The sequence below is a fragment of the Aplidium turbinatum genome, chromosome 2 (assembly GCF_918807975.1).
Source record: "Aplidium turbinatum chromosome 2, kaAplTurb1.1, whole genome shotgun sequence".
Taxonomy (NCBI): domain Eukaryota; kingdom Metazoa; phylum Chordata; class Ascidiacea; order Aplousobranchia; family Polyclinidae; genus Aplidium; species Aplidium turbinatum.
In genome coordinates this window covers 14,675,009-14,819,187 of record NC_137473.1, presented here as the reverse complement: position 1 = coordinate 14,819,187, position 144,179 = coordinate 14,675,009, and the positions used below count along the sequence as shown (strand labels likewise).

At 38.2% G+C, this 144,179-nt stretch overlaps 4 protein-coding genes and 1 long non-coding RNA gene across 7 annotated transcripts in view; 4 read left to right on the top strand and 1 right to left on the bottom strand.

Annotated features, from left to right (window-relative positions):
• Positions 1-22,247, top strand: part of LOC145764647 (huntingtin-interacting protein 1-like) — a 25,077-nt gene extending 2,830 nt beyond the window's left edge. Inside the window, exons 4-25 of one of the 2 annotated variants that reach the window (XR_014288499.1) lie at positions 983-1,039; positions 1,498-1,578; positions 2,986-3,062; positions 4,284-4,345; positions 5,422-5,562; positions 5,922-6,055; positions 6,193-6,300; positions 8,148-8,324; positions 8,773-8,956; positions 9,425-9,513; positions 9,882-10,056; positions 12,716-12,889; positions 13,137-13,244; positions 14,989-15,119; positions 15,239-15,408; positions 15,910-16,003; positions 16,484-16,584; positions 16,670-16,775; positions 16,944-17,138; positions 17,222-17,356; positions 19,572-20,802; positions 21,676-22,247. Coding sequence is in view for 1 of the 2 variants with exons in the window: in XM_082576286.1 (XP_082432412.1) it covers positions 983-1,039; positions 1,498-1,578; positions 2,986-3,062; positions 4,284-4,345; positions 5,422-5,562; positions 5,922-6,055; positions 6,193-6,300; positions 8,148-8,324; positions 8,773-8,956; positions 9,425-9,513; positions 9,882-10,056; positions 12,716-12,889; positions 13,137-13,244; positions 14,989-15,119; positions 15,239-15,408; positions 15,910-16,003; positions 16,484-16,584; positions 16,670-16,775; positions 16,944-17,138; positions 17,222-17,356; positions 19,572-19,670 (2,598 nt within the window). In the remaining variant the exon portion in view is untranslated. Of the gene's footprint in view, positions 1-982; positions 1,040-1,497; positions 1,579-2,985; positions 3,063-4,283; positions 4,346-5,421; positions 5,563-5,921; positions 6,056-6,192; positions 6,301-8,147; positions 8,325-8,772; positions 8,957-9,424; positions 9,514-9,881; positions 10,057-12,715; positions 12,890-13,136; positions 13,245-14,988; positions 15,120-15,238; positions 15,409-15,909; positions 16,004-16,483; positions 16,585-16,669; positions 16,776-16,943; positions 17,139-17,221; positions 17,357-19,571 lie in introns of both variants that reach the window. The other variant, XM_082576286.1, reaches the window with a different exon arrangement.
• A 12,174-nt stretch (positions 22,248-34,421) lies between these two features.
• On the top strand, positions 34,422-45,215 carry LOC145787566 (uncharacterized). Its single transcript, XR_014291410.1, has 3 exons — positions 34,422-34,693; positions 44,476-44,513; positions 44,851-45,215. It is a non-coding gene; the product is annotated as an uncharacterized LOC145787566 (long non-coding RNA).
• A 7,830-nt stretch (positions 45,216-53,045) lies between these two features.
• Positions 53,046-86,049, top strand: LOC145764727 (active breakpoint cluster region-related protein-like). 2 transcript variants are annotated; one of them, XM_082576386.1, is made up of 27 exons: positions 53,046-53,296; positions 53,901-54,290; positions 54,765-54,929; positions 55,344-55,433; positions 55,890-56,045; positions 63,109-63,270; positions 63,608-63,794; positions 64,930-65,026; positions 65,456-65,576; positions 66,631-66,774; positions 67,256-67,441; positions 67,860-67,967; positions 68,538-68,592; positions 68,984-69,090; positions 69,463-69,606; positions 69,926-70,011; positions 70,367-70,452; positions 72,664-72,902; positions 78,122-78,268; positions 78,657-78,759; positions 79,283-79,503; positions 79,970-80,142; positions 80,235-80,374; positions 80,907-81,021; positions 81,485-81,610; positions 82,734-82,884; positions 83,887-86,049. In XM_082576386.1, exons 1-27 carry the CDS (start codon positions 53,114-53,116, stop codon positions 84,334-84,336), a joined length of 4,332 nt encoding a protein of 1,443 aa, XP_082432512.1. In that variant the 5' UTR covers positions 53,046-53,113; the 3' UTR covers positions 84,337-86,049. The 2 variants fall into 2 exon arrangements, with proteins under 2 accessions (XP_082432512.1, XP_082432511.1); XM_082576385.1 differs by having other exon boundaries at positions 72,664-72,914.
• Positions 86,050-97,800: 11,751 nt separating this feature from the next.
• LOC145764875 (ras-related protein Rab-23-like) lies at positions 97,801-102,616 on the top strand. Its single transcript, XM_082576565.1, has one exon. It carries the CDS (start codon positions 97,867-97,869, stop codon positions 98,602-98,604), a length of 738 nt encoding a protein of 245 aa, XP_082432691.1. The 5' UTR covers positions 97,801-97,866; the 3' UTR covers positions 98,605-102,616.
• Positions 102,617-102,797: 181 nt separating this feature from the next.
• Positions 102,798-133,079, bottom strand: LOC145765416 (uncharacterized). Its single transcript, XM_082577240.1, has 18 exons — positions 132,943-133,079; positions 131,225-131,316; positions 129,395-129,538; positions 128,839-129,014; positions 128,340-128,446; positions 116,824-116,948; positions 116,057-116,155; positions 115,610-115,649; positions 114,358-114,573; positions 113,226-113,371; positions 112,610-112,748; positions 112,025-112,156; positions 111,175-111,342; positions 108,880-108,971; positions 108,268-108,351; positions 106,610-106,734; positions 105,949-106,142; positions 102,798-105,506 (listed from the first exon to the last, which is right to left on the bottom strand). The coding sequence occupies exons 1-18, from the start codon at positions 133,010-133,012 to the stop codon at positions 105,388-105,390; spliced, it is 2,268 nt and encodes a 755-aa protein (XP_082433366.1). The 5' UTR covers positions 133,013-133,079; the 3' UTR covers positions 102,798-105,387.
• Between the last annotated feature and the right edge of the window lie 11,100 nt (positions 133,080-144,179).

Sequence of the window (144,179 nt, the reverse complement as noted above, 5' to 3'; positions counted from 1 at the left end):
ATGAGCATCAGTCCTCCTGAGTCTTTCTTGAGGTGGAGGAAGTGCACGATCTTGTTGGGATGTGAAGGGCTGATCTTTGTAGTGTTTGCACTGCATCTCTTCAAGGGCTGGAAAAATATCGTTGATATAGCGATCTGAATTGATTTTAACCCTTTGTTTCACGAAAATCAGAGGTGACTTTCAAGTTTTGGAGATGGCGGCCCACACCATGTTTTTGACTGCGGTAAATTGTTCTCACAGAATCTTTAATATCTGCTGAAGACTTTGCATAAATTCTATCATTCTGATTATTGAACTGAGCTTCAATTGAAGAGTTTTTTCGTCAGACAAAATGATCTCTTGCCCTCCCATGCCTGCCTTCAGTTTTCTGAGAAGAATCTGTGCTCTTTCAAGTCTCTTTTGCTTTTGGAGAGGTGTATGGAACTATCGTTTTCTCATCTTGAAAGGAGACAACTGCAGATCCTTTTCCACAATGGTTCTCATTGACATTCATGTCTTTGACCATTTGAGAGATGGGTCTGTTTGGGTTTTTCCTTACCCTTTTTCGGACAGCCTTAACCACTTTCTTTGTTCGATCAGTGCGAGATCTTCCACTCCTAGGACGGTCTTCAAATGTACCAAGTTCCTTAAATCTATTCACAACATGGTAAACGGTGGATTTTGCAACTTATAAGAGCTTAATGGTCTCAGAGTTGGTTTTCCCCTCGATGGAGCTTAATGGTGGCTTCTCTTTGGCTTATTTTAGACCTTACAATTAATGCTTGCAATTAGACCACCCAAATTTTAGAGAGTTTAGCAAGATATTTAGCACATTAAAAGGCATATATATAAGTGACATACAGTATGTTTAATCATAAAATGAAAGCAAGTCCAAGGACTTTCTGTTCACCCTGTATAACAAAGTAAGTGTAACCTGTAAAACTATATGGTTTTTCTAAATCATCATGCAGCAGAAACAGTTTTATATTTTCTCTTCTTTCAGGTTCTAAAAGACTCAATAAAATATCGGCAGCAACTCAAAGACTTAGGAAAAAATTGGGTATGTGATTTTCATCTTGTAAATTCCTGTAAAACTCACCGTATCTGATGACGTTTGCGCAAACTCCACATTTCTATGTCTATTCTTGTTTTCATTTCACCGTATCTGTTCTTTTTTTATCACAAAATCCGACATTATTTTTTTCCTTTCTCTTCATTGTTGTCGTTCCGTCCATCGTTCCATTACATTCTTCAGCAAACTTTCATGATATCAAAGAAAATGCCCAATAATTGCCCTAAATTCTTCTTTGTTTCTGGTTTTAGTTCAATCGTTCTTTAATAAATATATTGTTTTCGATGTAATGGCCAGATATAAAAACAAACTGATAAAGAACATTAAATACAATCTTGAAATGAAGTAGGCTAGTTACTACATACTGTAATTGTGCAATGCACATGCAAATGGTGAAGGTTGTTGGTGTGAACATGAAGAAAACTCCGCACGGTTTTGGTTTGCAGGGCCAATCCCCCCACGGTTATGGAAGAGTCATTGGATCATACTTAAGTTGCTTGACTCAGCGAATGGACTTTCACAAAAAAGTGAGTTAGCAAACTTTTTGTCAATTGTTAGTGTTATGTTTATCTTTGTTTATATTTTTACCTGTAATCTAGCCCTATGTTTTTCAATATTTATTGCCCAATGTCCATGCTCCAGGTTGGCAACAATTTGTATGAAGCATACTCCCATCTAATTCTTCAGACGTGACATGAGAATACCACTTGTGCAATTGCTCGGAAAACGTCAGTAAATGAAAAGTTTTACTGTTGATTAATTTCAAGTGCACTTGTGAGGTGACACTATACAAAAAAAGCAAACAAGAATATATTCTTAAATGCATCACTTACATGAAAAGTTATTTGATGTCACCTCTTTTCAGTGGATTCTTAAACCAAATTTAGTCTGTGCCTTTTAGGCAAGGGTTCAAAGATTGGTCTGCTACTATTCGGAGAAATCCCAATTCGGAGACAGCCTTTTTCGGAGATTTCTAAAATCTCACAGCAGCATCTGTTTATTCAAAGGAATTAGCTTATAATTAGAGATTAATCAAATGGTCTCAGCAAAAAAGTCTCAATTAAAGTTTCAGCAAAAAAACTAAAAGAGTTGTCAAACGGCGTTTCATGATTAACAATAGTGGTTAATCAAATGAAGTCTCAGCGAAAATGTCTCAACTAAAGTTGCTAGATATCGCTATAACCTATACCCTCAAGATATCAGCTAATTTACATCTACCTCAATGAAACAATAACTTTCTCGTTTGCATGGGTATGGGAAGGTAAACACAAAAACCGCCTACCCAAATGATCTCTACAAATTCTCTAAATAAACAAAAGCCCTCGCTGGATTTAAGAAATTACCGAATCGGTTATCTCCCAAAAAGGCTGTCTCCGTATTGGGATTTCTCCGAACTGGATTCTCCTAAACGGGCCATTCCGTCCAAAGATATACGTTGTATGAGAAATTCAAGTTAAAAACTATGTTTTAATGGTATTTGGTTACAACGAATCATGTTAGGTATCGTTATGCTTTGGATTCACGCAAAGTAATCACCTCAGCGAAAGACTAATTTTGATATAAAATTTTTGTGTCACAAACATCATCTTTTATTCACTTTCAAATGTTGATTGCTTGCAGCGAGTCTGTAATTGATAGCGATTCAAAATTGTTGTTCGTGCAAATAAATTGAAAAAAAATTGAAACTTTGGGCACAAAACACACATTTTGAGTGATTGCTTGTTCATAATATGACCGAAATTTGAGTATGGCCACAGTTTTAAACAACAAATCGCTTGTTTCAAAGATTGCTAACAATTGTAATCATGCTACAAATCGCACCTTGACTTTGCTTGATGTGTCCTCGGTCTAGTTTTTGTTGTTAACAATACTTGACGTTTACTTGCGTGTTTTTAACGTAAAAAGACAGTCCTCGTAACTGGGATATTGATTAGTATCATGAGTTTCCTGGAAACCTGTCCATCACCGATGACGTCATAGAGAAGATGGGACACAATGATATCAACGCATAGTGAGTACCTTGATTTGCGTTGCGTTTCCAGGAGACTAGTTTTGTCATTTTTTGCATTAATTCATCACCGTTTGATGTTGAATCAATGTAAAAGTAACGATTTATAAACTGTCAATGAAACCAATGTGCATTGACATTTTGCAATTGTGTTTTACTCACTTTTCTGAGAACATATTTTACATGTCGATTGTTGTTAATTTAAAATACCTATTTTCTGACATCAGATAAACGTTAGCAAATCAATATCAAATGTAACAACAGCGAAAGAAATAATAGACGACAATGAAACACTCCAACATCATCCATGCATTATCATGTTTAAAATTAACTTCAAAGACTACAATTGAAATGGTAAACAGCTTTCAATATCGATTCACTGTAGGGTTTTTCGAATTACATTTAGCACTCTAGCGTTATTTTTAATGATAAATATCGTTAAAGATTTGTGCTGTTTACCAACTTTGTGCCAAACTTGCATACATTGACGGATGCTTAGTACAAATAATGTCATTAAGAAAAACCATCTGCATTTCCTTGTATGTTAAGTTAATTGGCTCTGCGTGGCTAATTGTGCTCAATGATAAGCCATCGTATGATCTTATGACCATATTGGGACAAATAGTTTGCAACTGCACAATATTATTGTGCATGCAACTTTCATGTGGCTTGGGTGGCCGTTCAGTTCATATACTTTCCCAGCAAACAAATCATTGTTTTTTAACATTGACTAAACGTCGGCAGACGTTGAATCAATACAAAAAGGAAGTAATTTGTTGACGGGTTGGTATGAACCCACCCATGAGCTAGCTTTTATGTGAAATGGCGTTTCGTCGTCCGGTGGTTCAAACAATGTTGGTAGATTTTAAAAGCTTGCATGGTTGAAACGATGTAAACAGAGCAATATGTTTGATATTCTTTCCAGGTAGCTGCTCACCAACTAATTATTTTGATGACAATTTCCCGTCTCTAAATGTGTAAATTTTTCAACTAATGCCTCTGTTGACTCTACCATGAAATTCAAAACAGTACAAACTTTCCGGACGTAGAATATCTAACTTTAGGAATGTAATTTCATCGATTTAACGTTAATTTTTCATTACATTCGATTATCTTGATGACATATTGCTGCGTAATTTCACACAGTTATCATGCAGCTTCAAGTTTTACCTCAACGTTTTTAAATCTTGTATTGATTGCATATATATTTTGTTCATGTTCCAGCTTCGAATTATGCGTCGATCTCCTAGACTGCATTGATACTTTGAGTAATTTGCAGAGACAAAGTAAGCAGACCTATGTCAAGTGTGTAATAATGTTTTACAAAAGTATTGTTAAAATTTGTTTCAAGACTGAAGTACAGTTGAAAGATTCGTGATTTTGTTTTTGGGAGGTTAGATGCTTCCAGCCGTAATGCATTGTCAGTGTTGTGAATTATTGATAAGTGTTGAATAATTTATAATAGTTGATTTTTTTGTTCAGGACTTTACTATGATTTAATGTGTAGGCTAAGCCCAAGTCAGATTCGCATCATTATGTATAATTGATTTTTCAATTCTCATAAGATCTAAATTTGATTTTGACCTTTCATACCACTCAAATTTAGTTTTGATTATATGAAATAAATGTGATTTTGATATCACATAGTGCAAAACTTTTTCCTTGCTCGGAATGACCGAGAAGGGTAAATAGATTGGATTTACTTTGCACCTCAGCTAGAAAAATCCGTCTTTTTTTTTTGACAAAATTCGGTAAAAATCCTTCCTTCTGGAGACGTTGAATTAGCGTAAACATGACAGACTTTGCTATTTGTAGTCTTGCAATGGGATTGTTGCAGCCTTCAGGGTATACGAAAACAAGCTAAAGACAACAGATATCTAGCATTAGCTATTAGTTCACGGTGCAGTCACTTCACCAGAAGATTACGGAAATTGATTTTTGTTGATTTCTCCCGCAAAGCTACAACGTTCCATTAATTTTCACCAGCAGCAAATCGATTGACCGTTGAATATCTCCCGACTTGAAAAACATCATAAGAACATTTCCGCATTCTGGTGGAATCTTGAATGTCTGCATAAATATGTTTTTTTAAACTGGTTGAAACCGGTTTCAACCAGATTCAACCCAGTTGCATAAGTTGTCACTTTGAAGTTTTCTCCTGCAGTTGACGCGACGCTGTCAGCAACCGTTCTAACCACTGTCGTTTGCTCAATGCAAACCTACTGCAAACCTATGCAAACCTACCTAACCACTTCATTTGGCTTGCCTTTTTGAGTTTTAACCACGGCTCTTTGTTGCTTTTTTATCTCCATAACTTTTTCAGAAGTTGCTATCTAACTTAATAGAGAATTTTAATCTACAGTCTTCAGCTCATTGGACATGTCGAAAGCAATCTCGGTGACTGGTTCGGGACAATGTCGTTTAACGCCGTGTATCCCGATCATACTCGACTCAAGTCAACTCTACGACTACACTGTGAAGATTATGTTCAAGCTCCATACTTGTAAGTAGTGCTGCAGTTATCTCCGTTTCAGGAATGCCTTAACTTGTTCTAACTCGTCTTTCGTTGTGATGGTCAGAAATAAAAATAAGCTGAACTTTGAGGCTAACTGTTATTTCATAAATGTTTTCAGCAACTCATGCATAAGTGCTAACTAACATTTAAGACACGAATCGGGCCTTATAGATTGTTAGGTAAGTGATAAAATGATATGATTCCAACTGAAGAAATAGTTTTGTTTGGTCCATCATTTACTAAGCGTTTGGTTTTGTTAAACTTTGGTATGTGCTTGTACTGGTTTTCCTGCATATGAACCTGTCTTGGATTCTTTAAACTGATAAAACACAATTTTGTTGTTTCAGGTCTACCAGCTGATACACTAAGCGGGCATAGGGAACGGTTCCATGAGTGTTATTTGAAACTGAAGAGATTTTACTACATTTGCAGCAATCTTCAATATTTTAAAACTCTAATCCAAGTTCCGCTAATGCCTGATGTGAGTTAAAATCATTTTTCCTTTGCAAAGATGCCAAAATGATCAGTAACAACAAAAAATTATTAACATTATAACCCCGTGCATTGGTTTATTTACTTTACCAGATCCAGATAGCTAATAATTTTTTTTATGTTTAGAATCCTCCTGACTTCCTCTTGAAACCGGATGAAAGCCACAAGCTAGGTCCTGTAAAAGTTATCCCGGAAGAAGCAACAGAACTCGATCCTTCTTCACCAGGACCTGAGGTTAGTCTGTTTAGCTTTCCATGATTTCCATCAAGAACGTTTCTCCACTTTTTGATTTACTTCACCTTTTGGAAATCTGACAAATCTTTTGTGATCCCAGTTGAACAAGAAACATTCAAATAGAAACCTTCAGAACAGGCAGTTTATTTGATGTTTAACGCTTTCTATTTTTTTACCTAAGCCAAAGGGGAAACTTTATAAAACGATGGTAAGACCAGCAATGTTGTATGAGATGCAGGCGCTAGCCCTGACAAAGACACAGAAAGGAAAAATGCAAGTGGCTGATATCAAAATGTTGCGATGGGGTTGACAAAGCAGGACCGAGTAAGGAGTGAAATGATCAGAAAGCGAATGCATGTCGGAGAACTGAAATATAAGCTGAGAGAGACTCGTCTTAAATGGTTAGGTCATTACGAAGCGAAGAAGGCCAAAAAGAAGATGGAGAGACGCAAAGAAGGCCAAAAAGAAGATGTGGCAGAAGATATGGAAATAGTGGGAGTGAAGGAGGAAGATGATGCTGACAGAGTGATATGGAGGACTGCAATCTGCACTGGTGGTCACAAGATTTTGTTAATTATTTAGGATTGTCTTCGTTTATGTAAACTTTCTGTTTATTTGCACTGTACTGGTTGCTTCCATATTCGTTTTTGTTGCGCCACTTATTCTCTTGATTCGGGGAAGCGCGTTATTTCCCATTATATTTACGTAAAGCAAATGTTGCATAAATGTGACGGCTCTGATGCTGCGGAGCAATTACTCAGTGTTAGTTCAGTTTGTTTTTATTTCTGTCCGTCACAATGATGGATTTTGTTGTCTGTGTGGAGTTTAAATTTATCAATTCGTAAAAGGATACTAAAATGCTATATCTGGTCAACCCTTTTATACAACTCTGAAACTTGGACAGTATCACAAAAAATGAAAAAACGGATCGATGCCTTCGAGCTCTGGTCATACAGGCAAATGTTAAAAATTTCATGGAAACAAAAGATCACTAACGATGAAGTATTATCCAAATTTAATTCAAGCAAAATTCTCTTACAAATAGTCAAAAGAAGAAAATTAAAGTATTTTGGACACACAAATAAGGCAAAACTCGTTACAAAGATCATTAATAGAAGGAAAGATAAATGGTAAAAGAAACAAAGGCACGCCAAGAATGATTTGGACATCAAACATCACTAAATGGACAAAATTAAGTTATGAAAATGCAGTACGAACAGCTCATGGTCGAGAACAATGGCGCATTGTATCCAACCCTCCATACGAGGAAGGAACGTAATGATGATGATGTTGATGTGGAGCATAGACTCCTTAAGTTAGTGTAGAGAAACTTTATTGTAAATGCTGACGTTTCCATTCAACCTTTTATCGGACTGTAAGTACAAAGGTCAGAATTTCGTTCAGCAGATGAAGGAAGCTTATTTGTATCAAGACTGATGCCTGTAAAAGCACTACGTTTGGACTTTTTGACTGAAAATCAGCTGATTTTGCAAAATTGTTAAAACCTAGCCAACAAAACCCGTTTGTGCACATTGATTTAACGTCTCAAGACGTTAATTCCGTTATTTTACAGTTGTGCCATGCCAATAAATTTTGTTTTGGCACAAACGTAATTCGGTTTACATCTAATTTTGGTTCATATTTTGCATTACGCAAATGTCATAATTTTAATTCTTATTTACAAGCAGCGGAGTTACTCTAATTTTGACTTAAATCAATAAAAATACAGCAAAAAAAATTACTTGTCTAATCTAAGCTCACAGGGGCTTTGAATCACTGGCGAAGGTTCGTTCACCGAACTTGACAAAAACATGACAGTTAACAAAAGCATTTTGTTCTCCTTTCAGATGGGCACCAACCACCTCGAGAGCAAAGATTTCGATGAGATGTTCAGTGAAATGAACGAAAAGTTTTCTTTCAACGGAGCTTGTACTCCTCTGTCGGACTCCAAAGATGCAGAAATCGAATTCTTAAAAGAAGAAATATCTCGATTAAAATCTGAGATAGATGTCATGCAAACAGAGGTGCGTATGAGGCACAGTTGCTTCAAATAACCTCTATCTTGTTTCTTAGTTGCATACAATCACTTTCTTTTCTCTGTATCATTTATGGTGAATGGAAAACAATATCTTTTTCATTCGATTTTTAGTTGGATTGTGGCAGTTTTGAAAATATCTACACGAGTGCTATTGAAGATGAAGACAGTTTAGTTTTCGAAACGTTTGTTTGTTGAATATGAGTTTAGTATCTACATTTTAGGCCCTTTAATTTTTGATTAGATTGACCAGGCGTCCCATCCATTTTTCTTGGTGCATGTCAATTTGGTAAAGTTTAACGCTACGTTGAAATCAAATAACATTTTCGTTAGGCTATCAGTATGATTGAATTTACAGTGTACCTAAATGACCTGTTTGCTTAGTCAATATTTTCCTTTTTCATTTTCGTTTGTTTGTTTCATTTTTTTTATCCCAGCAATTACAAGAGAGCCATGATCTTCATAACAAGATCAAAATCCTCGAAGAAGAATTGGAGGAGGCACGCAAGATGGCCAAAAACTCGGTGGAGGACTTAGCCAAGGTGAAGAAACGAGTTAGTGAGGCTGAAGAACAAGCTGGAAAAGTTGTGAAGGTCCAGAATATTCTGCACGGTGTTGAAAGTAAGGGCCGTGTCAAGAAAATTTTTGTCAGGGCCGTAGAAGGCACACATAACCAGGGCTGTGCCAAGTATACTTCCGTGAGGGCCGTGGCTGAAAAGATCAGTAAAAAGTGAAATTTTAAAATGAACCATAAAAAACGATAAGTTTTTCACAATATTTGATTTATATTTTAGTGACTTAATAGTTAGTGTTCTGTTTTGAGTCTGATAGATTTAGGTTTCATAGATTTAGGTCGGGTCATATACAAAACGTCATATTTCATTTTTGCAAGTTGCTTAGCAAAAAAGAGGATTTAGTATAATAAATAAATATTCAGCTGCGTCTTTATGCGATTGCACTGAAACTGTCTGTCTTGTGAAGCGCTGAGAGCATCTCGCGTCCGCGATGAATACATTACCGGAGGTACACACTACTTCATTATGTATAGATCAACATAAACGAAAAGCGAACTTCATTTTTGCTTTGCAGAACGAGCTCATGGGAGTGAAGAGTTGTATAAAAAGCTAAAGGAAAAACACCTTGCCCTTGTAAAAGATCACGCTGACCTGTTGAGAAAGGTTACTATGCTTAAATTGAAATTGTACTCAGTGTTGTAGCGTTACAGCGTTTGCACATTAAAATCCATCGTGTTTCCTGCATGTAACTTTTTTTTCTTTCTGGAGAAAAATCAAGGAGTTATGATCTAATTTTTCCTTGTTTTAGCCATTGAAAGCATTTTATTTTACTTTTATATTAATAAACGGAGGATATCAATTTCTGGAATAAAACTATTCGGAATTCAAAACTGTTTTTCTAAAATCTGCTTTTGAACCTTAGGTTCAAGGCACTCCAATATTGCTAAGTAGTAGAACTTATTTTTTTATGTAAGTTTATCATCGATAAGACGTAAAATAGATGTAACTCGTTTGTAAAACGGTTTGTCTAGAATGCTGATACGAAACGAGTCGCTGAGACGCTTCATCAAAGTGCTGGGGACAGCGAACAAGAACGCAACCGACTTCGGGTTGAAGTGGAGGAACTTCAGCGGCGACTGGAGGCTTCAGTTGCTGCAGAAATGGAAAGCGATCGAATGTACCGAGAAGAGCGGTCAAGGCTTGTTGGTATGGTTGAAATAAAATTTCTGTTACATTATTTTTTCGTTGTGCAACAGTGGCTTCGTAAATTCAATCGAGACGAATTTCTGGGGAGGTAAACGTGCAAATTTCTTTTTGTTTTTAGATAAGACTTCGTCATTGAGATTTTCATTAAAATCTTCCTTTGAATTTACCAATGATCCAAAAGGATGCGTAGTGCAATAAAAGTAATTAAAAAATTAGAGAGTATCACACAAATTGGCAAATTCAAGTTGGTTATAGAGCTTTTTCTACACAAGTTTGGCTTCATCAGTATATATTTTCGTATTCAAAAAAAAAAGCTTTAGTTATTTTTTTAGATTGCTTTGTTTCCTTTTTTCCAAGTAACCTGTAGGCTACATGGAAAAGTGCCCCTTATTGATAATCATTAAACAATTATTTTAAAATATTAAAAAAGGTTGGGGAAACTCTGACGCGAGAGCTGTTCATAAGTTATTTTCGGCAATAAAACATCAAGATCAAGCTTTTTAATTTGCAATTCTTTCAAGTGATGCTTGCCAGTTTCACAGTTTATCGATATTTTTGTTGGCGTTTCTTTTCTCGTCGTCAGCGTATGCTCAAATTCTATGAATGGAGACAAAGGACCAGATGAACTTCAATTCGCTTTTAATTCCAATTCATACACAACATGAATTTGTTGTATATCCGGATTTCGAGCATTTAGCTCTCTTCAGTACAACTTTTGAATTGCGAATGAACAACACTACAAATGAACTGGTATTTATAGCGAAAAAGGTTCCACGTTGACAGCGATGGCATTGCAAAAACAACGTCAATCACTGCCAACGTGGAGCAAACAATTTGGACAGTGGCGAAACGGTTGAACGAACAATGGATAAAGGCCTACGAATAAAATTAACACGTGGAGAAACTTGCGTTAACAATATCGACGTGGAATTTCATTGCGCTAGTTTAACGTCTTTGCGGACCAGTATAAACTGTAATTTAATGCATATAGCAAACCTCGAGAAAGACGATAAGAGCTAGGAGGCGTATCCACTGAAAGTTACCTTAAACAAGAAATTACAAGAACAACAATTTGCGCTACTACCGTTGTCCCTTTGTACGGCCAAGGACGACGAAGATTGTTGATTCCTTTTTTTCGACTTCTTGCTCTTCTTAGCCATTAGGAAAAGCGACTTGAGGCGTCCTTTGTCCAATTGCCTCGCAGACAGGGAATGCGAGCGGGTTTGCGAGAATTTCTAATGCCGTTTAGGACAGCCGTGGGTCACCGTACAGGTTCCTCGCTTGACTTCACTTAGCATACGGGACAGTGTGCTTTACACACGTCTAGAGGGGGGTGTCGTCAGCGTATGCTCAAATTCTATGAATGGAGACAAAGGACCAGATGAACTTCAATTCGCTTTTAATTCCAATTCATACACAACATGAATTTGTTGTATATCCGGATTTCGAGCATTTAGCTCTCTTCAGTACAACTTTTGAATTGCGTCTGATATCGTTTGAATACTTCAAATCCCACCTGTCGCTGCTGATGGTTACAAATCGTCTTGTGCTTGTAGTAAATTTAAATACTCACAGACCGACTTGTTTCAAATATCAAACTTTGTTCACAAAACCCATGTTTTCATCAACGTTAAAATTTCATGTAGAAAAAATTATTGGACTAGACAACCAAGGTAACGTGGCAGAATGTGTGTATTTTCTCGATTAACATCATTTTAATTTTTGACGCCTTTTTAATTGCAATATTCAAATTCGAATGGGTGTGGAAGTTTCAGGCTTAAATTGCATTTCAAAACTTTGTGTTTGATTTTGTAGTAAAATTTATAATAATTTATAAATTAATTAGGAATTATAAATTAGTATTAATCATTTAATTAAAAGTAATTTATAAGTCAAAGAGCAAGCAACAACTCTACTACACGGAATCACCCATATAGCTTTTCCAGATAGAAAGTTCCATCTTTTTACATTACTTCAACATGTGGTCAATGCAGAAAAAAGAATGTTTTTGCGAGCTTGGCTTTTATTGATCTGACAATTTTCATTCAGTCTGACATTGGTCTAACAAAATACCTTTCAGTTTATTTGCATTGCTGTGCTGTGGTAGATCACTGGCTTTCATTTGTGGTGATGATTTGTTGAAACTTTTCCTTAAAAAAAACAGCTGAACCCAGGAGACGAACCGAGATTGGAAAGTGGTTTCCTTATTTTCTAAGCTTCCCCCACCCGTATTGTTGGACCAAAATTCGAATAGTAATCGTCAAAACAAACCCCCAGATATTTCAATATTTCTCTTGAATTCAGATAATTACAATATTGTTCTAAAATTTAATCCTCATGAATTGTTCAGCGCAAGTATACATTTTTAATTGCCGTCCCAACTAATCCACTAATCTCGCTTCCTATATTGATACACACGACAAGTAGATGTACAATCATATGCAGGTGTTTTTGCAAGAGCTAATTATGGGTTTGTCCGTTCGTGTAGAACAATAAGCTGGTTAAAATAGCAACATGATGGTGAGACGTTTCGGAGGCATTTTCTTAAGTGTTTATTATGGTTTTACTGAATAGGACAAGTTGTTAAAAAAGAATGTTGAACTCTTACAACGTTTTCCGGATTCACCTTCAACTGTGTAACCTCTTTGTTCATGTTTAGTCGCAGCCGCGGAAGAGGCTTGTGACATGGTTGCGAAAGCTGTAAAATCTTTAGACGATGACGCAAGCAAAAGTAAGACTTCCAGCGCAGAATCACTTATGCAAATCGTACTGCAGACGACATCATCACTCCGAAAATTGGAAAGCCAGATTGAGCATTACAACAACACTGAAGGTAATGTCTTTTTTACATTACTTATCGCCTGGAATAAGATAAAAAGGCTTCATTGTGTTATGAGAAGACCGGAGAGAGTTAGGACAAAGTTTAGTCAATTTAAGAACTCTCTTTTAATACATTGCAATATAACCAGGACGCATGAGTGAAAAATCAAAGTAAGTTAACAATCCCCATTCTTCCACTTCATGACACCATTGAGTGTTTAGTTTTTAAATCATATCTTAAACGCTAATGTTGTTTTCAGAAATTGACGGTTTGGTTAAATCGTTGGCTTCCTTTGGCCACTGGATGGCAGAAACGATCGAAAATGGAGGCGCAACATGCAACATGGCTCCCGATGATCAAGGAGCAGGTAAATAGTTTTCAGAAAAACTTTAATACAGCAAAGAACATAACGTCCAAGGCAGCTTGGTCACTTTTGTATCCGTGATTTTCCGGCTTGTTTTTTGACCTAGTGTTCAAGCGTTGTGCTCGCTTGTTTTTTGCATTGTCACAAAAAGTGACACTGGATTCATTGGTATATATCCCGATATGTTTGCCTAGATAACGTGCAGTGTTGCCATAATTTTTGATAAAATAGAAAAAAAATCTAATTAACTGAAAACTTGATTTTGAAAATTAAAAACGTGGCATGTGGTCACAAAGAGTTTTTCTTTCAAGCCCATGTGTAGCATTAAGCTGCCCTGTCTCGCCTTGACAATTATTTCATCGTTGTTTTTTTTCATGTTTATTGTAAGTGTTGGGTTCTACCAAGCGGTTACTTTCTGTTCACGATTTTGTTACGGGTGAGTGACTTCACGATTGCTTTGCGACGTCATTGTCACTTTCGTCATTATCACATGAAAGGTTTTTGTCTTTGGTTGGTTGTGCTCTTGAATACGGATAGTCACGTTTTCGTTTTGCGTGATCTCGTTTGAGGCTTCACACGAGAATGGTCAAAAAATCTGTAAAACATGATCCGATTTATCAAGTCACATAAAATATTTAGAAAATTACTGACTGAAGTGCATGTAAAGCGCGTCCCAGACAGCAAAATCCCTCATTTTTACATTGATTCAACGTCTGCAAACGTCTGGGGTGGCCTTTTCTCGAATTTTTCAGGCGACATCTCTACTTGCTATTCTTGAAATTCAGTTTCAGCTCCACATCAATGGGCTTGCAGATGTTCAACTTTTTCGTTGTTTTGCTGACGGTAGCCTTGACCACACTGAGATGTTAAAAGCGATTATCTGCTTTATTTCTAACGTTTCGTCGGTTAAAACGATTAAATTCATCAATGATCTAGCTCGATTCTAAAACATGATGCGATGCTTTTCCGTCTGACGCAAGAACTACGCAATACAAAACATGATGAAGAAAACAAAATTGCTTACTGACCAGACGTCAGAAACGACTCACTATCGCTCTCACCATTTTGTTGGAGCCCCTAGAACCGAGGCTACTGTCACTACAAATATTCACAAAATGTAAGATAAAATGCCATACAAGCACTCTCAGTCTCTCATTCAAGCTGAGCCACATTTTAGCTGGTATGAAGTGTCTAATCATTTACTGAAAGTCACTTTCATGACATTTTTAACTTTGCCTGAACATTGAATGTTTTTTTTATTTTTCATTTAGCGCTCACTTGGTGTTTGCTTCGCTTGTAACTCAAAATATTTCTTTAACCACCTCATTGCATCAATCATCTCATTGCATCATCACTTTAATTATAATGTCATCAAAACTTTGACATGAAACTGGTTGGATAGCTTCTTCCATATGTTTTATTGATACAATATTCTGCCACTGTCCTAACAACATCGGTGAAGACGGAAAACTGTAGGCTAGGCACTAGGCAATCCCCCTGAAGTAGGGGGAAAGAAAGCTTGTGAAATAAAAAAGGGAAGAGAAAAAAGAAAGTGCTAAATCTGCAGAAAACCGAACGAACGAGTGGTATTTCTGAGCCGGACAAATTTAAAAATACTGTGAATACTGGAAGATTATTGATTTTCTAATATAATTTGATCAAACAAATTTATTTTGTTTATAAAACTTTCAAGCTTTTTTGTATCAGCGTGTACAAGAATACGTCATAAGATTACAATCCTTTGCAGCTTTGGAAAAAGCTTGTAGAGACTGCGGGAAGGAAACGTTGACTTTTCTCAACGATTTCAAACAAAATAAACAATCTGTCTCAACTGACGCCATGAAACACAAATTAGAAGACATGCTCTCCACTGCCAAGGTAAGAACGTGTTAATAAATCGCCATGTTTTTACGTGAATTCGACCTTGTTAAGTGATTAAAAAAATGTCATTAAAACTTGACTGATAGTAACCTTTCTACTCGGTTATGTTCGGACAGGAATTGCTTCCGAAGATTTCCGATATCAAAGGCAGTGACCTTCACGACCTCGTTGAGCAAGAAATGGCTTCCACAACCAGAGCAGTGGAGCAAGCTGCCGAACGCATTGAAACAATGCTGAACGAAGCCAGACAAAGAGACACCGGCATCAATTTAGAAGTGAACGAAAGGTGTCATTTTAAAGAATACATTTTTTAGTCTTGTACCAATTTTTCAGTTTTCGTAGCCGAGTGGTGAGAGCTTCTGGACGACGTTCGAAAGGGCGTCGGTTCGAAACCTCCCGAGAGCACGCTGTAAAACATTGAACAACATTTCCACATCAACCGAACCACATCGAAACATTGCAGTGTCTAAATTTTTTTTTGCCATACATTTACCTCGTTTTACGTTAACTATTCTCAAAATTTTCTTGCATTATTTCTTTATGAGATCTCTGCAAAAAATCTTTGTTTTTTCCGAACCACATCTTATCGTAGATATAACCAAGCAACCACACGGCATTTACCATCATACATTAGACTCAGAGTGAACATAAAACTATAAACTTTCACACTAATGTATGATGGTAAATGCCGTGTGGTTGTTTGGTTTTATCTGTCAAGGGTTAAAGAAAATCACCTCTCCACCAAAAGTGTACATCTTATCATGACCACCACGTTACCCTCTTGCAGGATATTAGATTCTTGCACCGAGCTGGTCAAGACAATCCAAGTTCTAATAATGACGTCGAAGGAGCTGCAGCGAGAGATTGTAACGCTTGGCTGGGTGGGTAGTTTAACTCTAAAGCATAGTTTACTTTCTTTTGCAACAAACGCATCAAAATGTTCCTCAACTGAAACAAAATTTCACAATCTTGCACTTCATACATTTTTTTAAGTAAATTCTTATTACGCTGTTATCATTTTACTTCTAATTTAAAGGCATCTTCTACATTTTAAATGTCTATAAACATCATTGTTTAGTAATCTTAGTTACGTATTACAATACGTTTCATTGGAGTCTAACCGAATCGTCATTCCATGTATGTAGATCAGCCTCTCAAACCCCACAGCATATCATTCATTACTGCCCCATTCACGGACCTCGAAATTGAAATGCCAATCTTACAGCGCTTGATACCAACACAGTCCAATGGCTGCAGCGCCTGGGTGGAATAACGTGTTGTGGTTCAACAGCTCTTTCTAACACATAGACACTGGCATCTGGATTTCATGTTTGTCATTTACAAAGCATCTTCCATTGCAGGGCGCCTCGTCATCACAGGAATTCTACATGAAGAATTCGCGTTGGACGGAAGGACTGATTTCCGCCGCCAAGGCTGTTGGTTGGAGCGCCACGATGTTGACGTGAGCATGCCACGTTTTGACGTCATTTCAACGTGATTTCATGTTGGTTTTCTGCATCTCTAGCTGAATAATCTATTTTCTTCAGGGACTCGGCTGACTTGGTCATGCAAGGGGAGGGCAAGTTTGAGGAGCTCATGGTGTGGTCTCATGAGATATCTGCCAGCACAGCACAGTTGGTGGCAGCCTCCAGGGTATGTTGCATTTATGTTCATACCTTGTGCTCTTACAATCGTATTGATTTATTGTAGGATTCTTTGTTCTTCAGCTTAAGAAAGCCTGTTTGGAAGCTTAGTTCTGGCGGTTGTTGAACCTTAGTTGAACCACTGACGCAGGCCCAGTTACCGAGATTTTCTTTTCAGGTCAAAGCTTCAAAAGGAAGCGAAAAGCTGATCCAGTTGCAAGGCGCATCTCGGAATGTGAACGGCGCCACCGCCAAAGTAGTGGCGTCTACAAACGCCGGAAGAAGACAGCTAGAAGACGCTAACGAGTCGGTCGTCGATCTTGCCAACAACGTCACACTTACCCAAATCAAACGGAAAGAAATGGATTCTCAGGTGAGTAATCATCACGTACGCGGCTTCCAACATCTAAGCAACGTTATCTAACATCAAACATGCGCTTTTCGTCCTTTGTTTAGGTTAGAGTCCTTGAACTAGAACAAGCTTTACAGCAGGAGCGCGTAAGACTAGGAGACTTAAGGAAAAAACACTACGAGCTTGCTGGGGTGAGAGCCGAGGAAGACAATGACGAGGGAAATGAGATTCTTCCCGCTGTGAGTGCTTTCTTTGGTTCACAATAGAGTAGAAGTTATTTTTGCTTGTATGTGGTTCATTAGGTTTTTGAAGCGCCAAAATGAACTCTGTAATGTCGATTAATTTGGGGGCCCTTGATTGAAATTTTAGGTTTTTAAAGTAGCAAGGAAACCAAACTCAACTTGTAAACTTCAATAAGTTAGACCACGACCTACTAGAACACAGCCAAATATGTTGCTATTTGATGAAATTTATAAGAGTCTGAATTGTTACAATCATAGCTATAATAGCCCTGTCATCTTCCCATTACCAGAAGTAAGTAAAATAAGCAATATTTGCACCTAGACATATGTTTGGCTTGTTTAACCGGAGATTAGGTATGTACGTTGAGCACAGTTTACACAATAATAATGTAATATGTAAGACTTTTCAACTGCATTCTGGAGGTAGTATTGTTTGGTGTAATTGCATGTTTCATTTAAAATATCAAGGATTTTTTGTGGATTCTATGTTGTAAGACGTTCATTTGATGTGTCAGGTTAAATTTTAATTCATTTTTTTTCGCCAAGTTTAATTTTGCAAGTAAAATATAGCTTTTGCCGAACGACCCTGCTATACAAAAAACCTAACGACTGTATGATGAGACTACCTCCAGGATGCAGTTGGAAAGTCTTACATATTTTACATTATTATTGCATAAATTGTGCTGAACATACATATCTAATCTCTGGCAAAACAAGCCAAAAATATGTCTAGATGCAAATGTTGCTTGATTTATATACTTCTGTAAGTGGAAAAATGACAGGGTTTATCATGGCTATGATTGTAACAATTCAAACTCTTAGAAATTTTCCCAAATAGCAACATATTTGTCCGTGTTTTAGTTGGCCGTGGTTAGAGTTATCGCGAAATCAAGATTTCACCTGGTGCGGGGGAGTAAGCTTATTAAGGGTGAATGAATAATTTCAAGCTCATTGAGCATTATAGACGTACATTGCGTCCTGGGCATGACGTTAAAAACTGCAACCGGTGGGAAAGGCTCCAGTGTGGGAACTCTGGAGTTATGGGGAATATGGAGTTACCCCTTAGTTTTCCATTACTCCCAGGTCTGCTCTGGCCCGTAGCAGTAGCACCTGTCAGGGCCCCAGCTATGGGTCAAATAACACCACTCGGCTTGTCACCTTATTCAAACCTGGATGTGTGGCAGACTGTGCGGAAGAAGCTCATCACTGGACATAGCTCAACGGACAGGAAGGCACCATCCAGTATCACAGTTGCAGGACGTGCCCAAGAGCATGACGTGACACGTAGACGTTATGGTCATCCTGCTGCATCTCATGCTTCACCCAATCGTCTTGACCATGTCTTGCCATTGGACCCTGAAACCTGAGACAAGAGAGTGAGGTTGGAGTCCCGCGCAGCCCTTCCTCACTTTAAACAAAATCACGCGCAAGTCATGATCCTGGATCAAGAAGCCCTGTGGCGATGGAGGAACGGCGAACCAGATGGTGCGGATACACCCAAGCTGTAGCCATGATCCCACACACAGGCGGCTCAGGCCATATGGTCGTTCTCCACTGAATCCGAGCAGCAGTGGAATCCGGCAGCCCCCTGAGCGACCGAGCAGCCCTATCTAGGAATGCTCTGCTCGCCTCCGTAGTCTGAGGGCAGGGCTAGAAAAGGTGCCCTAAAAATAGCCTGCTCCATCGTACCCTGGCCAGCCTGCCGCAGCTGGTGGGGATCCCTTCACGCGGTCAAAAAAAATCATAGACGTACATTAGTTTGCAACATCAATGGTTTTAACATACTGCGTAGATACGTTACGCAAAAGAAACACATTTCAATAAACGATTAAACCTTTTTTTAAAACGTTTTCAACACATTGTTGTGTAACTTGTGTCTTTATCAGGAATAACCTCGTAATAATTATATCTGCAAAAGATGACAATTAAAAATTCAATTTTGACTGCACGCTCACGACAAAACGGTAGTTGTGAACCCTGCAGCATAACCTCAACAATTAGCACAAGAATGACAAGAAGTAAACATTTCTATAGGTGTCACTAAGTTTTATATGCTCAGACAGCCAGTCAGTCGTTTTTCAGACGTTGAATCAGTGTAAAAAACGACTGATTTGCTGTGTGTTTGTGGCACAGCAAAGTGAACTATCTACCAAAGTTCTGTAATTTTACAGAGTAAAATAAATCCTTAAAAAATTGCGCGCTACATTTTCAGGAACCAAATTTTGGTGAAAGCAATTTGAGCGAGACGACAAAGCCCGTTGTTGCCCAGAAACCAGTGAGATCAAAACCTACCTTTGCTGACGTATCATAATCATCTTCAGGTTGTTGGTTTTCGAGAAAATGGCGTGTATTTACATTGATTTGATGTGTTTTTACTTTGAACAGTCTTCATTAGTTTGTTGCTATTGTTTTTTTATCATCTGCCTTTACAATTAAAATACATTCATCTTGTAACGTTATTGTTACGTTAATTGCGTTTCTCTAATGGCTGCAATTTCAACGTTTCTGTAACCTACTGTACTGTAGAATAATTCAGACAGCAAATCAGCTGTTTTTTTATATCGACCGTTTCGTTTTTTACATTGATTCAACGTCTGCAGATTCAAAAACGACTAATTCGCTGTCTGGAACACGCGCCAAATCAAAACTTCTTACTGCTGAACAACGTTCATTTTTGCCGGGTTGATTCCAACGCAAGTTGGCCTATGCCTTATGGCCTATAACAACCAGCAAACAAATCAGTTTTTTTGCATTGATTTAACATGTGCAGAAGTTAAATCAATGTAGAAAGGACCGATTTTGTTGAGGTAAAACCGTATAATGCGTTCTTGTTTCTGCAGTTACACTACCATAAACTTGCATGATTTTACGATATATTTCCACGCCCAGACAGCAAAATCCATCATTTTTATATTGATTCAACGTCTGCAGACGTTGAATCACTGTAAAAATAACGAATTTTGTGTATGGAGTGCATTCAGACAGTCATATTTATTATTACTTATCTTACACAAAACCGTTTCATTGTACTTCAGTGCTTGCAAGCTGCAAAAGATATTATATTTAATGTTTGCGAAAGATTGCTTTTTTAGTTTGTAGATTTTATTGTTTTCGCTTTCAATTCTTTTTTTTTTCTACTAGTGTTACGTGTGGCAGTGTTACAATGTTTAAAAACGCAAATATTTACCACATATCTTCTTCATGTTGCATTTTTATACAATTGATTGCTAGGTGATGTTGGATTTGTCATAAATTAATATTAATAATACCATACAAAGCTTACCTCCTCTTGTACCTCTTGTAGTTTCCACAAACAAGTTTTGGTTCCGTATGGGTGAAACTATAAATAAATGATGATGGCTACTCCGGTAAAAAAAACAGTCATATGAAAGTTGGTATAGCTCTGAGAGAGAGATGAACTTGGGTGGAGTAAGCTGTCCAAGGTCTGTTTTACCTTCCCCAATCAAATACCGTATGTAGTTCACGTTTCAAGAACACTTGTATACTGTTTATCACTATTGTAAAACCATCTATCACACATGGAAGTTTTTAACATACTGTTTGTAAACAAATTCTAATTTTTTGAATAACGAAGGTCACTTGTTTGAATAGCAATGAGTTTCGTCATCTTCACTTTGAATTTTCATATTTGTCACTCTTTGAATTTTTATATGTTGAATGGCGTTTATTGTTTGTAAATTTTTAGGCAGACAATTTTTTTCTAGTTCCACGAAAGCATAGAGTATAAAGGGAGCGGTCAGAGTGAAAGTTGGTTTGTTGAGATCTCTTAAGAACAATTGAATAAAAGCCGTTTTGTTTTTATCGTTTTTTGCTCCACTAATAGCTTACTTGTTTAACACTTGCATTTTACATTTGACAATGATCATCAAGTCAAAGCATGATGTTTGTAGCTTTTACACTTTATAGACTTTAGTTTAGAATTAAGCTTAAAACTTCTTGGCTTGAACTCAAGTTTAAATCAGTTGTCATTTCTGATTTCAAAGTTGGTCTTTGCATTCCTGGTTTGGTCATAGTCTTGCAAAGACTTTAAAAGTAAATGATTACCGACTGTTTTTTTGCTTGTGGGTAAAAAAATATTTTTTTGTCCCTGTGGAAACCGTATTGTTTGCAATAGTTTTTTTAATTGCTCGAAAGTTATCAGAACATTGTTTTTTTGAGTAAACAAGAGATTTTACACCAAAATAAAGCTGTAGTGTATATCATTCCACTGTTTAACCAAAGCTGCAAAATGTTTTCAACTTCTTTTTTTTCTGCGAAACCAACACGAGTAGCTTACATGATTTTTTTCCTGAAAGGGCTACTAAGATCTTAGGAACCCACAAGTGCTTGTGGTTGGCATCACCATGATGAACAAGGCTGCTCTTGAAGATTGGCGGAAGCTAAGTAAAAAGCACTGTTGGTCAGTTTTTCAGTGATTCAACTCAGCTGATGTCATTTGTAGATCTAATGGTCAATGAAGAAATCTAGTAAAATTGTGATGTTATATGTTAGCTGTATGTGGCCTGTCTTTTAACGAATGCATTTACTGTAACTTAATAGCATACCAATGGGCAATAACTTTTTTTTACGATTGGCTTCTTCGTGTATTCTTCAAGCAGCCTACAGTGTTTGCAATAATATGAATTTAAACTGTCTGTCTAGGAATTTAAACGTAGCTAATAAATTACCTTTTTTGCAATTTTACACCAACGTCTGCAATTATTTATAGCCTAATGGTTTTCTTTGTGTTGAGGTTGCTGTATTTGTTGTACTTTCCTTATTGTCGCAATTCTTTCTCTATAACGTTGCAGTGAATCACAAGATGTAAAGTCTAACTTACAATTTTCTGCAAAACAATTTATTGTGTCATTACATTGCAATACATCATAATTTCTGCGTTTTGTTGCAATATTTCTAACGAAAAGTTTGTAATAGGCTACTGTGATCAATATTTTCACTGATTTGTGATCAAGTAGTCTAGTCTAGAAGAAAAAACAGTGCATTTTTGAGTTAGGTGTAGGCTACCTACAGAAAAAATAAATGGGTCTATCAGCAGTGACGCTGCCTACGCCAGATTTTCGGATAAAACATCCATTTGCGAATAGCCTAGGTGTAGGCCTCAATCTAGCCTAATTAGTGCCTACTGTAGCCTACACAGTACCGTATTTTTAAAGTAGACTGGTCCGGCTCTCTGGATGTATGCTTGAGCAACGCCTTTCAGGACTGCTCTCCATTCAGCGGCACCAAGTAAATGGAATATTTCACAAACAAAAACTCTTAGAAACTTTACTTTGCCAATCTTTGTATCCGGCCCTGCGTCATTGGTTCAAAAATAACCGATCAAAGGCTTTGACAGTCAAGGATAAAGATTTCCAACCAAGGTTGTTACGCAGTGAGAAGTGGTGGCAGTTGGCTGCACTTGAGCAGTACATAATCAGTGCTTGGTAACATCGACACAAATAGCCTACTGTAGCCTATTTTGTAAGTTAGGCTATATGATGAAAGAACGAAGGCCTAATTTCGCTAAGCTATCTGTTTGATGCTACGGGGCAAAAAACCTGTAGACTTACAGCTTCATGTAAGGAGTTGTAGACTTGAGGGTTTCACATCGGAATAAAAGAAGGCGAAACAAACAAGTCCGTGTAGCCTACAGTTTATTTAGTTTTCCGTTTTGACAAAATTTTTGCGATTGTTTCAAGTTTGTAAAACACAAGTCTTAAAACATCATTAGTCTGCTATAACTGATAGCCTACACATTTTGAAACTTTTGCCGTTGTTAGCAACCTACAAAGAAAAAGAGAAAATTATTGAATTTTTTTACAACATTAGAAAATAGCCCACATAAATGAGGAAAAAACATATAGGCTCAGGCAAGAAGCACCAACGAACCTTGCGGTTTTATGTTAGGAGCTGTTCATAAAAAAAGTTTTGCAATCTAGGGGAAAAGGTGCAACTTGCATACTTTCGTGGTCAGCTAGGTGAGAGGAGGACTTTTCGTAACTTCATTTTAGATCTACCAGCAACATAGCCTAATCGTTAAAGTATCCTACGTTTTCCACATAGTCATATAGGTTAAATTATTTTCCAAAAAGTAGCCTAGTTAATTAATGATAAAATTAAATTGATAAATTTCGATATAAATCGAGATGTGATCTGTGAAAGAGGGGACTCCCTAAGTAAACATTTCAAAGTTTTAGCCTGCTGAAAGGCAACAACACACTAAGCTATAGGCCTACAAACTTTCAAGAAATAAATTACCGTATTGAAATCCTTCTGTGGTTGTGAATAAAAAATTTTATGAATTGGTAAGCCAACTCAAATTATAAACAAAACTTCTACTCTAATCCAATTTTAATTTGATGAATTTAGGTACCGTACATAACTGACAAAGTGTGCATCCTGATAAAAAAAATGTTGCTCCTAAAAAGTGACCAAAGCAAGATTAGCCTATATTTGTCAAATTTTTTGGGCGGCAAGTCCCCCACACCCCCTGTTTATTTCATTTATTTGGACATTAAGTTTTGCATTACACTGTTTATTTATGTTACAAGTTTTAGCCTACTTTGTTAAAATTCTTGCCCTTTCCCAACTTTTTTCTAGATCTCCTTCTGCATTGTCAGGGGCGTTGACAGGGGGGTCTAGGTAGTACTTTTGGACCCGGGCCCGAAATATTTAAGGGGCCCGGATTTAAAAAAATCCCCGCGACTTCAAACATTATCAAGATCTTAATATAATCAGATCTAAAGGAATTGCCATCAAAGGTTAAAACAGCCATTTCAGCGGTCTAATGGTAAAGTACCGGGCTCCCTTGTGGGTACTGGACTCACTTCAGCTTTCTTGTGGTAAAATAGCCACTTCAGCCACGAAGCAGTAAAATAAGAACTTAGTCTAAGATAGTTATAGTGATTTCCCTAACCAAGAATATTACCCGAAACACGAATTTCAAAATAAACAGGCTAATATTTGTTTAAACTGAAAAACTGAAATGGCCCAGATAAGAAGATTGCTTTCCCTATTTCTGCACTAAAAATTAGACCAATACCCAGGGCCGGATTTAGCTGATGGAGGGCCCGGAGCACTTTTACATCGGGGGGCCCTCCGTGCAAAAAAATTTTTGCGCCTTAGGCGCGAAAAACTACTGTTGCGTCTACAGTAGGCAGTGGCGTATTTAGAAAGTTTCTTAAGGGGGGGCCAAGACATTGTGTCAGTCAGCGGCTGACTTGGCGGCTGGATGCCAATGGGGGTCTCGGAGTAGTACACACGGGGTAGTCTCAATGGTAGTAGCCTACACAGAAAGCTCAAATTCGGTGAAAATGGATGGCTGTTAATCGGTTCAAATTTTTTCTATTTGGGTTAAAATTAGATTTTTTGACCCTTTTAATAGGGGTGGGGTATACCAAAATGTCATATGATGCGTCAGAACGGGGGGAGGAGGTTAGATGAAACCGTCAGAATACTGTCAGGTAGGGAAGTCCAGAATCAAGAGTGAATCCGTAGAAGTAAGTTACTGTTCCAATCAATGAACCAACAAAAGATATTATCACTTCAGAACATAAACAATAAGTTAGTCCTTCCGACCTCGAATACCTTTTGAAAATTCTCGGCGATTTGCAACGACAATTTACAGTTCCATGCGATGGCTGCGCTTGGAAAATATATCAATAACTGCATCATACTCGAGTACAATATCCTTGTGTACATCTGAGCTAGACCATCCAAACGTGGCTCGGCCATGGTCGTGCGGTAATAATTTTTCAGGTAGGCTACTTTAGTGAACTGAAACATGGCTCATTGGAGCAGTGCCGGTCTTTGGGGTGTGCAAACCGTGCGATCGCACAGGGCCCGCAAATTAGGGGGCCCGCAATTTACTCAGAAAATTCAGTAATTTTGTCATTTCCAATGGAAAAATTCAATACGTGAATTCAACAAAGGAATTAGTAACAAGAAAACATAGAGACTCCACGGGTGCAACCTATTTCGTCCCCTGAACATTTCGTACCCTGAAAAGATCGAGAAAAAAAACAACATAGCCGAAGTTGCTGATCGGAGTTGCCGCAAACATTTCAAATTTCTCTCGATCTTTTCAGGGGACGAAATAGGTCGAAATTTGATTTTGTTACTCCGATTTCAGGGTACGAAATCGGGGTACGAATTTTTTAGGGGACGAAATAGGTTGCATCCAGACTCAACATAGATTTATTTCTGAAAAATGTCAAAGAATACATGATCTTATCCTTTTGCTATGCCACCAGACAGCACCATTTTACAGTAATATTCACACCCAAATTTTGAACATGCTCTCAGAATGCCCCAACTTCAAAGTAATTTTTCAAAATTTTCTTCCCCCAGACCCCTGCCACTGGGTGCAATCATGCCGTCAGGCTTCGTCTGCCGACGGTCAAACCACCCCCTCCCATTTCAAAATACCTAGCTATGCTACTGAATTGGATCATTGTCATTGGGGCCCGCAAAGCATATTCCGCACAGGGCCCGAAATACCCTAAGACCGGCACTGATTGGAGGCAGTTGTAATTGGAAGCGTAGCAAAGATTCGAAATAATTTATGGGTAATCGGATTAGTGTCGAGTTGTTCAGCAGCTTGACACGCATCCAGAAGAGTCGCAGGTCGTTTATCCACAGAAACTGCAAGCCAATTTGTTCTCCATCTACGCAACTCAATGGTAGCTGCAAAGCAATTGCTTGGTTCAACATCCAGCATTTCATGGTAGAAGTCGAAAATCTCGTCGATCGGCAGTCCTCATCTTCATGAATCAATGACGGCAGAAATGTGCTGACTTTAAAAGCTAGCGAGCAGTGCTCATTGAATCTCTCGTAAATTAGTGCCATGCAATTGTCAAGAAAAGGAAGAAAAACTGTTTGTTTAAAATAGATCTCCCCAGTTTCAGCTGGAATGTTAGGTTGATGTTGTTGTCTAGGTGCTCTCCGGGGCATTCGGATTTCTTCGCCAAAAACTGAGCAAGCCTTGCCAAAAAGTTGGTGAAAAAACCTATTATCGCCCCTTAGGTCTTGCAACACAGTTACGTAGCTTCTAACATTCACCATTGCAGAATTCAACGTAGCCTAGCCTATGTGTAACTTAGGTCTTTGCAGGAGCTTATTTGTGGTGCTGCAGCACCGTTAGACGAGCCGCCACTGTATGCAGTGTATACTAGTGATTGCTTGCTTAATTAAATATTTTTAACTTACTGTAATCAAGATTAAACTAGAAGTTGATTTGGAAACTCAGAATAATATTGGCAAATTGTATCGCAAAAAGTAGCCTATACCCCCCCCCCCCCCTCGCGCTAGGATGAATCATCCAAGCAATTATGTCTTCTGCTACAACTTTTTTTTGCAAAATTTGTAACTTATATTTTTTTATTTTTTTACCTGATCATTAGGGGGGGGGCCATCGCCCCTTATCCTCCCCCCTAAATACGCTACTGACAGTAGGCCTACCATTAATCCTGCACTGCACAGCATTTTGTAGAAACTTCAAAGGCTAAAAGAAAAAAATCACACAAAATCACATTTTTTCCACGTCGGGGGGCCCCTTCAAAAGGGGGGCCCGGGGCACCTGCACCCTCTGCCCCCTCTAAATCCGGGCCTGCCAATACCACTTTTCAGATTGCACCAATCAGCAAATGTTTGACCGAGGCCCAAACAACTCTCCCAAACCAATTTTCTGACCGTCTGCACTACCTTTGCTGTAAATTCTCTTCTGGTGAGCCTAGAATGACCAGTGAAACATCAATGGAATCGGGAAGTAATACTCTCGCGCCATGTGACAAATAAAAATTCAAAAAAGCAACCGCTAGACAGAGATAGTAAGTTTTGCAGTTCAAGAATTGCGTTTTAAGATTGCGCAAGATTTGTTAAATGACGATGCTTAAACGACATCAATAAAAGTTTGTATACAAACTTTATATTCATAACATTGTTGATGAAGGGGGCCCGAAAATAAATTGGTACCGGGCCCGAGAAATCCTGTCAACGGCCCTGTGCATTGTCGGCATAGCCTATAAACCATACTTTCTATAAAATCTTAAGTCTTAAAAGTTTAGGCTATTCTTTGCGAAAATGATGAAAGTAAATTTTTCCTCACATTGAAAGAGTGTGCCGCCTTAAACGCTTTCTGGTCTTATTTTTAAAAGCAATTACTAAACGTGGGAACCCACTAGTAGATTTCTGGGGGAAGGCGAGATAGTACTCATACGGCCCTGTGAAAAACATAGTGAAAATTTTTATCAAGACTGGCACTGGGGATATCTTCTTTAGATATCCCTGAATGGCACATAAAAATTTTACCAGGACACAAAACTTATGTAAGAGTAGGCTAACATTGCAACTGGACTGTCAGTAGCTTTTGGATTCTCCAATCTTTTGTTGATCGGAAAAAGACTATAGGCTATTGCCATTAGCTTATGTCTATAGGTTAATGTTAAACCAATGCCAACCACGAGTATACTCGTGCATCGTGATGTCTAAATCTGGTCTTTTGATAAATAGATAAATCTGGTCTTTTTGTTTGCCAAACTGCATGAGTCTGACTGTTTTAGAAAAAGGAAGACTTGTATTGTCTAAAAGTTGAAAGAAATTACTAGGTTTGTATTTAAATTGTTTCTGCAATTATCAATTATTTACAAAAAACTGTCATTTTTTGTGTAAAGTGAGGTATATCTAGTTCTTTCTTCGCAAAATGCGTCAACATCTTTGTGACAACCTTTCTGCTGCAAGCGTAGTACTTGCCTGACATCTACCGGTGAAGTTTATCGCAGTTTGAAGATTTTTTTCAGATATCCAAACGGAAGCAAAAGAATATCAAAAAAACACAGAATTTTTGTAGTTTGTCAGAAATTTTAGTCATTTAAGGCATTTTAAAAAGAAAATACACAAAATTTGTAAACATACTGTAAAACACTGTTGAAAATGCTACGACTTTCATGTTTTGATTTTTTTTCTAGCAGTTACGGTTCTCAAAATACAGCAGTTCAAAATCAAAGCCTTTGCTCAAGCTAAATCCTGAAAATTTCATCAAAAAAAGCGTGGCACTGAGCCTACTTTTTCGCTTGTTATTGTTTGATATTTCTATCGAACATGCTTTTGTATAATAATCAGAGCCCAATTAACCATGAGGCACAGGCTTCAGGCCCCCTGGTTTTTGGGGTCTCCAATTTTTTTTACATTAGTACTGTAGGCACGGTCCACAAGAGGGGGGACAACCGGTGCATTGCACCGGGCCGGTGAGTTCAAGGGGCCCCGACAAAATGTCGAAATTCACGTGATAAAAAGATTGATTTCAACGATTTTGCATAAAATATTGTTTTTATATCAGTTCCGTATGTCGAATGGGCCCCCTCATGGGAAGCCTAGGCTATGCCTTTTTTAAAATTACAGAATTTTCAATTGTTGAGTTTAGGGGGGGCCAAAAAAATGTTTAAATTTGCGTGCTCAGGTCAATTTTGCATAAAATATTGTTTTTTATATTAGTTTTGTATTTTGATTGGGCCCCCTCATGGGTAGCCTAATGGGTATGCCCTTTTTTAGAACAACAAAATTTTCAATTTTTTGCGTTCAGGGGGCCTGATAAAATGTTTAAATTTGCGTGTTAAGGTCAATTTTGCATAAAATGTTTTTATATTTTGAAGTTGGTATTTCTTATATGAAGTTGGTATTTCTTAATGTCGTGAATAATAGCAATACATTCATCCTAATCCGTTCATCCTAAATTAATATTTATGAAGTTATAGTTTTGCTTGAACTATTTGTTAACCCATATTTCATCATTTGCAGAGAGTACATGGCATCGAAAGCGATTGCCAATAAGGGCTCCTAAACTTAGCTGTGCCTCGGCCCCCGTGAGCCTTAATCAGGCCCTGATAATAATCATACTGTAATAATAATAATCGTGTTCTTATTTGCGCCCGTTGCGATAACATACAGTACAGAGTACACTGCGATCACAGACGCGATACAACAGACGACCGGAAGCAGCGAAGTGACATATTATAGCCTAGTCTTCGAGTCAGCTGTTCCCCTTATTTTGGCTTGCCATTTAGTGTTTTTGCAGAGACACAGCCGCATCTTTGCATTTCTTTTCAGTAAAAAAAAATTGAAATCATGTTTCTAAAAAAAAAATGCAACCATCGTCCACCGATAGCAAAGCCGACACTTTGTTTGATTGAGTCTTTATCCTCGGACTGGGAAAGCTTCTTGCAGAGCTTAATCCTGGCAGTTTCGCATACTTGTAGAGGCTTTGAATCACTGACGCAGGCCCGGTCGCAAATTTTTTTTCCCCACGAGATTTCTGTCTCATTGATTCTAGTCACTCTAAAAGTAAGATTTTCCGAAAGTGTTTTGAGAAATTGGTTGATTCAGATTGCAAAATAACTATTTACCAAAGAAATTCTGCAATGATAATAAAATATAAGCTTTCCCTAACCCTACTTTTTTTGAAAAGCTCTTGTGCAGCCCAAAAATTAATTTAAAGAAAAAAAAAGTTTGACTTCGACGGGCGTCGAACTCTCGTTCTCACGATCACTAGGCAGAGGATGAAACCACTGAACCAACCATGCCAACGGGAAAATGTTGGATTCACACGGTTTTAATACAAACTTTTACCAAAATATGTAAATGAGACAGAAATCTCGTGGGAAAAAAAATTTCGCGGCCCGGTCACCGAGATTGAAGTTTCCGATTGTTGCAGTCTTGTTGCCGGGGATTTATTCCATTCATTGGATGCCGTTGAATGGAGAGCAGTCCTTAACATGCGTTGCTAAAGCGCACACCCTGAGAGTCGAACCAGCGCCGCTTGATCTTGAAGCTTCTTCGTTCCAGAAGTAAGGCGCTAACCAATTGAGCTATCGGGGCGGACTTCGCATGAAATTTATTTCCTCAAATTAGCCAGATAACATAGTGTTTGTTCGTCTTTCAGAAAATTCATTATATTTTGTATGGGCGACAATGTCGTCCATGGGCGACATGTGTCGGGCGACATGTGTCGGGATATTACCGGGATTGTTAACTACATCCGCTTTTTCGTTCATCCGCAACATTAGAAGGGTAATTTTTTTTTGTATTTACAAAATAATGTATTTTTTATGGGTTATATAAAAAGAGTGAAGTTGGTTTTGAAGTAATTTAAAGTTTTTAGTTGAAAGCAAGCCAGCAGCAAAGCGTGAAAAAAATGTCAAATTGGCAATTTACCCTTCTAATGTTGGCGGAACAACGGAGTTGCTCGTCCCTAGTCGGGATATGTGTTATGTAAACGTAATCATGAAATAGCTACTGCAAAACGATTAGCCTAGGCCCTAGAGCTATATATCCGTTTTTAAAATTAACTTTGTTTTCCGCTTTCTATTGCTATCAATTTTTTTTATTGTCTTCTGAAAATTTCTGATTGGAAAATAAGAAACGAAAATCTGGAAAACTTAGTTTAAGCTTGAGGATTGTCTTCGCTTCGGCTGATTATTTTAATGTTTTGATTGGCCAGGATTTTGTACAAATAAATGAGGACAGCAGTAAACAATTTAGAAAAAATTAGGTGCTTTAGCTGCAGAGTGTAGTCTTCCATGTGGGCTGCTGTAGTTTTTGTTCAGTTTGTTTTTATTTCTGACACAACGAAAAGCAATACGGTATATGCCAAACATAGCAAGGTCCAGAAAAAGGTTGAAGCGACCAATCGCTTACATTATAACGTGCATGATACCAAACCAAAGCACTAAGCAGGACAATCAGTTAAAAATATGGCATGATCACCTACATCCTGTAGGCCTATAACATGGTCGCAACACCTGAACTCGAGAAATGATCAAACAGCTTGACATGACTATGATTGAAAATATGGATTAAAGTGATCAGTATATCAAATTTTACTACCTACAGAAAATGTCTTTTAAATTTCTTGTTTTAAAATGCATTAGGCTTATGTTGAGGCGTGTTGTCATTTGTTAATGATTGATTTTTATTGACTTTATGATAGTATATCCTATATACTGTGTGTTCACTAGTTGTTTCTTGTTTGTGTTCAATGTTTCCATTAGGCATGGTTAATTGTCATATGGGAATGTCCCAAGTGAATAAACTCTGTTTCTAGTCAGACTCACAGCATTTGTTGGTAACAGACAATTGAGTAGATTGTGTCTCAATCCTGGCCTGAAACTGCAGGTGTATGGCGACAAGCTTGTGTGGAAAAATTGTAATCTTGATAGCATAGCATGACAATCTGCCTTGTACATCTTCAGATTATTTTGACCAAGCCAAAGTTTATGTCTAAAACTGCTATAAGTACTCAGTAGTCAGGTGTAGGGTTGTGCTAGCAACAGACACAGCAGAAAAATTTATTTATGCATCGTTTAAAGTTCAAGGCATTACCACTTTTTCCTCTTCATTGACATATTGCTTATTGTAGCTTGTATCGTCTTTTTTGTTGCTTTCATATTAATTATAAAAATTGTATGATATAATGACCTTGCAATCATGATGTAGTTTTGACCAGTTACTTTAATTTGTCATTGAGTGACATTTGCAGAGCAGTTTAAAGATTATTTTTGGTGTGTTTTTGTCTAAAGCAAGATACAGTATGTGTTGGTTAGTATAGAATTCTTACTGACACGATTTCTACACTTTTATTGGTTTTATTTATTTTTGCTATAAATGTGTTGCAGCACTGGTTGTAGTTGGCACTAATTTTTTGATATTGGAAAAAATCAACAGAATTTTAATGAATTTGTGTCAGACTGTATATATAGACCTAGTTATTTTTGAGGAGATTGCAATATTTCAAGTAAACTTGTATGACTGTGTTTTTATTTTAAATGATGGGTGTAATTCTGAATACAGCGAGTTCTGCTTTATTTCAATTAATGGCTGCTACTTGATGGCGTGTTCATATTTGGTCCAATTGTTTTGGCCAAATTTATGGTCTGAACAAAACCATTTTGTTGTTTCAGGTTTCTAAATCAACGTTCATGGAAAGCTGGAAGAAATGTTTCCTTGGTTTCTTTTGAATGGACTTATAAAGGAAATATTACAGGCTACTGAGTGAAAGAGAGTTAAAAACACATTTAACTAAGTACTTCTCAATTGCACAAGTGATTGGGGATAAATTGTTTTTCTATTTAAGGCACAGTTCAATTAGATATTTAAGCTTAAAATATTATTTTAAAAGATTTTTTTTTTGAAAGTTATGATTATTATAATAATTATTTGTGGTGATTGTTGAACTAGCAAAGCAATGGATGCTGATGGAATTTATAAAATTGAAAGTTTAATTGCCATTCAAGTCTTGTTGATATTAAAGTAAACCTAAGTTTATAATACTTTTAGTATGACTTTGTTTCCTTTACCTGATTGTGTTTAGAGTTAGTCCCATTGAGAAATTGCAATAACATGGAAACTGAAAAAGAAGTAATTCAGTTTTCAATTTTTTTATCGGTTGAAAACAACTGCAATATATATTCTTTTGCATGTGTTTTCTACACAATGCATTTGTGCTACCTACATGAATGGGCAATATTTGCTCATTTCCTATTTAATGCTTTGCTTAAAATCAGTTTGGTTTGATGAATCACACTTCTTAATGATGTCATTCTGCTATGAGGTCCTTTTGAAAAGGTTTTATTTCCAAGCATGGTATATAATTTTGTTTTTTAACACTAACATAACATCATCTTACTTAAAATAAGTTTCTGTTGTTATGCATTCAATATTGTTATTATTATGGCTGAATTTTTATGTCTGACATTGAACATTGGCTCTCATTTGAACATGTGCAAACAGGATGCATATCTGTGTGAGCAAAACCATGCACCAATATTTGAAGCGTTTTTCCAGTCCAGTGGGGTGTAGTAAGAAAACAGCAATTGGTAATTTGTTTTGTTTGTGCTGATGTTTGCATCTCTTCATGGTTTAGTTAACGTGGAATCAATGTAAGATTAACTAGCCACTGCTGCATCTTAACATCCCAACAGAAAAACCATGGGATACTTCACACCAATCATCTCATGAAGTGGCTAATTTACTACAACTTTAGATTAGCGGCAATTGCAAGATGGGCATGAAATTTAACATGCAACTGTCAGACAGTGTCAGTAGGATTTTGTCGAATTGTTTGTACTAGAAGCTTGATTTGTTTTTTTCTTGTTTGCATCAACAAAACATGATTGTGTGTTTTGTTAAAATTTTAAAAGATTACCTTCTTTGCGTCAAATCATTGGGGAAGTGTCACTGTGAGTATATATAGCTCATAGGAAAACAACAAAGTGCCCCTTGCCAAGCATTCCTCAACTTGGACTAGAATAACTGGTGATTGAGTGGTGACAGTAGTGGGTACACAGAGGAAGAAACAAGAAATCTACAGCTTACAAAGTTATCATAGTCTTTAGCATTAAGATATATATTGTACAATTGAAACAATGAAAACTATCAATACTACAAAAAAGTGCTCAATGCTAAGCAAAAAAGCAAAGCAGAGCAAATTAAATCAAATATAGTTATTACTATCTGAAGCCTTTACAAATTGTTTCACCTAACGGATCATCAGAAGGTCTTATTCAAATAGAATAGAATATTATTCTATTTGAATAAGACCTTCTGATGATCCGTTAGGTGAAACAATTTGTAAAGGCTTCAGATAGTATCATAATAACTATATTTGATTTATTGTACAATTGTATATTAGGGTGGCCCCTTTTGAGGCAATTTTTTCATTTCAACTTGCCTGGGTGATAAATTTTTGCCTTATCCCAAAATATTAATAAATCCAAAATTTTTTTGAAATCTGACCCTGTTTAGACCCTGCCCCAACAGCATTTTTAAATCGAGCCCCCTAAATCACGTTTTTAATGATAAAATTAGTATCATACTATTTGAGCTAGATATATGTTGTTGGTATTCATTTTTATTGTTTTTCAGAAAGGAAGTCATTTGCATATGTCTTAATTCAAGATTTGAACAATTTTTTATTAATTTATTTTATAGTATCAATGTAAATGCTACTTTAATTGACCGATGAAGTGATATGATTTCTTTCTGAGAGTTATGCAAAAGACAAAGTGATGAAAGCACTATTAATTTATTAACCAAGAAGTAACAGCACATCGCATTTCACACAATAGAATCTATGTTTGCTTGGATTTTCTGGTGACATGATACTTTTTCCGGATCCATGGCCTTTTTTCCTTCTATGGTGCCCAAAGCTTCACCAATTTGTCGCTTTTGCTTGGCTATCCGCCCAGTTGCTGTTGTTGTCAGTGTAACTCTATTTTCTACAGATTTATTGTGACTTTCAAGAATAATTTAGATGAAAAGCAGGATTCCTTTTTTTTGTGAAAGGTAAGATATTGTGGAGCACCCACTGTCATACATGGTTATCATTTCTGTATAAGATGTTGCCTCAAAATTTAATTTGGGATGGTGAAACTCTTCACTGAAGAATTTTACGATTGACTTTCATCATTGGTGGTGCGCCTAATCTTAGAGATTAGTTTGACTGCATTAGCTGTGATGGTTTTGTTATCATCACCAAGCATTGCCAAAAGCACATTTTCAGGATAAGTAAAAAAGCAATTGTGTTGAACACTCTGTTGAAGGACTAAGAGCATTTCATTGCCATTGAATAGATTCTTTTGCGTTTGCATTTCTTGAAAAAGATTCTTTGGCCCATCCATGATTGTAGGCTACTTTGATATTTAGCTGGAATGTAACTTCTCCAATTATACTTTGCAAGAAGGCTGATTTTTATATAAGGTGCATTTGTAATTTAGTATCCATGGATATGTAAACCCTTAGAACTCGTGATCCCAAAGTCAGCCAGCAAGAATGGCGCAGTGGACCAATTTTGTTATTAACTGTTAACTCCGGAGATGATCATGAAAGCTCTGATTTTGTCTATAACAAAATTGGTCCACTATGTCATTCTCGCTGGCTGACTTTGGGATCACGAGTTCTAAGGGTTTACATATCTATGGATTCCAAATGCACCTTACAAAAAAAATCAGCCTTCTTGCAAAATACATTGTTGGCGTTTATTGGAAAAGTCATATTCAAGCTAAATATAAAAGTACAATCATGGATGAGCCAAAGAATCGTTTTCAAGAAATGCAATTGCAAAAGAATCTATTCAATGCAGGCCTCAAAATTTGTACTTTTTTCCGGCGGTCAAGCATGTCCTACCAGACTGGTTCTTTCAGCGGACATTTAATATCTCAACCGGACATATTTTTTGCATGTAGATTTTGTACAAAATCACACTACAGTATTGTGTAGTCGTGTTTGTAGAAGAAGATCTTCTACAACAGAATAACTCTGCAATAGTTAATGGCTTAATTAACCGACCCTAAAGTATACTGGAGCAGATTGCTTGCAAATAAATCAGTGCGTTAATGACAGTCGTGTAATGACGCAATAAACACAATTAAAAACAACAATCCAAATTTCCTTATTACAAAAGCAACTACGATCACTTATTCCGTGGTTTTCGCGTTATAGAATTGTTGTGCCAAGCGATTACTGCCGGCGCGGGGTCGTAAATCTCCATGTCAGGACTGTCCAGACAAATGCGCATTAGTGACTCAATAGTGTAACTAGTGTTAACTAACTAACACAATAGTGTTAGTCTAACACTCTCCCTTATGTGCAGAAATTCTATTTCTATCAGCATCAGCATGAATGAGGTCGCCACATTCGCCTAAGCACGTGCGGAACCCAGCTGAGACTTGCTTCTCTGTGACGTTTCTTTTTAACAAACGATCAATGTAACGCAATAATCCTCATTGTTAAAATTAGAATACATATCCTGCCGAAAAGTTTAGACAACTTTATTTCAAGGCAACATTGCAAGGCGTTGAAATGATGTAAAAATGGCTACTTTTGCCATCAGCTCGTTAACCACACCACTCTAATGTGATCTTTAACGCAATTGCCTGTAGTATTATTGTTTCAGCTCCGTATTTGTTCGCGTTAAACAAACAATTGTAACAATTCAAATTTAAAATATAGTTTTGCTGCATTAGCTCTATTTTTGTCAAGAATTTTGCGGCGGTCATTTATGACCGACCAATGAGTCGGCTTCGGCAGACATTCGAGGTCATACCGGAGGTCATGACCGCCGGAATTTCGAGGCCTGCAATGGCAATGAAGTGCTCCTAGTAATTCAACAGAGTGTTCAACAAAATTGCTTTTTTGCTCATCCCGAAAATGTGCTTTTGGCAATGCTGGGCGATGATAACAAAACCATCACAGCTAATGCAGTCAAACTAATCTCTCAGATTTGGCGCACCACCAATGATGAAAGTCAATTGTAAAATTTTTCAGTGAAGAGTTTCACCTTCCTAAATTAAATTTTGAGGCAACATCTTATACAGAAATGATAACCATATTATATGGCAGTGCCAGTGGGTGCTCCACAATATCTTACCTCTCAAACAAAAAAGGAATCATGCCCTTGAATGAACCTCTCCTGACCAAACCTTGCATTAACATTAAGCAAGTTGTGGAACATCCTTTTCATCTAAATTATCCAAGTCACACTAAATCTGTAGAAAATGGAGTTAAACTGACAACAACAACAACCGGAATGGCCCGTTTCGGTCAGTTCGATTCAGTGAGTCCGATTCGGTGAGTCCGATTCGGTGAGTCCGATCCCTTAAGGGGGGATTTTTTTAATTTTTTTTTTTAAATTATTGGGTACCGTAGCCTAATTATCATTGCCGTTTTAGGGTTAGGGGTTAGAGGTTAGGAATTCACCGAATCGGACTCACCGAATAGTAGCAGACCCACAGCAACTGGGCGGATGGCCAAGCAAAAATGACAAATTGGTGAAGTTTTGGGCACCATAGAAGGAAAAAAACGGCCATGGGTCCGGAAAAAGTATCATGTCACCAGAAAATCCAAGCAAACATAGATTCTATTGTGTGAAATGCGATGTGGTGTCACTTCTTGGTTAATAAATTAGTAGTGCTTTCATCACTTTGTCTTTTGCCTAACTCTCAGAAAGAAATCATATCATTTCATCGGTCAATTTAAGAAGCATTTACATTGATACTATAAAATAAATTAATAAAAAGTTGTTCAAATCTTGAATTAAGGCATGCAAGTATCTTCCTTTCTGACAAACAATAAAAATGAATACCAACAACATATATCTAGCTCAAATAGTACTAATTTTATCATTAAAAACGTGATTTAGGGGGCTCGATTTAAAAATGCTGGGGCAGGGTCTAAACAGGGTCAGATTTCAAAAAAATTTTGGATTTATTAATATTTTGGACTAAGGCAAATTAAAATGAAAAAATTGCCTCAAAAGGGGCCACCCTATTGTAGGCTGTTGCTTCAGTTAGCACAGAGGTTTTTAACTTTTTTCTTCTCTTGTTTAGAATGACTGGAAAGGAATAATCACCTGAAAGCCAAAATGTGGGTTAAAAACCCAATAAACGAGTCAGAGTTTTTTCACCATTCTGCAACTAATCTAGAATCTAGATACAGGGTGATCAAGCCAAGTGTAGACAAATATTTCTTGAAATAACAGTACATCCAAACAGGAAAAAATACACATGTGAAGAAAAATGCAAAGAAAAGTATAAATAAACAAAATGTACTCTTGTTTTTCATTCGTACTCCCTTTGCTTTCACCAAACGCCTTTGTCTGTTGTGCACTTGACTGCATGAGGCACGCAGCCACCAGTTCTTTGGGCATACGAAAAGTTATTCACCGTTCAGGCTGTGCATAATCATTAGAATGACCGTATTTTTGCAAAGAATAAAGAAGATATCCCACTGAATGAAAGGCTGATGTTCCGGAGACAGAAACCAGCCCCTGGGATGTTTTGGGGTGGGGTAACTTCAACTGGTGAAGAAAATCCCCTCTTCTTGGTTAAAGAGGGAGTAAAAATGAATCAACATGTTTATTTGAAAATGTTGAGGGAGAAATTGATTCCCTGGATCAATGCAACATTTGGAGAAGACGGAATAACTCTGCAACAAGATGGGGCTAGGTTCCTCTCAGCAAATCTTGTCCAGGACTGGTGTAAGAAGAAATGGAAGAGTTTTGGCCAAAGGAATTATGGCCTCCATCCTCTCCTGATTTAAACCCAATAGATTTCGCAATATGGAGTATATGAGGTAGGTGTGAGGTACAAGTAGCACCTTTGAACCCTGGGCAGTCGCCATGGATTGTTACACTATGGGTCTCGGGGAACACTGGTCTTGATCACACACCAAACTAACAAGTGGGTCCACGTCCCACCTCATGGGCAACAACCTCGACTGGTTGGCTAAAACTTGTTAGAAATCCTGCTGCCTTGCAGGAAATACTTTTTTAAGTAAAGGCTAGGCCCACCGCCAATAACTGTGGTTAGCGTCAGGAAGGGCATCCGGCTGGAAAATCTTTGCTCCAAAATATTATTTAAATGCAGCAAAAGCTAAAAATGGCCCCTAGTCCCCAGCAGCCCTTAGATGGGCAAGGGGTGCGAAGAATCTCTGGGTTCCGAGAAAACAAAAAAACATTGAAAAAAGATTATGGTGTTAGAATCGGATGCTGGAATGTGGGAAGTTTGTGTGGTAAAGGAACTGAAATATGTGAAGAACTAAGAAAAAGAAGGGTGGATATATGTTGCCTAGAGGAAGTAAGATGGAGGGGACAGTCAGCGCGGTTTTTAGGTGTCAATGGGAGGAGATATAAGTTATGGTGGTCAGGAAATAACACAGGAATCGGTGGTGTTGGTTTCTTGGTAAAAGAGGAATTGTGTGAGAAAGTAATAGAAGTTAGAAGAAGGAGTGACAGAGTGATGACAATGGTACTTGCTTTTGAAGAGGAGGTAGTGAGGCTAATCTGTGCATATGCACCTCAAAGTGGTAGGGATTACTTAGAAAAGGAAAGTTTTTATGATGTTTTGGCAGAGGAATGGGATTTACGGAGTTCAAAAGAGTTGGTGTTTGGATTAGGAGATTTTAATGGACATGTTGGAAAACAAGCAAATGGGTTCGAGGGCATTCATGGAGGGTATGGTTATGGGGAGAGAAACATGGAAGGAAGAATGCTACTTGAATTTTGTGATGAAAGGAAACTTTGTATTGCCAACACATGGTTTAAAAAGAAAGAGAAAAGGAAGGTGACTTACAGCTCAGGAGGACATGAGTCGGAAATTGATTTTATTGTGGTTGGGCAGGAACAGAGAAAGTACTTGAAGAATGTGAAAGTAATTCCGTGGGAGTTGCAGCATAGACTAGTAGTAGGAGACTTAAATATGAAAAAAGTGAAGAAAATTGTGAAGAAAGAACGAGTTTTTGTGAGAAATGTGTGGAAACTGGAGGAAAAAGAAACGAGAATTAAGTTTGTGAAAAGAGCAAAAGAGCTGGTAAACATGAGTGCGCAGGACTTGTGGGCTTCATTTCAGAAAGGTGTCCTAGCAGCATGTGATGAAGTATGTGGGAAAAAGAAAGTGAGGAGGGGTCGTGGAGACACATGGTGGTGGGATGAAGAGGTGAAGCATGCGATTTCACAGAAAAGAGATGCATACAAGCAGTGGCGCAAAAATGGGTCAGAAGAGAATAAAAAGAAGTATAAGAGTATGAAAAAGAAGGCAAAGAGGGTTGTTGCAAGAGCTATGAAGAATGGTGCTGAGGAGGAACTTAATAAAATGGGGGAAAGCCAAAACAAAGTATTCAGACTCATAAAGCAAATGAAAAAGGATGGGAATGATATTGTAGGGGGAAGATGTATAAGGAGTGGAGATGGGAAGTTGCATTTCAGCCCGGAAAGCAGAGGAGAAGTGTGGAAGGAACATATGGAAAATGTTATGAATAAGGAGAATGTATGGGATCATATGACAGAGGTTGATCTGGTGGAGGGTCCAGTGGGAAAGGTTACTCGTGATGAAGTGGTGGAGGCAATGGGGCAAATGAAACTGCATAAAGCAGCCGGTCCATCAGAAGTGATCGTAGAGATGATAAAAGCAAGTGGAGAGTTGGGAATTGAAGTAATGCTACAACTTAGCCAAAGGGTATTAGATGGAGAGGGAATGCCGGAGGAGTGGAAGCATAGTACTCTTGTTCCATTGTTCAAGAGAAAAGGGGATGTGAGAAGTTGCAGTGCATATAGAGGTGTAAAACTACTAGAGCATGGAATGAAAATTGTGGAGCGAATACTAGAAAAGAGGTTGAGAACATTGGTGAAATTAAATGATATGCAGTTTGGATTTATGCCAGGAAAAGGTACAGTGGATGCTCTGTTTATATTGAGAAGAATGCAGGAGGAATACCGAGAGAAGCAGAGAAAACTATATATGTGTTTCGTCGACTTAGAAAAGGCATTTGACAGAGTACCAAGGAAAGTGATGGAGTGGGCAATGAGGAAAAGAGGTATACCGGAGGTAATAGTGAGAGCTGTGATGTCTATGTATGAGGATGCAAGAACAAAAGTGAGAGTTGGATCAAATTATTCAAACGAGTTTTTTGTGAAGGTTGGTGTACACCAAGGATCAGTTTTGTCACCTCTGATATTTGCTATTGTGGTTGACGTTGTAACTGAAGGAGTGAGGGAGGGCTTATTGAGTGAAATTTTGTATGCAGACGACCTGGTCTTGACAAGTAATAGTATGGAGGGACTGGAGAGAAAGTTTGAGAAATGGAAAGAAGCATTTGAAACTAAGGGTATGAAGGTGAATCTTGAAAAAACAAAAGTGATGGTGAGTGGAGCAGAAGGAACAGTTGTTGAGAGCAAAGTAGATCCCTGTGGAATATGTGGCAAGAGAGTGATGAGAAATTCAATGCAATGCAAGGAATGTGGAAAGTGGGTACATGCAAGATGTGCTAATGTCAAGAGAGCCGCAACAAGATTGGCGAAGTGTTTTGTTTGTGGGAAATGCAGTAAAGGAAGGAATGAAGTGGAAGGCCATGATGATGAGTTCTGCCATGGCATCGAAACAGTGACAGACTTCTGTTATCTGGGTGATCGGATAAATGGAAGTGGTGGATGTGAAGCAGCGGTGACAACAAGGGCAAGATTGGGCTGGGCAAAGTTCAGGGAATGTGGGGAAATGTTGTATGGCAGAAAATTCTCACTAAGGATGAAAGGGAAAGTATATCGGAGCTGTGTGCGGCCTGCAATGCTATATGGTAGCGAGACATGGATATTGAGAGAGAGTGAACTGGCAATCCTGAGAAGAACGGAAAGGTCAATGGTGAGAGCAATGTGTGGGGTGAAAACGAGAAGGGAAAAAAGGACTGAAGAATTGTTGGATATGCTAGAGATGAGAGAGACCATAGACCAACTGGCAAGGGCAAATGGAGTAAGATGGTATGGACATGTGATAAGGAGGGAGGAAGGAAGTTTTCTTAGAAAGGCACTAGATCTAAAGGTGGATGGGAAGAGGAAACGCGGTCGTCCAAGAAGAACGTGGAAACAACAAGTGAAGGATGAATTTAAAAAAGTCGGACTGAAGGAGGAAGATGCAAGGGACAGGGTGAAATGGAGAAAAGGGATTAAAACAATTGCTGCGCGGAAACAATCGGCCACCCCCACTAGTGGGGAACAAACCGACGATGGATTATGATGAGTATCTTGGAGAGTGAAGCCTGTTCTTCAAATCATTCAAGTGTTATTGTTGGGAAAAAATATCATCAGACACCATACGTGCCTCATGCAGTCAAGTGCACAACGAACTAAGGCATTTGGTGAAGGCAAAGGGAGGATATATTGAAAAATAAAAGTGCATTTTGTTTATTTATACTTTTCTTTGTATTTTTCTTTATATGTGTAAATTTTTTCCTGTTTGGATGTATTGTTATTTCAATAAATATTTGTCTACACTTGGCTTGATCACCCTGTAAATCAGCATTCACACATCTCCTATGAGCAGATCCTCCCCTCCACCCCTTAGTGGTGTGAGCACCCCTGGTTAAGAAACTCTGGGTTAGCAGAACATTGATTGGAGTAACTAGCGTTTTTTAATGTTTTTGCCTAACGAGAAAGACTGCTTGTTCAAGTTCTTGTGATTTTGTCTTTCTGATTATCTTTTTAGGCCTAGGTTTGCTTCGTCTTGCAAGCCATGGAAGTATGTATAAGACACGCCTCTAAAGAAAGGGCTCATCTTGGTGTACATCTCAGTTAAAAACAGTCTTTTTTACTTTATTTCGACGTCTGCTAAAGTGCTGACCATCGCTATGTAACAAAGGACTGATTTGCTGGTGAGGTTGATGCTGTGAAGTGGAGTTTGGTTTTGGTATGATTTAGTCATCAGAAAAATAGCTTAATTTGTTATCCTAGCCAACAAAACTTTTTTTGCATTCAAAATTCAATGTACAGTATATCTAATATAAAAGGCTGATACAAAAACCGAAACATTGCTTGAATTGATTTGATGTGATTTTGAATTACCGGTAACCTAAAACTATTGTAAAGTAAATCTAGATATGCTTTTGGATTCCATGAGTTTGTATATACAAACTGGGAGGAAACCACAGAGGATAGGCTGCTTTGGAGATCTGCCAATCATGAAGGTGTTGCCACGTTTGAGAAGAGCAGATCTAAAACGTTAATAGAAAAAAGAATGCAAAGAAAAGAACGACAATCACATCCACGACCAACTCTCCCAAATGATCTTAAATGTACCAAATGTATCCGAACGTTTAAAGCCAGGATTGGACTCATTAGCCATTTAAGAACTCACCGTTAGCTTTTATTTTATTTCGAAGGCCATCATCCTCGAAGACGAAGGATAGCCATCATCATCATCATCATAACTTTTTTCGGACAACTTTGGCTTATTCGGGCTCTCTGCTTGATTTCTTAGTAGAGAAAAACTATTATTGGTTCAGCAATCAGCATCACATAGTATTGTCTTCTAATTTGTTGTTGTGTTTCATAATGCCCAGTATCAGGTAAGCTACGTCAATTCCAGTAGGGCAGCAGTGCTCTGTTCAATATCTCCTAACTGCAACATATGGCCGCCATGTGTAAATGTGCAATTGAAAAGTGTAGTTTTAAAAGTGCTTTTGGCAGTCACCTAATCCTTGCACCAAAATTTCAGCGCAGAATAAAGTACCGAAGTCCACTTTTAAATGTCACAGATTTCAGACACTCAAACTTTTGTTTTAAATTTTAAAAATAACTATCGGTAAGTCATGTCTCGAGTATGGGAACTTAATTTGAGAATTTTGGACTTGGACGCTTTTAAAATTACAATCTTTAACTTCTAGAACCGTCATTTATGAGACTTGCAGGCCATAAGATTGGCAGTGATTATGATGAGTAGTTTTTCAAAAACGCAGGCTGGAGCTGTTGGGAAAAAGAGTAATTAAATTTTCATATAAGTTGGTTGATTGAATTTCTGCTTGTTGGTGCATAGACTAAGTCTATCGCTGCTAATTTGTATTTATAAATATACGTAGTTTCTGTGCAAAATCAACATTAATTGGCAGATATTTGAAACAATGATGGCTGTTATTGTCAGCAGCCGATTCTGGTCATTTCACATTCGCTGCTCACTTCGTCGTCAGATTATCTCGGAATTGGTTTTACTTTGTTGTCCCACAATGTTACATGTTAGTATCAGGCCACTACTTTTTTTATTGGTTTTGTGGTTGCCAGCTACTGTATAGACACATCATATGTTATTTATTGACAGGTAATGATTACACATAACGAGAGAACAACTAAGTAGTCCTAATAGTAGCCTAACAACATGAAAAGGTTTGCCAAAATCGGTATCAACAATATTATTGTAATGCAAACTTGGCTTAAAAACCTTATGGAGATTGTTTTTTGAGAAAGCTAGATACAGATAACATGGCGATGCATTTTATTTTGGCTTAATATCACTAGCATTTGAACCATATATCAATTCCATGTTTGTGAGCCCATTGAAACCATTTTCTCCAAAGCGTTTATTTGAGTTATAGTTACAAACCTTTAGGTAGGCCATTTCTCTAGTTCACATCTGAAAGACACTTGCACATTTTTGCAAGAATGATTAACACCATTTGGTTGTTATTTAACCAACTCGCTACATCTGGCCGTTATTTGTCAGCTAATAAAATATATTATGCTGCGCAGTCAAGCATCTATTCAATATCTGCTAGCAAATCAGTCCTTTTTAATATTAACTCTACGTCTGCAGACGACGTCCAACTGAGAAAATCAACCTTTCGAAAGTAGGTAAGACCTTGCTTCAAAATGGTCTGACCACAGATAAACACAACTTATGAAGTAAAAACGTGGTGGTCTGCCTAAAAAATACATGCTTCCTTACAATTGTATTACCATAACCGAAATATAAAATGAAATTGATTTTCAAAGTTTCAATGACCCATTTTATTGTACCAAACCGTAAGGTATATTTATCGTAATCACAGTGGGATCACAATGTGAACAACCATGAAACAACATAGTTTATGCAAGTAAGAAATTTTGACTAGTTTTAAAAAATTTACAGGCAGGTCGCTTTTGAACATTCAACAAACTCTTAAGCTTTAGAACTATCTTCTATCTTTAGATGATTTTAAACTTGCCATACGTCATCTTCAAGCAAACCACATGTGGGCACGCCTCAGTCGTCTGCTTACTGACGTCAGACTTTTTCGTTCAACCAAGCATCAATGAGGAGTGCCACCTTTCTTGTCCGTCATTGTGGCGCTGAGGAACTGACAACAGGCTACGTCATCAACAATTGCACCATCTTTCGCCCATTAAATGGAGCGCTTCGTCTACTTGTTTTGGACGACAGAGCTAGCAGCTTTTCAGTTGCAGTTTGAAGAAACAGCGATGCTTTCAAATAGTGCAAGGATGACCTTCCCAGTTTCTGCTTATGAGCCTAAACGACGTTCGTCACTCGTCGGTCTAAAGATTGTGGATTGTGTCAATATGAATAAATGCAGAAGTCCTCTCTTGTATGGAAGACATTTGGGAGTGAAACAGCAAAATGTCTGCTTTTCATGACACCTAGTGCGACATCAGAAACCATAACTGTTTCGGTAGAATGAAAAGGATAACTTGTTTTGCAATGTTTGCTATCTATAAATATCAAATAACATGTGTTGCCCATAGTTATCCATAGACTGGTTTAGAATGTGTCATTTGTCACCTGTGTCAGTGTGTCACCCTTCTGCGGTTTAGCAATATTATGCCAATCCGCTGTCGCTGAAATCACGTAGAGACCAATTTTTGACTTGCACTCGGGATTTCAGCAAATTGAGCACTTGGAAATTATTTTCTTCTTGCAAATGAAGCCGGATAGTAGTCGCAAACTGACATACTTTTTTTCAGTGATTTATTTGTGGTCAAATTTAAGCAAACAGAGCTTCATCTTTAAATATTGCCTTGATGTCTGGTGACTTTGAAACGATGTAAAAGTTTACGTATTGTTTGTTGAAGATGCGGTAAAACATTGATTAACTACCCTAACAAACCGCTCCGCATTTTGTATTCTACAGAAAATAAACAACTTTGCCAGATCAAATTAGTGCAGGAATGCACAGCCATTTGTGTTGATATGTCGTCTAATTTACGTAGACCGCATAAGCGCATATCTAAGGCAGCAAATTGGGGGAGAGCACAGATCATTTACAAATCATATCATTGTTAAAAAACAAACAGATACAGTATAGCTTGATAGTTAGTATGCTTAATCTCCAAATCCTGCTAACCCGAATTTTATATGTTGCCACAATTTAGTATCTCTATTCTACCGGTTTTCAAATTAAGTTTTGTTCATTTTTTTCGTTTAGTTGCTGCTTTCGTCATTTCCATGATATGCTTTATTATCATTCTGTCAACACTCACCACATGAAAAAACCATCCAACTTAGATCTGAATTTGGCCGAAGATTTGGGTTGTTTATAAACCTTTGTGTTGCTTTGGCTTGAACTCAATTTTTAACATCTTTCGGAAAAGAAGCCTGTCACGGTGCAATATTACACTTGCTGACAAGCTATTTTGCATAGGCATCAATGTCAAAGTATTGCTTGTTTTGGTGTCACATCCTAAGCAACACAAGGGCCTATTGATATTTAAAGATTTACGATACAAGTTCTATTGCTCAGTCCAATGGATTTTTTTTACATAATAGTTGGATATTGCCAAGGAGTAACAACTGTACAATACCATTCGTATTACTGTGTAGTAGTCAGTAGTCCTTCAAAACGAAAAAAAATTATCTTTTTGAACCATTGCAGCCGTTTGGCAATAAATAATTGCTGGCATGCATGTGAATTTGTATTCGATTTCCGCTATTAATTATAATCTGGTGGTTGCAGTCTTTTACAGTCACCCGCTCTGATTTGAATGCGCTATTTAGAAGTTTAGAACTAGTCAGTTTAAGGTTGTTACGTTGTCGGTTGAGAAATATCTAGTTTTGTTATTGCGTTGTCAGTTATGTGAATAAAGGTCAGGCCTAAAGAAACGATGGTTTTGTTATTATCTATCAGTTCTGTGTTTTATTGTTTTGTTGACTCTCTACAAAACAACGACAAGACAGAAAAATCATCCATGCAACACATAACAGGAATATTTGGTCTAATTAATTATTTATCTGAGGCCGTCGATGCCTGGTTCAGGCAAGGCATTTGAAAGAAGGCAGAGTCATTTTTTTGGGTTCACATAGATTGAGCTGATTTTTTTTTTCGAAATTACAAAGTTTCCACGCTTCAATCGATGTCAATTCAGCAGCAGTAACAACTGCGTTTGCATTTTGATAATTTGATTACCTTCATCAGCATATGCAGTTCAAGAGCGCTACTTTTCAGCCAAGCTATACCCTTTTTGTTTTTTCTCCGTCACTTGGTTTGTGCAGGTATGATAACGGCGTGCTTATTAAGGTTTTGCAGAGGCACTGCTTGTTTGTAATATGATTAAGTACAAATTAGTGTTGTGGCATGGGTCACAATTCGGACTAGGCTGAACTGCTTTAGTATATTGGTGATCTCACTTGATGACTAAGCTTAATATATTCTCTTATACCAGGGGTGTGCAATGTGCGACTTACTGGCCTTCAAAACATTATTTTTGGCCGCCACAGCAACTGCACTAAGAAAACACATCTTTAAATGTTATTACAGTAGAGTCCGCTGAATCAATCCATGGATAATAAATCTATTTGCGTGTTAAATCCGATTTGCCTTAAGACGGAATTTGTAATTTTTTGAATAAGGCATCCACACAAAAGCGCATAGGACCGATGTAGACTTGCGGAATCTACGGTATTTGTGCAAATCGTTTGTATGCACGTTCGTTTATATAATATCACACACTGCGTTATTGAAAAATGTCCACCATTTACAGTCTTGTACTTTGAATATAAATCAACGCATGGCTGTGTGTACATTTTCAATTTTTAATATAACCCTTTGTACACCCCTGGCATGTGCTGGGCAACTAGTCTTTGCTTCATTAGCATGTGCTTTACCTTCAATGGTTTTAAATGTGTGCTTGCTCTATTGGCAAAAATAAACCCTGGCATGAATAACAATCATGATGACCTTCGTTGAGGTTCAGTCAGTGTTCTAAGTCTGTTATAGAGACTTACATATTTAACACCTTGCGTCATCTCACGCTCACTGCCGCTTTCGTAATAACTGGATGGTTTTCACTACTTTTTTTTTCACTAAACGAGCAAATTTTCTTCAAATCCCATGCACTTATTTCCCATTCTTGCTATGTCCTAGCTCTATCAAATTAGTCCTTTTTTACATTGATTCAACGTCTGCAGACGTTGAATCAAATGAAACGAAGAGTCATATACTGACTGGATGGTAAAGTCTGTAAGAATCCTTTGCTTTTTTGTATTATGCTTTAGGCTATTGCTAATTTTCATCTTTATCATACTTTTTTGCTGCATAAAAGCTTGTCATTTTCACTATAATTTAGTGTTTATCATTTTGATGTGTTTTAACGTCAGTTTAACGTGAAGCACGTTTTGGAAACGTGACGTTGTCATGTGTCAGTTTGGTTCATATGGAATGGAAAATACATTTCCAAACACGGCGTATCGTGCTTGCCTGCAGCATGAACGTGTGCTGGCAAGAAGGACTTGTGCATCGATTTGGTGTTGTTGCGTCCATGTCTGCACACGTTGGACAGAGTGGACAGGGTGATTTATGGTTTTTCTTTCAGCGTTGTGAAGTCAGCGGGATTTTTTGTTGAGACTTAAATACAGCATGGCAGCACACTAGAAATTGTGTCTATGTCGGAATGGCCCGTTTCGGTGAGTCCGATTCGGTGAGTCCGATCCCTTAACGGGGGATTTTTTCAATGTTTTTTTTTAATTATTGGGTACCATAACCTAATTATCATTGCCGTTTTAGGGTTAGGGGTTAGAGGTTAAGGTTAGGGGTTAGAGGTTAGGAACTCACCGAATCAGACTCACCGAATCGGACTCACCGAATAGTAGCAGACCCTGTCTATGTATACTACGATTACTACGGTACTTGAAAAGATTGTTTAAAACTTTTATTACGCACTGAAACTTTGAGAAAACCTTTTTCAATATTTTGTCGTTGCGCTGGGTTTTTCAGTCATAAGCCAAGTTTGTAATTTAATCCAGTTTTCCAACACAGGTAGTTTCCCATTAGTGTCCACTCAGAAAAAATAGTATTTTTTACATTAATTTAACGTCTGTAGACATTAAATCAATGTAAAAAAGGACTTGTTTTTGTCTGGGCAACATCATGTTTTTCATTGCAATCACACGGTCATAGAATAAAACATTTTTTTTATAGAACTACCTTCTTTCGCGTATGAATTATTGCTTCCTTCTGTCAGTGGGCGTTTCTATTGACTCTCAGCTCAGGGTCCTTTTGTATGTTGTTTAGTAGTTGTCGTTTGACATTGAAACTATGTGAACAATACATTTTTCTTCTTGGCTCGTTGAGGTTATTTGTGGACGTTTTGTCAACGATTTTAATCTCAATCATGCGCAGTCACGTGGATCCTACGTCACAGCCGAGGAAACGTGAGAGTTTGTGGGCAATGGTGATGATGCAGGAAATCGATGATGCGTGAAGGAAGAAACAATATAGCTTACCAAACTTGCCTACAAAGAATTAGCGCTAATCCGAGTGATCACACAGCCAGACTTTTCCCACATCACTTAAACGTCGCCAGACATAGGTCAATGAAAAAGCAACTCTTTTTTCCAGTTGAAAAGACAGTGCAGTGCACTTGCAGGGAAAAAGCCAAGTTTCATTTCTAGCTTAAGATCGGTTTCTGTTTAAGCAACGACTGGTATTTGTACTAAGTGGTAACAAACACCCTATTAAACTTTGGCAAGGCGCACTAGATCGACCAAACTTGAACATAATTGCTCATCGAGGGCTGAATCAGTTGTGATACCGACAGGGAGAGAGAGGGAGTATTTGTACAAAACTTGATTTTCTTCCACAAAACAAATTGTTTTTGGTGCTTGGCTAGTATTTTCTGAGCGCATTTCATTTTCATTAGCCATGTGTCATAGTCTCAAAGTCAGTCATAAACTTTGGCTGTCTATGGTAGCATCTTAATTCAAGGAATTCCTGTTCATGTGTTTTGTTTCTGGATGTTGTTAGTTGAAGGTGTAATTATAAAGAAACCACAACTTTTCCCTCCAGGCATTTTTTTGAGACAGTTTGCCGTTTTTGTCATGCTTATGACTTGACAATAGCTTTTAAAGGAAAGGTTAGTAAATAGTTGGGCAGTGATAGCGATTGTTCTTCAGAATACTACGTGAATATGTTGATTGTTGACCCATCTATTTGTCATTGCTATTCCGGATATGAGCTAGATTAGGCTTTTTTTATTATATGATTTTTCAGATTGAAAGTGTGTTTTTAGTAATGAAATAGATGCTGATGTCTCTCAACCTGTACTTTAGCCGCCTTTACGGTGGCGAAAGATTTATCAATAAACTATACAAGGTTTTGAAAATGACTGTTTTTGTTTACTTATTGTGTTTTTTATTGTTGTGAAATTTGCAAATATTGAATTCTTTGGCGGTGTAAGACTGTCAACCTACAGTTCTATGTATTGGTTAGTAGAACATGTATTTTCAGAAGGCATAGAAAAGTGATGTTCGAAATATCCCTCAGTTTGTGTTTTCAGTTAAATTTGGTTATATGTCTGGTACAAAAGTGGGTTCGGTTTTAAATTTTCTTTGCTCAAATTGCAACAGTTTGCTTGCAAATCCTCAGCAGTCAACTGCTTTGTTCTTTAGTTGCAAGTGTGAATGAGTCAGATTTTTCATTCTTCGTTTTGTAAGTTTGATACATAGCGATATCGGTCGCCATGATTTGATACTCCGGTGATTATTTGTAGTGCTTCATCACCTTATGCCTGTGCCAGGATAATTACGTATGCGTTGACGACCACCTGCTGTTGCGAGTATTGATTTTTTTAGTTTTGCGACTAGAATTGTTTTCAGAAATCCAAATTGTTTTCGTTTTCACAATTCGTTTTGGACGATTTGATTTTTGTATGCGGTATAGCCAAATATGGAAAAGAACGTGGTTTAAAAATAACTGCTGAACAGTGAACAACTGGACAGTGGACATGCAACGTTCATACGTTTACATAGTCATGGTTTATATTAAAAAAAGTCTTCCGCGTTTATAAGTTTCACGTCATACAACAACAAATTTACTAGCTTCCAAGAAATTAAAAAGAATATAATAATAGGCCTAAGTTTAATGTGTTATAAAGTCGGTGTTTGTGTTCATTTTGATTAGAAAGTATTGTAACAAGTCAAACAGTAAAGAGGTTCAATTTTACGGTTTTATTATTACCTATGCGTTGCCCATTTCTAGCAAGGCATGAACTACGACAACTCAACACTCCAGCTGAAGTTGAGGCATGCCGCGTACATTATCACATAAAAATGCCTGTTGAAAATATTTAAACACTCGTTTTTAAATTTGCTGTGATAGGCAAGAGGCTGTAACACAAAGTTTCCAGTTGTGCTCATGGTTTTTGGGTTTTCGATTGGGGTTAAGTTTTTCACGGTTATTTGCAAAGCGTTGCATGAATTGTACTCGAAACAGCATTGCTGAAATAAAGTTGTTCTTAAGTAATGGTTTGCAGTTACCCTCGTTGCATGAGCATTGGAGCCAGAGGGCAAGCTGTTTCAGATGCGTTGATTCTTGGAATAATTCCAGTGTATTACTGAGACCTTGCACTTTCCCAGACAGCAAATCAGTCGTTTTTTTACATTGATTCAACGTCTATAAAATGTAAAAAAAATGCAAAAAACGACTGATTTGCTGTCTGGGTTGTAATTATCAATTTTGTCTTCACAATGATTCAATGTCTAAGTATCCAGACTTTGAATCGGTCGATGTGAGGAACGACTGATTGATTGGCTGGCTAGACTGCCGTTTCACGAACCTTATTGCATCTCAAGTTTAGAGATAAAGTTGAGTTTACCTTTCTCCATTACTTGGTATGAAATGAATTTCTTGATATCGGCAGCAGTTTGCTTTTCATTCCAAACTAAAACGTCTTAATTATCACAAACAACCACAATGTTTGTACTCTTGCATTAATGCAATGCCTCTTTACAAAAGTACCTAGCACCTTTAGTCCTTCATGTATGAGCGGACAAGTGATACGCTGATGTATGCCTGGTGTCCTGTTATGTGTTTAAATTTATCGTTTTCTATCAGTTGTAATGGCTACATTGTGCAAATCTATGTCTTGAATGCCTAAGGGTGTGCTTAATGACAAGTGTTACCAAAAGGCTCTTTTGTAATGAGGTTGTAAAACACGACCTAATCTTGAACTTGTAAGTGGACGACAATTAAACTGTTACTTCATTTTGATGAAGAGATTTATGTTGCTGGATTTTCACTCGTAGCTTATAGGTATTTTTAGACTGGATCCTTGAGATTTTTGTAAAGGAAGTATGCAAAAATCTTTTCTTGAGTCCAAGTAGGCTACGAGATAAAATTCGGGCAAGTGAGTGTGCTAATCCTTGTGTTTCAACTGTTTTGTGGAGGCTCAGTCGTGTGCTCTGTCACAATGACAAACTTTCTTGAGCCCATCAAGTTGGTCCCACGGCGTATGCCACTTTTCTGTCTTGCTACGCACAATCAGGTTGAGCTGTTGATTACATCTCATACCGCATACGCATGCCAATACGGCGCATATGTATTGTAGGTGGCCTGTCAAAATACTTATCGAGTCTTAAATTTGCTTACTGGCCTGTCAACAAACTTTCCGCTTTTATGACGTCACATGGGCAAGTTGACAGATCTACCTGAACGCACAAACAAGGCTCAGGACTGTTGAGAAAGGTGCCATTGAATGCTTGACTGCGCGGTGTCAGAGGAAGCGAGATTTTATGAACGTGTGCATGTTAGTTAGTTGATGTATTTTTAATTTTTGAATAATAGCAGTTGACTATGGAGAAAGAAGCAACAGGCAACTGTTTTAACCTACTGGGTCTTGCAAAGTGCTTTATGTTATGCCCAGACAGCAAAATTCGTTGTTTTTACATTGATTTAATCAATGTTGACGATCACTTCCCAGCTTTCGAAGGCTTTTTTACATCGTTTCAATGCCTGCCTACGTTAAACAATGTAAAAAGGGCCACTTTGCCAGTTGAGTTAGTCTTGTGTTGATAATGAAGACGAACGCCATACTGGACTACATTAATTTGTGCTACATTGTTGTTTCAGTGAACTGCGTTTGCTCAAATATGTGAAATGAATTATTTGTAACAGCAAAGCTCAGGAGATAACCCACTGTGTTGACTGTGAATTCATACCGAAAGACCGGTGCTAAATTTTGACGGTATGGATTCGCAACAAGAAATGTTCATTGAACAATGGAAAGAAAAGTTTCCTGGCATTGACACTCCCGACTTGAACTTCAACGGAGTAGAGGACATCAAGAAAAGTTTGACTTCTTGCAAAAGTTTGATTAAAAGTTTAGAGGACAAGCTAAGCCAAGAAAAATTTCGTCTCGTGTTTCTGCAAGTAAGTGTTGAAACTCATCCTACTGTTTAGTTACTACTACTTCTCACACTGCCAAGGTGCAAGCAACGGCCAAGGTGCAAGCAACGGCCATGGTGCAAGTGATTCAATTTCGATTCTTCATTACATTATGCAGTTTTGATCCATTCCTGTTACTTTTATGTTTTTAAATGTTTCAGTTGCACCTGTTATGGATAAAGGTTTGAGAGCATTCATTAAACACTACCACTAGTGCTAACCCAGCTAGAATTTTTTTTTCGCAATCAGTACAAAAAAGGATGATTTGCTGACTGGGAAATACTAATTTGCAAACATCGAAGCCTACAACATTGAAAAGACATCTGAAACAGCAACTGCTGCATCACAAAGCATGTTTAGTCTACTTTAGTTTTGGAAGGAATGTTAATTCCTAATTGTTGCACTAAAAACTTTGCTTTTTAGGTATTGGTTAGTCTTTATTCTATTTTTATATTACGCAAGCAGAATTTTAATTTAACCACTGTTTATAAATTTGTGTTGCTAAGCTTATAAAACCTAGCTCCACGATAGCTATGTTAAAAATTCAAAGTTTGTAGTCTGAACAATATTGAATAATTCTCTTTTTTAGACTTACTTGGCTGCCAAGAAGAAAAGTTACACAAGCGAGCGGTGGGGTTTCAATAAAATTGATACCTCGTCATTTGACTCAGACACGGGCCCATCCAGTCCAACTCTTGACAACCAAGCGAATGTGGGCAAGCATTTGGAGAACGGTTTAGAGAAAAACAAAGAAGACGAGATTCAAGCAGGCAACAAAGCAGTAAGCCGTACAAACAGCTCAGTACGCTTGAGGCAGAGTGTTGATGGTGATGTTAAAGGTGGACATCGTATGTCAAAGGTACTTGAAAATGTCAAGTTATTTGAAAGGAAAGTAGATTTGCCTTCAAATTCATCTGCGGACAATTCATCTAATTTTCACCCCAAGTCGAGCGTTAGAAAGCGGTCTTCTTATCTTGAGGTACGGTGTTTTTTGGACGTTGTGATCAATGTGTCTATACTGTGTTGAAGTCGAAATTAAGGAACTTTTGTATTGAAAAGTTTGACCAATGCTTTTCTGGTCATTCGTACATCGAACTTATTGTTACGATTTTTAACATTATAAGCTGCACTCATTGAGATTTTTATCTTCAATTTCTAAAAGGTAGTTGTCCGGTTATTCGAAATCCGATCGAACACTGAAACTAACCGCTCTCTACGTTTCCAATTCCAACTATGGTATCTTGCTACTAAGCTCTTATCATCATCTCGGTTTGGTCTCCACTAGTGGAGGTTGCCGATGTTTTCCCTGCAGCGATTGTGTTTACTTCTACTCTCCATCTCGTTATGTCCATTGCATCTTCTTTTTTCAGTTTAACTTCTTCGACTCAGGCCTTATTATGCTACTTAACAGATTATAAGTTATAACCTTGTAACAAACACTCTTAACCGCCAGGTTTGGGAATGTAAAACTGGTGCGGAAAAAGAACAAAAAACTATCGACGAAGAAGCTGAAACGTCACCAAACGATGACGCAAACTCAGGCGGCAAACCCCAACCAGCCCAAAGAGGTCCTCGCAAGGATTACGTTGAAATGTGGACCTGTAACAGCGGGGATCAAGTTAGTTTTGATGCATTACTTCCATTAATATTAACTCTGCTGTAGTTTTGAGCTATAAAACAACGTATAATTGGATTTATTTTATTTAATACAACAAATTTTATTAATAGCGTTTTTTGTGACATGAAACGCATCATTTAGGAGCGTCTGACACAGTAGCATTGTATTATACAGTTAGCGTTCACCATAGGAGATTGAGTTACATAGTTATGTGCCAGCACGGGTGCCAAGCACTTTAATATATTGTTACTAATATATCAATGTATAGTTTTACCCGACACATAACGTGTGTTTTGTTGCGATAAAATTCTTCGACCCAATTTTGTGAAACGTAAGACGGGATTATACTCTGTTTCTGGATTCGCTTTCGCTTACATTTTCTCGCTAGTTGCTATTTTCTGTGTCTTTTTATAGATCAGTGTCGGGGTTGTGTACGATGACCAGAACGACACTTTTAACGAGCATGTCGTAGACGAGTATGGCAATGACATGGAAAATGTTGAGGTAATGCTGCTATTGCAACACATCACCTCTCTTCATTGAAATATAAATTTGTGTCGTAGAATGAACTTAATAAAAATACGTGTTCTTTTTCTGCAATTTCTGCATTTTTTGGGAACGACGTAATCTCGATTGCCTCTTTGAAATGAAACAGGCTATGCTATAGGTTTAGGCTGGTGGAGGCTCTAGTGATTTGATGTATTCTTGCTTTATCCACGTTAGCATACTTCTTGTTCCATCAATATTCACTATTTCACGTCAGTCTGGTGCCTATCGTAAGCTCTAGTTTAGGCCTTCCGAGTCTTGACAACACAGCAAATGAGTGCTTAACAAAGTCAAAGCAGTTGTTCCATAGGAACTTTGACTTTGATAAACTACGTTTTAAAAGCCCTTGTTTCTGAGGATTGTGTTTAACTTATCACATACAAAAACATGTCATTCATTTTTATTCCACCACAGGATTATGATGTTGAAGACATTGACATGAAAGATGGTTTTGGAAAGCAACACTACACCATCGCAGGCTCCAATGTCAAACTACGACCGGGTTCAAGGTTTCGGAATGACCCCCCCACCACTCGTGGAACCTGGCCTGCAGCCGGACCCCAATATCAAGTAAGTGAAGAAATTGATTTGTTGAACAACACATTGTGATGGGCTGCTCAGCTTCTTACCAAGTGCCGTAGTTTTCATGCTCACATGCGTATCTCCAATCTCCACTCAGTTGCAGCGTAAAGAAAGTGTCGGCTGATATACAATAGCATTGAACTAGAGTTTCTCCCGTAAAAAGCAAGTACCGGTATGCTATTCTCCTGAGTGACCGAGTTTTCTCGCTACCGTACACACTTCACCAATAATAACAAAATCAAGCCACAGTGGTGTGTGTGACTGGAAAAGTTTACGTGTTTTTTGATACCCTTTGTCCAAACTAGTTCCTAATGAAAGACAAGTCGAACCTTCATACACGACTTGTATGGTGTTTTGTTTTGTAGCATGCAGAAGCATATATAAGGAATTTTAAAGAAAGGTCGCATTGAAAGCTACTGTGTTTCCTTTTGCACTAGCCACAGCATTGATTTATGTCAGACTTGTCCCAGGCAGCAAAAATCTGTCATTTTTACATAGATTCAACGTCTACAGAATGTAGACGAATGTAGAATGAATCAGTGTAAAAATGATGGATTTTGTTGTCTGGGGTGTTTTACACGTATTGTTGACGACGGTTTTTGAGGTTTTTAAATTTTTAGGTAATTTATAAACAGATGTATTATTGCACAATGCACCAACGCCAAGCAAGCCAAAGCAACAAATTGGGGTTAACCACATGCACACAGCATAAGAAATTCACTTTTACCAACAATCGAACGTTTTCGGTATTTCTTGGGTCTTTATTAGCTTGAGCACTTTGCTTTGTCTCTCTTACCTTTTATTCAAAAACCAGCTTCTCTCCCGAAGTTTTCCACTATTGGTTACTTTGGTTCATTCTTCATTATCTGGCAGCGTTGAAGAAAAGTAGTAGATAAAATTTTGATCAATATCATTTTGCTGTCATCAAGGTATCGCTTCCCGTGTCGAAATTTATGAACCCGATCTGCGTGAAAAAGCATAAATCAAGTTTCCTTGTCTATCTATTGTCTGTATGTAAATCATTTCTCATGTAAGAAATCACTGACTGCTAACTGTTTGAATTGAACCTAATTGAATTGCTTTCCGGTATGCCTGATAATGGTAACCGATTTGAAAGCAACCAACCATGCCTGTATATTGCCACTTAAGACTTGTCGTGACTTCCACATAGAAATCCACCCTCTAAAAGCCATTTATTGCATCTCCCGACGTTGAAACGATGCAAAACAGTGACAATTGCTGGCTGAAAAATTTATTTCGATATTTTATGAAGTATGCAGCTAAGTGTTTATTTTAAAATTTGTAAAAATGAGATTGCAAACTTTGTTGTAGACAATGTAGAGTGGTATAAAAGTGTGAGATTACTGCCAGTCTTGTATGCACTATGAAGCCGATTCGAAAGTCAGTTCTGTTAGTTTTGATTGACAGATTTGTCACAAAAAACACTTCGATGCTTTTGGCAAGGGCTAGCGTTGAGGATTAAGTCAAAAAAGAAATTAGCTGAATTCGAGGGCCAAGTCAGACAGTTTAATGTAACATAGATGACGTAATCCCACTGCCATCAAAATACAGTTTAAATCGTTTTAATCCTTCAAATTCGAAGCAGATATGAATAATGTATGCAATGGTGAAACAGTCACCGAAATTGTCCATCTCAAATTGAAAGCTGAATTTCCACAATCCACGCAGGACGGTGCGCAGCTGTTTTTATTGCACTGAGATGCGACAAAATGTCCTGAAAAATTTAAGCAAAATCAATCCAGCTTACAAACTCCGTCTTTTTTACATTGAAATAGCATCTGCAGAAGCTTTTGTGTGAAGAATGGTTTTTATCAGCTGAAAAATAATTCTCAAAATTGATTGATACGCATCCGGCTGTTGTTTTGCTCAAATTGCCTTTGCTTATTTTTTCATTCGATCAGTAGCCTACGCTTGAGGATTGGAGTCACAGTTGTGCGTAGAAAAAACGTCAATATACATTAGATGTAGAAAAACGATTGTTTCGATGACGCGTCACCACTGGCTTACGTTTCCGTTTGGTTGATTAAATTTATATTTTTATCGTTTCCCCGCACACCTTGCCGGCAAATCAGTTCTTTTTTTAAATTGATTCAACTTTTGAAGACGTTAAACGAATGTAAATGAACGATTGGTTTGCCGGCTGGAAATTTTGTGGTAGTACTAATCCAATCCTTCTACGATCCTACCTTGATAATGCCTACAGTACACAAGGAAACAAGGTTGTACAGTGTTCACTGATGGTGTATTTGCTTTTTAAACGCTTAAGCTCAATGTGAAAAGTTAGCTGTTCATTAAGATAATTATCTTTTTTAGCAATAGTTGCAGGAAGTGGGTGCATGGAAGATGTGCAAAGATGAAGAGAGTGACATGCAGATCCGAAGATGGTTTTGAATGTGAAAGATGCAAGAAGATTGAAGAAGGAATGTTTGGTCCTGTTGAAAAGTTGAATGACGAAGTAGTGACTGCAAGAGTAAGGTTTGGTTGGGTGAAATTCAGAGAGTGTCGAGAGTTAATTCGTACCCCTTTTTTAAGCAAACCTGACAAATAACAGAATTTGAAGTTATGTGGTAGAAGATTTCCGTTGAAAATGAGAGGAAGAATTTATACTAATTGTGTGAGATCTGCAATGCTGTACGGAAGTGAGACATGGTGCTTACGGGAGAACGAATGGGCGATTTTAAGAAGAACTGAGAGAGCGATGGTGAGAGCAATGTGTGGTGTGAAGCTGATGGACAAAAGGAATACCGAAGAACTTATGAACTTGCTTGGGTTGAATGAGAATGTTGATAATTGGCGAAAGCGAATGGAGTGAGGTGGTATGGGCATGTTTTGACGGAATGGCCCGATTCGGTGAGTCCGATTCGGTGAGTTCCCTATTCGGTGAGAGCCTTTTTCGGTGAGAGCCCTATTCGGTGAGTTTTTTTTTTAAATTATTGCGCGCCGTAGCCTAATTATCATTGCCGTTATAGGGGTTAGGGGTTTTTGGGTTTTTTTGGGGGTTTGGGGTTTTTTGGAGGGTTTGGGTTTTTGGGGGTTGGGGGGTTTGGGTTTTTGGGGGTTTTTGGGTTTTTTGGGAGTTTTGGTTTTTTTTGGGGGTTTGGGGTTTTGGTTTTTGGGTTTGAGGTTAGGGGGTTTTGGGGTTAGGGGTTTTAATTAGGCTACGGTACCTGATAATTTTCAAAAAAAAATTCAAAAAAATCACCGAATAGGGCTCTCACCGAAAAAGGCTCTCACCGAAAAAGGCTCTCACCGAATCGGGCTCACCGAATCGGACTCACCGAATAGTAGCAGACCCATGTTTTGAGAAGGGATGAAGATGATGTTGAGCCTGGCGGACAGAGTATCAAGTTAAGAATTGAGAAGAAGGCTTGGCATCCACCAAGTAGAAGAGGTTGTGCGGTGGAGCAGACTCCATTGGTACGGCCACGTGCAGCGAATGGAAGAGGACTCCTGGCCTAAGAAGGTTCAGTCGCTAGAAGTAGAAGGACGTAATCCACGTGGACGACCGTCGACCAAAGAAGAGGTGGTGCGATAACGTGCGGAGCGACCTCCGAAAGGGGAACCTTGTAGCGGTCAACATTCAAAATAAAAGTACGTGGAAAGCCGCCATCAAACCGGATCGAGATTTGCTGACGTTCAACCGTCGTAATACCGGTGTAACGGTCCAGGAGTGACCGCAGTCCAAGAGTTACTAGGGTTGCCAAATATAATTGATTTTTTTTATAAAAATTATTGAAATTCTTACTGCTCATAAAGTTACATGACAATTTTAAGCATTGATTAATTTTAAATGAAAAGGTGTGGATTAGTTTGAGAGCAACTACTCGATTAAAATTAGTTGTAAAATCTTTGTCTTTGCATTGCTTTCTGAAGCGCCGGGCAGCTTTGTTTATTTGTATTCGGACGTCATTTCTAGACTGCCACGCTGCAGCAGCAGCATGGTAAATTTTGGACCGCAATAACTTCTGGACCGTTACACCGGTAATAAAAGAAGTAAATCGTGCGCTAACCAACTCAGTTCAGTCGCAAATGCACATGCTTCAACGACCTTCAGCAGCAAGTCAGAATAAATATCTCTCGCGCTCGGATAGCTAGTCAATCACCACATTGGTTGTTTTTTTGCTAAGTCAACCCCTTTATATGTTGCTGATTCCACACCGTGTTGAAATGATAACCACCTTTTTCGAAACCAAAACATTGAACAATTTCATTAAAATGTAACTTCAAACGAGTCTTTAGAGTGAGAAGCAATTAAGTGTCTTTGAGCCTATTCTTTGTGAAATGGATGACCGCAAAATTTCTGCGTTGGCAAATTTACAGTTCCCTTCAGATAGGCTGAACTTTAATGGCGGTGTCACAAGTGGTGCAAAGTTGAATTTACGAACAAACAACCTGGTCTAATTGCTGAAAGAATATCTTTATGATGTAAAAAGCACCTTCTAATGTTAACTAAAAAACTGTAAAAATTTCTAAACTGCAGAAATACTTTTGTGGCTTGGTGCAGATGTTGTTTCAACATCGCATGTACGACCGTTTTCATCTAGATTCTAAATAACGTACGTACGCACCGCAAAAGATAAATATAAATGACGTAAATGACATAAATCAAAGCAACAATGTATAGAAAATTAAAAAAGCTCGCGTTTGAAGACAGTGTATTAACCCAGCCAGCAAATCGGTTATTTTTTTTACGTTGATTCAACGTTTGCGAACGTTAAATCAATGAAAACTGATTTTTGTCTGTATTCAAAACGTTATGAGTATCAAAAATCTAGTTTATATACACACATGCTGATAGCGTAGCATTGGTAGCTGTGTCGTATTTCAGTCAACAAGGCGTCAAAATGCAGACAATAGCTGTGAGAATTGTCAAGTGCTGACTAAAAGGTTTCCTTCCGAACTGAGGCTAGGAGTTTGTTTCGTAGGTAGCGTAGCTTTATTCAAGTTTCACTGTCACTGCCAGCCTCACAGCTGCAGAAATTCAACAAGGCGGTGTAGCTAGTTTGTTTTCAAAAGTTGTGCTATGCAGTTGGTGTTTTCAGTTGCATTTTCAGTTTTTGCGACTTTTTCATCTGTTTTTGTCTTGGTCTACGTTTTTACAACGCCATAAAAATGGTATAGAAAGCTTGGCAGACAATGTTAATGTAGAGCGAATGAAATGTAGGCCAGCAAATCATTTTTTAGGGTCTGCTACTATTCGGTAAGTCCGATCCGGTGAGTTCCTAACTTCTACCCCCTAACCCAAAAACGGCAATGATAATTAGGCTACGGCACCCGATAATTTAAAAAAAAAATTGAAAAAATCACCGAATAGAGATCGGACTCACCAAATCGGACTCACCAAATCGGACTCACTGAACGGGCCATTCCGCATTTTTACATTGATTCAACGTATACAGTGAAGGACTTAGATGCTGACTCAGTTCATTGTGAAGGCTATGTGATTAACATTTCAGAAGGACTTTACAATACACAGTGACGTAGGATTATAACCAAGAATATAGCAGTGTTGCAGCGAGGCTGTAATTCTGTGTTAAAACGATATCTTTAAAATACAAGTTTCGTCATGCTGCCTGTGAAACGCATCCTGCCTGTTCCACTGATGCTTGTCAATGGAGTTGGACTTGCCATTACAAGAATAACTGTTAGTACGATAAAGGTTTTGTTATTATTATGTATGATTTTACTGTCTTCAAGATCTTCGTAAGATGGTTATAAACGAGTTAGAAAAATTGAAAAAATACGTTCAATCAATTTGATGATATTATACAATGTTGCAAAAAATTATATACGTGTTTTTTTAAATTTAGTAGATAGCCTAAGTTATTTGTTTAATCCTGTCAAAGATCTTAATGTATTTTAACAGGAATTGAGATCATGGATGTTTAAGATCCATTTTTTAAAACTATTTTTCTGATGCTGTTTACTTGTAATGGTTTACTCTTTACTGTATGTGCTGGACTGCTGGCATAATGCTGTATCCAGTGTCTCAGACAGCAAAATCCATAATTTTTACATTGATTCAACGTCTGAAGTGGAAACAGTGTAAAAATTACGGACTTTGTTGTTTGGTTGGTTGTTCAACATCTAAATGCGTTTGGAAAGCGTTACTTTCCCAGTTTTTCTGGTTTAAAAAGTGATTGATGCTTTTGCGTTGATGAAAAGTTTCAGTATATATAATGAACGTTCATCATATTTGCGATTTCTTATTATGCATTGCAATCAGTCTTCCAGTTTTTACATTGATTTGGCGTCGAGTAACATTATAAAATCAATGAAAAATCGATGGGTTTTATTAGCATGGCTGATGCGATCAGCGTTTAATGAGTTGAAACTGATATGTGACGAGCTTTCATTATAGCCTGAGCTCTCAAATGAAATTTGATCACGACTTTGCACTTTTTAATATGTCACCACACTTTCATTCCTCATCTTTTCTCCCATCCGCATCTGCGTACGTTGCTGACTGGGTGGGTACTTTTCAGGGCGTCAAGCATCTATGTGGTTCACATTGTAAAATGCTTAATCAAGTAAGCGCTTTCACCGACGAAAGAGTGTGAAATTTGTTGGATGTGTAGCGGGGTTCTGAATTGTGTCAATTTTCATTCATACGTGGAATGACGCTTTTAAAAGGGTATTTCCCTGGGTCTTGCAGTTTTGATGTTGTGGTCCTGCGGGTGCTTGCATTCTGCAAATTTCAAACCAGAAACAGTGCGGTGAATCCGACATTGCATATCAACACTGTGTTTTCGACCATATCTTTTCGTTTAGTGTCATCTACAGAGCTTCCAAAGTTTATCTTTGCGCATTTAAACTATCAACCGAAACGAAATATTGCATCTTTTTCCATTAAGCTTTTACTGTTGTACTCTGGATTGATTTATCATTTTGTCGTCCATTGGAAAATGTGTTGTGCTTGACTCTACCGAGAGGCTGCCTCAGAAGAGCCAATCTTTATCCTCTTCATCCACCATGCAGACTTTCATGATCTTTTCGATGGCCGCATCGTTTTAAAATATCTATTTCACAGGACGACAAGCTGATTGGAGATGGCGAAAGGAACATGGACCAAGTCGATGGATCAAGCATTGACCTCAGTGACTTTGACAACGACGATATGTCTGACTCACAAGAAAGTGGAAGCAGCAGAGACGACAGTGCGCACTCCACACCAGAGCAACCCAATCAAGAAGTTAGTTGGCGTCCATAAAGCTTGTTGTGTAGCATACACTGAGTAACATTTTTGTGTTTCCCCCCTTTTTTTGATAGATTAACGCGAAATGAAGGTGACAATTGTTTCAATGTCGAAGAAACAATACACTGAAATAATTCCGCTCACTATTTTAAAATTTCACCTCAACGTAAGTTTGAGTTATTCAAATGATCTAGCCTACTTAAGTTGCCTTTTTTTCCGTGACAGTATTTTCACATTTTTTAAACAAAGGTAATGCATAGCCTTCTAAGCTATTGCTTGAAAAAGATATAATTGCTTTTGCGCAAGAGAAATTCGACAATGGTCTTTTCTTCAGGATACTAGTCTCAACGTCACAGATGCGTCACCGTTACACCGGCTCTGCAGGGCTCAGACCACGAATGAAAGAATGAGTGTTGCCCACTCCGCTTTTTCGGAATGGTCTGATGACGAGAGACCAACTTCGGACCGCACTTCCATGCTGTCCGTGCGATCCATTGATCTGCACACGTCAGACGAAGAAGGTATGTTGACTTTACTTCATTGCTTACTAATGTTAGTCGGCTGCATAGCCGAGTGGTGAGAACCCTGGTACTGCGCTCGTATGGGCGCTGGTTCGACACCGCCCAAAAGCATACGGCTGTGTCTTTTGTGCACACTTAATTGGCTTCCTTTCCTCTTTCACTTCTTGGATAAGATCTCCAAATGTTGCGCCATTAACCCAAAACAAACCAAAGTAATGGTGGATTGGTTATTGTAGCCTACAGTAGACGTGAAGTCCACGCAAAGTGTTAACCTCAATGCTAATGTTGTAGTGCTATCACTGCATTGCAGCAGAGCTAAAGCTGCTGATCGCAATGTGTCATCCCCTGCTTTCTCACTAGAACCTTTCAGTCGTTTCAACAGCGTGCCACGAGCCCACGACATGGTGATTTTTTAAATGCGACACTTTGGCGTGGCGCCGTGACGGATACATTAAGTGACTTGCCTACTAGTTTTGGTTTTGGGATTGAAAAACATCACTTATTACTGGTTAAACTCATTCTTCTGTTACGTCTTATAGAGCTAAATTTATGTGCCCCCAAGATGTTTTATGGAGTGATTGAGATTGAACTCCGCATGCCCAGCCAGAAAAACTTTCCATTTTTACATTGTTTCAGCGTCTAGACACGTTGAAACGATGCAAAAACGGAAACTTTTGGTGACTTAGTGTTCAATCACGCAATCACTTCCTTCTTCATCCCACCAAGTTCAGGTTCAGTTGTCACCGCAGAATGTTTTAAGTTTAACTTTTAAAGAAATACACGCCTGTAGAAAGGCTAAATATCGCTTTAATAGCTTGCGGTTTTCCTCTTTTCTGAATTGCTGTTATTTTTGGGCGTATGTGACGTTGAACGGCTGAACTTGACGTCCCTCCCTAAGTACCTTATCAGGTAGCTAAACGTAAATTTCGCTGACATATCTGCTTAAAGCAGTAAGGACTTTTGAACCTTTTGCATGTTTTGTCTTTGTGAACATCCGTAGATGGAACATCGGTTGGTCCTTTTCCTGTTGCCCTTTCCTAGCATAATTTGTCATTTTTAGAACGTCTGCAGACGTTGAATCAATGTAAAAACGACGGATTTTGCTGTCTGGGTTATTCATGAAGCTTGTTGACAGGTCATTTAAGCGAAGACGAAAACACGCAGCCCATCTCCACTGTAGCCGCTGCCAATTCAAAGTCGGAGGGTTCTACTCCAATTTTTGTGTTTTCCAGGTCAGTTAGAATGAATTTGTGCATGAAAATATGTTTAACCCAAAGCACAGTTTTCTTGTAAGGTAATTTCCATATCAATTATATAACGTACCTTACTGTTCTCTTTATTTCACTGTATTATCTTCGTATTCAACACCTGAAAACATTGAATCAATGTCAAAAAAAACTGATTCTGGCTGAGAAAACTGCTTTTGTACAAAATTTTATGAATACTGATCAGAAGGATGATTGGTTTCTGCAGTCTCAAACGTCCACCTAACAACCCAAACAGCTAATCAGTCGTTTGCTGTCGCCTGTCGGAATGTAAAAATGACAGATTTGCTCTCTGGAAAAAGCCGTGTTTTGACATTGATTTAATCTCGGAAGACGTTGAATTAATGTAAAGAAACGATTGGTTTGCTGTCTGAGATAAACCGATTTGCTTCTCAGACCGAAAACGATTGACACCGATTTACCTTCATCCGATGACGGGTCGACTGCGGACAACAGGAAATCAATCATATCGATCATAGACGGAAGTGCACCAGAAATATATTCCAGCTCTCCAAAGGTAAAATTCAATTGCCGTTTTATAGCATTGGACTTTTTGCTTTTTTTAAAGATTGTAGTTTTGCCAAACGTTTAAGGTGTGCTGACAATGCACCATACCGTTTGCTGTTCTCAACGCTTCACTGGTCTAGGAAACAGAAATATCGCCATTCTGCATACACAATAAGCTTTTGTGCAATCGATTGGCTTGTGCATTGTTCTTTTGAATGTATACGTTTGAGTCAATTCTAAGTTTCAAACAACATTAACACCTGACATGTGAGACATCCATCATACACCGAGTTGTCTGTGGGGTTGAATAGTTGTTTTAGCATTTTCCGAAAGCAAGTCTTTGGCCTTGTTCTTTTGGAGGTTCTGTTGTTTTCTTCTAGTGATTTGCGTAAATACTCTCGAAGTCTACCTTTCGAATAATTTAACGTTTGCCAACTGTGATTCTACGCAAAGTGCGCTTTGCCAGCCAAGGCATTCCTTAACCATCATTAGCTTGAAGCACCAAACTTGAACTTAAGTTTGTTTTTCACGTCTTTTGCCTTCATTTTTGTGAAGGGATGTGGTAGATGTGGTAATGTGAAAGAACACACGCCCACTTCGAAAACGGTTGGGCATATCTTTATTTCAAGTCAATTTTTTTTCTCCTTTTTATTTGGTGCTTAGTTCCGTACCCGACTACAATTTGCGTTTTACAAGCAAAATTTGAAAAACTTGGCAGTATGCGTGCATCCAAAATGTTTTCTGAAGAAAAAGTAAACTTTTCTTAGATGTAATAAACCAGACAGCAACTCAACCGGTTGATTTGCTGTCTGGGACGGTATCTTCAAGCAAATCCATTTCCTTTTGTCGTTAATGTTGCTTCAACAAGAGTTTGTCACACTTTCTACCCCACAATGTTCACATGTGCTTGCACAATGCACATACATGTGAAGAAATATTTGCCGAGAAATACTGCCCCCGATTTTCAAGGCTAAAGACTTGTACCATTTCTCATTACGTAATCACAGCGGCACAGAATGTCTGTTTCGACAACTCGTCTATTAAAAACTCTTTTGGATTGACAGGGCGAGGCAGTGTCGGACATGGTTGACTATCATAAAGTGCGAAGTATCGCCGAGGCCGAGAAGCTGCGGATGAGACGTTGGGTCTTGACTTCTTTACTTGATAACGAAGAGGCCTACCTGGAATATCTGAACACATTGATATTGGTAAGTGATGCTTTTTCACTTTGTTTTAGTCATGTAGCTTGATCTAAATTACGTTATTTCGTGCCTGGTTAGGCTGTAGGGAGACGCCAGCCTCTGTTCTGTAATGCTTTGACCACACAACTGCTTCAACCTCACTGCACTTCAGTGTGGGGCAGGCGTTCTGGTGAGAATGTGAGACAGAACGGGCGTTCTTGTTCTGTATTGCTCCTTTGATCACAGCTCGAAGAAGGAAAAATTTTGATGCCAAAATACTAATTAATAAACGCCTCTCGGCTTCGTTTTTATTCAAGTATTCAGTCCGACAAGTTTTTTTGACTTAGTAACCTTCTTTTGTTCAGAGGCACGTCTTTAAACGTTGAATCAACGTAAAAAGGACGGATTTTGCTTTCTGGCTGGATACCAAATATACCGTTATTTATTTTATTATCTGAAAACAAACTTGTAAAACCTTGAGAACAAACATTCACTTTGTACTCTTCAGTACATGAAGCCACTGAAAGCTACCATTGGCACTTCGCAACCAGTGATGTCCGCGCAAGATTTTGACACATTATTCTACCGCGTCCCGGAGCTGCACACTCTCCATGGAAACTTTTATGCTGAGTTGAAGCCGCGATTGGACGTTTGGAGTGCCGACACGACTGTCGGAGATCTGTTCAAGAAATTAGTGAGCAAATTAGCTTATGTTTTTCTTTGGTAACTTCGTGATTGTAACAGCTAAGCAGTGTATTAAAACGTTCGGTCACTCTGTTCTGTAAACGTTTAGTGAGATGTTTTCTGGTTCGGTTCTCGTCCATGACACCCGTGATGGTGCTTTTTTTGCTAGACACTTGAAATCGTGCTCATCTAAACACAATATACTAAGGTTTATTTGCTAAATGATAAATGCTTGTGTTTCTTTTTAAGCGTTTCTTTTGGCGTCTTATCAAAACACCGACTCGCTTTTCATTCGGTCACGTTCGCATCTAGGATAACGAGTTCTCGTTACGTTGGTTCGACGTCTGAAGACGTTGAATCAACGTAAAAAATCTGATTTTGTTCACTTGAGTCACACTTCAAATCAGCTTTATTTTTCACACTTTCAGCTGAGCAAGTTGAACCTGTACGGTGACTACTTGAACAACTACAAGCGAGCCCAGCACACTGTGGAGAAGTGCGCGAAAGAGAACCAACACTTCGCCAAGATCATTGAGGTATGTTACCAACGCTGTCTGATCCACAACAGGGGTTTTCAACGCTTTTCTCGTTACAACTTGTCGACTTTTTACCCAAAAAGCAAAAGTTGTCTTTATACCGTTTTAATATCTGGTGACGTTAAACCGATGTAAACTTCTGTTAAATTGGTGAAGATAAATTTATCCTTACCGCCATTTTCGGAACAATATCTGTGAATTTATCATACAAATTTTGCCCTGCTTTAGTAATTTTACTCTCTCAATAGAAAAGAGGTAATACTGTATACCTCAAGATGAGGTAAATTAAAACCAGGACCTACCTCTTTCAAAAATCTCATTAAGCCACCTTTCACATCCTCCCGTTGCTTTTTGTGCTAAAACTACTAGACTGCCAAGATACATTGGAGGATAATGCTAACGGCTATTTGCTGCATGTGACTACATTTCTTGCATCGTTCTTGTTAATACTGAAGTTGTAAACACCATATGCTAAAGTTTGTTACAACATTTATTTGGTTTGTAGACCGTTTTATGCAAAAGTATCAATTTATGTATTTTCTACTTCAAACTTTGAATTTGATGTTTTAGAGCCTGAAAGTGCAGTCTCGGGGAAGCAAAGACGCGGAATCTATTAGTCTGATTGGTGAGTTTGTACGTGTTGGTAATGCACTTCCACGAATGAACGTTTCCGCTTTAAGAATATCAATGTTTCGGTCAGTCATAGTAAATGTATGCTTGTGAAACTTCAAGATTTAATCGAAAATTACTATTCCGAGAAGGTTACGAGACCAGTTGCTACATTCAAGGAAACTAAAATAAAGAAATTGAATAAATAAACAATGACATTAAAATACAAAATTGCGTGTGAACTGTCTCATGAGCTGATGTTTTTTTTTTAACTTGTTGCTTATCAGAACCCAACCGAAGGGGCTTTTGTGCTGACTTTTTATTTGTTAGATCCAACAAAGATGTACATTGCCGTGTAAAGGTTTTTTTACAACTCCAAGCAATTTAACAACTTGCGATCCTTACAGACGTCTTGTACAAGCCTGTGGAGAGAGTGATGCGGACCACGTTGGTACTGCAGGATCTCCTCAAGCACACTCCTCATCGACATCCGGACTACCAAATATTGAGACAGGTGAATTTTCATTTCGTTTATATTTTGTTTCCTTGATTCGAAGTAAAGATTTCTTTCCTGTGGATATTTTTTATATTTGTGGCTAAAAATTGTTTAATTCTGTACTTGCAACAAGTTGCAAGCAAGATATGACGTAGTGATAGTGACGTATGTTTACGATCGATGACGTCGTGATTGCACGTTAGTGATGCGTTGTAAGTGCAGCAAGCACTTGATGACGAATGCATTTCGACTTTGCATTGGTTGACTTCAGTCATTCGTTCGCGACTTTTTACAGAATTATTCTATATTTAATGTGAACCTCAAAGGAGGATATCAGTTGTAAATGTAATTTCTTTTACTAATGTGTTCGAATTTTCTTCCTGTCTGCAGGTTTTAAAGCATTCCCAAATCTTTTTGGAGCGGATCAATTCCACATCTTCCTCCTCCTTCAAACCGCGTCGGGTCCCTTCTTCGGCTGCTGCTGCTGCGAGATCAGCTCATCGAGAACTGATTAAGGAAGGATTCTTGGTGGAGGTTTGTGAGGAAGGAGCTTAACGTCAAAAGTCTTTGTCAAACAAAATTAACGTTGGTTTTGGATTGTGCAACCTTAAATCAAAAAGTCCGTTTAAAGTTTGCTGAAACAGTTTAATAGATAATAAAACAGATAATGGAAGTTTCTTTTTTCTTTCACAGTTATTTTAGATAAAATGCGATTTGTTTTATGCTGTTATTCGTTTATTAATAATGTCAAATTGTGTTGTTCATATTTTAGAATAATTTTAGAAAGATCTCTCAGTTAATTTTGTAGATTTGACTTCTAATTTGGGCAACGTTTTCTTTTTGTTGCTTTCAGATCGCCACAGATGGGAGCAGAAAACTACGGCATTGTTTTCTGTACAGCGACTTGCTGTTATGCGCCAAACAAAAAAGCGGTGCTGGGTCAGTGTTGCCAATGATTTTTTTCACATGTTAATTAAAATTTTTCAATTTTTCGACCAAACTTAATCACATTTCAGTAGCTTGTCACATAAGCTCTCACATAAGCTTGTCACATATTCTCACACCACAAGCAAACAAAACCAAACTTTCGTGTTTTCTTTCATATCTTGTTTAAATGCCGTGTTGTTGCTTGATTTCGCATGCTCATAATTGAATAAAGTAATTTCTTTATTGTAAAAGTTTGATCTGGCAACATATCAAAAACCTAGCAACGAAGCAACCATTCAAAATCGGACACTTTTACTGGCTGCGAACTGAAAAAGGGCTAGTTTCCTAAACGATGTCTTTTTTTCAGTGTTTTCCATTCGAAGGACTCTTACGAATGCAAATGGTACATCCCCCTCGCCGACTTGTCATTTCAACCAAAGGAGGACTCTGAAGGTGACTATTGGTGTCGCATCTCAATTTCAATTTATCGTTTTTCTGCTTCAGTTGTTTCCCTTTGAACAAACAATTCGAAACTGAGCCTTCAAAACCACGTGATCACATTTTCAATCAAGCGCAAAATTTCATCCTAAAGAGAAAATCTTTGTTTCTTTGTGCAGAGAAAGTATTTCATTTTTCCGCTGGTCATGATCAACCAGTTACTACTCTGCCAAAAAATCAGTATTTTTTTAAACATTGAATCATTGTATGCAAACCTTGAAACGATGTGAAAAGCACCAAGTTAACGGTTGGGCAGTTTGCATGAGTGTCAAAGTTACTGAGCTTAGTTCGAAAGCCCTGTTATTTATCCAATAAATATTGCTTATCTGAGAACATTTACATGCTCATGGTTGGATAAATTTAGTATGTTTTGCATCCATCCTATTTGAAAACTTGCTTTTAGTTTGTTTGGGCACATACATCACTAGGAAGAGATTTGTTTGACATGTAGCCTTTGCTTGACTGAGTTTGTCAGTTTCAAGTATGTTTTTGATGATTGGCAAACATTAAAAGCAATCAATGTAGTAAATTCCCCCTCAACATTGTCAGATAAGTCTACGTAGTTCCTTTTTTTTCGGCGAGACCCGCCACTGCTGCTTGCATTCTTTTCACACAGTTGTGACGTAATTTCGTTGTGACGTAATTTCAATAACGTCAAGCCACCGAAGTGCAGCTTAATACATTTCGATGTCGATCGTTCTTGTTATCTTGTTAATAATTATTTTCATGAAGTTTCTGTTCCACCTTATGACCAAATTAAAGCTCGTGGTGTTAAACAAAACTCGGGTTTAAACTATGGACAGAAGATAGCACGTGACCAATAAAGAAAACTAAAAGCTAACCTAATAATAGGCAACAGACATGGTTAGATCAATTTTGTTTGTTGAATAGGAAGTTCTTGATTCAGCTTGATTACTTCATTTTTAAATAAAAATTACCAGGTGAGCGGACAAAACTAGTATTTTTCACATTAATTCAACATGTGCAGATGTTTTTGACATGACAGCGATGGCTGAAAGGCTTCGTCTAATCTGGCGATCTTCATTTAAAGTACCTTTACTAGTAATACTAAAAATGGAACAAGATGTTTCATTAGCATCTAATTTAAACCGCAATTATCGTCTCCTAACGGCAACCGTACCTTTGTGCAACTCTTTTTGAAATTTGAAACGACGGAAAGTTTGAGAATCAATTGAGCAATTGAACACAGTTTGAAAATCACTGTAGACTTAATACACAAATAAAACATAACCAATTTTTAATTGTTGTAACTTATCGATGATGCAGCAAATTCGGAAACTTTTACGGACCCCTTGAAAACGTTTCGCAGATCCCCGGTTGAGAAACGCTGATCTACATTATATAACTGTTAGCATCTCGCATTTATTTTGACGCTTCTTCAACCAGAATTGACTGATTTCTTCCTTCAACGAGCCAGACCAGTTAAAGATACTTTTGGAGCACGTGGGGATTGGGGTAACAGAGCACAGAAATGCTTGTTTTCTTTTCGCAATAACGTGACGTCACGTTTTGTTGACGTTCGTCCACTGCAGGACGTCTATCCTTCAAGCATATTCAATTATTCAACCAATCGTTTCCTTTTCTTCGAGTTTAGAAACATATTGTCCGCGCGACTACTTCCTTATTGGTTTCCTTTAACTTTTCCGCTTTCCATGAAACTTAAAAATGATCTTAGCGTAAAACTACTGCGGCTCTCGACGAATTTTAAATTCTAAACGCTGCTCATAGAGCCATTGTAGCGTGCAGCAAGTTTACAGGAACGTAGGATTGGCTTTAACCGTAGTTTCTTGTCATGATTTACCGGTTGTCCATTCCATTTTTGGTTTGTTTATTGTAACGTGACGGAATTTTGATTTAGGTGATCTTTGAAATTACAAAAAAACAAATGCTTCTTGTCTCTTTATAGTAGTTGAAATTTCGTTTCCAAAACAAACAAACGAAAACAAAAAAGCTGTAGATTATATTGGCGACCGTAGACAGCGGGAACCGGTTGTAATCTTTTGAATCTCGTCAGCACCACGTTGATTACAAGATTCCGACCGCTATTGTTATCGATTGCTGTTTGTTCATAGCCCATTTTGAGGCCACGCTTCCCCGTTCGTGAAACCTGAAGCCGCGTGGCTAACTTTGAATGTGACGTCACAGTGATGCCGGAAGTTTCGATGACGAGCGAAGACGAGTTACGTCAGATGAGCAATCGAGCGCAACAGTACAAGCGGGACATCGCCAGAGAGAGGAAGAAGAACGCAAAGAAGTCCTCCGATCACGCTCCGGCGAGGAGTAGGAACGAGGAGAGGTTGCGGAAGAGACTGATGGAGGTCGAAGCTAAGATTGTACTCGCCGCGCCGGATCTGCCCTTGAGAATCTACCACATGCAGGGAAAGGTTTGTAATTATGTTTAAAATCAACGTCAAACAAACTCTGCAATTCGTGATAAACTGATGTTGTATCAACGTAAAAGTAACTCGTCAGCAAAATATACTGTTTAGAACAGGGGTCACCAACTGGCGGCCTGCCACGCTGTTTTGTGCGGCCCGCGGAAGGTATCAGCGCACAAGTATAACCAAAAATACTTTTCTTGAGGAGTTAAAGAGCATGAAGGCAAAAATACTTTCCGGGAAGCATATTTTTGCTTTGTATACGATTCCACCGACCTACCAATCAGATTGTAGTTCTAGGTAGGAGTAGTTTAAAGTTATTCCAATGCGATGTCCAGCCACTCTGTCCCAGTGGTTGATTAAAACGTCTGTTTTCAAATTTCGAAAATGTGTGTGAGCATAGGGTTGCTTATTTTAAGTTTGTAAATGTCCTGTAAACACTAGTGTGCGTTTCACCGTAATTGGATTTCACGAGCAGTGTTCCTTTATGTAAGTTTTTGTTGGCAAAATAGGCCGGTGTGCCAACTCAATTTATAATAAATAATTATATATAAACTTAAAGGAAAAATATTATATTATATAAACTTAGAGACTTTTTCTGGTATGAAAATATTTAGCTTAGTACTGCAAAATGTTGTTAATCAACAGTTCTTGCCATGCTGATATGCACCGCAAGTGACATTTTTCTATAATCAAAGAAAGACGGTTTTATAGACTCTCACAAAAAGGATGAAAAACCAATTCATTGCTTTTTTTATAGGGAACACTGTTCATGAGTTACGATAGAAACATTTTTTCGGTGATTTCCACAAGCGTTTGTTTCATGGTGCCTGATTTCTTTCTCCCTGTTATTGGAGCCTATTTTTCGCTGATATGTTTGCAGGTCACTATTGTTGCCTGTATTGCGATGTGTCAAACATTTCCATGTTTACTGAAACTGTTAATTGCAAGATATCTTTTGTGAAGCGAAGTGACAACAACACCACTCTTTGCTTGGCGATGAATATTCTGATAAAACTGCCCGCCTCGCTATAAGTGCGCAAAACAAGTGGCCTCGTTTATTAAGCAATGTTAAAGAAGTCAAAAGTGTTGCTAAAGGAGCTTGGCCTGGCAGTAGCGTTGTTTGACTATTTTTGTTGCTGCGGTATTCTAAGATTTAAGAACATGTAACGCTGGATACAGGGTACGAAATGCGTTCTTTTCTAGCATAAGAGTCAACTTACCCAAAATTTTATTAGTGCGGCCCGCCACAGCTCTCCTAAGTGCCAAAGTGGCCCGCATGCAAAAAAGGTTGGTGACCCCTGGTTTAGAAGAAACGATGTACAAAAAAGCAAATTTGTACAAGTATTTCTCCATCATAAAAGTGACATGCGTTTACAATAGACTTCGTGCTTTGTGAATTGATCAATAAATTATGAAACGTGGCAACTACACACTACTGCTGTATCACTTCTGCTCTGTCACTACAGCACTAATTTAGTCAAGGAGGAACGCGTTTCAGTTTAGCCAAGTTCTTGATTTCAAGGAAGCGTTGTTATTTTATTGATTTATCGTTTTGTTTACGTTAGTATTGTGCTGTAGTGTTTGATTGGAAATTTGGCCAGGCTATACCTTAAGTTATCTTGAATGCCAACTCTTGATGTCATCTTTTTGTGCTTTTCATGGTCAGGAACGGCCCAAGGTAGGGTTTATGGGGTGCACAATCCTCCTGTCTTGCAGGCTGCTTGCATGGGGGTGCACTCACCTTCAACTGTATGGAATCGTTTTCGTTCCATCTCAGTGATGTCATCACTAAGTGATTCAAGCGTGACGAGCCGTTAAAATCACTGAAGTGAAGCGAAAACGATTCCGCACAATCGCCTTTTCTTTGGTTTGCAGTAAAATTTTCTTTACCCAAAGCTCCCCAAACACCAAATTAGTTCCAATTAACACTGATTTAACGTCTGCAAACGTTGAATTAACAAAGGACTGATTTATTGTATTGGGTGGGTTCTTCTTTTAACAGTGAAAGAGTTGTGTTTCTCGACAGTCGAGTGTAGCAAGAATTGACAACGATAGACACGTGTTTCGCCCATGAGGCTGGGTTCATCGGTATCGCACCACTAATTCATGCCACATAGTTCTCAACCGCTGCTTTTGTCAGTCAATTGAATTCTTACCCAGCGGTTGAGAACTGTGTGGCATGAATTAGTGGTGTGATACTGATGAGCCCAGCCTCATGGGCGAAACACGTGTCTATCGTTGTCAATTCTTGCTACACTCGACTGCTGAGAAACGCAAGTTTTTGGAAAAGTCTCAGGTAGTGCTGACGCCAGGAAGATCGCTTCTTCTCAACAATGAAAGAATTGTGATACAGTTGAAACTATTTTGTTTCGTATTATTACGGAAATTATGTCGTTCTTCTCGGTAGAGCTCGACCGATATCACTTTTCAGGCCGATACTGATATTTATGAAATTTTAAGGCCGATACCGATATATCATCATCATTGTCAGCCATTATTGTTCTACTGCAGGACGAAGGCCTTCCCCATATCTTTATAATTTTGTCTGTCTTTGCACGTTTGTGTCCAGTGTTTGTCGAATTGGTAGAGTTCGTCTCGCCATCTTGTTTTCTGTTTCCCTCTTGCGTTTATTGTCAAGCGGTATCCAGTCAGTAGCTCTTCTTGTCCATATGTTGTCAGTTCGCATGATATGTCCTGCTCAATTCCACTTTAAAGTTTTTATTGTTTGAATGATATCTTTGATTTGTGTTTGTTGTCGTATCCATTTGATGACATCCAAAATTTGACAATATCCAAAATGATGACATCATTTTTATATCTTCAACACCCAATGAACTCCGAACCATGTTGACTGAACTCGACGAGACAAGCAAAGAGGTCGGTCTCAAAATGAATTTGACTAAAACACAAGTTATGTTCAATCACCATGTCAAAGGAAACCAAAACATTACATTAGGTGGAGCCAATCTCCAAAACGTAAACAAATACACATACCTTGGCCAAATGGTAACCACATCACCTGATAAAGAAGAAGAAATTAAAAGAAGAATTACACTTGGTTGGCAGGCATTTGGAAGAGCGAGCTCAATATTTAAAAGTAAATTACCGATCTCAATGAAAAGAAAAGTATATAATCAATGCATTCTCCCAACAATGACATACGGAGCAGAAACATGGAACTTAACGAAAGCACTAACAATCAAACTACGCACTGCGCAAAGATCACATGAAAAAGCACTCTTAGGCATTACATGGAAAGACAGGAAACCAGCCAAATGGATACGACCGATATATATTAGGGTGGGTCGAAATTTGGACCTTTTCTCCGATTTCATTGCTGCAAATTTCTTTCTTGCTAATAGTCATAAAACGACATTCCGTTTGATACAATTTATCGGCAACCTCTGATATCGGCCGATAAATATCGGCTGACCAATATATCGGTCGAGCTCTACTTCTCGGTACCATTTCATTTCACTGCTGAGAAAGAACATCACAATTGCTACAACTGTGCAGTGTGTAGTTGTTGTCTATACAGCGATGAGATAACGTTAAACTAACGCATAACAGTGTTTTTGTTTTGTTGATTTTCCCAAAATAGTCACCAGAATGTTTTCACAAATGTATTTTGATGGAAAAAATTAACGTAACATTTGGTTGATTTAGAGTTGTTGTAACTTGCTAATGGCTGCTGAAAACGCTATTAACATTTCTCACCGGCATGGTGCCACAGAAGGAACTAAATTTGTTTTATTTTTTGTATGGCTACAGCCTACAAGTTCCCTGGCACATACAAATTACATTTGAATTTGTACCTTTTTGTTGCTACAGTATTACTAAACAATGTAAACATAGTAAACGATGGTTTAGTTAAACCGGTTTATTGCAGTTTTAACCGCTTTACCATTGATTGCGCTGGCCCATGTTTCACTAACTTCAAAATATTTTACTGTTTTCCTTATTAAATTTATAATTTTATTTCATTTCTCTTCAGGGTTGTCGGTATTTTACCCGACCCAAAAAAAACCGGGTGGGTTTTTTTCAAAAAACCCACTTAAAAAAACCCAAAAATACCCAGAGCATCATATTTGTCCAATTTTTATCAGAAAATTGAAAAAATGAACCAAAGTACTACAAGGTACTTAAAACAAACTTCAAACTAGGACTTAAGGATGTGATTGTGAAGGAAATTTCCAAAGATAAATTGAAAACACAGTGGATATTTCTGTACATAAAAATGAAGTAATGGCACTTTGTACTACACTAAAACTCATTTTTGCAAGAAGGCCTCATAGTTAAACAGCCCTAGTGCATTATTTTATTGAGTTATGCCAGCATGTACTGTGAGTGAGAGGCACTTCATTGGTAAAAAGTAGTATTTGAGGTGAAATAAGCATGAATCTACCTACCTTTTTTGCATCTTTTTTAAATAAAACCCAAAAAAAACGGGTTTTTCTCAACCCTGTTTCTCTTCATGGTTTTGTGATTGATCATGTTTTTTTCATGTTTTTGTGAGTGATCATGTTTTTTTCATGTTTTTGTGAGTGATCATGTTTTTTTCATGTTTTTGTGAGTGATCATGTTTTTTTTCATGGTTTTGTGAGTGATCATGTTTTTTTTCATGGTTTTGTGAGTGATCATGTTTTTTTTCATGTTTTTGTGAGTGATCATGTTTTTTTCATGTTTTTGGGAGTGATCATGTTTTTTTCATGTTTTTGTGAGTGATCATGTTTTTTTCATGTTTTTGTGAGTGATCATGTTTTTTTCATACGTTAGGGCTGTGAATGAACAAAGCCTCAAACTTTTGCCTTAAACTGTTTAGACTATTCTTACCTCAAAAGAACTACACATGCAATAAACACTCTTCTGGTATTGACCCTAAACTTTGCTTTACATTACAGCCTAATATCAATGCATGGGAGATAAAATGGTCGCATTTCATTTAATCATTTTAACTTTCTATCTTTTCTTATTCGCACATGCTAAACGCAAATCTAACATCTGTGTACTGCATTATAATATGTTCCTGTACTCTTCTGATTGTCCTGCAGTTTATCACCGCCAATGCAATGAAGCAATAATTGCTTTGATATTAATAATAATAAAGAGCTGTTCAAATGTTCTGTAATTTTTTAAGCAATAATATCTTGACCCGCGCACGGATGTATAACATATTTGGCCTTTATAAAAATTTTGGTTTTCATGGACACTTTTCTTTTTAGAGTTACATGTTTCTGATGTCATCTGACTATGAAAGGATTGAATGGACAGAAGCGGTAATGAAGCAGCAAGAGTCATGTTTCAAAAGCTTCTCTCTCACCTCCTTGGAAATTAGTATGCTCTTAGCCAATTGTGTCCGTCAAAGAAAGGTGAGGTGTAGGTTGTTGTAGCCATTGTTTTGAAAGGGGCGTTCAAAATCTGACCTCCTTCGTTGTTTGCTTGACTTGCAATGCCAAAATATGGATATCAAGTTTTTTTTAAAAAAAGGATGTACTATGTGAATAGATTGTCTTTTGGGTCGTTTCTAATTTTAAAAAGATTGCCCACAAGTTAAATACTTGTCCACTTCTGCGTAAAACCTTAAAGCACAGGTTTAGTCAGACGGTATTCTTACATGTACCTGGATACGCCGTAGATTGCATGCATTGTTTTTTGTTTTTTTTTGTATCAGTAACATGCTCCCTGCTGTGTGATCTTGCTTTTTCGCGTCAATGGCCCCATCTCTTTGTCTAATATTTCTCTATTTTTACTAAAAAGAGAAACAAGTTCGGCTCCATGATGATGAACGAAGACGAAGAACTTCTTTCTGGATACCTCAACGTTACAATACATTCCGGTCAAGGTTTTCTGCGGGCTTGCAGTGAGTTACCATCTGTGCTATATCCCAGAAAATCATTGTTTTTTCGTGCCGTCTCTTCACTCATAAAGTTATGTGTTTATCCGCTATGCTGTTTTGGCGGTCGTATTTTGTGTGCATCTGAATAATCAGACTTTTGAAGGAAATCGTTGCCGTTATTAGTTGTACGTCTCATCTATGTTGACCTTTATACACAGGCCATGCCAACCTGTAGCTAAAAATTTGGCTGGAGGCCGATCTGTTAGTAGCTGAAATCGCTAGTATAAGTTAGTAGTTTTTGCAGGAATTTGAGATTCAGTGATCATACTTTGGAATTTGGATTCTCAAAACTATCATTTCAAAGGGATATGAACTAAATTTAGCTGATACGTAGTCCAAAATTGAAATTACACTTGCCTCCAGTTCTTACGTTGGCAGAGCCTATATCGCTATGCTGAAAAGTATGTATCCTGTGGATGTACTTCGATGTCTGCATTTTTTCTATTGGGTTCGATGCCTCTCAAATAACGTCTCTTCAACATTGCAGACCCCTACTGTACGTTGGAGGTGGACTCCTACGGACAATTCCAGACCAAAGCAAAGACAAGACCCTGCCGAGACACGGACAACCCGGAATGGAATGAAGAGTTTGAGCTTGACCTTGACGGGGCCATGACTCTCAGAATATTGTGCTACGATAGGGCCAGGGAGGCTTCGGCTGGGGCCTCGTATGACGACGATGTCTTGATTGCAAAAGGAAAAGTTGGGGTAAGTGGCCAAATCAAGATTTATCACTCACCATTTACAAACTCAACTGGGTGTTATTGGGATGACAAACGTAAGTTTTCGTAGTTATAACGTCGGATAACTTACATTAGGGGCGGGCAACTTTTTTACTCAAGGGCCAGTTAGAAAAATGTAGTGCTGACAGTAGGGCCGCACATCAAATAAACACCAATTCATATTTTCGAAATTGTGTAAATCGAGATGAAAATTCCTCATGCAATACTGCCACTCTTCCAGCATAACCATCCAGGCTCTCATTACTGCCATCAAAGACACCTTTTAATGTAGGAAAATGGTCAATTTTGTGTTCACGCAAGCTAAAAGAAATAGCTGGAAGAAGATGAAGAGCCGCACAAAAAAATGGAAAAGGGCAACCCGCGGGCCGCACGTTGCCCACTCCTGACATACATCAACTTTTCAATAATTAACCATGTGTTTGTACCTCCAGCTGACCCAGGAGTCGTTGAGAGATAAGGGAGAATGGATCGAGGAATGCGTGCTGATGAATGAACTCACCATCAGGGTCTCAGTCAAGTTCACACCAAGGGAGCGCAGCCTCCAACGTGTCCTGTCCAAGAAAGCAAACGGACTGTTTGGAGTCAAGATCGAAATCTCTGCCAAGTGAGTGCCTTAGCTGTGACGATGACAATCGTCACGGTGACGTCAAATGACAATTCTGTGACGACAAATCTCAAATTTAACTCTCTCTCCAGGAGAGACAGCTCCGGTATCCCTGGGATCGTCCGGAAGTGTGTGGCGGAAGTTGAGAGGCGAGGAATGAGCGAGGTCGGGATATATAGAGTCTCAGGGATCGCATCAGAAATCCAAGCGCTCAAAGCTTCTTTTGATACTGGTGGGTTTAAAAAGCTGACTAGATTGATTAAAATATTCTTATTCCTTGAAATTGATTTTTTTAAATGATACGTTTTTGGGTTCACAAAGACTGATGTTGAAAATTCACGCGATAATCTTGAATCAGGATGAAATCTCGGCGCGTCCTTTTATAGTTCAGCTGTGTTGGTACTGTATTGTTGTCTGAGTAATTCGATGCAGCACCAAGCGGTGTCATCATTTGTCATTATCGCCTTTATAACAGAAGCTTACGAAGGGAATTTTATAAAGGATACAATCATATTACTGCAATCTATTGCCTTTAAGTTTGTTCATCATACGATTTGCCACAATTTTTTTTTAAAGGAATTATCCCTTCATCTCCTTGTAGCAATCTCTCTGAAACCGTATACAGTATTTGGTAAAAACAATTCCGTAAATTTATACCCTCATTTTTTTCCTACTTTTATAATTAAGCTTTCACGTGATACAATTTTTCATTTCACGTGATACAAATTTCATTTCACGTGATACAATTTTCACTTCATCTTCAGACCGGAAAGACGTCAACATCCTACTTGGGGAGGTGGATATCAACGCTGTGGCTGGTGTATTGAAGTTGTACTTCCGCGAGCTCCCTGAACCGTTGTTCACCGATGCTAGATACAGGTGGGTTTGTCATTAGAAGAAAAAAAAAATCACAAAGGCTTTTGACCGCGGGGCATACTTCGCAATAGAAGGATGAAAGTAATTCCACGTTGAAAACCTTTGATATATAACCTTTGTAAGCATTTTTTGCAATTTGAGGCCATACCATGTCAATAAAAGCGATCTTTTGCCGTTGCTGGACGTTGTAACGATACAAAAAGTCAACTTTTTGCAGACTGAGGAAATAGAGCAGTTTTCGTTCTTTGCTAAAAACATACTTTTCTGCTTAAGAATGGAAATGCGTAGGATTTATCGTTTTGCTTGGAATCGTCAGGCGATTCCACAGCTTGAACTAACTGCTAAACTACATTGTTTCATAGTCGTATTTTACAGAGAAACTTAATTCTTAATTTAATTCCTAACTTCCATCAGCATTAAAACAACGTTAGATGATCGTTACTTACTCATCACTTGATTGCAACAGCAATTTCCTCGAAGCCGCATCCCTGACGGATCCGGAAACCAAACAACGAACAGTCCGCCGTCTCCTCTCTGATCTTCCTCCAGCTAACTACAGGACCCTCCACTTCCTCCGTAACCACTTACTCCAGTAAGTTGAAGTTGATAAATTTCTTTTTGGATTGTTTCTCTCATTGCAACAACTGCGCATGTCGCCTGCATAGCTGAGTGGTGAGAGCCCTGGAACGGCACTCAAAGGGGTGCCTGTTCCTCACCATTCATGAGCATGCGTCTGTGTCTTTGGCAGGACACTTAAAGCATGCCTGAAGGTGGGTACGGAGATGGCTTCTTGCCTTCCCGTCTACTATTCTAAATCTTCAACCACCAGGCGATAAATATGGGTACCGTACGACAAAAAAAAACTACGCTTTTTTTAAGCGAAGTCAGAACTCCACATCCGATAATCAGAAGCATGATTAAGAGTAAATTTCACAGAACGGATGACAAGGTTATGTGTCTGATATACTACAGCAATCCCGAAAGTTGAAATTTTAACGCTCAGCAAAACGTTTTTGACACCTAGTTTCACCCAATGGGGTTTGCCTTCCTTTGTTCAACTGAAGAATAAATACTTTTTGTAAAGTTTGTTGTATATCTTTGCTTAAGATGTGCTGAGTTTTTTTCTCATTTGTTCTTTTCAATCTGTAGTTTGTTTGCATTTTGCTGATCGGACTAAAAAGATTACTGTAATGCAATCATATAACTGGATATTGTTAATTTTAAGGAAAAAAATTAGCAAACTCGTCTTAGCTGTGTCTCTCTCAATTTCGCTTCAAAGAAGCCTGACGTCATAGATGTCATCCGTTGTAGCCTACGTGTTCCTTGTCGTGTGTGTGGTTTCAACAGTGCACTTGATATCGAAACCCATGGGCTCTATCCAAGGGGGGTGATCACCCCCTTACTCATTGGAGTGGTTTGAATGACTAAGACGAGTCGAAAGTTGTTGTTGAAATGACTAAGACGATTTTAGCCCACTGTCCAAAAATCACCCCCCCACCCGAATTCTAAAAGTGGAGAGAGCTCCTGACGAAACCCATCTAATTTCTTTCCTCAACAATTGCGGCCAATTCTATTCGTGACTTCGTGATTCGTGACGTGACAATTCTATAACGTGATTCTATTTGAATGAAACCAACTGACGTAGCTGCGTCTGAATCGGCGATAACTTTTTTCGTTGCTTACGCTGTGTTTGATATCAAGAGATATCTTTCCAGGGTTTCCCAGAGTGAGCACGTCAATAAAATGAACCTTCACAATCTTGCCACTGTATTCGGCCCCACCCTCCTCCGACCGGCCGAGGACAAGAATCCGCAAGCCAACCAGACGCTCATGCTCAATGCTCTACGCCTTGATGTCCACTACCAGGTAGGGGACGGACAATGCTTTCGAGACGTGGTCACGATAAACACCAGTGAAATGCTTCATTATAATAAAAAGTAGAAAGTACCACACTAAATCGGCTAATTCATCTTTTCTCTACACAAGTGTGTCTTCGTCAGTATATAATATTATTCAAATGGAATTCTATTTTTATTATTTAAATTAGTATTTATATAGAATTCTGTTCAAATAATTTTATATATTGACAAAGGCACACTTGTGTGGAGAAAGTCTATAATAAAACTGAATTAGCCAATTTAGTGTGATAATCTCTAATTTTTTTGATTATTTTATCACACCACGTATTCTTTTGGATCTCTGGTGAAGTCAAAAGAAGATTTTATTGAAAAGTTTAGTAACGGCGTTTTATTTTAAACTTTTCTCATCACTTGGTTGTTTCTTTCATGATGCCCCAAGTGTGTTCAACCCACTCAGAATAAGTTGTCCGTTTTGCATCGTTTCATCGTCAATGGATGTAGAAACGATGTAAAACGACAACAGTTTCTCGCTAGGAAACAGTTAGATTTGTTTCACGTCGTTCACATGTGAAGGCTTCATGGCTATTTCGTGGTAAAAGCACGCGTGGGTTGCCTAATGGGTGAGGTTGGCTATTGTGTACCATCAACGTCATTGTCTTTCTCGTGACAGGCTTAACGTGCTACTGTTAGGTTAAATTTGTTCCATCATTATGGTACGGTATGTAAAATATATTGTTATAATGCTCAACCCTGTTGTGTTGTTGTATCTTGTCTGTGTTTGGTACAAACATTTTTAAAACATTTTCGGATTTTTTTTTGGTACTAAATTACCTTTTATTGTTTAAAAAGGGTCAGAACATTTCTTTTACAAAGTGTGCTACTTCGAATAATAATTAATTCATAAAGGGTAAACCGAGTCGTGGTTGGCTGCTGAAGATTACTGCTTAAAGCTTAGATTTCTACTGCTTATTCAATTCATGCTTATCATCTTTGCCTCTGACCTTTGCAGATGGATGTGCTTCTGTATTGTCTTGAACTTAATGAAATGGTTGATTATGAAACTTTGAAGAACGGTAATTTGAAGGAATCTGCCGAAGATGGAAAGCCACTTTCCCGCAGTCAGGAAAACCTTTCGTCGAACAACTCAAAGACTGTCGAGTCGCTTAAAAATAAATCCCTAACCCGTTCTTTAACAACGGACGGGGTAAAACCCAAATCAAAAACTGATGTCTCTTCCTCTTCCGTTGTTCCCCCACCTGCTTTTCAACCCAGATATCACCCATATGAGGAAATATATATCCCCCAGACAAACCCAAAACCTAAAGTTGTGGGTCCTCCAATAGTGCGCAAACCAAGTATGGATGCAAATGATAAGGGTGTCCGACCCCCAAAGCCCAAACCTGCCCCACGGCGACCCCAAGTGGGAAAAACACAGTTGCCAGTGGTTACAGATTTATAGTTTTCTCAGTTTCTGCTTCCATCTGTAATTTTGTTTATGTTTCTGTGTTGTTTTTTTTCCTTTTGGCTTAAGGTGGCGCCTTGTTTTCCTATTTTTTCCGCTTAGAATTAGAATCATTTTGCAACAAAACGTTTCTTTTAAATGTAAAATTGACCAAGCTTTCAAGTTGGGATATATCCAAGCAGCAAGAATCCGTCCTTTTTACATTGATTCAACTTCTACACATGTGAAAAGGACTGATTCTGCCTTTGTGAATTATTTTCATTGTGCTGATCATTTGACGTAAAAATTTTATAAACTTTTGTTCATTCGACGTTAGATGATTTGCAACCAGAAAACAAAGTCCGAGATTTTTGAGATATTTTTAGCACGTGCACTTTGTATGGCGCCGGTACTGAAAACGAGGTACTTTCAAAAACATATTCTTGTGGTCCGTGTGTTTTATTGGTTGAACCAGACAAAATTTATACCGTTACTTTCCCGTCGAGCGGTGTTGATGAAACTTGAACATGACGTTGTTCGAGGGCAACGTTAAATTTCGTTGCTTTCACAAACATCCCAGACATAAAAATCCGTCATTTTTTCATTGATTCAACGTCTGCAGACGTTTTTGTAAAAATGATGGACTTTGATGTCTGGGATGTCATCTCAACTTGTTCCGAATTTTTAATCAAGCTTTTGAGTGCGACAATTCCAACCCTGTGCTAAAGTTGCTATTTTTGCTAGCCAGGTTAACAGTGACGGCTGATCTCACGAGTTAAATTACCCACAGAGCAAAATTGGTCATTTTTACATTGATTTAACGTCTGTAGACGTTAAATCAACGTAAAAATGACCGATTTTGCTGTCTGGGTAAGCAACTTCATTGAAGCGATATGTGTATTTTGTAAACTTGTATGTTCCCATGAATTAACCTTGGAAAAATCCTGGAAATTTCACAACCGGCCTTAAGGTTTCAGAGATGTGGACCGTCCTCAGGAAATATTTTGTTCTACAAGATTTCTGTTGGGAAACCACACGAGAATAATAACCGAAAATCAATGTTGATTCAAGGTCTTGGGGATCTGACTTTTGGTTTTTAACTAGAAATTTCATTTTTTCTCTTAAACATAACTAAAGAAATTGTAGCTTTAAGTTGGCCACTGGTGGAAGATTCCAACACCCCTCAGTGACAACCTTTGGAGTTTTCAGAGCCCACTTTCTGTTTTTTTTTACAAGTATTGATTTATTTCTGTCTTCGTATACTTGAACAGGAGACTGCCATTTAGATTCCACAGTCACTGTAAGCACTGACCGCATCTACAACTTTGTGAATCTCACATTGTGTCCTTATCATAAAACCTTTATGTTGATGTGAAATCATTGTTCTTGGCATCTAACCCCACTATCTTCTAAATCGTGTTATTTCTATAATCTTTTGCCCCCTTACTTCGGGAACTGGTTTCAAGTGAAGTCAACTTTGTCATTTTCCACATGACAATGCTTATGTCTCGAATTGTTTCGTGCAATATTTGCCGCTAGTTAGCATCCTTTCTGGTAAATACCCCGGCTTGTCTCTAAGGAAGACGACATGGAACCAATATATTATGTTTCTATGTAAAAAGCAATGACTGACTAAAATGGTACTGTCCTTCGTTATAAATACTTGTTTTTTGGATCGTGTCATATTTAATTTTTGCCTCGGCTGTTTTAATAAAAATTAATTTAGTTCTAAGTCCACACCTGATTTGTCAAGACAACGCTAAGAACTTTTGAGCTAAGTTATGTGACTTCTCGAGTGAATATTTAAGACAATATGGTTTCTCGCCATTGCTTTATCCGATACGATAAGCCAACAGATAGGCCCTACACTAATTATGACGTGGCGTAGCCTACGAGTTAAGCGTACACCCACGAATGGATTTTTACGCTTTTGGTGATCTTTCTTCAGTGACGTATAATCCATTGGTTCATGCTGGTTGATTTGCGAAGGTATGTGGTTCATTGAGTGCCACACTGGCGCAAAAGCAAAAAGCAGCCTATTGGAGTCGTTGCTGTTGTCTGCAGGCTACTTTTTTTCGAAATGGAATAAGATTAAACTACCGTCTTTTAGCATATTTGTAATGTCAGCACCCAAGCGTGCTACTAGCCTATTTTTACTGCTGTATCCTTTTTTCCACTTCGGGCTGAGTCTACAAGGACAACGTAAGAAAATTACAGCTGCCTTAAACAAACACAACGGTTTGTAATCGCCTCTAAACCACTTCGTGGCCGCGTGTTTTCGCCTTTAACTTTGGTGCTGGTAGATGTGAGTTCGATTCCAGGTCGGGTCAAATCGAAAACTTCACAAACAGTACCGATTGTCTTCTTTCTTGCATAACACAGTGAGGATAAGTTGGGTAATAATGTGGTGAGGCCGTAAACCTCATATAAAAATTAAAAATGAGCCCTATCGCTAAAAGACCTTAGCTGTTGTGGAGCCACAATAGTCTTACTTATTGCATTAGACAAGAGATGTCCACACGCAGCTGTGGCGCAAAAGTATTTGAAATTACGAGCTCATTTTGTTCAAACATCCAACCAGTAGGCTAAGATTTAACGTTAGCAAACGATGACTGTTAATATCTTTGTACCATCAAGGCTAAGTATAAGTAGGCATAGGCTTGTTGTCATGATGACAATGGTTGGTTTTGAATCTTTATCCTCGGACTGACAAAGCCTTGATTGGTTATTCCTGGCAGTTTCGCATACTTGTAGAGGCTCTTGATACAGGGCCGGTTACCAAGATTGGCAGGGTGAAGTTTTCCGATTGTTGAAGTGTTGTTGCCGGGAAATTATTCCATTCACTAAGTGCTGCTGAATGAAGAGCAGTCCTGAAATGCGTTGCTCAAGCGCACACTCTGAGAGTCGAACCAGTGCCGCGTGATCTTGAGCCGGGCGCGTAACCACTGAGCTAACGGGGCGGACGGACAATAGTTCGATTTACGATAGCAGTCAAGACCTCATCAGGGAGGTAACAAAAGAGTTTGACGATGATTCGCATCTTTCCACAAAAGAAAAAACATATTTCCGTACTAATGCATCAAATGTTAGGCTATAATGTTACACGAGACTTGAAGTTCACGGTCACTGTATTGTAAAAAAACAAAAAAACACTGTAGCCTATTGTTTGGGCAAATTGTAAATGATTCTAAATGCGTTATTGAAGGCAAAACGCAAGCGATTAGTGTCGCGTTGACGATAAATTAACCAGGGCAAGTTTTTATTGACCTAAAATCTAAAAAAAATGATCAAAACGAAAATTTGACTAAATGATCCACTGTTTTTTGTGTTTATTTAAAATAAGGCTGCTAGAACAAAACAAAAAATTAAATCAACGAAACAACGTTGAAATCCTCAACAGAATATATTGGGTGCGACTGAAGGCTGTATAATCACTTAAGCAGGCAACTTACTCCTCAAGGAACATCACGTTCACCAAAAACATAGCCTAGTTAAAAATAAAATGTGACGTACCTAATCTTTAGTTCAGCAGGCCACAGACATACGAAGGGCTATACCGTATACGTATATGAAGGGCTTAGCCTATACCGTAATCATAAAAAAATCAAAGACTATAGTCGGAAGGACGCCACTCCGCAATAGACGGCACGCCTTTTGGTGTCTTGCCAAAGACACAGCCACATGCTCTTGAGCGGTGTCAAACTGGCGCCCAATCAACTTTCTGGTTGTTCATTATTCTGGAAATGTCATTGTTTTGCACTGTTTTTGGTGTTAAGAAGCTAAACGAAGCACAAATTGAGATCGATGAACAAAAAGTTGTTAAAGCAGTACGGTAGCCTATCAGTTTTTCTCACTCAGCATTTAGAAAAAAATATTTGGACTGAACGTGTCAATTACATAAAATTGACTTTTTATGATTGTGAAACCTACGGTACTCTTTGTGTCCAGAACTCTTAGCCTACTTAAAATAAGTAACCAAAAAAAAACTTGACTTTAGCCTACTTGCCCTCCCAGATAATTGACGCTATCTGCAAATTTGATCTGGCTTCCACTTAGTAGCACAATTGGACTCTAATTTAACTTTAGGTGATTTGTTGGAAAATAAATAAAACATTATTTATTACTCACCTCTCAGGCCTCAGCTAGCCAATAGCATGATGTAGGCCTAACCATAAAATACAATTACACCACTAAGAACTAAACTGCTTTGTTACTCAATAACTGCTTTTATTGTCTTAGTAGCTGTTGTGAATAACTGCATGAAGTTTCAAAATTCTATGCATAATAACACCAGAGCCACTATATGTACATGTACATAGTGGGTCTGTGTTACGGCCAATCTCTATACAAATCAAACGTCATATAAAACCGTTCAGGTCTACTGAATCTTACGTCATGGAATTTTTCTTAGAAATGAGCCAAAATTGCGCCATCGTTCGTAAGACTTGTGTCAAACCTGTTTAAACATGAAATATTGCATCATCACCTTTGAACACCTGTTTGAATTGCGTGACAATGTCTTTCACTATTACGTCACAGTACTGCGTACGTGAGTTTGAGATATTGATATCTATTCTGGTCATTCGTGAAATGGTTGCTTGAGAGTTAGTCGCACATTTAACTGTTTGCTTAGTGCTTGCTAGCTGGACAAAAATTCCGTCTTTATCTAAGTAGTTTGTTCTGTAGTGACAGGTTTTAGTGGCGTACCGTGTTGCGTTCCATTTTCGATAGCCGCGGGCTAATTTTACAGAAATACAATTTTGAATAGACGTTTCAGAAGAGTGTTTCTCTTTCGGTCATTACATACAGACGAACGGATTCGGGAATCTTATGTTACAATTTTCCCACGAAGAGATTATGGTTTACCGCTGTGACCAGTCTGATAACACTGAACAATTGGCATTGAACAAAACATTGAAATGATATTAATAAAAGCATAATGCTACAACTATATATAGTGTCCAACGTACACATTAGTAATGTTGCAAAACTGACCTATTGCTATCGTAAAGATGTTGGACAAAAATTATTTGTCCCTTTTTATTTCTTTTTAAATAGTTCCAGAGGTTATTTTAGGAAACGAAACGCTTGGCAAAATTTTTTGTTTTTATCTTGTTTAACAAGTTTTATCTTGTCACCAGGGACTCAAGGGAGGTATCAGTCAGTGATGGCTTTTTGTACTGTATTTATGTGGCATAAAGTTGGAACTAAATTTGAACTATTTTACCGTTGCTAAATCTTAAAAAGCTCGGTTAATTCAGAAAAAATAAGATGTTTATTCAAATCCAGGTTCATGTTGTTTGGGTTCTCATGGCAACACACTTTTGAGTTAAAAAGCTCAGATCAAAAGAAAACTTAATGTTAGGTTTAACTTCAACTTTCATCTGTATTCAAAAATAAATTATGTGGCTGGTCATCCATATTTTTTGGTGTACCTAAAATAAAAAAATTGTTTACATCTGCCCCAATAGCTCAGTATGTTAACTGATTGACTTTGTAAATAATGAAATAGAAAGATCAAGCAACTCTAGTGCAGTACATTTTAAGGACTGCTTTAATGGCGATGGGATTGCGCAATGGATAACGCGTTGGCGGAAGTCGCTGATCGCAGATTCCGCAAACATTTTTCCGCAGTTTCCGCTAAACCTAATCATAGACTAATCTATGCTCTAACCCTTACCTTCGCTGACCGCAGTTTCCGCAAACATTTTTCCGCAGTTTCCATTAAACTTTACCCTAACTCTAATCATAGAATAATCTATGCTCTAACCCTAACCCTCGCTGATCGCAGTTTCCGCAAACATTTTTCCGCAATTTCCGCTTACCCTAACACTAACAATCGAGTAATCTATGCTCTCTAACCCTAACCCTCGCTGATCGCAGTTTCCGCAAACATTTTTCCGCAGTTTCCGCTAACCTTTGCCCTAACCATAGAGTTATCTATGCTCTAACCCTCGCTGATTGCAGTTTTCGCCAATATTTTTTCGCAGTTTTCGCTAACCCTAACCCTCGAGTTTGTTTGCGGAAACTCCGATCAGTGAGTTCGGCTTTGTGCTATTAAACTGCGATCAACGACTTCGGCTTTTTTAAATTTTTTCTCTCGATCTTTTCAGGGTACGAACTGAGGGTAAGAACTGTTCAGGGTACGAACTAGGTTGCACCCTCATACCACTACGCTCAGGGCTGACCAAATCACTTGTTTCAGTAATGTTATTCATCAGCATCAATGGCAGTTGCTCCCCTTATTTTGGCTTGCCATTAAGTGTCTTTGCCGTGACACTGCAGCATGCTCTGGAGCGGTGTCGAACCCACGTCCTTTCAATAGGATGTAATAAATTGGGTTGGCATAATTGCTGCAGGAAAGGCGGCCGAGAGAAAGGAACTGGCCACCCTACTCTCCTTAGTGCGGAAGGCTTAGTGCAATGGGAATCTTATCTTCTCATACCAGACACTTAAATCATGTATGGAACCACCTTTACTGTTTGTAATAAGCGAAAAAGCGCTATGCCCATACAAAGACAGTTTAGGGGCAGTCACATCTGTCTAACAATAAGCAGCAAGACAAAAGACACACTTTTCCACACAGCTTGTGATGTCACAAGAAAAAAGTTGCTCAGTGACTTTATCACTGACCTTTCAATAAGAAATTTTCTAATCGATCCCATTCGATGAGAAGTTGGCCAACCCTGCTATAGACTAAGCAAATTTTGAATCCATGGCTCAATGCCTCCTGCGTACGCCACTGGCAAGATTTTTATAAAATTGTATAGCAGTGTAAATTACCTAATGTTGAAACACTCAATCTGCATTGAGAAGATTGCACTTGCATAGTCTGCTCGCCTACCATCACCAAAGAGAATAAGTCATTCTATTTTGAAAAAAAATGTATGTACAATACTGTTGTCAAAATGTCAAGTCAGTCAGTGTTGTCGAGTTGCAGTTTTTATCTGAGGTAAATAACCAAATGAAAACATAAGTGATACAGTAGTATTAGTAGTAGTTCCGTTTGGCATTTTCACATTTGAAGCTCATTTTTTAACCAATTTTTAAATATGTTTTTGTATTGGTAAACTGTGTTGAAACCGCCAGGTTCTGCAGTCCATGGACAGTGGAAAATCAAATGATCAACAGTTTGTTGTTTTCACAATGTCGACAGATGGATGAGTTTTGATAGCCTTATCGATAAGAGCAGTAGCAGTTCAGGCATGCCAGGATAAAATTCTAATATTATAACTGATGCATTCCTGTTGCATGTCGAGAAACCTGGAAGGAGTAACGTTAGATCGCCGATACTGTTTCCATCATATGGCCATATGTGCTTGTGATCACAGGCGCCTAACTATTTTTTTGACGGTGGGGGCGAAAGCGTGTTTCATCAGCAGCAACGTAAATTCAGCGAAATGTCACGCAGATGGATGACGTAATTATGTCGTCACACTAGGATTGCTTTTATTGCCACACTCGGAGTTATTGCTACGTTCGACCTACCGTTAATTATTATAAACAAAACTCGATCAAAACACATGCTATGCGTCTGCGTTGGTTAGCGGTTGATGGACTGCGACTCTTCAAGCTAAGCACAACATAAAGTTTAGCAACGAACTAGATTTATTAGCATGAAACAAGAGACGAAAAGGTTTACTAAAAGGTATTGTCTGTAAATGGAATGAAAATACTAACTTGATCATACGCTTGAAAATATACCTGTTGAAAGCAAAATCATTCATGTTTACATCAATTCAACAGCACGTCAACTTGAATAAATTGAAATGTTGCTGACACCGTAAACAGCCCTTGAAAAATAGTTACGGAGAGACGTTTGATTAAGTTTTCGACTTGACATTGCTCCCTTTTCACTACAACATCGCAACTTATGGCTGACCTGCTTTCAAGTTTCAATTCGCTGTAATACGCCCGTGTTGCAGATGAAACAAAAGATGCGCATATTCCCCGCTTTTGATCGGGTTTCTATGGCAACGGTCGTGTGTGCGCCATGCAGTTTGCGCGAGTCCGTTGTTACGTTGGTTAGTGGTAACCTCGGGCCGAGACGTCAAGTTCATTTTCACAGCAAGCGATTCACTGCCGCGACAATTCACTGCAGAGGTTTCGACTTTCGAAAGCGACATCGAGTCTGTTTGCAAGCGCATTAAGCTAAACGCACGCTGCGTCAACGTAGCAAATTATGTTGTTTTTGGGTGCATTCAACATCTAATGACATTGAATCGACGCAAAATGGTAGATTTTTGCTATGTCTCAGGCAGCAAAATTAGTCATTTTTACATTGATGCAACGTCTGCAGACGTTAAATCAATGTAAAAATGACAGATTTTTTTTGTCTGGGGTGGGATTGTAGCATCGCTACTCGTGCTAGTGATTATTTAGCGCAAAGCTGTTGCGGTTTGCATTTAAAAATGTTTTCCTGCTGCCGATCGCTAGTTCATCTATTGTTTTATGTATAAATGCAGCATAAAAAGTTGCTCCCACGCAGAAATATGCGTGGGGGCCTGGCCCCCACGCCCCCACGGGTTAGGCGCCTATGCTTGTGATGGTCAAGCTCATGATTTCACAGCTGCATTTACTCTTGAAGGAGTTAGGTTACATATTTGAAACTTGAACTGTTTATTGGTTAGGCAAAGAAGATTTTTTCCTGAAAGTTTTAACTTTCTAAAGGACTGTCCACAGGGTCAAATATTAACCACAAGATGACGCATTTTGAGTTTTTTTGCTCTGGCTTCATCTTTCCACCCTCCAAACTTCAATAATTTCACATTTGTTTGGTGTCAGTCTCATGGGTGTTAATTAGCAACTAGTATAGATTAATGATATGCAAAATGGTAGTTCTGTGACTATTGGTTTGGGAGATAGCTGACATCATAAATTGTCAAAAAAATTTCAAATGTAAAAAATTTCAATTTTTGAAACGTATCTCTAAAACTAATTTGAAATTGGCAATTTTGATGGTGCATATGAAAACTAGGGCTGCTTCTTACTCAGAATACCAAATTTCAGCTTTGTAAATGCTTTGGATTAAAAGTTTTGAAAATCCAAACATGAAGGAAAATTTACATGCAAAAACATTTATATACATTCCAAGTTTTACATTTACGAGAAAGTAGCCTTCCAGTAGCCTATAAGGCAACCAGTCATTTTAGGTTGAATGTTCTTTGGTTCCTTTGTACAATGTGATGAAGTTGTTTATGTCATTTACGATACAACAAGTGCAATTGGTCAACTTAAAAGTTAATGTTGGTGTTTTTCTCATTGCTTGAAATGGATATTAAGAGGGGTTAAACATCACTGCATTTTACCCCTTAATAGTTGCAGAACAAGGTTGAAGCTCAGAAGATGAGTTCCTTATGAAAATCTTTTTAAGATGAAAATATTTTTTTTTAAAACAGTGTCTAACGGGGTCATTTTTTCACCACAAAGATGGCGTATTTTAGCAAAATTTGCTGCTGGTCCATATTTTGACGTTAAATAACTTTTTACTGAAAGCAGTGTTTCCTTCCAAATTCACCGTAGTTGTAATCCAGTAGGAGGGGAGCCTCCAAGATAAATTTGAGAGCAATGCTATGTTTTGTATGGAAGCTTGAGCTTTTTTAATATCAGGCCTCGAAATTCGTTTTTGTTGACGACGGACAAACGTGTCCGGTCTGAGCAGCTATCTCGGCGGACAAATTAAGTCTCACGGCGGACACACCAGTTTTAACGTCGATCGTCATGTTTAATCGCTTTATTTCGATAATTCTTCCCCATTTGAGTACTATAGCTACGGTTTGGAAGGCTTTTTAAAATTTCAGAGAAGTCACTCTGAAAGGCTTTCCTCAGACCAACGATGTGCGCTTGAAGAGTCAAAGCGCCGCGTAGCTGCTTAATACGCCGCATAACTGATTAACTTTCACGAACGAGGTCGAGTGGCTGCTTGCGTCACAATGCTCTGGACACGAGTCGGAAAACTCCCACACTAACTCTACTATTTTCTGCTGTGCAAAGTTTCACTAGGTTTCTTTCTTTAGGTTTATTTTTGAGTGTCATGTGAGTGAAAGTCTCAAAGAGCGAGTAGGTTCATCGCCCTCATTCTCACTTTTAGAATTTTCCAGGTTTTTTTTCTTACAGTAATACCAAAAGTTAACAAATTTTTTTGCATCTTGCTGTAATAGCGTACTCGTGTAATCTAATTGTGTAACCAACCTTGCCATCAATATTACTCGATCAAAGCCAGACATTGTGACGTAAGACCTGAACTAAGTTGCACGTGATTTTGTTTGTTTGTTTGTTTATCTTTATCCTGCATTGCGGGAAAGCGGACTTGAGCGCTATGCATCGGTGTACGCCTTCCGACATACACCTGACCCACGCTGCAGCCGACGGCAATGTCTGTTTCCGGTTGTCTACTTTACTTATGACTTAAATTTGGTACTACCCATTACTCGAAATCGATCACTAGGTAGAGGCAATTGTCGTAAAGTTTCTTGCCCAGAGAAACAACAGCAAGTGCGAGTGGCTGGAGTCGAACATGCAGGCTCTCGACTGCGAGCCCAACGCGCTAACCACTCGGCCACGGCTGCGATTAGTGTAAAAGTACGGTACTCCCATTGATTCTTAGCGAAGAATTCACCTTTGTTACGCTGATTCAATGTCATCCATTGTTGAAGCAACGTAAAAATCGAAAGTTTTCCTGCTTGGACGGAAGATAACGGATACAACATCGTTTCTCAACCTGGGGGTCGCAACCCCCAAGAAGGTCGCGAAGGTCATTTTAAGGGGGTCGCAAAGATTTTCATAAAACAAATTCGAAATTGCAAAAATGTCCAGATAAATGAAAAATTTTTGCAGCAATCACTTTAGTATACATTAATGTTGTAGCAAGTGACTGATTGGTTGCACTGTTACGAAAGGGAACGGGTAGCTCGGTTGTAGGCCAATTTATCATTGTTTGTTCAAGTTGAACGATATTTCTCTGAGCTCAAGGAAAGAGATGCTGCATTTGTACGAAATTCGTTCTCTACTGCTTTGGATGTTGCTGATATTCCAGATGAATTACCGTACAAGACCAATTTTATGATCTTGAAAATGATTCTTCCTTAGGCTAAGTGACGTTTTTCATGAAATGCCCAAGTTCTGGTGCGTTAATTATGCGTAAATCATACCCACAACTATCTGAATTAGCTTTTCGAATATTATTTCCATTTGTCACTTAACATAACTTAGGCCTACCTTTGCGAAAGTGGTTTTTCAGCTCTTGTCCACATCAAAACGATGGCAAGAAATCGAAGGAAAGTTGAAGATGATATGAGATTGGCGTTATCAAGCACTCAACCACTAATTTCGAAGTTGGTCAAGCAGTTGCAGAGTCAACCGTCGCATTAAAAGTTGTGACATTCACCATTCACCAATTCTTTGAAATTAAATGTTATTGCAATGTATTTTTGTGCTAATTTATATATCTATAGAAAACCTAGCAGGAAGGGGTCACAGGCTGTGTTAAACACCTAAAAGGGGTCGTGAACCACAAAAGGTTGAGAAACACTGGGATACAATATTAATATTCTCTAGATGCACGCTATAATGCGCGGAAAATTATATTCTCGCAGTAATTGTTTGTGCTATGCGATGACGATTAGTATCGCTAGTTCCTGTGTTATTTTTCGGCGGAAAAAATATGACCGATCTAGATGGTACTTCCCGCGGACATCACATGCTGTGACGGTGGACATGTCCGCGGTGTCCGTTGTGAATTTCAAGGCCTGAATATAGTCCAAAATTTGTCTGCATCAAAATGGGGACACTTTGGGCCTCCATATTTTCAAAATGCTTTTAAGACAATATAATTTTGAAACTGGATTCATGTAATATACCTACCTATAAGTGTCTCATTTTGCCAGAAATGAAGTAGATTAAATTTGCAATGAGAGATATATGCTTGTTTAAAAATGGCCGAAAATGATCGAGAACTCATCAGCGCAGGGGAGGACCCAATTTAAAAATGTCATAATTTGAAAAGTATGGTACATTAAATTTTGAGGTAAAATTTTCAATTTTGAGCTCAATCATGTTATAATGGCCGAAATTTTTTTGAAACTTTTTACTATGTTAGCTTCGGTGCTGATGACATATTAGGTTTATTTAAAATTTTAACACTTATTTCTATTTTATAACTTGAACACTCGCAGTGGAAAGAAGTTTAGCAGTGCTGAATAGCTGGGATCGACATAATGACAACAGGCATGTACATTTGCAACCTTTTTGTCTGATTTTCAGCAATTTTGTAGAGGGTCAAACTGGGAAGTTTCAAAATTTCAGTACGTTTGGCATGGAATGATCCAATTATTAAATTTAGTGTTGTTCCTTAGTTATGCATGTTTATTGTTTATGGTTTAAAAAAGTAACCCCTCTCTAGTAATTGTAGGTTATACCACACAGTTGTAATAACCATTGCATTTGCAACCAAGTTGGTACATACACATTCCCAATAACGCTCATTCATGATAATCCTTTTTTCTTGAGCAAATTAGTTAACGCGTCAATCAGATGATAATTGTATGATGTATATTGTATAAACACTACTTTCCCATAAAGTATATATATATATGGTTAAATATTTTTGTCTGTGGTACAATTTTAGAAATATTGGAGCCAGTCTATAATTAAAGGACACATGGACTACATTTGAGTCTGAAAAATTTTAGAATGTTAATTGTTAAGACATTTAGTAGACTTGCTTTTTCTTCGGGCATTGCAGAAAAAAAGGAATGTAATTGATTTTTTACTATCCAACAGACTACTTAATTAGCAGACAAGAAAATTTTGGATTTTTTATCATCATCATTCAGGCATACTCGGACATGATTAACATAGTTTTTCCATACAAAAGTTATTCTATAATATGAGTTTTAATTATTTTACAATATAAAGCCAAGAACTTTTATAATGAAAAATATACAAAGATTTAAGCGACATTAAAATGAAAAAGTTAAGTAGAGAGTGTTTAGCTTTGTTTGTAGTCTGTACAGTGTAAAACGTACACAATATAAACATGCATGAAATATTTAGAGAAAATCCAAGAGAAAGCTCTACTGTTTCATGCATAATGCATGGTTTAGGTGCAGACAGCTGTTTGCGTCAAACTCATTACCACTTCCTCGTAAGATATTCATTATTTTTATGGTTTGAAAAGATGTTGCAAGTCGTATTGTCAGAGGTATCAAGTCTGTGTGGTCTGAAACAAAGCCTCAGACCAGTCTAAGCCATAAAAGTTTTATCACAAAAGCATAGTGTACATAATGTAGTCGGTTTATTCTCAATGGACATGTTGGCTGTTAGGGGTTAAAGTGTAGAACACACACAAATAATGTTTAGCATTTAAATATAGCGTTATGTGTTGCCTGGTTCCTTTAGCTCATATTTTGCAGTTGGACCCCTTTGTTTGCAAATTGTTTGAATGTATTTTTTTGTGATGAGTATTTGCAATTTCCAGAAATTTGATTGTGTTGAAATTGAAAAGATTAAGTAAACAATTCTATAATACTGTGTGTTCGTTGTTCAAATATGTTGGAAGAAGATTTTGAAGTTGCTGTTAAAGTAGTTGTAGTTGGTAATGGAGCAGTGGGAAAATCAAGCATGATTCAAAGATACTGTAAGGGTATTTTTACAAAAGATTACAAAAAGACCATCGGTGTAGACTTTTTGGAAAAGCAACTTCGAATTAATGAAGATGATGTACGCTTGATGTTGTGGGACACCGCAGGTCAAGAGGAGTTTGGAGCAATTACGAAAGCATATTATCGTGGAGCACAGGCCTGTGTGCTTGTATTTTCCACGACAGACAGAGCTTCATTTGAAGCTGTGGAAAACTGGAAACAAAAGATTGAGGAAGAAGTCGGCACCAACATCCCTATTGCTCTTGTGCAGAACAAGATTGATCTTTTGGATGAAGCAGTGATTGAACAGGGTGAAGCGGAGCGCCTGGCCAAGAAATTAAAATTACGGTTTTATCGAACTTCTGTGAAAGAAGATCTTAATGTCAATGAAGTCTTTAAGTATTTAGCTGAGAAGCACATCCAGAAAACACAACAAGAAGTTGAATTTGAACAGGAAGCACTTCCTCCTTCTCGGCAGATCGGGATGTTTAACACCACTGGTAGTAGTAATGTAAATGCGTCTAGTACCAACAAAAATGGAGCTTTAACGTCGCCAGCTGGAGGTGAGACAGTCACCTTGCAACCAAACAAGACTAGAGCTAGCACCAAAAGCAAAAACCCTTTTACAAGGTGTAAATTTTTTTGAAACTTTTTACTATGTTAGCTTCGGTGCTGATGACATATTAGGTTTATTTAAAATTTTAACACTTATTTCTATTTTATAACTTGAACACTCGCAGTGGGAAGAAGTTTAGCAGTGCTGAATAGCTGGGATCGACATAATGACAACAGGCATGTACATTTGCAACTTAACAATACTGGAAAGAATTTCTGGTCGCATTTTATCGTAAACATGCTTGCAAGGATTCTTAGCAAAAATCATCATACACCAAACGTATGTCTTGAAGTAATAACACACTGTTTTTAATTGTAATTATCTTGCTTTTAATTCAACATCAGTACCATTGCATAAGCAGGTAAATTGGAAGTTCAATGGAAAATTGAATGTTTAACCCTGTGGTGTTACTTTTTATATGTTGATAATGCAACAATGACATTGCTGTGCATTATACTTGCTCGAAGGCTAGGGATTTTTCCTTTTGGGGTGTCTTCTTCAAGTTAGAGCATTTTAACTGCTATTAACACACTGCATGGTTTCTTACCCGTTAGGTTATACAGCGATGTTTCTGTATCTTAGAGCTCGTTTATATTTAGCTAATTTCGAATTGATGTTCACTTAGTAAAAATATGCTTAAGCATGCTGACTCGAGCAAGTATAATTCATTTTGTTTTGCAAGACCGTGTCACCGAGTCGTCTTATCAAGAATAGTTGTAACTTTTTTTCTTGTCATAAAATAAGATTTTTTGTTTTCGAAATTGAGTACTTTAATTTCCAGTGTATTATCATTTCGGTTTTTGTTATGTTTATGTAGCGGACGTCAAACAGTCCAGACTTCAGAGCATCATTTCTTTTTGGAATCTAAGCTTCTTTTTTTATATAAATTGTCAATATTGTGACTTCTACTAAAATTCCACCGTGTTATTTACAAAGCTTTAAGAATGAGACCGCGGTTTTCTAGCTACAACAATTGCACTTTTAGACGCGGTTTTCTACAAGCCATTTGTATGCAATGTTGCCTTTGTGTTGTGCCATTTAGATCTCAATGAAAATTTATTGTAGTCTCCTACCTTGAAGTATCGCAGCAAACTGCAAAAAAGGTTCGAATCCTTATTTCAAATAAAGAATAAACACTCGAGACTAAGACAATGAACCGAGTGAGGTCCATTTTTTGTGGTTGTACATTTGCGTACACTCACACGCTAAATGTACGGTTCTTTTACTGGTTGATGCAGTTGTTACACGTATATGGCGAACATTGAACTACCGGTAAACATTCTTTTATTTTCTGAAACTTGGTTATTTTTCTATATAACCTGCCTTTAATCATGGCAGACACTGCGGGTGTTTGGTTCACCTGAGTTGGAATATGAAAAAGCCCAATCGTGCTACAGCCGGCGACCTCTTGCGGAAGGTCGCATCGGTTGAACCTAGTCACATTTTCTACAGCCTTAAATGTTTGTGGTACGTAGTTGATGGTTATGTCGCCCTGAACTCACAGTATTATGGTATATTTTTTGTTCCAGCAAAGCTAAACACCACTTTGCGCCATGTTCATTTAACCCAATTGCACTCAGTGTTGTGTTTGTAGTTTTGTAACCGTTCTACACTGAACCAGTAAATTAAACAACACAATTAGTGATCATTCAAAGCTGGTTTTAGATGCTTTTTGGACTGTTGAGCAAAATTTCATATTTAAGCAAATGTATTTTAATGGTTAAAACTCTGAAGACAATGTCTGTTCCCCATTTTAAGTATATATTACTTTACGCTTTTATTTGTTGAACCATAGAGAAATACAACATAGTAACTTTAGCGGGTTTAGCATACTTTATTTCACACAAAATATAACATATTTAAAATAAAATCAAACGTTTTCGACACGTACGTGTGTCCTCATCAGGAATTAAATCTGCAATACATAAAATGAAAAATCGTAAGATAAATTTGACTATGCACTGTAACGACACTCTGGACTGAAAGCTTTTATATGTGATGTTTAATTTGATTTTATTAACGTAATCACAGCAATGTGACATCAAGAATTTAAGTGACGGTTTTCTTTGTTCAGAAAGGGACATTTGAATGTCCTAAACTAATTTACTTGTTCCTAGATAAATAATGAAAAACAAGATTTGTGCAGTTTGAGAAACAAATTTTTGTTGTTTTGGGCAATATAAGTTTATTTTTTTCAAAACGCTGCAGTGTTGCATAGTTTCAGATGCAACTGTTATTAAAAGTAGCGAATGTTATTAAAAGTACAACTGAAAGCAAACAAATACATACAACTAAAAGAGAACCTTCATACGGGGAAGGATGAAGAGAACAGTAATTCTACACGATATAATATGATATTTTAATAGCCCCTTGTGATGACATTTCCAATTTGGTTTGCGTTCTTGCTGCGAGCTTTGGCGCACCACGGCATTTTGTGGACATGATCAACTGTTAAATGATTACAGTAAATAATATATATATTTTTAAATCTTACTTCGCATTACACATCTTTTTGCAACAACACAAATCTTTTTTCCGCTTTCAAAAACAGTGTTGTGGGACCATTGTAGCATACGCCAGATTCATTCCATACACATAGACCTTGTCATTGTGAAAACCTATAATCATGGCTGGAGGCCAATGTAATGTTGAACTCTTGTCTAAATGTATTTTATATCAACGGTAGCAGATCGGCCTCCAGCCCTCCACCCAAATTCGAAGCGTGCAGTGCACGTCATGGCCCCGTATACAGATCTCCATGGTTCAGCCGTTTAAAAGCCTGCAAATTTAAGTAAATCTGTTTCGCATCAGCAGCCTACATGTATCATCAATAAACAATGATCTGTGTCTCGGGAACCTTGTAAAAGGAAAACTCGGATGAATTATGAATGAAAAGTAACTCAACGTGTTACCTTCGTTAAGGAGCCTGATTATGTCAAAATTTACCTTTTCAAATCATCTTTGAAGCAGTGTAAGCGTGACATGTCAGCGGTAAAACCGCTGTTTTGCGTCCTATTCAACCGAGCGAATGGTCTATACAGTACTTCGAAATGTCATGGCGCTCAACTAACTCCGTTTTTTGACCAGTTTTTTTTAGTTGCTTTGCTTTTGGCTTGTCTTCTGCTGAATGGGCGAATTACCAGCTTGTTTTATTCCGTACAAAAAGCATGTATTTTTCAGTTGATTGTGGCCTTCAATCTCAAGTATTCTTTCATACATTCCAAAAAAAATGCACAAATACTTTGTACTGTACATTGTCGGGCCATACAGTTGCGAATCTTGTATTCCTGCTCGGGGTAGAAAATGCAGTTGCGGTATATTTCAAGTTTGGGCTTTCTTTTGATGTAGGATGTTTTTCTTTGACCAGTAACGTACATTTTTGCTTCGTGTTTGCGCATAGACTAATCTACTTTAAACTAGGCTACGGAAAGTATGGTGATTCTTCTGTGGCGAAGTTTTTATTGAATATACCGTTCAAATAATGTCATACCTTTGTTGAGATTGTCAGAAATGTCGTATTGCGCAATATGGTTTGCGCATTTCATCTTATTTGGCGTCATATATGTGAACTGACCCTTACCGCGCGAGCAATTGCTATAGCATCGATGTTATGCCTCGTTTAGGATTTTAAATTGAATTTGTATATACCTTAAACTAAGCATCATGAATCTCTTCCGGTGCATACACACATCGTTTTAGAAAATTGTGTGCGCCGTTTTTACGATATTACAGTTTTTATTTCTAAACTGAGTTTTGAAAATACATTGCAAATGTCACTGATCAAGCAATGGTAATTCTTGATGGGGAGACGGCGTTAGTCAATTTTCAGTTAAAAACTTAATTATTTTCAACTGATGAATTCAGTCCAGCTCATGCAGCTAATCAATCCTTTTTACATTTGCAAAGTCTGCGGACGTTGAATCGATGTAAAAATGACTGGCTTGCTCTACGTTGGTCGAAGTGAAGTGGAGTCAAAGATGTGTACTTTTGCCTGCTGAAGTTGATCTCGGCTATTGTTCCCGTTGATTCGAATACACAGCAGGTTTCATTCGTGTGTGTCATCTTGCCAGCGCATTTGACATTTTGAAGAACATTGCGGCGCGATCTAAAACTCAGGCAGTAAAATCTGTCAATTTTACATTAATTCAACGTCTGCAGACGTTAAATCAATATAAAAGTGACTGATTTTGCTGTGTGGGAACTGATAAAACACCAAGTATCTTAAAACGGAGTTTATTTACAAACTTTATCACTTCAATGGCGCGCGCTGCGACAAAAGTCCACATGACAGCATATTGCCTGACAAACACATAACAACGTAAGACAATGTTGATGTGGAGTACAATTAACTTTCGCATATTATCCAAAAAACTGCACCTTACATCAATCAAGCAACATAAGCACATAACTACTTACATAAAGATAGCTTTGAAACACTAACTATAACATTATATTCAGTCAATTATAACATACAAAGTGGCACACCATGTTCCAGCGTGGTCCAACTTCTTTTCATCGCGGGCCAAAGACTTTTCTTTTTTTTTTACCTTACGGGCCAATGTTTTTAAATAGCGATTCATAGACTTACTGCTGGAAAATTATACATAGCCAATGGCATACAGTTACTACTCTTTAAAATCTCTACAGCTTGTTTCACCCTAAAATGGGGATCATCTTTAACTTTATCATCTTTAGATTTTAATTTTAAACAATAGCGTTGGTATCCACAAGAATTGTAGTTGTGGCCATGCGAACGCAAGCGTAAACAGCCTCGTTTCCAAGTTGATTTCGATTTTTGGTTTTAATATTGTTCATAGCCGAAAACGTACATTCGCAAATGTATGTACTTCCAAACATCGAGTGGCCTACAGGTTCAGAGCAGCATCTTTTAAAAGGGGAAACTCCTCTTTTGACACTAACTTCCAAAAACTTGCAGGATTTTCCATTTTCTTTTGACAGCAAAAACGGATCGTTCTGAAGTTCACATAATTAGAGTTGAAGCTCTGGGGGCTGTGTACTAACTCTCACGCCCATGGGAAAATTTTTGAACAAAGTGGTATTGTTCTGCATCACAAATGATCATTTACAAAGTTTTTTGTCAATTACAATAACAAAGAAACAAAAATTGAAGTGATATTGCTAGATTAAAGCAAAGCTGACTATCAGTTCGCGGGCCAATAAAACGGAGATCGCGGGCCAAGTTTGGACCACGCTGTTCTGTACGACAACGTTCAAGCAACACGAAAAATGGCAACATTTAGAGAATTCTCCTTTTTGCGGCAGTTCTAAAGCGGTTATGTGGATATCCCTACATTGTCTGGTGCATCCTCGGTGGTTTCAGTCGATAGCATGGATGCAGGAAAGTAGATCACGCCAACAACTATCGTACCAAGAGGACAACGTCTTTACAGTAATATTCAAAGTGAGAGAATTGCTCAGGGCTAGCAGTTGTTTGCATGATATCATTCGCTTTATTGCATGAGGATTGCAATCCCAAACTACGCCAATTAGCTGTTGGAAAATGCTACTGTGGGTTGCAAAGTCCCCCGACAGGCGACAACAAATCAACAGTTTTTCACACTGTCAGTCGTCTACTCTAGACGTTGAATCGATGCGAAAAACGGTTGGTTTGAAGTCTGGGTCCGGATAATTGAACAAAAAGTAAACGGTTTATTGGATTAAATATTTCAACAATTTGTTCAACAAAATGGCGTTCGCACAGACTAAAGCAAAGATCCTTTGAACTGTGCTGAAACAGCTAAATGTGTGTTCCGTGTGGCATTATCGCACCTCGGTGGTGGTAATTCAAATAAGGTTGTATCATTTTTCGATAACTTGCGAAGCACTGCAGAATGTCGAAACGACAGAACTCAGCCGGGTTGAATTAAATCATGAACAAAGTGTCTTAACTACTGAAGCACATAATATGGAAGCATTGGTGTCAAAGCACAGTTGCAGAGCTGTTTCTCAAAGAAATCGTCATCATATCTTTCAAGAACCGTTGCACAGACTTTGAGTCCGTAGTTAACATAGCGATGGCGAGAGAATAAACGGTTAAGAGTAGTTAGGTAGGAGCCCGATCCACCTGCTTATCGTTTTAAACTCTTGACGAAAATTAAAACTTAATTTCACAGGCAGCAGAAACCCTCCATATTATTAATAAAATTCAATGTCTTTAGATGCATATGAATAAGACAGATTTTGCGAGCTGGATTAAGCATGCAGCGGACGGTTACAACAATGAAACGAAGCAACAAACTCTCTGCGTCTGCGGAAAGAAAAGTTTATAAATCCATAAGTCGACGAGAAACTTTTCGTAGAGTTGTTCTAGTCCAGTTAGAAAAATACCAGTTGCATAGCCGAGTGGTGAGAGCCCTGGCACGGCACTCGAAAGAGCGACGGTTCGCCTGTGTCATTGGCCAGAAGTCTTAATGGCACCATTGAAGGGTCACACTAGTACAGTAAGATTGGCTTCCTCGTCTTCCACTTTAGCTCAATCTTCAAACACTGGGGGTAGGCTAAGACTTGAAATGCCAAAAAAGTCTTAAGCTAATCTCTAGCTTTCGGGTACCAGCATAGCCGAGACGTGGTGAAGCTTTGTAGGACGCAAGAAAGGGCGCCAGTTCGACACTGCTTACATCGGGCGCAAATCTCGATACAACAACAGAAAAAGTGGAACCTTTCTTCGAACGGTGAGATAACGAACTGGTCGCACTAAACATAATGTTTTTCACATCGCTGTAGAACGTCGTTGCAATAAGCCACCACTACTACTAGCGATAGCGACAAAACTGCACCAGGCATGCCTCGGCTCTACATGGCGTTCTGCCCGTAACTCATGAACGTGTTCACCGCTGAATTGACATCAAAGTTTACGATGTGAGAGTTCTGCGACGATGGATGGCCTTGGCTGTGCTCGGGATGATGATGCTCTGCAGAAGATAAGCTAACGTTTACTTTTGTTGGGAGTTTCGTGTTGAAATTTAAGATTATACAGTATATTGGGCTTCGTTCAGACTTGAATCCGGTACGCTAATGATGTTGCTTACCTGATGCAGAGTACCAGTGGTCTTGAGGATAAAAAATCACAGGATTATTCAAAGGCAAACAAGAATAAGTTTTTAGAAACCAGAGTAAATGGACCATGGTGAAAATAGATTTGAAGTTTATTTTTTTACCAAATAACGTAAATCAACCTCAACTAAGTTTAAAAGCTGTCCATCCAGGAAAATATTTTAAAAAGTACCCAATCAAAGGCATCGCAGTAGCTCACTGTACTGCAGTAAGCTACAGTTGCTAGCTTTATTAGGAAAAGTTGCGACATTTAAGAAGCAAAATTGAAGTAAACTAAACTTAATGACTCGTTTTATTTACCGTCCATTCGTGTTTCCAACCCCTGAGAAGGATGTGCCGGCAACAACAGTTGTGCGTTTGCTGACCCATCGTTGGTCATGACTTGAAAACTCTGTGGAAGCATGGTGGGAAAATACTTTGGGTTGTTTCCAGAGTCCAATTCCAAAGGCGAGGAAACAGCGGGCTGCAGAGGCTCGCCGACAAACTTCAAGGTCCTGAAAAAAAAAGATGCTTGACAGCTCACTGGTGTAGCAGTGGGTTCATTCTCTATTTCAAACGCTCGGGTTTGGCTCCCGTGTCGATCAGCTTCCACTTTGCAGTAGATTGACTTTGCTTCCATTTTATACTCAGTTGAAATTGAACGTTCAATCCAGGTTCGGATGAAAGTGAAAGCTACTTCGAAAAAATCCAAGCGCTCTAGCACAATGTGTTGTTCACCTGGTTAATTTTTGCTACCACGGAATTCTCCACACTTTGAATCAGATACTGAACATAATCCCAGCCAATAAAACAAACGTTTTTTTAACATTGAGTTAATTTGCACTTTGCAGACGTTAAATCAATATAAAAAACGAGTGATTTGCTGGCAGGGCTGTTTTTTGTTGTTGCAAAAATTGTTAAAACTGTCCGTCCTTTCATAACGCAAAGAACATGTCACAAGAGCAAAGAGAACATGACTCACTCTGACATGATCCTTGCTTGGTAGTGTGGCTGGTCGACGAGAGAAGGGGGGTGGCCGTCGTGGGACGCCATCACGTGTTCCAGTGGCATAATCTCGTTATTTTCCGAACCAGCGTTTTCGTTCATCTGGTTATAGTGATGTTATTCAACGTTTATTATTAACCTGCAATCATTCAACGACTCCGGTGGCTGAGCGGATATAATCTCAGTTCTGAGCAGGAGAACGAGGGTTTGATACCCTGTCGGGTAGAGTGGTTCAAAAAAACACAATTTTCTCGGAATCTTCCTCCACAAGGCTTAAAATGTGCCATTTCCCCATAGAAGTGCCCTTGCAAAAAATTAGACTGATTGGAAGTCGTTTAAAGGTCAATCAGATTTTCACTTTTTTACCACATTCTGCCTATGTCAAACCCTATCGCACACAGGCCGATATTGTGTGCAAGACTTACAGAGAGGGAAATGCCCCCTATTGTTTTGAAAACCACAGCAGAGAATGAGCTAGACTTCTATATGATGCAGAATTAAACTTAGTGTGTATGTAAACAGATTTATTAACTTAACACCCAACAAAGCAAAAATCTTATTTTCATACTAAACTATCGGCAATTCGGCATCTACCATTTTTATTGAAAAACACTTGAAACCGGCAGTAGTCTCATCAGTCATCACTTCAATTATTTTGACAGGTTAAATAAGTTTAAGCATAATACAATTTGCTTTTATCACAAAGAGACATCCATATCACGATAAATGAATTAAAATACAATGTTAGCATCAAGGACTGTGGTGTTAAATCAGATATGACATTCGGCCACTGTTTTCGTCACAGTCTCATTTCAGGCTTTGTTGAGATTAAGGGTTGCTTTGGTTGGCACCGGAAACCTTTTCCTGTGGATGCTTACTAACTGCAGTAGGTACTGGTACTGTTTCTGAGTCTCATGAAAATGATTGAAGTGATGACTGATGAGACTACTGCCGGTTTCGAGTGTTTTTCAATAATAATGGTAGATGCCGAATTGCCGATAGTTTAGTATGGAAATAAGATTTTTGCTTTGTTGGGTGTTAAGTTAATAAATCTGTTTACATACACACTAAGTTTAATTCTGCATCATATAGAAGTCTAGCTCATTCTCTGCTGTGGTTTTCAAGGTGATAGCGGGCATTTCCCCCTCTGTAATTCTTGTACACAATATCGGCCTGTGTGCGATAGGGTTTGGCATAGGCAGAATGTGGTAAAAAAGTGAAAATCTGATTGACCTTTAAACGACTTCCAATCAGTCTAATTTTTTGCAAGGGCACTTCTATGGGGAAATGGCACATTTTAAGCCTTGTGGAGGAAGATTCCGAGAAAATTGTATTTTTTTGAACCACTCTAGTGTCGGGTCATACCAAAATCCTTTTAAAGTGCAACTGAATTTTGTTTGTGCTTAGCATTGCGGTAATAATGTACTCGGTTGCATCTCTATGGCTTCGGTGAAACCGTCTGCGTTGTAAAGAGCAACTTGAATCACCGATGGACACGACGCTATGGAAAAATACATGCCAATAATATTCAACGCATTCTGTAGGTTGGATGACAAGAAAGTTTGCGAAACACGAGGTATAGGGCAAGACGTGGCCTACACGGGCAAGAGCAGGCAAACATGACTGTTTACTTACGTTATTATCCTGATCCGTTTTCTCCGCCTCCTTCGTGAGTGATTCCCTTACCAGACCATTTCTAGACCTCCGTTTTGGAAAGTTCTGGAAAATATATATGATTGTTGTCGATTATATAACGTGCTCGAGTGGTGAGAATATCTGATCGACCATCGAAGGGACGCCGGTTCGACACCACGCAAGAGCACAACGCTGTATTGGGCATGAAACATGATATAGGTGGACACGTGGTGAACATAAAGATTAACATCCTTTAAATGTTCAGTCGCCGAACAGAAGAACATGGATTCGACGAAAAGGTATATGCCGGAGTTAGGTTGGTTTAATTTATTAAAAATAAATTTCGTTGCTTACATACTAAATAAAAACATTTTGTCAACACAAAGCCTGTGTACTTGTGTAGGTCATGGTCTCACTTTAACAACACTAAACACTTTGGGAGTCACATACTGTTGCTTGAACGTCGATTTGATAGAGAACTTGTTATTTACACACTGACCAAGCAACCTAGACAGCAAATCACCCGTTTTTTACATTAATTCAACATCTGCAGAAGTTGAATTAATGTAAAAACCGGTTGATTTGCTGTCTGGGAAGTCCCCTAGCGCTTACCGCGTTACCAACACACGCCTTCTTGTGAGCGTCCAAATTGTCGACCCGAGAAAATGACCGGCTGCAATTGTCGCATTTGAACGGCTTCTCACCTGGAAAGTGGAAGATATTTGACAAGGTGGCAAAGTTTGGTTTCAGCCATCGCTCTGTCAATCACAATCATACTGAAATATTTGAGGCTGCTGTCGAGTTTCTGTGTTTTCAGGTGTTGTTGCTGTGAAATTGTGTTGAATTAGTTGATTAACTGATCGCTTAATCAACTGATTTAACAAAATTTCACACTCACAGCAATAACGCCTAACAACACAGAAAATCAACAGCCAGCAGCCTCAAACCAAACAAAAGAGCCACCTTAAAGAACGACTCACTGACTTCAACACCATTCGTCATAGCACATGACTAGGAAACTGTGTTCCGAAAGCTAGTGCAATTCGCTATTACCACAGCGAACTCGCAGTATCAAGCTAAAACAGGTCGTTAATATCTATCTTCAGTGGCGTAGCCAAGGGGGGGGTTTTGGGGGTTACAACCCCCCCCCTTTGGCACGCGTGTGACGTCACGATATTGAGAATGATGCTTTCAGTCTAAAACAAATTGCCTAATTTTAAACAAAACTGCATTAAAAGAGCGAGTTTTGCCAATACCAAACATCTCAGCCAGGAATTAGCAACAAGAAAAGACAGAGACTTAGCTTTATTTCCGAAAAATGCCGAAAAAAACATGATCTTATCCTTTTGCTATGCCATCGGACAGCACCATTTTACAGGAATATTCATACCCACATTTTTGTTGAAAATGCTCTCAGAATGCACCAAGTTCAAAGTAATTTTTCAAAATTTTCTGGGGGAGACCCCCCAGACCCCCCGCCGCTGGGTTGTCAAAACCCCCCCCTTTCAAAATTCCTGGCTACGCTACTGTCTATCTTGTGAAGTAAGCAACGATCATGCTGCTAATCTATTGCATACAAATCTTTATTTACCGTTAATTTACCAGTAAACTGAATTAACCAGGTAGTTTTTTTTTAATTTTTTGTAATTATTGCGATAACCCCAACTTTGTACTAATTTACTTGTACAGTTGTACACCCTTGTGCATATTAATTGACTCAAACAGTTTAAACAATAACAATTTCATCAAAATAATCGTTTATTTGTGACCGCCTATACTCTCTACCACCTGTGAAACTCGCTTGGACATGGAGTCGATTAATTTTCACGGTTTTCTGTATTTGTTCGTCGTGGTATCAGACCTGAATTGTGGCCTCAGCCAGCTTGGTTTCGGTTGTACAATCCTTTTTGCAGAGACGAGTCTTTACGATTAACCATATATTTTTGATAAGATTTTAATCTGGTGAGTTTTCAGGCCAGTCCGACACTTTTATCTTGTTTAATTTGAAAATATTGGTCACAATCTTCGACATATGGCAAGAAGCTAGGTCCTGTCGAAACACCCCTGAACCATCTGGAAACGCCTTCCGAATGTCTGGGATCGCTTTTTTGTCTATCACCTATCACGTCGATGTATTGGGCAGATCTCATCATTCTTTCGGTTGGACGAAGTGATCCCACACCATGAAAACAGAAACAACCCCAGAACACTTTTTTCAGGGTGCATCACGGTTTGGTCGATGTGACATTCACGGAGTTTGTCATCAGGGGAGCGGCGGACATGTTGACTCCTCTGTCCTTGAACGCAAAAATGGCTTTCGTCTGAAAACATCACTTCCGCCAGTCTTGCTTTGTCCAGTGCCGATACTTCTTTGCCAATAACAATCGTTTAGTCTTCATTTTCTGTGTCAGAAGTTGTTTTTGAGTGGTCTGTGGGCTGCACGACCCACCTTCAGAAGCCGCCTTCGAACAGCAGTGATGTCCACTGCCTTACAGAGCTGTGTGATGGATGCTAAGAGAATCAATGAGGCTGATGTAATGCAGTATACTGTATTGCGTCAGTCGGCTGATGCAATAATGTGTAATCTCTTTAAAATGCTCTTATTAAAGCCCATGAACTAACGTTATTAAACAACACCATAGAAATCGATTTAGAATTGAATGATACAACAACATCTTCAAAAAATGTGAAAAAACTGTCCTGAGTCAATTAATATGCACAAGGCTGTAGTGTAGATACATGTTGTGTTACATTTGCGATTCGCAGTACACTGCGTGCCATCGCAATGGACAAAACAAAAAGTGATATTAAGGCAGCTAATAAATAAATAAAGAGCCTAAAATGTAGAAACCAAACTCATGATTATTACAACTTGATAAAGACACCGGTTGGAATCCAGTGAGCTACCTGTGTGCATTCGCTCGTGCCTTGTGAGGTGGTACTGGTTAGTGAACTGCTTCTCACAGTGCTGGCAAGGAAAAAGGCCGATGCCGGTGTGAATCTTTTTATGCAGCCGGAGAGAATGGTTGTCACGGAATCGCTTTCCACATGTCTCGCAATGATATGGTCGCTCTCCTGAAAAAATCAAAGAATTTCCTCTCTTGAGCCATTTAACGAACGCTTTTTAATAACCGTAAACAGACCTAACCCAGCAACAACACTACATTTAACATTATAAAAACAAGAACAATAAGCTAACGTTTTCGGTTAGTCATACAGCTCTTTTCTAGCATATAAGAAAATATTTTTAAAAGAAATACTAAAGAATAATACACTATCACAACAAAACTATGGTTTCGAGTTTTAGAATTAGCTTTTTAATAACGCTAGAACACTGAAAAAATGCCCAAGTCAACTTCATGCACAGTCATGAGACATGTTCATGAAGAATTTAACTTCGATCACGCGGTCTGAGTTGGAAACCTTGTAAAGCTGATTATAAAAAACACAGCTTTTTTTAAGATCTTATAATGTAGAAAGCTGAAGAAAACGTATCTTTCATGGATTTTCACTATTTTTACTCTTGACTATCCGTGTACGACCTTTAAAAGAGAAACTTATTCAATCGACTATTTCAGGGTCTAAAGTACGCAATAATCGTCACCTTGCTCTTCTCTGAATTTACCTCATTAGACAAGAGTAACATACCACCAGTGAAAAAGATACCCCAGTTGACAAATTGTGCTCCATGCTATTGAGCTCAAGATTTAACCTTATCATTTCTCGATTCTCAGTACATGAGCAGCAATCTTCCTACCTGTGTGCGTTAGCAGATGCTTACGTAGCCTTCCTACGTAAGCAAATTTCCTTCCACACGTTTCACAGACATGCGGCTTTTCTTCTGTGTGTTTCATTGTGTGGGTTCGTAACCTCTCGGAGGACTTGAACGCTGCAAGGAGAACAAATGTACTCACTACTCAGCATATATTCCACATCTACTGCACGTACAGTCGTACATATATGGAGGTGGATTTAAAGTAAAAATAAATACAGTTGTGATGCTGTATGTTTAATTTTACGTCAGACTAGACTATAGTTTTAGCCTCCAGTTAAAATACATCATGCCATGACGTTTAATTTCGTATACGGTATCCCAGACAGCAGAATTCTTCATTTTTGCATTGATTCAACGTCTGCAGACTTTGAATCAATGTAAAAATGACGGATTTTAGAACATCATAGGTGGGACCAATGTGTGAAGTTGAACCATTGTTTGCAAAGACGAAATTACAATGTTTGCAAACTCACAGACAATGAAGACACTCAGATGAAACGAGCCTGTCTAAATCACGTGATTAATTTTGCTTTGTTAATGGTTTTCGGTGTCATGAAGAAAACTCACATTTTCCACAAATCTCGCAAGACTTTGCAGTTGCTGAATGGCTCTTCTGGTGAGACGACAAAGTACTTTTCTCCTTGAATTGCTTGCCGCAAATCTCGCAAAAATACGGACGTTCAGAAGAGTGCGACACCTGGTGGCGCTACAACAGAGTGTGACCGATGTTTGGAATGTACTAAGCAAACTAGGAAACACAGAATGCTTCAAGTCCAACATTCTAGAACCTGATAGGGCGTTACTGACTTGGCTACGCCACGTCGACAAAATTCACACAAAATTAGGCAGAAATTTTGAAAACTGATTTGATTGCACATGGAATATTTAATTGAGGACTAATTTATTACTATGTTCTAGCCCAGATATTTTGCTCCTGTTCACAAATCAGTCAATATGCCTTGAGCACACATAGCTAAAGGACAAAATATGGCTTAAAACCGTTTCTAAAAAGCCTTGTATAAAATATACTACATCCCTACTAGCAAAATCTATTCCTTTACATTGATTTGACGTCCACGACATTGAATGAATGTGAAAAGGATATATTTTGCCAACTGGCATGAAACCAAGTTGGAATGTAGGGTTGATACATTTTCTACCATGAAAGGTTAGTTCTACGTACTTTGAGGTAATCCTTGTCGCGAAAGGTTTTACCGCAATCTTCGCAGGCGAACGGACGTTCGTTTGTGTGCGTGCGTTCATGACGTTTCAAATGATCAGTCTTCAGAAACCGCTTGCCGCATGTCGAGCAGCAATGCTTACGCTCACCTGGGCGTGAAATATCGATTTGATGATCAATTAGTTAAGACTGTGGAAATGTTGGATGACACAATGATTACGGCAAAAAATATCACGACTCAGCTAGCAAATCTATCCTTTTTTACATTGATTCAACCTGTGCAGACGTTTATGTTAACAAGGAGTGATTTGCTAGCTGGGGAGGAAAAATTTTTGGTAACCAACTGCATGGCATATCATGGTGTGAAATCAATGAAAACACAGTTACGTGGGGCAGTGTAGTTTCATAAATAGCCGAAGATAAAGGAAGTGATATTCCCATAATAGAAGCTAGAAAGTATAAAGCCACTAGTCAGATATTGCGCGAAGTGCAATAAACGAAATGGTATTTTCACAAATGGCAAAAACCTGGTTGTGATTGAAAAATTTCAAAACAAACGCCAAGTCCAAAGGTCTCTCCGGTCTAGTTTTCGAACATTAAGTAATTGCAAATTATAAACATTGAAAAAGTGGATTTGTAAAATTGCACGCTTTTGCGTTAACAACACTTCGATGTACATTGTTGCAAAAACATAGACAGTAATAATGTTTCGTGATGAAGGACAAATCAAGTTATTCGTATTGCTTTGTTCTTTACGTGACCAGGAGCTACGACAATTCATCTGAAGAACAATAAATAATTTAGAGTATAGGCTACCTATTATGTTGTTACAGCATCTGAGTATGACAGGATTTGGTTTTGAATCTTTATCCTCGGACTGACAGAGCCTTGATGGGTTATTCCATACTCGTTTCGTAAGAACATTGATCGAAACGGCATTTTGTGTAAAATCTACAAAGAAAACTACATAAACTATTTCCTTCTTGATAAAAGAAAGTTTTGCATCGATAAAATAACCTCGTTTCAGTAAATTGTCAAATAAAAATCATTTTCGATTAATTGTCGTTCGATGAACTGTTGCGTCATTGAGCGACTAGTGCACGAAGCGAACAACTAGAAAAGCAACACAGCAAACCTGTGTGGATGGACATGTGGCGGCGGAGGTGGCTCTTGTTCTTGAAGACTTTCGCACAGATGGTGCACGTGGATGAAGATTTATCTTTCGTGACTTTTGCAGTCACAGAGAGATCCCGCGAATTGTGGGTCTTCATGTGGACGCTGAGGTTGTGCGCGGTTGAAAAACTCCTCTCACAGGGAAGGCAATAATGAGGCGACGTGCGGGCGGGCATGACTGAAAAGGTGCATGATTCGGCACAAAAAACATTGATACAAGAGAAAATTGAATGACTGGCAACACATTCCACCAACTATGACGGTCCCAAGCGAAATAGGCTTATTATTTACAATCTTTAGACTATCCATTAAAACTTACTTTACCTCACAACTGAGGAAAGATTCAAACGAAAGACACAATAAATAATAACACATGTGCATAAAACAGTAGAAAGGGCACGTGAAAAAGAAGCTTCTTGTTATTACTTTACAAACGACCCCTATCAGAGCCAGAACACTTAAATCGCTTTCCTTCGATAAAACAAGACAACTTTTTTAACGTAGCATGACACCAGCATTCGACAATGGCTGTGCTTGGTTGACGTTTGGGTGGAGTAATCCTTTCTCAAAAATTTTCTTTGTTTCAGTAAGCTTTTCTGCTCTATAATATAATAAAGGCCGGAAAACACCTTTACTAACATAGGAATTATTTCGAAAGTTTCGTTTACCGGTAGATGCTTCAACTTGCAGTAGCCTATGTAGTTTAAATCAGTGCAGGGAAAAAATTGTTCACAAAAATACTTCAAACTACTGCAGCGTCAAGTTGCGTAAAACATTCGTAACGTTACTTTTTTCAAGATTTCCAGCAGAAGTCTGATGAGTGTTCGAGAGCGAACGTGCCGTTACAAGATCTTGCAGGTCCTGCAGAATGCTGATGACTCGGTATAGGATTAAAATCCGCAAAGAGTTTCAGGCCAATCCAAGACACAAAAGTTTATCAACAACTGTGGATTCACAGCTGGCAAAGATCTCCAAGAGATGTTTAGGGCTGTTTCACCTATTATTGGTTAGAACCGGACGATTATACCTTGCTGGAGAAATGAGGCATTCGAGAAATGCATACAGAGAAAAAGTGCAGCCACAGACGACAATGGGGTTTCTAGAATGATGAGAGTTTTTAAGCAAGTTGGCACACGACGAGATAAAGTGCCAGGTTCGGATTTCAAACCAAAACTATAAAAAAAGAAAATAAATAATCAAACAGACGGTCTTACTCTGATCGCTGTTGGCGGAGTGGAATTCCTCCATGTGTTTCTGAAACAAATGACGTGTAAACTATTGCAGCTGACAACGCAGTTTGACATTCATAAACGGGAAAGTCAACTTTTTCTTAAGTCTACTCCACTCCAGCAACTACTCTATTTCGCGTGCGCAATAGATGCGGTTACCAAACTGCTTGCAGGATAAATTCTCAAAAATTATCAAAACTGGCCCTGAGTGAAATGTTTTTAAAAATTACCATAACAACAGCCAGGTCAATCAACTGGCCTACTATCTTTTGATACGTCTACTCACATTTAAAGAGAAACAAAATTGACATACTTGAGATCGAAAGAAAAGAGATTAGATTTTTTTCCTATTTTCACACATACACGTGGTTGTCTATTAACAGTGCGCAACTGCGCATAGGTTGCACAGATTCAACACATCAATCTTCATACCTTCATTTGACCGTTCGTGGTCTCAGTCTTGCCACAAATGTCACATTTATAAGCCGGTTTCTCGTCGTGGCACAGGAGGTGAAGCTGATACGCAAGAACCTGCAAGTCAAAAGCTTTCAATAAAAAGTTGACTTAATACAGACTCATATGGTATATAATATATATCATTATTAGTATGTAATATAGTGAATCAAATATAGTTATTACTAGCTAAAGCCTTTACAAATTGTTTCACCTAACGGATCATCAGAAGGTCTTATTCAAATAAGACCTTCTGATGATCCGTTAGGTGAAACAATTTGTAAAGGCTTCAGATAGTAATAACTATATTTGATATAATTCGCTCTGCTTTGCCTTTTTGCTTAGCATTGAGCACTTTTTGTAGTATTAATAGTTTTCATTGTTTTTATGTAATATAGTATGTATCACAATTAATTTAATATAGTTTGCGTGTATATCAAAATACTACATAATGAGATAGTCTTCTTTCTATGCACTACTGTCCAGACTTTTTGCAATAAAGGGAGATATGACAAGAAACTAAAAAAGCCTATAAATTTTTATGGAAACATAACTACTTTGTTGTGATATGAACTTAATCGAAAAAGAGACGTTTTATGATTGTAATGGATCAAGGTCGTGCAGAAAATGCATCTCGCTAGAACTTTGAGACAAAAAAATAGGCCAAGTTTGATAATGAAGACTGAAGCTGTAATGCTTGCGTAAAGAAGTGGATAGTGTACAGACGTTTTAATGTGTTGAACTACCTGGGGAAAAGTGGCGTTGCAAATCTGGCACTCGAACGACGCAGATGCGCTTGACTCCCGGCTGTGCTTCTTCGGCTTCACGTAACTGTCCTGGCTATCATGGTCCCAATCTGGGTATGATTCGTCTGTAAGTATAAACAGAAACAATAAAAAAACAGCTACTGAAACACTCTATAATATTCTATGGCATGACATTTGCTTCAAAACCTTGTTTTCACTCAGATTGTTGCAGCAAAAGAAAAGATCCGGCACACATGTTAGAATTTGAAACCCATAATCCGTAATGTTAGAAGATTTGGCCCACACTTTCTAAAATGCTATATCTCATTGCCATTAGTAGTTTGGCTCAATAAAAATTATACGCACAGAAATTGAAATGAAAGTTTAAGTGCAACTAGAGTGAAAAAGTAAAAGTGGTTTTAAACTTTTGAGCGTGACTGTAACTTGTGCCTTCCCTCTAGGAAGCAAATGTACAAAGTGGTAGTCCTCGTTCTTAAATGTCAACGGAATGAAGTTAAAAATGGAGTTAAACCAAAGGAATGAATTAACCATCAAACCGTTAACCACGTCATCAACCGTGTCATCTATCTAAGCAATTCTCAGGTTGCTTAACAATTTACTTTACAACATGTAAATAATCAAAAAGTACTGTGTACTCAGGGGTGGCCAACTTCTCATCGATTGCGATCAACTAGAAAATGTCTTAATTGCTAGCGATCGGCCAATTGATGATGAAGTCACTGAGCAACTTTTTTCCTGTGACGCCTTTACAGTAAACGGATTTACATTTATCACATATTAACCATCGTCAGTCGTCGTCGACTCAAGCTCGTGTCTGAGCATTGGTTTTGTCTTCAAGCTGTCGGATGTGACTTTGCAAGCCCAGTCTGTGATGGAAGACGTGGACAGAAATCATTTTGTAGATGGAGAGTGGGTAACTTTTCTTTTCTAATGTTTTGTTTGTCCTGAGCCTTTTGTTTCCAGTTTTCTTTTTCGAAAAATTCCGTGTCATTCTTAGGTTTCTTTCTTCAGGTTGATCAGTCACTGACAAGTTGTTCTAACGATTCCACATCAATGATAACTTGGCTCTAGGATACTTCAAGCTGATCTTTATATCGAATTTTTGGTCTTCCAAGTTCCAAAGGGTCTCTTCCTGGTTTCCAGTTCCTCATAGAGCATTATTCGAGGAAGCCTATTTGGGTCCACCCGATACGTCATGTCCAGCAGAGGTGGTGTTGCAATATGGTGGCTTCTAGGTTGGGAAACCTAACACGATGGAGGATTACATCGTTGGTGAGACAATCCTACCAACGAGTGCCCAGTTGCCACTTGGCTCAGACCATCGACAGCACTGCGCAATAGGCTATATTCATGTTTCAGTTAATTTAGTAGAAAAGATAAGGCTAGAGTTAGGTTGCAATAAATGCACGTGACGTAACATTCGTAACAACCCTTGTAAAAATAACGAACCTCTTCTTTCACGCAAGCAACAATCAAACTTGAAAGTTACTGCTACTGCTTTGCCAAGGCGCCTGTTCTTTTAACCTTTTTTTCCGTATTGTAGTGATCAAGTTTCTGAGAGAAAAATTGTCGATCAACTCAGACAATTTACTTGGTTAGATAAATTTCATCAGGGCTTGATTTTAATCAGGGCTTTAATCAAATTATCTTGGGGTGACACTGGACAGATCGCTCACATACCGCCACCATTTGGTGTCACTGCGCAAGAAACTCACATCCCGCGCTGCGCTACTCAAGCGCCTGGCAGGCTGTAGCTGGGGGGCTAGGGCTGACAGCCTGACACTTTGCGTATGGCAGCCTTAGCCCTTGTCTACTCTTCAGCAGAGTACTGTGCACCTGTTTGGTGCCGCAGTGCTCACTGCCATAACATCGACACTGCCATAAACAGCGCCCTGCGCACAGTGACCGGATGCCTGCGTCCCACACCATTGGACAATCTCCCGATTCTCGCTGGCATCCAACCCGCTGAGCTTCGTCGCAAAGAAGCCACTCTGTCTCTCGGTCGACGGGCTCTGGACGGGCCTAACCACCTTCTCCACCACAAGATATCTGCTCTCCCAAACGAGCACCCCCGTCGACTGAAATCAAGACACCCAGTCACCCATTCGTGCCAGCCGCTCAACTTCTTATTAACGAAGCTGATGTACAGTAGGGTGCACACAATGCCGACTTTTTTGAATTTTTTTACCCGATTCATTTGTAGATTCCCCTGTTTGTTCAATTAGATGAGTAACTATGCTGGGCCAAATATCAGTGAGATTGGTGAATGTCTATGTGGGCAACACCACTATCAAAAAATCCCATAATTTCCGAAAAAGTAACAAAAATTGTACAATTACTGTATATAACCTCATACAAAATACATGCATTCATGTAATTATTTTGACTATTTCTAACATTTTGGACAAGTTACCAAAATTAAGATACACATTCTGATACACTCTATTATGTATCTATATCTACAAAGAAGACTTTATGTGTTCCTAATGAAATGTATTGATATTGCTCTTAGTATTGAGCATTCTTATAGATACCGTAAAATACAGTAGCACAACTTTGCCCGGATGGACAATTTTGCCCAAAATTTGTGAGTTAAAGTGTGACTACAATATGGTCTTCATGTTTTATAGGATTTGTCTAATGAATAATACTGTTAAATATTATCCATTAGACAAATCCAATAAAATATTAAGACCATATTGTGGTCAAACTTTAACTCACAAATTTTGGGCAAAGTTGTGCTGTTTTACGGTACACATAATTATAGATACAAGAAAAATACACATTAAGGTACAGTACACAATTGATACACAATGATACATTTTCATTGTTTGAAGAGTTCTTTTTTTTCTCTCACAAATTAAGTGTCATTTTTCTCGCATTCTCCACTACTTGGAGTGTGTTTTGGTAATTTTCTTCAATTCTTGCACTATTTAAAAAATCAGTACTGAGTTTCACGCCTCTCTCAGCAATATCATTGGTAACATTTATAGCTCTAACATTGCATTTAGCTTCTTGATAGGCCTTGCACAACTCCCGATCTTTGACCGGTAAAACAAGGAATTCATCTTTAATTCTTAAAGATGAGAAAAAAACCCATGAGTCCACATCAACAAAATCTGAAAGTTTGGAGTCTAGCTTAATGGAGTCCGGAAATGCAGGTTTTCCGTACCTGGTGCCGAAACGTCTAGTTGGAGCAGCAAGTGGTTCTGCCGGTTTTAAATTGAGAAGTCTGTCAGCTATTTGACGCTTATCTGCATTGCTCACTTTAGAACTGAATGAAGATGTAGGAACAAATTCACTGGACAAGTACCACAAATGTCGTTTGAGACATCGTGCAGCACTGTCTGATATGATGCTGTTGATGGCTTTGTACTTCAGAATGTCTATATATAACTGTAAGCTATTCAAAGGTGCATCAGTGGCTACTGGCTACACTGCATCTAAACCACCAGGTACAGTACACAAGTGAGACAACGTTCACAAAATCTCTAATCTTGGTGGCCTGAGAAGTTGTCATGACAGTTCCCTTCGGCAGAGCTGCAATTTGATCCTCCAGTAGAACAAGTTTTAATGCATAAATCAACTTGGCCATCCACCTGGTCTTATGCACAGCTCGAGGACACAGAATTTTACCTGTGTGGCTGGAGTTAAGTATGACACACACAAATTTATCATCTCTTTATAGTCATCCCTCAAGAACTTGGCTTTCTGCTCTGATAAACAAATCAGTTTATCTTTCCATTTCAAAACATACTCGTGTGCTTCTTTTGGGAGCTTGGAAATGTCAAAGTAGTTGAGTGGTTGATTGATGTCATGTGAAATATAATTCCAGTTTTTACGAATCCTGGTAAATAAAGTTACTTCTGGTGACTTGCTGACATCTATCTTCAAGTCCTCAAATACATGTCCCACTATCAACTCACCGACATGATGAGAACAACCTGCCCAGAATAGTGCACGTTCAAGACGTGCCTGATTTTGGATAGCAGTCAAGTGTCCAGTGTTTGATGAGGTTGTGTCAAATACCATACTCACAACTTTTTCAGAGCATTGCCATTCTTGGAGTAACTCTAAGGTCAGTCTTGATATGATTCCGTCAGCTCGCTTTTCCATACCAGATTGATAAGCAGGTGTTCCCAGTAACTTTAGTTCATCAGGGAACTTGCCAATGGCGATGGCCAATATCTCTTCTTTTTCGTATTTGTTTTGAAGAGTGGGTAAGCTCTTCCCATCCCAGTGAATAGAGGCAAAGGTCGGTGGGATCCAGGATTTCTTAATTTCACCAGCTACTTTTTTGTTCACTACACATCTGACCTTAGCCGATTGTAAATATGATGTAGAGACTTTTGAAGCATCACCCCCAGCTTCCTTTACAAATGCCTCACTAAAGGCGGCTTGCTGTGCAGGTGTCATTTTCAGTCGTGTAGCTATGACACCAGTCTCGGGAAAGTAAGTATATCATGAGGAATGAAGGCTTCTGTTCCAGACTTCACCACTCTTTTATGAAATCTTTTATTTGGCTTAGAGCAGTGGTTCCCAACCGGGGAGGAATTCCTCCCTAGGGAGGAATTTCATGAGTTCAGGGGAGGAATTTCAGTTTTTGCCCGTTCGTGTGCAAGAGCTACATTTAATAAGTTAATAGCTGTTTATTTGCTAATAAATTTCATACAAATATTACCCTAAAAGTGTTTCCAGAAAGCGCTATAATCCATTATTTTAGTGTAATTTTTCAAAAAATTTCCGGGGGAGCATGCCCCCTGACCCCCCTAGAATACGCGTGCCTTCGGCACGCTCTAACCCCCCACCAGTTTTATTGCTTCCCTTGCTCAACCCACCAGGATACGCCACTGCACATGAGATAGCGATGTCTTTACTCAAACACTTTGTCGTTCTCTTCGATCCATCAAATATTTGGCCCCCCCCAAAAAAACATTTCTGGCTACGCCACTGGCCAACACGCCACTAAAAAACCTTCACATACCTTGGGTTCCGCTTGCGCAGAATGAGGATGGTCGACACGATGGTTTTGATAAGCCAAACCAAAAACTGGCTTATCCGGTAATTTTTATAGACCGCCGGCTGTGCGGTCCCTGATCCCGTTTTTACTTCCGATCGGAATGAGTCTTAGAACCCTAACATAATGGTGTCTATTACAATCTGGGGGAATTGTAGAGAAACCATTTTAGTTAAAATTCTAGGATTTCTAAAATTTAGGACTCCCTTTTTTGTTTTTAGTAATATGGGGAGGAATGAATAGTTCCAAAATAGGCAAAGGGAGGAACGCAACAAAAAAGGTTGGGAACCACTGGCTTAGAGTCTGGTATATATGAGGCTAACGACTCATCGTCCTCACTGGAGCTACTGTCAAGTCGAGACTTTTTTTCACTTATTGCAAATAGCAACCCTAAATTCAACACGGTGTCATGGCGATATCGACCTAAATTCCATGTCATCGGTTGCCCACATAAACGTAGTCCGACCATCACCAAACTTCACAGAAGCTGTTTTCCCATCAAATAGAACATTTTCACCAATCTACATAAAAATCGATTGACATGACGGCATTGTGTGCACCCTAATGTACAGGACATCTCTGCGGCTGCTTGGGCGGACCATAAATGGAGTTCTGAATGGAAGTCAACCGCCACTAGACTCTATTCGTTCAAACCCGACGCCGACACACACCCCATCGGTCTAACACTACCAAGACAGGCATGGGTGCGCCTCAACCGTCTCCGTACGGGCGTCGGGCTTTTCCGCTCAACCATGCACCAATGGGGAATGGCCTCTTCCTCTTCCTGTGAATGTGGTGCCAAGGAACAGACCGCAGACCACATCATCAATGACTGCTCCATCTTCAAGCCACCTTAACGGAGTGGAAGGTCTGCGTGTCATGGATGATGAAACCAAAGACTGGCTGTTCTCTAGTAGCCTTCCAGTGTAGTCCGGGAACATCGTGAATCTGGGGTGGTAAAAGGATAGACCCTCGGCCCCAGACGCTCACACAACGACGACGAATCAGGGCTTTAGTAGGTATAAGAACAAAATACCTGTCATACCCACACAATTTAGGGTGGTCCCGAAATGTATGGAAAATTTTTTTTTTATTTGAAACATTCCGACCACCCTACAATTTTTTTACATAGGCTAAAAGAAGGTAACAAGCTAAATTTCAGAAAAATTGGTTAATATTTAGAGGTGCCACATGAGGTTGCAAATCGGGTTAAGGGTGCTTATTTCAGTATTTCGATTTGATACGATTCCCTAATGATTCGAAATCTTTTTTTTGGTACTGCCGATTCGAAATAAAAATTCCCCAGTGCAGAATTTTTCTCTTCAAGCAAATTCTTTTTACACCCAAATCAATGAGTATTGCGTAATTTCTTCGATGGCTAGAATTTGAAAGCGAAGCCAAGAACTTGCAAGATAGCAAGCATAGCGAACAAGTTGCAGTTCTAAATTGAATATGCTACTTCTATAAAAAAGAAGAGGCAGGAGGAGTTTATAGACTGACAGAAGGTTAACTTTCATGCACTAAGGGGTCCTTAAATGATGAGTACTGATCGTAGTGTACTGATGAAGTTGTGAACGTTTTTCTTTCTATGTTTTTCAGATGGCTAGTAACAGTAATACTAGTAGTAGGCCTATCGGTGGTGCAAAGCCCAAAACCAGAAAAGACAATTATGTTTGGTTGATTGATCCCACTTCCAAGGAACTGTCTGGGAGAAAGCTTCCTTCTGCTATGGAAGTCCTTAGCGTGTTCTTCCATCTACACAAGATTGAGAAGGTAACCATCAAAGAAAATTGCAAAGAAGCTATCAAATTGTGTATTCCATTCTGGGAGAGAGCCAGGATTATAACATGCACAGAAATACATGCAAGTGAAAGACTGAAAAATTTATTTCTGCAATGGAAAGGACTCCAGAAGGCGGCTTTAAGGAGAACAGATACACAGATGAAGAAGAAAAGTTCAGTGCCGATCTTGACAAACTGTTTGACATAACACACGCGAAAGCACTGGATCTGACTACTATTGAAGAAGACCGTGCTTTTCTGATGGCACAAAGAGATGGACGAAGAGGTTTTCTAGGTTCAGTTGATCACGAACTTGCTGCAAAAGAAGCACAAACTGTCAAGCGGAAACAAGAGGAGCAAGCTCGAGCTGACAAGGCAAAAGTATCATCTCCTGCAGTGCAAGCATGTTATCATTAAATCAAGAAGATATCTCAACATCGTCATCAGAGTCTGAAAATACTGAACAGTGTGAACAGTCCAGTTCTTCAGAAGTGCAGACATCAAAATAACGGAAATGTACATTTACAGCTAGAGCGAAGAATGTGATCTGTCCAGGACTAGCACAAGCTCTGGACCGAACCAAAGTCAGTGACAGAGCAGCTGTTCATATCATTGCTGCAACAGCTCAAAGTTTGGGCCACAATGTGGATGAATTGGCCATTAATCGAAAAACTATCCGTCAGTCAAGAAGGTCACTAAGACAAGAAGCTGCTATTTCCAGTAAGGACAATTTCAGTCTTGACATTCTTGACCTGGGAGTTAAGGTTGTTGTGCATTGGGATGGAAAGCTAATCCCAGACACAGCAGGGTGTCAGGACAAATACGATAGGTTACCAGTGATTGCATCGTATGATGGTACAGAAAAGTTGCTTGCTGTACCAAAGTTGACAAGTGGATCTGGACAATCGATGGCTTTGGCACTTGGCAGTCAAAGAAGTCCTGAATGATTGGGTACTAGAAGACAATGTTGTAGCAATGAGTTTTGATACAACTAGCAGCAACACAGAAAAAAAGAATGGAGCATGTCATCTTCTTGAGGTCCAGCTAGAGAAGGAACTTCTATGGTTGCCGTGTCAGCACCATATATTTGAACTAGTGATAGGTGCAGTATTCAACAATGCAATGGGACCGTCATCAGGGCCTAACATGGAGATTTTCAAGAAGTTTCAAGCGCGCTGGACACAGCTCAAGCAAGATGATTATGAAACCGCAGCAAGCGAACCTTCAGTGGACATTTATATCGCACCAGAACGTGATTCCTTGTTGATGTCTGCAAAGAAATATCTATGCAAACAACAACCAAGAGAAGGTTACAGAGAATTTCTGGAACTGATCATCCTCTTCCTTGGTGAATTACAAGATCAGGGTGTTTTGGTTATCAGAAAGCCCGGAGCTTTCCACAGAGCACGGTGGATGAGCAAGGTCCTTTATTGTCTCAAGATTTGGATGTTCCGGGTACAAGTAAAGCTGACAGCAAAGAAAAAGAAAGGGCTTGCAGAAGTTGTTCTGTTCGCAGTGTTGGTGTATTTCAGAGCCTGGTTTGATGCACCGGTAGCAGTTTCAGCACCAGCGAATGACCTGGCCTTCTTGAAGAATTTGAAAGCTTATGCCTCCATCAACAGCAGTGTCTCCAAAGTGACATGCAGAAAATTCTTCAACCATCTTTGGTACCTGAGTGAAGAATGGTGTTGCTGAAGAGAGGAAGCAAAGAATGGTTAAGAACCTTAAAAAGCCTGGAAAGAGTAGCAGGGTTCCCACACATTTTTTATAAACAAATTCCCTACTTTTTCAATACTAATTTAATACTAAATTTTAAAAATTCCCTACCTAATTTCGATCTAAATTGCGCATTAACAGTGCTAAATCAATGAAAATTTCTGTGCTGTATTATTTCTAAACACGATCATGCATAGCATAGGTTTAAAATTGTATATCCGAACTCTATTACATCCGAATCAGTATGAAAAAATAATAATGTCAGAAGATTCCTGTTTGAACAAAAAACTGTTTTGTTTTTTTCGAAAGATCCGGCGAACTGAAACCAGTCGGGTTAAACTGTCACATTTATACTGAAATTACAATTCAAAGCTTCATTAAATAGGACGTGGCAACCTGCCATAAGCCAAACCAAAACAATTAAAATTCAGACTACTAACAAAAATGAAATAAGTAAAAAGCTACTGAACACTGAATCACAAAAACATTTAAAGGCCTACTAAATGAAAATTTCAAACGGGAATTAAGCATTAAAATGCGTAAACTGAACATTCAAGAATACATTTCAAGAAAAATTACCGAAAAAAAAATGTTTTTAATGGCTCTGGCAAGGCCCAAAGTCCAACGTTTCATTTATTTTCATTTTCTTTCAAAATAACCAAAAAGTGCAAACACTGCTCGAGAATACGTCACAAAAGACAGCAATAACAAAAGCCACGTTACCACATCTGATGTTTTGAGCAAACTGTCTGATGTTTTGATGTTGAAATGTGATGTTTTGATGTACATAGATACATAGCCTACAGTCAAATCGCCCGCAGTAACAATTATTGCGAGATCAGCTGATTGCTAGTGACGTGATCGCAGACTGTACTGTACATATCTAGTGACGCAGACTGTACAGTCGCACGCTTCGTTGCTCAAGCCCAATCTCATTTTGAAAGCTCTGACAAAAGCACGCAAAATTTTATTGAAAATCGATTTATGGTAGCATGTTAAACAGAAAGAACGTGGAAAATCGCCAAGTCAGGTTTTTCCTTTAGTATCCCTTTAAGAGCCAAAGTTATTATTTTTAACAGCGGATTCCCAAGTCCAGATAAATGGTTATGTAATATGTAGGCTACAGGTCTACGTGTAGCCTATGCAAAACAAACTACCGAACACCTCTTTTTTAAAATCCCTGGAAAAATTTGCAGATCTATCTTTTGATTCTAAGTTGTGGCTTGAATTTTCTGGAAAAAAGTTTCACACTTTTTGACTTAGCCGAACGTTAGAGCGGAATATTCAGCATTATATGGCTTAGCAGTAACCGCACTCCTGCCGTTAATCTCCATGTAGGCTATGTGTGTGTCAGTGTTTGCAACGTTGATAAAATACCGTTCCAGCGTAAGTATATAACATTGAAACTGCCTTGAAACCAGCATTGACAAACATCAGGCCAAGGCTAGGCTTGCTTTGTAGCAGAGAACAGTCGCACCCATCAGTCCATCACACTGAACAAATTTGTTTACTTTTTGATTTTGTTTCCAGCAGGCTACAAGTAGTAGGCTTCGCCTACGGATAGCTTGTTGTTAGTTTTTGTTTAAATTAAGCCTTTCAATAAATCCTATCAAAAACGTTTATTTTGCATTGTTTATCCTTTTAACTGTAAAGGGTCGCGGAAAATTTTAGATTAAAAGGGGTCCCGAGCAAAAAAGTTTGGGAAGCCCTGAACTAGCCTACACGTAGTTGGGTTAGTTCTCCCACCATCTGACCACATAGTCACTGAACATCGGCAGGCACTTCTGTAATTATGATCAATTAAATCAGTAAAACCATGCTGGATGGATTGACCTTAGAACCCAAACACAAACTCAGAAAAACCGCTTGGTGCAGTAGTGATTTATTTTAACAGCTGATCCAGCTGACAAGGACGGTATTGTATCCGGTTTAATCCAGTCCATATCGCATGATTTTTTATCTACAAATTAGTCATCAAGGTTTTCCATACTTTTTCAATACCATGAGGAGGTTTCACGTAATTCCCGACCTTTTCCAGGTCTGGAAAACGGGTTTTCAAATTCCCTACTTTTTCCCTACTTTCCCGACTGCGTGGGAACCCTGGAGTAGTCGTGCCATGAAAGCCAGCTTGAAGATGGAAGAAATTGAAGCACGTGAGATAGAAGACTTTGTTTCAGTAAAATCTATGCAGTTCTTCAAAGCTCTAAATTTGTCGACAGATTTCCTGTCATTGCCACCGTCACTGTGGCTGTCAAATGATGGTTACATTGCAGGAAAAAAGAAAGCAGCACAGTTTCGAGTGCTTAACGATACAGCTGAGAGAGGAGTGGCTCTAATTCAGGAGTATATCCATGTTCTGACAAAGGATGAGAAACAAAGACAATGCCTCCTTCAAGTGGTGGCAGATCACCGCAAGAACTTTCCAGATGCAACAAAAAGAACTGTTGTTGCTGGGCTAAAAAACTTGGTTAAAGCTGGCCCAATGCCCATGGAATAAACATTTGTTAAGGTTGTGATGACATTACAGTATAACATAGTACAGAAGGGTTTAAAAACAGTCAATAAGCCACACTATTTTATATTGTGTCTTGAGAGAAAAATTAAATGGCTTTGTGGCACCTCTAAACATTGTTCAATTTTAACCAAATTTTGCACATTAACTTCTTTTAGGCAATGTAAAATAAAGGTAAAGTGGTTGTAACAAAATTCTAAAAAAAATTCTTCGGGACCACCCTGAAGCCTCATACCTCATCAAAGGTTAAATGGTTCAAGGTTCAATGCACAAATCAATACAATCAATTCTGTGATAAAGAAAAATAACAAATGCAAAAAGATGATTGCAGGTTCATTCATTGTAAGTGTTCGAACAGTTAGTTTAATAATACTTGTTTTACAATGGGATATAGCTGAAGAAAGTCAACGTCAACACCACAACAAATGACGCAAAATTTGGAAAGCAATTTGATCAAACAATGTAATACCATCATCGAAATGAGTGACGTTGTCAGCTGGATGTTCCATGTCATCCTCACTGTCCATGTACTCAAGTGATTTATTCATAGTGGCATAAGCAGCATGCTTGGCTTTTCTGGAAAGTGTTACATGTCATCATATTGTGATGCTTAATATATAAACAAAGTTCTTTTAAGAACATTGATGCTTTTCTTCCAAAAGTTACTAGACATTTCATAAAGTTTAAAGAAAAACACCAACATTCCAGCAATATTGAACACAGAAGGTTAATTTTTTATTACCTGTTGATTCATCAACACCTTCCAGTAAATTAAAACTAAAATAATGAATTGGTAATAATTCTTATTTATTACTGCAAATATACATGTTAATACATGTATGTATAATTGTATATATATACATGTTTATACATGTTGCATATATACATGTTTATACATACAACTCAATCAAATACATGTTATAAATGTGATTAAACACTTATGTAACTAACACTTATGTATTGTATACCTTTCTCTTCTTCTTGCAATGGGAAAAATGGAGACCTGTTGTGATCGTCTGATTTCATTTGAATCTTCTAATTGCAATAAAGAATCATCTAGCTTATTGGAATCAGTACTCATGGCAGTTAAACAGGACTGAGTAATATTTATCGTAGTGGAGTCCGCCATTGAAGTTTCATACTCCTGCATACAAATATCCATTTGTAGACAATGGTTTAAGAATTTGTCATCAATTACATCATCTCCCAAAAGTCGGTTTTCACCCCACTAGTGAGGATGACTGATTTTTACATAAACAAGATTTCTACCTAACCTAGACAATTTAGAAATATTTTTTCTATCTGGTACGAAAAGCTATAGGTAGTAAGAAAACTAAAGATATTAAAATAAACTAAAAACTGTAATAAAGCTGAAAACTACAGTATTCAATTTATAGAAAAGACTCTGACAAAGTTCCAGATAGTATGGTATATAGTTGCGTGTTAATACAGAAACAATTAGTTTTATATTAATAATAATAATATTTAATAATGTACAAGAAAAAAACTATTACGGGTAGGTACCTTGCAAAGTTGTGCAAGCTTTGAAATACTGAATATTTTTGCTGCTTCTAGCAGTTCCTCATAATTACCCGAGTTAATATTCACATCGGAAGCATAAACAAAGTCCAGGATTGAACTAAATGTGATGGCGTTCACTTTGGTAACCTGTTGGAAAAAACAAGTTAGTTTCCCACCCACTATTTGACAGATATCAAGCAAAATTAATCAAAACAGTTATTAAATATATGCACTAAAAATCTGGTATTTTGCATACAAGATGATAGCATATTGACACTCTCTTTGTTTCTATGGACAGTATCGATTTTAAAGTATGCATTACAGACAAAAACGTAAAAAATTGACAAATTGATTTGCAATTTAATGACTTTGTCTGTAAAATCATTAGAATACATACTTATGGGAATTAAAACATCTTATGACTTATATTAAAACCACCAGTTTGCAATTAAACAAAATTTATTAACTATGGTACTACCAATAATTGTTGGAAAATAGCTACTGCAAGCCTTAAAGCAGCTGGCAGTCATAGCCGCTAAGTAGTGCTTGAATGACCGCCGGTGCTATCATCTCAGTCGGCCAATTTGGCCGCCGGTTTCTTCTAGCTAATTATTTAATTTTGCAATAGAATGATCGTGGATTAACTGTCGAAAATATCTAGTATCAAAGAGTGACGCAGAATTAGGTCAGCGCGTCATAATCACCACGGTTGTATTGTGCGGAAACATTTGCTATTGTAGGCTATGGAATGTATCCAGCTGCGATTCTTCTTCTTACCAGGTATAAGTCTTGTTTGTAACTCCTGACATTTATTTTAACAAAGTGTTCATCCGAAGTGCTAATTTACATCGGCTGGCAATATTATCATGTTTATGTAGATTCAATGTTGTCGGACATTGAATCGTTGTTAAAAAGGAGAACTACCCAGACAACAAAATTCATTTTTACCCTGATTTAACGACTGCAAACGTAGAATCAATGTAAAAATGACGAATTTTGTTGTCTGGGTAGGTTAGTTGACATCCGAGAGGAAAACACGTGTCTTCAGAGTTGACAAATGTTTTCGCTGTGGGTTAGTGACTTTACACATTACACTCTCAATGCTGACATCATAACGGTATAGATGGTCTGGTTATATGAAAGGCGGTATGCAGTTGAACAGTTGAAACAATTTAGTGTCGTTAGATGGTCTCGCAATACCAGATTACAGTCCCGATAAAGCAGTTATTGCGTGGTACAACAATTCTATTGCAGGATGTCGCCCACACTTCAACAACGCTATGTGATCATTTTAGCATTGTTGCATACTTGTGCTATCGTTATTTGTATTTTGGCCTCCAAGCATGCAGATTTGGCCGCCGAGAAGGAGCTCTCGGTGGGCCACGATGGCTGCCGGAAAAAACAAGAGTTTTAAGGCATGTACTGTATAGCATATATATAATTCAAGAAAGATGCATGATTCTAAGCCCATATTATCACACACGCGAGAACCAAATTACAACACCATGTGCTTCGATGGGGAGTTGTCAGTAGCAATACAGTATCAGTCATTTCCCTTCTTAAACTAACTTCAAAAAAAAAATTTAAAACACTTTAACCCAAAATACACAACAGTGTGTACTGTGTAACTTACAATGCCGGCTAAATTAATTGTTTTTCTGAGTTACGGTAGTCAATGAACATTGCCTATTTAAACAATTATTCTGTTTATCTGATAAAACAAAGCATATTTAATGATTTTATTATGATTGTCAATACAGTAGGCTAGCCTGCTAAGTGGTGAATCAGCAATCCAGCATCGATTTAATTTTATCATAACAGATAAATTGATACCTTTATTGATGTGCATGTGTCATCAAAGCATTCTTCAAAATAATCCGATGAGGCTGCCAATACCGCTTTGTGAGCACCAAAACATTCAGTGCCTGGAATTTATGAAAAGTTATTTAATGTATATATTATATATCTGAATAAAATAATCTAACTAACAAAATAATAAACTTATTCTAAGATGAATAACAAGATACCATATGATAGGCTGATGTAAATACAGTAGAATTTGCCTATAACGGCTTCGTTTATAACGTCAATTCGCCTGTAACGTCACATTTCGCTCGGTCCCGGCAGAATTCCTATCTTTTACATACATTGTAGTTCGGCTACAACAGCATCGCCTATAACGTCAATTCGCGTGTAACAGCACCCTTTATTAGTCCCCAGACGTATTTTGTTCGTTTATAACGTCACTTTAAGCCATCACCTTCACCACGAACGGTCAGTCTTTTAATCCAATTAGCGCTGCTGCTTGCAAAATGTCTTCCATTTATTTTGCTACGTCGTTCTCAGCAGGGACTTTAACTGAATTAACCTTTTTCCCGCGTGAAAAACTATCACGTGTAAAAAGCAGCTCTACAGCTGACCTTTAAACAACTCAAAGCAACAGTTGTACGTGCAGTACTGTATAAACTAATTAACTTTTTTTTTCCTGCGTGAAAAACTATTACGTGTAAAAAGCAGCTCTACACTCTAGTCTACAGGTGTGTCAAATCCGTGTCAAAACCGAAACAGCTCAAGATCAATGCCTTTTTCGCTAATAAACAATGAACTTCTCTACTACTGTATGCAACGAGCTGTAGCCTATTGCGCAAATTTCCTGTACCTTTCGCTGTAGGTTATTTTTTTAAACAATTTCTTTGTTTACTGTATTTTCTGCGTGCCTTTTGTCAGTTTGGTGGTACCGGTAGGCTACACAGTAACCCTGATTGGATTATACACCTCTTTCTTTAATCAAAAGACAGTTGTGGAATAGTTTGCGGTAGTTCGTCTATAACGTCAATTCGGCTATAACGTCAGTTTTTGCAAATCCCCTAGAGGTGCCGTTATAGGCGAACTCTACTGTAAAGTACTGTAACTGATTGATTGCTTAAACCTTAAGATTAAGCAGGCTAGCCCAAACAGCTTCACCAAATAGGCTAATCTTACATAAAGCAAAGTAAGCAGATAATGCATTTCGATTGCCTGTGGTCATAGTATCAAGCTATTTTGTACCAACTTACATAAACCAAGATATGAAATAACTAATTTGCATCAATTAAGCTACAAAGTGTGAGATAAGCTATGTATGCCAAACTAATGTGGTTAGGGTTAACCCTAAAAAAGTGGTTACCCTAAAAATGTGGTTAAAGTTAACCCTAACCCTAGGGTATTTTAGATTGATTGTGGGGATCTTTATCCTCAGACTAAGAAAGCTGCTTTGAGAGCATAATCCTGGCAGTTTCTCATATTTGTAGAAGCTTTAAACCACTGATGCAGGCCCAGTCACCGCGTTTGACAGAGTGAATTTTTCCGATTGTTAAACTTAAAGTGGTCTTGTCTGTGAGCTATTCCATTCACTGGTAATCGCTGAATGGAGAGCAGTCCTTGATATGCCTTGCTCAAGCTCATATCCAAATGGTCGAACCAGCGCTGACTTCATTGTTCATGAAGTACGGTAAGGCACTGAACCAGCTGAGCCATGGAGGGCGGATAAGATAGAAATTCAAGATACTTACCAACTTTAACTACAACGTCACAGAATTTGTTACACTTTCTGTAACTATTCATTTTCGAAAGAACTTCCATGATCAGCAACTTTTAGAATCAGTACCTTAGGCCTATCAAACCAGGCTCCTGCTAACCATTAATCTCTACTTGCCACGGGCACAATTACAAACTCACAGGTCACAGCTAAAAAACAAAAAATGAAAACATTGACAGGCTGGCAAACAAAGAAGTGCTGCCGGATGGTTTTCATACTTTTAGCATATCATCCATCAAATACAAGCCAACTCAATCTTTGCATCGTATATTAGTATTTCTTTACTTCCGACATGCATATCGCATACAGTACCTACACATCTATACGGAGTTAGATAAAATAAAAATACACATACAAACTGACAAGTACTGTACCGGTACAATACGATATTCTAAATAACAACTATTCTAAATACTGTACCGGTAATCAAGAAAAGGAAATACCTTCTGACAGGTGTCAAACCGAGGTGACGGTCAAACCCACAACAATGCTTGATATGGATGAACGACTCAGTTACATGTCGTGTAGTACAAACGAATTTATTCTAAGACGAGTCACTTCAATCATAAACAGCTAAAAATCAATTTCGAATCAGCTTCAGTATTAAAAGCTGAAAGCAAACAAGCCCGCCCGATAGCTCAATTGGTTATAGCGCGTGACTTCTGGAACGAAGAAACTTCAAGATCAAGCGGCGCTGGTTCGACTCTCCGGGTGTGCGCTTGAGCTACGCACGTTAAGGATTGCTCACTATTCAGCGGCATCTAATGGATGGAAATGGAATAATTTCCCGGCAACAAGACTTCAACCCGTCAATATCGGTGGTGTCCAACGTTTTTTCGTAAACAGTTGTTCGTGAAACAATTCTTCGTAAAGCATTTCTTCGTGGATGTAATTGACTGCAACACTAATTGTTCGTAAAACAGTTACAATAATTAGTTACAATAAACAGTTACAATAATTAATTAGGGTAGCGTATAGCCTATGCTAGAGATGTGACGTGCTGTAGACGAGCAGACAGAGTGTAGATTCCCTGGTTCAGAATGGCATTGCACTTTGTGCGCAGCGAAAAAGTAAAGCCAAAACTTTGTATTTGGCCAGCTTTATTACAAAGATTATAGTGCACTTAACGCACAAGGGCAAGAAACGACTTATTGAAAATTTGAGGATTTTCAATAGAAATGTCCTGCACGAGTAACAACAGGAGCGCCGAAACGATTTTTGACTGGGGGGCAGGATTATGAGAAAGGGCACTTTTGTTTGCTGAAATGTCAATTTTTTAAAAAGTTTTAAGATAAGATGTAGCGATAATGCTCATCTATCAGCTCACTATCGAGTAATGATACAAGTGTCCGGTATACAATGAAGGACATCAATCATGCTATTTTATAGCCTAATGATGTAACCTACTGTGTTGCAGAATTTTGTGCTATGAATATTATTTTAAGGCAAAAATGAAATTATAATTAGGCTAAAAGCGAATAGCAGAAATTGTTAGGCCTATATTGCAAAATGTGCAGTAGCTTGCGTGACCTTAAAAGGGCACCATTGCCCCCCCGCTTCCGGCGCCCCTGAGTAACAACTGAACAACTAACCCCCAGCAAGTGACTGATTGGTTGCACTGTTACAAAAGAGAACGGGTAGCTCGGTTGTAGGCTAGGCCAATTTATCATCGTTTGTTCAAGTTGAACGATATTTCTCTGAGCTCAAGGAAATAGATGCTGCATTTGTACGAAATCCGTTCTCTACTGCTTTGGATGTTGCTGATATTCCAGATGAATTACAAGACCAATTTTATGATCTTGAAAATGATTCTTCCGTAAGTGACGTTTTTCATGAAATGCCCAAGTTCTGGTGCGTTATTTATGCGTAAATCATACCCACAACTATCAGAATTAGCTTTTCGAATATTGTTTCCATTTGTCACAACATAACTTAGGCCTACCTTTGCGAAAGTGGTTTTTCAGCTCTTGTCCACATCAAAACGATGGCAAGAAATCGAAGGAAAGTTGAAGATGATATGAGATTGGCGTTATCAAGCACTCAACGACTAATTTCGAAGTTGGCCAAGCAGTTGCAGAGTCAATCGTCGCATTAAAAGTTGTGACATTTACCGGTTCTTTGAAATTAAATGTTATTGAAATGTATTTTTGTGCGAATTTTTATATATCTATAGAAAACATAGCAGGAAGGGGGTCGCAGGCTGTAAACAGTGTTGTACGCGTCAGTGAAATAAATTGACGGCGTCAGCGTCAGCGCGAATTGCCTAAAAACTTTACGGCGTAAAGTAGCCTACTGCGTAAGCTCGTAAAGAAATTGACGGCGTCAGCGCTAATTTCTAGCGCTATTTTAGCCAGGGTCTCACAAAACGGAAGTATTTCAACCAAGTTTAGGCTAACAATAGCTATAAATAAAGAGCAGGTTTTTACGTTTTGAGACTGTCTTGTAACTAGCTGCTTTAGCTTATTAGTTATTTCCTTGTAGAAACACAAGCATTTCAAAACGTTTGTCTGACAATCTACTACGTTTGGGACGCATAATGTCCTTTCCAAGTGAAAACATGCGTTCCACAGCAGCGCTGAATGGTATTGGTGTGTTGTGTTGTATTTCAAAAACAAGTCTTGAAAACGTTTACTCGGAAAGGTATCATTATTCCATTTATTCCAAGCGTGTTGTGATGGCTTAGCATATATAAATCTTTTAACGAGGTAGCCTACACTGAACCAATATCGCTCTTTGCAGGGGCACAGAGCTCTTGAAATAAAGTACCTTCAACCACCGTTCAGTTCAGTTGTTTTTATTACTGATCATCATATCAAAAACAATAGCTAACACGTCAACATAGCAAAGTCGAGAAAAAGGTAGAAGCGACAAAACGCGAACGTTAAAACGTGCTTGTGACCAAAGTAAGTTATTGAGTTGAAAAAAATTTGGCACGGTCGCAACACCTTCAGAAAAATTTAAGATGTAAAGGGAAAATAAAATGTTACAAAAAAATAAAATAAAAAACATCAATTTAGGCTATAGCTTTATTAGCCCACATAGCTTTAGCTGATATATTTAAGATTTGTATGGACAGTTGCTATGAAGATCAGTCATGGTGCGTTATCAAGAGTGCTGATGGTCGTGAGGGGAACACGTCTTGGTGCGTTTAGCTCATAGCAAATAAGAGCAAGGCAGGCAAAGAAAACCCCACAAAGAAATCCTACCACGGGTAAAGCCATTTCAAGCGCAACGCACCATGCCTTGCACAAATCACAAAATAGATAGGCCATAACTTGACGACATGAAAACAATGACAAAAACAAATAAAACAAACTAGCAAAAACAACACCATCATCTTGCAGAAATCGAATTATACCCAGGAAAGTTATGTCTTGAAGATATCAAGCGTGCTTTGTTACAAAGTTGCGTTGATAAAGCGATTATTTTAGACCCCAGTCAGTTAAACTCGTCACCTCCACACCGATCCAACGTCAGCAAACGTTGAATTAATGCAAAAATGACAGGCATCACTAGCAGGGATGTAGTAGTGGCATGTCACAGTAATATGAGAAATTTGGGTTAGGTTTACCTTATGTTTTACACGTTAAACCAAAATAAAAGTAAAAAAAATCCAATTCGGCATATTACGTAGAAAAAATTGCAGACAAACAGATAATAGCATGACGATCCAGTCCAAGACACCGAAAGATGGCGATTGGTCGAAGAAGATGGAAAAACTTCTGCAGACTCTGTAGAACTTCTGTGGACAATAAACACAAGAACAAGAAAGCCAGTAGTAGTAGCTTAGCCTACCTACAATCTTACTATTTTGTTAATAAATCTACACACATTGGCCTATCATTGCTGGGCAAAGAAATAGTAGTAGGGCAAGGGCAGGTTAGTTGATACAGAAGGTTAGTTGATACACCACTAAAAACGGATTCCAGAAAACGGATTTTGTACAAATACCGCCACCAACTGGTGAAGAATAATGATTGAGTGGTGACATGATGATTCCGCTGTTATCCAATTTCAAGTTTGTAATATAATGCGAAATGTTCAAAAATTGAGTTTTTTTGTAAATTTTTTCAAATTTACAATTCAGTTAATTCTTGAGTGTTTGAAAAACGGTAAAAGATTAACTTATTGGCGACAGGCAGTATATTGGTGTATAGTATCATTGCATTAATCAAATCATTTTTAACCGACTTAGTTAGATTGATGGCAGACACATTTTTGATAAAAGTAAGGAAAAGGTTAGTTGATACATTTTAGCCCAGGCTAGTTGATACACTGTATCAACTAACCTGCATTCATACATTCATTAACCTGCAATATTTCAACCATATTTTCAGGTAAAATAGGCCAACATGTGAAACTCTGTAAATTGGTTTGGAATTAGCTGTTGAACTTTTGAGCTGTGTGTAAATGAAGCTGCAGAACCTGTGAACTTGACAACATCACAGAATTAGTAAGGCCTCTTTGACAACATGCCCCAGTTTTATAAAAGAAAAACTGATCGATGCAGTGGCGTAGCCAAGAATTTTGAAAAGAGGGGGTTTTGACAGCCGGCGGGCGAAGCCCGACGGCGTTTTCGCCAAAGACGACACCCAGCGGCGGGGCCCTGGGGGCCTCCCCCAGAAAATTTGCAAAATTACTTTGAATTTGGTGCATTTTGAGAGCATTTTCAACAAAGATGTGGGTATAAATACCATATATATATATATATATATATATATAATATATATGTATTAATGTAAAATGGTGCTGTCCGGTGGCATAGCAAAAAGATAAGATCATGTTTTCTTGGGCATTTTTTGGTAATAAAGCTGTTTCTATGTTTTCTTGTTAATTCCTGGCTGAGATATTTGAATGTTTGGTATTGGCAAAACTCGCTCTTTTGATGCAGTTTCGTTTAAAATTAGGCAAATTTTGTTTCAGAGACATAGAGACTGAAACCATCATTCTCAATATCGTGACGTCACACGCGTGCCAAAGGGAGTTGTAACCCCCGAACCTCCCCCCCCCCCCCCCTTGGCTACGCCACTGGATGCTACAGATCAACTGAAGACTCTCTTACTGTACGTTGTACGTAAACCCTGGCTGTCATAAGAATTGACAATTATGTCAATTTCCAAATCTGTATAACAGGTTGGCGTTAGGAAGAACATCCGGATGTAAAATATCTTTATCACATTTTACACTAGATAACACTATAAGACTGCAGCACTGTCATGGATTTTGGTTAACCCTGACCTGGCAATATGGTTCTACTATCTACACTACAGCAGTTTGAGTATAAATTTCAAAAGTAGCCTATAAAGTATATTATATTCTCAGTATAATTGAGGCGTATTTTGATCGTATCAACTAGAAGTTCCATGTATCAACTAACCTCATAGGTGTATCAACTAACCTTCTTGGAAGGTTAGTTGATACAAACCGGAGATGTATGTTTGAATGAGTCTGAACAGATAACCAGTGATATCAAACAGACTAAACTTGGGGGAAAGTTAGCCCAAAAAACGAAGTTTCTTTAGCACCATAAATGGTGTTTCTATATCCTACAGTTTTAGTAAAATCTCACTAAATGTGAAAATTGTATCAACTAACCTGCCTTTGCCCTACAGTATGTTTGGTGTATGTAATACTTAGATAGGATTATTTCAAAGAAAATTTAGCTTGTTCATTTTTGATTTAAAGCCTTTTATAATTTTACATTAATTTCTTATGGTAGTTGGAAGCTTGTTTCAAACTGTTGGCCCCATGTACCGTATTGATTGTTTGCAGGTGTCAATTCTGCAATATATAGGAATATATGGAGAGTTAGGCTACTTCTTGTTGTTAGGCTACTTGATTGTTTACACATAATTATATCATTGAATGATTGAATGTTGTGGGAAGTAGCTTTTTTGAATATTTAAACATGAAAGTTGCAATCTCTGTATTTTTTATGTGGTAAATTGATTTTAAAATATTGAGTTCCATTACACCTTTTATGCTTTCTCTGCGGTCAATGTCAAATACAGTACGAAAAAAGTTATTTTGTAGCTTTTGCAATGTAGTTTTGTTTCCATGACACCATGTTGAGATACAATATAATATCTGACTCTCAACTAGAGAATGGTAAATGGAGAGAAGTGCTTGTTTGTTTAGGAAAGGCTTAATTTTTTTTGTGACGCAGAGTGTTGATCTTATTTTTTGAAGCAAGATTTCCATATGAGATTTCCATGACAAATGCTCGTTTACAATTATTCCCAAAAACTTTATTGAGGCAACTTGTTCTATGTAGTTTTTTCGAATATTCAAGGGTGGGTTGCATGATAATGACTTGCTATCTTGACTTGAAAATAATATATGTTTGGTTTTGGTGACATTTAGAGACAATCGATTTGTTGATAGCCATTGATCTATGCATACAAGCTCTTGGTTTGCCAGATCATATACAGTAGAAACGGTTTTACTTTTATATATAATGGGGGTGTCATCTGCAAACATAATTGCAGTTCCGTATTGAAGGCAGTTAGGAAAGTTGTTTACACAAATCAGAAATAGAAGGGGCCTAAGATAGACCCTTGTGGGACACCCAAAGATATGTTGTTAACATTAGAAGATAGTGTGCCATTGAAAACCACTCTTTGTTTTCTATTACTCAGGTAACTCATGAACCAATCATAGGCCACGCCTCTTATTCCGAAATGATATAATTTAGCTAGCAATATTTTATGGTCAATGGTGTCAAATGCTTTAGATCAGTGGTTCCCAACCTGGGGTTCGCGGACCCCTTGGGGGTCCGTGAGAAAGCATTTGGGGGTCCGTGATTACCTTGATTAATTTTGAAAAAAAACAAAACTTTGTTCTATATGCACGGATGGAGCACCAGCTATGCTCGGGAACAAATCCGGATTTGCTGCTTTAGTAAAAAACGAAGCTCCTCGCGTGGTTGTTACCCATTGCTTCTTGCACAGGTACGCCTTAGCAGCAAAAACTTTACTAGCAAGTCTCAAAGAAATTCTGACGAATTGCGTGAAAGTCGTTAATTTCATCAAAAGCAGAGCTGTAAACCACCGCACTTTCAAAGCGCTCTGTCAAGAAGTAGATTACGGAGTAGGCTACTTTTGTATCAGTCTGAGGTACGTTGGTTATCTAGAGAAGTTTTAAAACGACTGCAGCAGCTAAAAAATCAGGTATCAACTCTTTTGAAAGGAAAAGGAAGTCCCCTCTCAAAATTGTTCGAGAGTAAAAGTTTTCTATACGGCATGGCCTACTTAGCCGATATTTCCGATCATATTAACAATGTTAATCGTGGCATTCAAGAACCAGGTGTGACAATATTTGATGCAGCTGAAAAACTGAAAGCGTTTTTAGCCAAGTTGCCGGTTTGGAAACGCAGATTGGAAGCAGGTAATTACGCTAACTTTCCAATGTTAGAAGATCTTATCTTGATGGATGAAACTCAAAGAGAATGTACTCTTTTGATCTCTGAGAGAAAATTTTTGCGCACGTTTGAAACCCTGCAAATCTCATTTCAACGTTATATTAATTTAGAACACTTGCCGAACGAAGTTGAAACATAGATTCGAAATCCTTTCCTTGATTTGAACAACATTAGCGATGACGATCTCAGTTAAGATGACCTGATTGATTTGAGATCAAAAGAGTTATTACGCATCGCATTGAGTTTCATTCAAAAACTGTGGAAGAATTTTGGTGCTCACAACTGCAAACCTGCCATTCTTGGCAAAGCAAGCGATTATTGTTTTGTTACCATTTATAACCACTTAACCTTTGTGAGGCAGGATTCTCAGCTCGTGTTACAATAAAAACAACATCGAAATCGCCTGGACAGTGGACGTTGAAGATGACATGCGTGTTGCATTGTCAAATACTCAACCGCAGTTCAGGAAAGGCAACAACAACCATCTCATTAAATTTGCTTACGTTGAAAAAGTTTCGACATGGCACTTTGGGTCACCTTAATATTCAAATACTGCTGACATTTCTTGAACAATTCATTCATTTTTTTATTTGAGCAACTGTTTTAACCTGATATTTGCCGCAGGAGTCACAGCGGCAATGCAATATGACACCGTACAATATAGTTGAGTAGCATAATTATTACAATAGTCAATAGTACTGTGATTAAACTGACTCGTGTGAAAATAAATTTCTTTGCAATAGTCAATAGTATGTTAATTGAGTTTCAGGCAAAATTTAGGTAGGGGTTCGCAGAATTAATAATTTGTCTAAAGGGGTCCGTGACAACAAAAAGGTTGGGAACCACTGCTTTAGATAAATCAAGAAAGATTCGTAATGCAAGATGGTTGTCATTGAGTATACTGGTGATACTTTCTATTAGCATTGAAGCAGCATGGCTTGTGGAATGATTTTTTCTGAAACCACATTGATTGTTATAGAAAAAATTGTGTCTAATTGAAAACGAGTATAATCTGTTGTACATGATTCTTTCTAATATCTTTGAAAAAACAGGTAGTAGGCTGACTGGTTTGTAGTTGTTTGAATCTTTGCAGCTACCCTTTTTAAAGATAAGTATCACCTTTCCCAACTTAAGTGAATTTATGAATTTTCCACTTGTTAAAGATAAGTTAAATATATGAGTTAAGCATGCAGCATATTGTTTGGGGTTGACTTTACAACTATGGATGGTATTTCATCGATGCCACTGCTAGGTTTTGCTGGCATAGCATGAATCAGGCGCTGATGTAGAAGTTTTTTTTTTGGGGGGGGGGCAGAAAATTTGAAAATGAATTAAAAAGTAAGAAGAAGATAAAACAGATATGAACAATTAGTGGTGTAGCCAGGAATTTGGGGGGTTAAGCCCTACGGCGTATTCTGGCAGACAAAGCCCCACTGCGTGTTCGACAGAGGCGACACCTAGCGGCGGGGGGTCTGGGGGCCTCCCCCAAAAAATTTTGAAAAATTACTTTGAATTTGATGCATTCTGAGAGCATTTTCAACAAAAATATGGGTATAAATATTCCTGTAATTTGGTGCTGTCCGGTGGCATAGCAAAAAGATAAGATCATGTTTTCTTCGGCATTTTTTCGGTAATAAAGCTAAGTCTCTATGTTTTCTTGTTGCTAATTCCTTGTTGAGATGTTTGATATTGGCAAAACTCGCTCTTTTAATGCAGTTTCGCTTAAAATTAGGTAAACTTTGTTTTGGAGACATAGAGACTGAAAGCATCATTCTCAATATCGTGACGTCACACGCGTGCCAAAGGGGGGGTTGTAACCCCCAACCCCCCCTCCCTTGTCCACGCCATTGGGAACAATGATACTACGACATATACGATATGCTATAAAATAGACATTAAAACAACCATGTTCATCAATAAATTTTGCTGGAATAAAAATTGCTAAGCATGCAAAGTAAACTTGAAATCTGGTTTAAAACCCTGTATGCAGTGTCCATGACCAATTGGATATATGTATGTTTGCAGACATATAGCCTACGGTAATTGATTGAAATTGTAGGCTTATGATGAAGGCTAAAAACTATAAAACAATTCAGGTTTCAGATTGTTTCAACTGACGTCATTTGGCTCAGCGTTGGTTTCTGCTGAGCCAGCTCCAACAAATGTTGCTATTAAAATGTATAATCGATGGATAATTTCAACCTTAATAATAACAAAAAATAATTCCCCCTCCCCCTCCGGGATAAGTTAAGTCCGCATTGGGACTAATATCAGCTGTTTAGAAGCATATCAAACCATTCAACAATTTCTCACAAAATTTTTGGGGGGGGGGCCCGGGCTCCTTGGGCTCCCCCCCCATAGATCCGCGCCTGGCATGAATAATATTGTTTATTTCATTTAAAGTAGTTTGATAAATATAAACCGTGATGACATTCATTGATTTTTCGCTTTCTCGCTCTGATCCCTCGTTCTCGGTACTGATCACGATATGAGTGATCACCATTTGGCGAGCTTCTTCCGCTTGTATTCCAGGTAGCTATTCCAACCAAAGCGAAATCGGGTAATTCGGATGACATGCGCTGGCCAGAATACTTTGTGAAACTCTTATTGTGAAGCGAATTTTTCCATGAAAACAAAAAATGACGCATAGCGCTGGACGCTTAAAATCGGCAAAATAATTGACGGCGCTATCACTTCCGTCAACTAAAAGATAAAATTACGGCGCTAGCCTCAGCGTCAACAAAAAGTTGACGCCGTCAAATGACGCCATCAAATTGACGGCGTCAACGTACAACACTGGCTGTAAAACACCTAAAAGGGGTCATGAACCACAAAAGGTTGCTTTTTTGAACTTTCATTTGTCACATGGTGCTACGCTAGAGTATATTACTTTCCGATTCCATTGATGTTTCACTGGTCATTCTAGGCTCTCCAGAAAAGAATTTACAGCGAAGTTAGTGCAGACAGTCAGAAAGTCTTCAAATTGATTTGGGAAAAGTTTTTGGGCCTAAGTCAAACATTTGATGATTGCTCAATCTGAAAAGCGGTTTTGGTCTAATTTTTAGTCTAGAGATAGATAGCAATATTGTTACCTGTGCCATTTAAGTTTTTGAGTTTAAACAAACATTAACTTGTTTATTTTGAAATTCGTGTTTCGGGTTATATTTCATTAAATATTTGTGGATAGGGAAATCACTATACTAGACTAAACTAAATTTTTATTTTACTTTTTGGTGGCTGAAGTGGCTATTTTACCACCAGAGATCTGAAGTGGGCCCGGTACCCGAAAGGGGGCCCGGAACTTTACCATTTGACGGCTGAAGTGGCTGTTTTAACCTCTGATCCTTTTTTAGATCAAGGCAATTCCTTTAGATCTGATTACACTATGTAACACAAAATTTGTCCTTGGGTTAAAACTATTATTTCCTGATTTAATATGGCCTAAATCAACAAAAATGAGCACTCATAAAGTTCAAACTTCGGTTTTGACTTAATGAGATTCATTTATTGGATCTTCTGGCTAATTGTGCCTTTTTAATGCATTGGCTCCCACTATATCTTTTTAAATCAATATAAAAAGTTAAATCTGAGATTATTATTTATTGTTGTCTGTGTTGTCACTCTAAAATAATGACGATGAACGTTGTTTCAGAGATTCTTTAAATACATAAACAAGACAAAAACATGTATAAAACGCGATTTTAATTTAGGCTACAAACATGATAGGAGACCTAAAGGCCTGAATACCCTGCTACAGGCCTTTGGTCAAAATTATTACAGAGCAAACTTAT

What these genes read in the sequence shown, in the direction of transcription:
- LOC145764875 (XM_082576565.1), top strand. Translation starts at nt 97,867, where the DNA reads ATGTTGGAAGAAGATTTTGAAGTTGCTGTTAAAGTAGTTGTAGTTGGT.
- LOC145764727 (XM_082576385.1), top strand. Translation starts at nt 53,114, where the DNA reads ATGGATTCGCAACAAGAAATGTTCATTGAACAATGGAAAGAAAAGTTT. An exon ending in GAGATCTGTTCAAGAAATTA is followed by an intron (nt 67,442 to 67,859) that starts GTGAGCAAATTA and finishes TCACACTTTCAG; the next exon opens with CTGAGCAAGTTGAACCTGTA. An exon ending in GGAATCTATTAGTCTGATTG is followed by an intron (nt 68,593 to 68,983) that starts GTGAGTTTGTAC and finishes CGATCCTTACAG; the next exon opens with ACGTCTTGTACAAGCCTGTG.
- LOC145765416 (XM_082577240.1), bottom strand. Translation starts at nt 133,012, where the DNA reads ATGGAAGTTCTTTCGAAAATGAATAGTTACAGAAAGTGTAACAAATTC. An exon ending in ATTGCAAGAAGAAGAGAAAG is followed by an intron (nt 128,447 to 128,838) that starts GTATACAATACA and finishes AACACTTTCCAG; the next exon opens with AAAAGCCAAGCATGCTGCTT. An exon ending in GCATCTGCTAACGCACACAG is followed by an intron (nt 111,343 to 112,024) that starts GTAGGAAGATTG and finishes TGATTTTTTCAG; the next exon opens with GAGAGCGACCATATCATTGC.